This window comes from Myotis yumanensis, unplaced genomic scaffold (assembly GCF_028538775.1).
Source record: "Myotis yumanensis isolate MYYU_CA2020_CCGP unplaced genomic scaffold, mMyoYum1.0.hap1 SCAF_17, whole genome shotgun sequence".
NCBI lineage: Eukaryota > Metazoa > Chordata > Mammalia > Chiroptera > Vespertilionidae > Myotis > Myotis yumanensis.
This window is the reverse complement of record NW_027223768.1, coordinates 35,534,859-35,675,216: the sequence shown is the minus strand read 5'-3', so window position 1 is coordinate 35,675,216 and position 140,358 is coordinate 35,534,859. Positions and strand designations below refer to the sequence as shown.

The following is a 140,358-nucleotide window of genomic DNA, read 5'->3' as shown; positions in this document are numbered from 1 at the left end:
CCACTGCATTTTGTCTTCCACACTCCAAAATATCAAATATTTTTTGAATTAATTTATGTATTTTTATTTCCATCACAACCACTGCCTCACTTGTCCAAGCTGTGATTATCTTTCACCTGAATTATTGAACTAGTTTTTTAATTGTCCCTACAATATAGAGTAGTATTTATAAAATTAAAGTCAGAATATGATATTCAGTTCTTTATAACTGTCAGTGCTGCCCATTGATGGTCTGACCTCATCTGACCTTTCCCAAGTCATCTATTCCTTTCTACTCACTCACTACTCTTGAGCCTCATACGCTTCCTCTGGTCTCCATGAACATCCTTTTCAACCCAGAGTCTTGGTGCTTGCTATTCTTTCTACCTGAGTGTTCTTTACATGACTGGATCCTTTTCATCATCTAGGTCTTGAGGACAAAAAAGGTCCATATGCTAACCTGACTAACTTAGGGAAGGCCTGCATGGTGGCCTTGCAAACTCAGAGATCTAAAGTAACCACAAGGATGGTCTGAAATTAAAACTTTTTAAATTAAAAAACAGTCTATGGTGGGTAGTCATGTGCTAGACAGGTATCTTCCCTGACAAAGATCAACTTTGAGCTTAATTGAGCCTATTGTCTTTTTGCATCTATGACAACATACCTTTGGAATGTCAGGGTAACTTGTAACTTTCCTTTTTCTGGACCCTTCAGGGCATAGCCAACCTATTGGTGTGCCAGGGCAAAAGACCACAAATTCCCTCATTGTTATTATTATATGTTAATTGTTGACTGTTAGCTATCCAGTACCCACATATGTGAAAAAAGCATGTGTCTATCACTTTACTTTTTACCCAATCGCAGAGGTTTCCCCCTTTGCTTTCTCCCGCCTCCTTAATCTACCATGAATGGATTTCATGTAACTCACTAGTGTGTCTCCTCCTTTGATGGTAATTTATAAAAATAGGTGAAAAACCAGAGCATTAATTCATTACATTAAAATTCTGCTTCCCGACAATTGTCGAGAGTTTGGCTCAAATAAACTTACAAAAAATTCTTTACAGGTTTGAATGTTTCTGACATTAACGGTCTCAAATGGAAAGTTGCCTTCTCAGAGAGGTCTTTCCTGACATCTAAAGCAGCCCATCCACTTTCATTTTCTTCTCAGTGCCTACCAAGTACCATATTTTACTTGATTATTTTCTGTTTCCCCAACCAGAACATCAGCTCCATGAAGACAGGGACTTATATTAATTGCCATTGTTTCCTCAAGGTCAACATGTGTCTGACACATAATAGGACCTCAAACAAAACAAAACAAAGGAACTCAATAAATGAAAGAAAGTTAGTAACATTGCTGGGCTTTACCATTGTACCCCAATCCCTACTGAGCTGAAATATCAGGCTGGTTGGTCATTCATTTCTTAGCATCACCAATTGTTTTCTGCTTAATGGACTTCGCCTCCAGGCATAGACCGAGAACAAAGGGGTAGAAAGGAACCTATCCTCTCTAATCTCCCCAGGAATGTTGCCCTTGCCCACTAACTGCATTCCATTTTGAGCCTTGGAATGGGAGGCCTCTTTCAGGAAAGGCATGCGTGAAAAGAGGCTGCTCAGGGGGCCAGGGTCAGGATTCCAGCAACCCTTGATGCTTTCCCTATATTGCAGTGAGATTTTCAGGATCCCACATTTTCTCACTCAAGTGTATCAACCAATCTTAAACAAGAAAGGAGCAAGTCAGCTTAGTCTGATTAGCCTAATGTTCATTCAACAGATATGTATTGAGTGTCTACTATGTATCAGACACTAGTGTGAGCACTTGAATATATCAAGAAACAAGAGACACAAGTTCCTTGCCACAGAAGAGCTTCCACTCTAGTGGTATGGACAGTGGGTGGGATAACAACAAGCATAATAAATAAGTAAATTGTATAGGATATTGAAAGGTGATAAGTAAGTACTTGTGAGAAAAAATCTAGATGGGAGTAAACAGATTGGGAGGAAGGAGGTAGATTGCAATTTTAAAGAGGAACCTCCTTTAGAATGTGGCAGCCGAACAAAAACTTGAAGGAGATAAATTAGACACTCAGCCACGTGACTAAGATTTTCAGCTATGTGAATATCAAAGATTTTCAACCATGTAAATCTCCAGGAGCAGAGCATTCCAGGCAGAGGGAGCAACTAATACCAAGGCCTTAAGGCAGGAGCATGCTGGCATGCTAAGGAATTAGCTGTGTGGCTAGAGCAGGGGGAATAGGAGTGGCAGGTGATGAGGTCAGAGAAGTGATGGGGGTCAGATCCTGCAGGGCCTTTAGCCAGTATAAGTGAAACCATGGTAATTAGCTAGCTATTAATAATAGAAAAGGAATGAAGGGAAGGCCAGACATTATAGACATGTTCCCTATAAAACATTGGGGGGAGGGGACTGGACAAAGGGAAGATAGACGCATCCCCAATAAAGTTGGGGGTGACATAGGAAAGGTGCTTGATATCAATCACTCCTGGAAACAGAGATGATTGGCCGGAATGGGCGTGGTCACTGCAAGGGCATGAAGATTTGGGGAACTTAACCCCTTAAACCAGTGGTTCTCAACCTTCTGGCCCTTTAAATACAGTTCCTCATGTTGTGACCCAACCATAAAATTATTTTCGTTGCTACTTCATAACTGTAATGTTGCTACTGTTATGAATCTAATGTAAATATCTGATATGCACGATGGTCTTAGGCGACCCCTGTGATAGCGTCGTTCGACCACCAAAGGGGTCGAGACCCACAGGTTGAGAACCGCTGCCCTAAACAAAGGAGTTCACCCTCTTGTATTCTTGGCTTTCTTGGGACTCTGTGACTCTGGGCTGTGGGGCTCTTTTGCTCCTACTTCCCCTGCATTCACTCACATGGCCCATGGCCATGTGAACCCCACACACAATGGACTAATGGGCTGTAACCAGCCTAATGCTGAACTGGATCCAGCTGCAACGTGGAAAAGAAACTCCGGACACTGGCTTTGCTGCTAGCTTTATTAAAACCCAAGCTCCACTTCTACAACTGGACTAAGGGAAATGGGACTTTGGAAACCCGGGCATGTAACTCCATGAAAATAAAGCTTTCCACCATATCTCATTCTCTCATGGGGGCTTATTCCAGCAGTACCTCAAGAACCCCTCTTCCACCAATAACAAGAGAACTTCTGTTTTTTCTCTGAGTGACATGGGGAACAGCAGCCGGATTTTAAACAGAGTGATAGCATAGAACAGGGAGACCTGTTACTATCACAGTAATCCAGGCAAGAAATGATGGTCCTGGCAGGGAAAGTGGTTGTAGGAGAGGAAAATTCGTCTTTGACTCTTAGGGTCCCCTGGTAGGGTCTGAAAATCAAACTGATAAAATTAATAGGAGGAGAGCATTCATAAGGAAATGAAGACCTGAAAATATGAAGATCAGAAAGTCATGGGAAGATAGGATAGAGCAAAGAGTATGAGCTTAGTGTAGAAAGTGGAGAAAACTGAGCAAGGCCTGTCCCTTCAGATTCTTCTCCATGTCCGTGTCCCTCCTCTGTTAAGGATGTTCCTTTCCTCAGGGTTTAGGGAGGGATCCTCTAACATGAAGGTTTTAGGACCTGCTTCTGAGGAAAAGGGGGGAAGAGGAAGTCAGAATGGCCTTCCTATTTCTGCTGCTTCTCAGACTCCTTCAGTTTAAAATATTCCATGTGCCAATGTGCCATATTTTCAGATAGTGTATCCTGAACCCCGTTGTAGTGAAAAATGATTAGATTCTGGATATGGTTTGAATATAAGCCCACCAGAAGAAATGAACGTGGCATTTGAGAGAAAGAAAGGAGTCAAAGATGACTCCAAAGCTTTCTCTTGAAACACTGGACAGGGTTGTCATCTATTGGGATAGGGAAGGCCAAGAGAGAGTCAGTTTTAGGAGAAGAGAGTAGCAAAGGAGACTGAGAAGGAGCAATCGGAGGTAGAAAGGAAACCAAGACATCATCACATCTTGGAAGCTGTGTGAGTGAAAGTGGTGATAATCTGTAAAAGTTATAATAGTTTCCATTTCCTCAGTAAAGAAATAAGCCAGGCTTACTGCCCAGGGTGCTGATGTGGAGGAGTGATTGGGAGTATGAGGAGAGAGGAGACAGTGGGAGAGAGAATAGGTTAGGAAAGGAAAAGATGAACCTGGACATCATAAAAATTCACTGAGACTGATCATTGTGAATTTGAAGTGAGAACAAGTCAGTGAAGTTGGGAGTTTTTCTTCAGCCACAAGAACCCAGGCAGGACAGGCAGAGACTTAGAGTGAGCCACGGTAATGGTATGATGCCCTTCTTCTTGATGCCACTTTGTTTTGATTAAAGTTTTATTCTGATTGCAAATAAGATAAATCAGCTCACATGAAGAATTTGGAATAATGTGAAGCCACAACCAGCAAGGCTAGGGTTCAGGATCTGGAGACGGGGCCGCGCACAAATGAGACACTAGACAAGAAATATGAATTTAGAAGGCATGGGGGGCCAGGCGGAAAACGCTTCTCTAGTGGAGAGGCTTCACTGGGGCCTTTAGTCAGGCAGGCAATTCCAGTAGCAGTCAGACTATCTTAAAGGTCAGTAAATATTAGTAAAGATTTACTTTGACACTATTAGGTCAGGAAATTGCTTGGGAACCCCTGGACCCCATGGGGCTGGACCCCAGCAAGCCACCATTGTCTCGACAGAACAATCTGTGTATAGCTTTTAGCCCTTGCTAAAGTTCAAGGTCCACCCCCCTGTCGAACTCCCAGTCAAATTCCTGGTCAAGGGGGCAATTTGCATATTAGGCTTTTATTATATAGGATATTTGCAAAAATATATGAACCAGGCGTTTACAGTTTGATTCCCGGTCAGGGCACATGCCCATGTTGTGGTCTCAATCCCCAGTTGGGGGCGTGCAGGAGGCAGCCAATCAATGATTCTCTCTCATCATTGATGTTTCTATCTCTCTCTCCCTCTCCCTTCCTCTCTGAAATCAATACAAATGTATTTAAAAAAACAACACTAAAAAAATTATATTAAACATACACCCTTATAAATATAAAAAGAATAAGTCAACAATTTTATTTAACTCATTAATTAATGAAGGAATAATTAAGATGTTTCAAGCAGTTTAAAGGAGAATTCAAAGGCCAGACATACTAGTACATGTAGGTCATAAAATGAATCTACAAATAGATGCAAAACTAGCTTTTGGGGCGGGGGAGCAGGGGAGAGAAAGCACTGGTCCCTTCACTGGACAATTTCGCATGTGTATAAAATAGAATTATTTGCGCTGCTCTGCTATCTACAATTTGCAATGTTGTAAAATAGTTCAAAGACAATGAAAGATGCAAACCCCGGGGAATCAGATAACCTAGAAGGGTATGCTCTAAAAAACGCACGGTTTTCCATTGAAGATACCTGGCAATTCTTTGATCCAGTTCAAAGTCTTTCACAATTTTTCTTGATAACTGAAAATTCCTGAGTTGTTGGTAAGCGTATTTCTTCATGAGTCTCTCACTGTCTAATATTTTTATGTGCTCAATATTATTTGGTGCACTTTCACTTTGAAAAAATGAGTCCTGCCATAACTTTCCTCTCCAGAGGAGATTTATGGCCATGAAGACAGCACTGAAAAGGATCTGCAGAGGGTGGACCCTTTTAATGGAAAAAACCTTTATCTTCCATTAGTTTCTCCGCATACTTACCTTGCCACAGTTTGCCACCCCTAAAACCTGAACTCACTTCTTTTGTCTGTCACTCTCCACAAATGTATTGCTCTTTACTAAGAAGCTATATAAGCCCTGAGTCCTAACTGCTCCTTTAAGTGACATCACTGAGTTTCCCCAGTGCGTATGCACTCTGCACATGTTCATGAGCTGCTTTTCTACTGTTAATCTTTTTTTAAATCTTTATTGTTGAAAGTATTACATGGGTCCTCCCCCCACCCCCCCACTCCATTAAGCTCTTCCAACCTGCTTCCCCCCACCCATGCCCTCACCACCCCATTGTCTGTGTCCATGTTATGCATATATGCATACAAGTTTATTGGTTGATCTCTCCCACCCACCCTCCCCTGCCTTCCCTCTGAAGTTCAACAGTCTGTTCATGCTTCTGTGTCTCTGGGTCTATTTTTGTTCATCAGTTTATTTTGTTCATTAGATTCCACATATAAGTGAGATCATGTGATATTTGTCTTTCTCTGACTGGCTTATTTCACTTAGCATATTAATCTCCAGGTTTATTCATGCTGTTGCAAAGGGTAAGAGTTCCTTCTTTTTTTAAAGCCATATACTATTCCATTGTGTAAATGTACCACAGCTTTTTATCCACTCATCTACTGATGGCACTTGGGCTGTTTCCAGATCTTAGCTATTGTAAATAGTGCTGCAGTAAACATAAGGATGCGTATATTCTTTCTGATTGGTGTTTCAAGATTCTTAGGCTATATTCCCAGAAGTGGGATCGCTGGGCCAAAGGGCAGTTCCATTTTTTAATTTTTTGAGGAAACTTCATACTGTTTATTTTATTTTCTTGTTTTAAATGTGACTATGGGTTTTAAAATCTATTTTATGTGTTCAGGGAAGGGGGAGGGGTTTTCAGCATCCATTCCACCTGATGTCTTAACCCAGAACTTGGCTTCTGCATTACTAAATAGAGTGAACTTGTTTTGATGACATGTTCATGTCATTTTGAATCAACCATTTTTTCATAAAGTATTTTTGAAATATATTTCAGAGATGAAGGAAGAGGGAAAGAGAGATGGAAACATCCACGATGAGAGAGAATCATGGTGGATCGGCTGCCTCCTGCAAGTCCCCCACTGGGGATCGAGCCCACAACCCGGGCATGTGCCCTTGACCGGAATCAAACCTGGGACCTTTCAGTTCTCAGGCCGACACTCTATCCACTGAGCCAAACCGGCTCGGGTTTGAATTATCCATTTTTGTATAAAGTTGCAAAAGCCTGATACTCCTAAAGCATCTGATGAAATTTATAGAACTATTTGGATTTACTCTAGGTGTCATTGATACTAACGAACTTCTGTTGTTGTTAGTTCCTGTGGCTTTTAGAGATTTTCCCTCTTCTCTTCTTTCAGGCAGCAGCTGCCTCTTCTTTCTAATGCCCCTGTAACCATCCTGAGCAATCTTCTGCTTGTTCCTCGGCCTCACTGCTCCCAGCCACCTCAGGATGGTGCAAAGCAATTGTGCGCCCTCCAGCCCCTGCCTCCACACTCAACTCAAGGCTTTACTTTGAAAACCCCCAGGATTTCACGTGCTCCAGTACACAATGGGCTATCTCTTCAGACTCCTTAACTTTGTTCTACCAGTTCAGCAAGCAGAAATAGTATAGACATTTATTTCCTCACCATATAAATCATGCTACTGCAATAGAGAGATTTGGGTTTGGCTCCTAATAATAAAGGGCCAAATAAAAGGGTGTAATCTAGTAAAAGCTTTCTTTTCCTCCACATACATAAACTTCACAGGGGGGCAGTTTGAAGCTAGTATTGTGGCTCCTCAGACATCAGGAGCTATTTTTCTGTTTGGCTTTCCTTAACATAAAGTTTGCAAACTCAATGTCCCTTCATGGTCACAAGATAGCTGCTAGGTCTCCAGTCATTGCCACCACATTCCAGCAGGACGAAGAGGAAAGTAAAAATGGCAAAAAGTATGCTTCCCACCTGAGTCAACCCCCTTTAGGAGAAGTTCTGACACACCTCACCTCCTCCACTTACATTTCATTGGTCATCCCTAGAGTCAAGGGAAATATTTTGTCATCTCACATAAATTGAATATATTGCCTTTATACCACCACTTTTGGTTGTTCCACATTGTACATTAGCTTACTTTCTAAATCTCAATTATATTTAGTTAAATGGGACGTGTCTCAATTTTTAAAATTAATGTAAGTGTTTTGATTTTCACAGTGTTTGGCTCCTTTCCAAGATCAAATCAATAGCTATAAAAATGGATAAAACATTAAGTGTCAAAATCACTGACTATACCAAACTTGCAGTACCATCCAGGAAGCATGGGAGAATTGGCACAATTAACTCACACGATTGCCAGTTGATTCAGTTCCAGGTTTACTAGTACTGATGGCCCCAGTGCTGGCTAGATGCCAGTTACCTGTGGTGGGTACAGGGAACAATCAAGATGATTCTGTCCTTAAGGAGTTCCAATTTCAAAGACTCACATGTGCCTGGAGGCAGGGGGAAGCCACCAAATAGTTTTACACAGAGGAGAAATGTGATCACATCTGTATCTCTGAGAGAGAGCTCAGATCGTTGGGTGAACTGGGAAAGAGGCTTGAGATAGGGGATTTCATTCTAAAGGCAAAGTATTGTCTGCATTGCTGTCCAGATCACATCCGCATTCTGTACCGTGCACCTGCCCTACCCTCAACTCCTCATTATCCCTACTTTAGGTCTTCTCACTTCAAACTTTCAATTCCTGTCTACCCTCCTAGGAGTCCTGGGATAGTCAAAGGGACTTTCTGGGGTCCAGAGTCTATGCGGTCTTCATTTATTCATTTTTCACACATTTCCTGAGCGTGTACTATGCTCTGGGCTCTAGGCTTTGTGCTATGGGCTAGGGTTGCAGGTGGATCAGACTCAATTCTTGACGTCAAGGCATGGACAGATTGTTTTTGCTTCTCTTTATGCTCAAGTGCTAAAAATCTAAAGCTAATTTTGGCTAGAGAAGGGGGCTAGGCAGAGCAAGAATCAGAACAAAAATGAGCCGTCTTGGTCCTAGTGGGTTTGGCTCAGGGGTTAGAGCGTAAGCCTGAGGACTGAAGAGTCACAGGTTTGAGTTCTGGTCAAGGCCAAGTATTCGGTTGGTTGCAGGCTCCATCCGGCTATGTCAGGGGCCCGGGGGCATGCAGGAGGCAAACAATCAATGTATGCCTCTCACATCAGTGTTTCTCTCGCCCTCCCTTCCACTCGCTCTAAAAAAATCAATGGAAAAATATCCTCAGGTGAGGATTTAAACAAACCAAGAGCAGTCTTGGCTTCAGAGCAGTGAGAGCAGGAGGCCAGCTCTGTCCTCAGGGCCCGGTCCTAGCTTCCCCTAACCCCAGACTGCCCTCTCCTTCCTTTTCCCTTCTTGCTCCTCAGGTCTCCTCTCAGCCAAGCCTGGCTTCCACTCAAACTTTCCGGAAATCCCCTTCCCAATTTTCAATTTGGGAAACAATGACTCTCTGGAGATCATTCCCATTGTCCTTGGAACTGGAACAATGAGAAAGTAGAGCCTCTGATCCCAGCCTTCCCCCTCTCCCCGCCAAAGTAAAAGCTTCCTCAGCTCTCCAATCACTGTCCCCATCTGTATGGAGGCAGGAAGTATGGGAGGTAAAAGAAAAAGCACTTTCTATTAACTGCTCCTGAAACTTCAATTCAGCCCCAGCCCCTGAAGTGCTACCCGGGGCCTGTCCTCTCTTAGCTAGAACGAAGAAGGAATCCTCGCCCTAGCTGGTTTGGCTCAGTGGATAGAGCATCAGCCTGCAGACTGAAGGGTCCCGGGTTCAATTCCGGTCAAGTGCCCGGGTTGCAGGCTCGAACCCCAGTGGGAGACATGTAGGAGGTAGCCCATCAATGATTCTCTCATCATTGATGTTTCTATCCCTCTCGCCCTCTCCCTGCCTCTCTGAACTCAATAAAAAAATATTTTTTTAAAAAAGAAAGCATCCTCACTGGACTGCAATTAGACACCTGAGTGTGCTGGGGGCTGACAGGCGAGCTTAGGGCTTGAGTCCTGTGCATCTCATCTCTTTCGTTGCCTTAGTTTCCCCTGCCACTGAGGTGAGAGGACCAGAGGCCACTCTGACGGGACTGGAGGTCTCACTTTCTTCTCACTGCCCAGCTCCTCTTCCTCCTCCAACTCTGACCCCAGGAGACCCTGTCCCCTTTCTTACCCAGTTCTGCCAAAAGGGTTGTTAGCTGGGGGAGGGGTGCAGGCAGGGCTTTGCTTGCACCATCCTGGCGCCTGACTAGATCGGGTTACTGGAGGCAGTCTGGATTTGAATGTGCAAATAAACAGAAGTCGCTTTGATCCACAGGGCTGAGCGGGAGGGGAGGAAGGCTGAGTGCCCTGGTCAGAGAAATGCGGGCAGGGTACTTGAAAGAGAGTTTGGGAATCTGGAGTGTGAATGTGTCCTTATTCCTTTGACTGGACTGAAACCTATTTTAAAGTGAGAGAGAGAGAGAGAGAGAGAGAGAGAGAGATCCAGAAAGAGGAAGGGACCCACTCCAGGCATTTCAGACTCCCTCTGGCAACCAGATATTCCACCAGCCTTCAGGAGGGGAGTGGGTAGTAGCCTGGAGCCTACCCTCCCTTAAAGCTTTCCCACCTTTGGGACATCTTAGGTGCCACTTGGGAGAGAGAGAAGGAATGGAACTGCATTGTGTGTGGTTCACCGTGGTTGGGGTGGGGAGGTAGGTTGGGAAGGGGTAGGGCCTATTGTCTCCCTGGGCACCAATCCACAGCCACAGTCAGGCTTAGAGAGGGCGAGACAAAGGAGGGAATGGAGAGCACAAAGGGAGTGAGGAATGAAATGGTAAGTAAAGGCAAACAAAAGTGAACCGGGGGAGACAAAAGCTGGGAACAATATTCCCCAGGCAATAGGCTGGGAACAATAGGGACACTGACAGCCCCACAAAGACACCACTGTCTCCAGTAGACGTTATCTCAGGCAGTGGTTGGCAGCCCGCGCTGGCTGCAGCTATTTTCAGTGTCGCTTTTGTGCCATGCTGAACAATATTCCTTGCATGGCTGCTGATAGAAAGATGAGAAGGTTTCTGTTTGATTCTCCTCTTCCTTCCCTCCCCCTGCCCAGTTTCCAACCCCCACCAGCTCCAGGCATTCTGAGCTCAAGGCACTGGCCTGGTTAAGAGAGTGCGAGTGTGTGTGTGTGTGTTTGTGTGTGTGTGTGTGTGTGTGTGTGTGTGTGTGTGTGTGTGTTGGGAGGGGACCAAGGGACCAAGCAGGGGGGGTCTCTATCAGGCCTTTTCATTGCCCTCAACCTCACCAGGGTCTCCATGGTGGAAAGAGAGTGGGGATTAGGGCTGGAGAACTGGGCTATGTGGGTAGGATTGTTCAGGGAAATAGGTTCTGCCCATTACCAACAATCACAAGACTAGCCCTAGCTACTCACTATAAAAAGGCCCACTCATCGAGTGTTTTGCCTGTTGTGGCTGGCTGTTCATTTAATAGCAAAGGCCATAAGGCTCTTCTGCCTCCTTCCTCCTTCCTCATCCCAAAGCGCTTTCTCCTATCTTTGTTTACAGCTTTACCAGTTTCCTTGACTAGCTCCCAATTCCCCACCACCGTCGCCTCTGCCACTCCAAGGTGAACCTAAGAGGTCAGGGTAACTAGTCCTCGCTTGGTAACACTGGACTTCCTGTAGGTCCAATGGCCATTCCCATTGGAGCAAAACTACCCCATTCTGCAGTGTTAGCCACTCCCCACTAAGTATCACTTAGCTTTCTCAGGGCTGTAGCCCACTACCGCTGCCCCCAGGGGATTAGAAAGAACCTATACTTTTTTTTTTTTTTAAATATATTTTATTGATTTTTCACAGAGAGGAAGGGAGAGAGATAGAGAGTTAGAAACATTGATGAGAGAGAAACATCGACCAGCCGCCTCCTGCACATCTCCCACTGGGGATGTGCCCGCAACCCAGGCACATGCCCTTGACCGGAATCGAACCCGGGACCCTTCAGTCCGCAGGCCGACGCTCTATCCACTGAGCCAAACCGGTTTCGGCAGAACCTATACTTTTTAATCTAACTGATCTTTCTTAGTATTATTCTTATTCTGTTGTTATTTTTCTAAGTGACTAAACTACATTTCAGATCCCTGGCTTCCTCAAAAAAATTTGGGGGGAGGCATTGATAGAAAAAGCTCAGGGAGAATGCCTTCCTAAGAGACTAGACACTCAGAGGTTGACCCAGAAGGTTGAGCCGTCACTTAATTTGTGGGGCTTGTGGCTATTTGTTCAGCTTTCTCAATATAAATAGCTCTTCAAAGGCAGGAAACACATTTTATATCTCTGTTGGCTTCCTCATTGCATTATTGCTCGTAATACGCTCTCAACAAATACTTGCTGAATTGGACTAAATTTAGAGAATCAGAAGGGACCTTAAAGCTCATCGAGTGCCTTGCTCCTCAAAGTGTGGTCCCTGGACCAGCAGCAGCAGCAGCATCTGGGAGTTTGTTAGAAATGCAGAGTCTCAGGCTCCACCCCACAGCTTCTGATCTGCATTTTAACAAACTCCCCAAGTAATTCAGAGAGTCCTTGAGAAGCATGGATCTAGGACAGCTTCTCCCTCTCCACCTCCCCACAACTCTTGCCCATTTCATGACAGTGTTGCCATCCTGAGCCTAGAATTCTAGAAACTGGGAGCCAGACCGGGCCATTGAATCCCATCTACAGGAAGACCTCGGTAGAGATGACCTCACCATCTGTGATAACAACCTGTTCCACAGCTAGAATCAAATCAGATTGAACAGAATTAAATCGGCGTTCAAAGAGTCCTAGGAGTGTGACCTTGCACCTAGCATATGCGCAATCCAAGCTTGTTAAGGAAAAGATTTACATCATCTATTATGACTTCCCTGGATAATTCCTCTGATGGGTAGTTTTATGGGTCAACTTGACCTGGACATGGGTCAAACAGTATTCTGGGTGTGTCAGTGAAAGTGTTTATGGGTGAATTGAATATTTGAATTGGTAGACTGAGTAAAGCTGATTGCCCTCCCCAATGGAGGTGGGCCTCATGCAATCCACTGAAGGCGGAATAGAACAAAAAGGCTGAATAAGAGGGAACTTGCCTGCCTGGCTGCTGAGCTGTCACATTGGTCTTCTCCTGTTTTTTTGAATCAAACTGAAACATCAGCTCTTCTTGTGTCTTAAGCCTGACAGCTTTTGGACTAACTCTAACACCATTAGCTCTCCTGGTTCTCAGGCCTTCGAACTTGAACTAGAACTACACCATCAACTCTCCTGAGTCTTCAACTTGCAGACTGCAGATGATGGGACTTGTAATCAATGAGCCAATTCCTTATGATAAATATCTATATAGTTCTGTTTCTCTGGAGAATCCTGACTAATACAGATTTGGTACTTTAAACTTTTTGGTACCAAGAAGTGGGGTGCTGCTGTAACAAATACCTGAATGTGTGGAACTGGGAACTGGGAACTGCGTTGAGGCTGGCAGACTTTTTGACATGTGTGCTGGAAATATGGATGTTAAGGGCGATTCAGGTGAGATCTCAGGTGGAAATGAGGAACATGCTATTGGAAACTGGAGGAAAGGTGATCCTTGTTGTAAAGTGGCAAAAAACTTGTCAGAACTACGTTCTAGTATTTTGTGGAAAGTAGAACTTGCAAGCAATAATATTGGATATTTAACTGAGGGGATTTTCCAAGCAAAGTATTGAGGTGGCCTATTTCCTGCAAAACACTGGGAAAGGGATCTAACAAAGGGAAGATAGACACATGCCCAGTAAAGTTGGGGTGACATAGGGAAGGTACTTGTCTGTCAGTCACACCTGGAAACAGAAATCGTTGGCCAGAATGGGTGTGGCCATTGCAAGCTGGTGAAGATTTGGGAATACATACTCTGCTACACAAAGGAGTTTGCTCTCTTGTTGCTCTTCACTCTTGGCTCTTGGTTCTCTTGTTGCCTGTAGCTCACTCTCTCGGCTTCCTTGCATTTGCCCATGTTTCCTTCATAGCCATGTGGCCCAATGGACTGATAAACTGCAGCGGGAAACACAAATTAAGCTCGTCTGATGCTGTATTAGACTGCAGACATAGAAAGGAAGCTCTGGACACTGACTCTGCTTTTAGCTCTACTGGAGCCCCAGTTACACTTCCTCTATGACTGGAGTACGGGAAATGGGACTTGGGAAACTCAGGGATTTACTTCCATGCAAATAAAAATCATTCGTTCTCCCATGTGAGTCCCAGAAAATGCTTTTTCTTAGGATATTGCAAGAAATCCACCCCCACTAGCAACCAGGGGAGATGAGGACTTCTCCTATCTGGTAGCAAGACAGTGGTGCTATCTTCTCAACTTGTAGGAGGTAAAGATACAAATGAATACAGTCAAATACTTATAATTAAAATTTATTTTTTTTCTCCCATAGTTTAGATGAAAACAAACAAACTCAAAACAACTTTGTTGGTGCCTACTTATAAAAAGCATCATTCACATGGTTGTTTTAATCCTAATATGTTAAGTTTTATCATCTTCCATAAAGATGATCATGACTCCCATTGCAAAGTGTTCATTTGACGGTCTTCCTCTATCAAACCAGTTAATTCTCTCTGATAAAATGAATAGCGGTGTCCTTTCTGATCTATGAGAAGTCATGTTTTGCAAGGAGGGGAGAATAGCTGGGCTTGCAATTGACCAACCAGTCAAACTGGAAAATCAGCTTTTCAGAAGTTTCCCTCTGACTCCTCCTAGGCCAGTGGTCGGCAAACTCATTAGTCAATAGAGCCAAATATCAACAGTACATACAATGATTGAAATTTCTTTTGAGAGCCACATTTTTTTAAACTTAAACTATATAGGTAGGTACATTGTTATTAACTTAATTAGGGTACTCTTAAGCTGACCTTTGCTAAAAACGTCCTTAACTGATTGAGGTACGTTCGCTGAGGTCGACCCCTTCCAACTCTCCCATCCACACTCGTCTTATGTACTTGTTTCATCTATCTCCTTTCCGAAAACCGACTTCTACGCATGGGCCACGAAATTTCAATCGCACTGTACGTGCGTGCCCGCACGTGGTATTTTGTGGAAGAGCCACACTCTAGGGGCCAAAGAGCCGCATGTGGCTCGCGAGCCACGATTTGCCGACTACTGTCGTAGGCCATTTATCTGAGCTAGCCTACACCCCCACTCCCCAGATTAGGGGAAGGCAGAGGAGAGAAAAAAATATTAAGGGTTGGGATAAACTGCCATTCAGCATATTTATAATTCATTCTGAATTCTCAGCAACGGAAGACAGGGAGAGAGGCATTATCACTGTTTTTGCAACATTTAGCAAGCCACAGCAGCCACAGCAGCCACAGCAGCCACAGCAGCCACAGCAGCCACAGCAGCAGCTGTGTTCTTAGCTCTCCTAAACCACACAGCAGCACAGCCACTGGGCAGTTCTGGGATAACAGGAGGCTCATCTGTTCTCTCACCCTTCAACATGTTCCTGTGTGTTTTCTGACATAACCTAATCATCTCAGAACGGCTACCTCTGACCCATAGGTAGGTCCTCTGGTCAACACACACAGGCTATGGGCACAGAGGATGGCACCGCCTTCCAGAGTCTGAGAACGATCCTATAGGATCAAAGCAGCTCTTGCTAAGCAACGGCTCCAAGTTCTCAAGGAAGTTCAACAAAGTAGAAATTAAGTTACCAGGGAGTTGGGGGCGGTGGGGGTCAACTCACAGAATGTTAATGAAGGTAGCAGAATATGCTACCTCGAAATATGCAACTTCAGCATAAGGATTACTTTGATCTGAAGACAACTGAGAAGAATCAGACACAAGCAAAGCTCTCTGTCCTTCCCCTATTTGCCTGAAAGCTGGACATAAATTTGCAAAGATGTCCCTGTTCTATCAGGAAGGACAGAAGTAAATCACTAGAGACAACTCTAGACCCTTAACAGCCCAGAAATGGCCCTGGAGGTAGCTACATAACAAACTTGACTAAAACAGCCCTATCGTCCGTTAGTGCTCCCATATACTTATCTTCCCACCAATTGCTGACTTAGAAACTCGAAGTTCTTTTCCTTTGTCTTGTTGCTTCTCTAAAAATTTATTGTTAAGATGCTATATAAGCCTAAGTTCTAACCACCCCTTTGAGTTACTCATCACTGGGTACTCCCATGTGTTTGCGGCTATACATATTAATCAACTTCTATTTGTTTTTCTCTTGTTAATCTGCCTTTTATCAGTCTAATTTACAGGGCCCAGCCAATTAACCTAAGATGGGTAGAATAAAAGTTTTCCTCCCCTATGGTAGAGAAATGCAAAGGTCTCTGGGGTCCTTATGGAGATGAGGGGAAGGTGACCCCCAAAAAGAGAGCCTTATAAGTTGTGAAAAGTGCCCTAGCTGGTTTGGCTCAGTGGATAGAGCATCGGCCTGCGGACTGAAGGGTCCCAGGTTCAATTCTGGTCAAGGGCTCATGCCCAGGTTGTGGGCTTGATCCCCCTGATGTGCAGGAGGCAGCCAATCAATGATTCTCTCTCATCACTGATGTTTCTATCTCTCTCTCCCTCTCCCTTCCTCTCTGAAATCAATAAAATATATATATATTTTTTTAAAATAAAATAAGTTGTGAAAGGTAGAGAAGGGATTTCAGCTTCTGCTGATGAAAATGTAGGGCGCACACATAAAATAACTATAAATTTGAGCTCTTATTTTAGAATAAATAATACAGGGATTTATTTGTTTGTTTGTTTTGCCACAGACCCTAATTAAACCCATAAGTCCTCGCATTATGCACTATCTGCACCACTCCTTGTCCCCATGTTCTTCCTCCCTCCCCCAACCTGAAGGACACCTGGGAGCAGGTAGGTTGTCAGTTTTAAAGACTCATTTCCAGCTGGCATACAGGAGGTTCACAGAGACTGCCATCTGAATGATGCCTCCTGGAAGGAGCAATGATGTAGCTAGCCCCATTTTTGCTTCTCAGGTTGATGCCCCATTGGTGAGGCACCAAAGTTACCACACTCTTCCATAACCCTGATTTTTGGTGCCTAGATCACTCTTATTGTCTATTTTGTGACTCTGTCTGTCATCTTCAGAGAGAAGTATAATCTCAGCCCACCCTTCACTTCTCAGGAGGGAGTAATTTAGGCTGCGGCAGTAGACTACTATTTTTCTAGGTAAGAAGTTTAATTTTTTAAATATATTTTTATTGACTTCAGAGAGGAAGGGAGAGGAAGAGAATGATAGAAACATCACTGATGAGAGGGAATCATTGATTGGCTGCCTCCTGCATACCCCATACTGAGGGTTTGAGTCTGCAACCTGGGCATGTGTCCTGACGGGTAATCGAACCATGATCTATCTGGTTCATAGGTCGACATTCAACCACTGAGCCATGCCGGCCAGGCTCTAAGTAAGAAGTTCCAAACCCAGAGTCAAAATTATCTTATATTTAAATAAGTGCAGATATATTTTCAATGCAATTCATGGGTGATGGGGAAAATGGTCTCTTTTTCTTCAAAGTTCTGTTCAAAGCTCAGGCATTCACCCTAGCTTATTTGGCTTAGTGGATAGAGTGTCAGCCTGCAGACTGAAGGGTCCCGGGTTCAATTCCAGTCAAGGGCACATACCCAGGTTGCAGGTTTGATTCCTAGTACGGGTGTGCAGGAGGCAACCGATCAGTGATTCTCTCTCATCATTGATTTTTCTAACTCCCTCTCCCTCTCCCTTCCTCTCTGAAAGCAAAAAATATATATTTAACAAAAATAAACAAACAAACAACAACAACAACAAGAAACCTCAGTCATCTAAGATTAAATCCCTGACTAAACTGGCCGAGCTGTGGTCATTGAACACGGCTCCTTTCTTGGACTCATTAACGACCTAGCCCCACATTCACCTTTGCTCTCAGGTTTTGTTTTTTTCCACTCATTCCTGGTCCAAGTTTTCTCTATGAGTTAGCCTCCTGTATCATTAGGCTCAGAACTGTGACAGAAAGATGCCTCATCTAGTCCTGCCTCAGGTTAAAAAAAAAATCAACAAAAAGATTTTTAACAGCCATTGTGTACAAGACACAGTCCTGGGAGAGTACTGGGAGATGAGCAAAGAGATACAGTGAGTTGGAGGGTACCCTTGTCCCAGGTAGTTTACAGCTGGTCGGAGAGATCAGCATAATCACATGTAATAGCGTGAACTGATGTTATGAGATTTCAAGATGGCAGTAAAACAGAAGTGAAAAGGAAGCAGGAGAATGTTCAAAGAAGAAGTCCATGTAGGGAATAAAAGAGACCATGGGAAATAGATCTTGAAGCAAAGGTGAAATTAGCCAGACAAAGAGGAGAAAGAAGACGAAGTATGGCCTCAGGAAATGATATAAACAAATTACAGGCAGTTCTGCTCTTAGGTTTGTATTTAAAACATGATTTGTTCCAATCTGAGTCATATATGAGGGAGCAGTTTGAGCATAATGTGAAGCCTGCATTTGCCTATGTTTGATTTTGCTCTGAGAAATGCTCAGGGAATGAAGGAAAATGCACCCAGCTGAACCAAGGAAGGCAGCAATACGTGACATGTACATAAGCACACCCTCCACTTCCTACCCCTACCGAAGTTCAGAGTGTTACAACCATACCTGTCCATATCTGCTGTTATGATGCTCTTTCCAGTCTTGTAACCCTCCTTCCATCACTTCACTGTAACTCATAAGCTACACCCCTTCCAATACCACTTCCACATGAATAATCGGGTCTGTTTCAAGGTGTAGTGCCTTATTTATTTATTTAACATGTGTACACTGTGCTACCATTTTATTAGGTTCTGTATTTTGTTGTTGTTACTGGCAAAGTTTTTGAGTATTGTGACCTCTAATCCCATTTCCCCCATAAGCCCTGTTTTATTGCATAACTTTTAGATAGTGTGGCGATTTTTAGGAGCATATAGATTATGTTAGAGCAGGACTGACCATACAGGTTTTAGAATAAAAATAATACTTGGAGTACCATGAGTAAATGATTAAGATTATAACTGAATTTATGTAGGAGAAGTTCAGACAGAAATCAGATTTATTTCTTCACTTATACATTCATTTGGCCAATATTTATTGAGTGCCCACTATATGCCAGACTGTGTTCTAATTGCTGGGGATATGGAAGAAAAGGGAGAAAAATCCCTGCCCTCCAGGAGTTTACATCCTAATTGAGGAGACAAACACAAGGCAAATAAATAAAATATATAGTTGGTTAGTAATCAATGGTATGAAGAAAAAAATTAAGTGGGGAAGTCAATATGATGTGTCAGGGAATGGGTTTAGCTATGATGTCAGTATTATTTATTGCTGTATAACAAATTATTCCCAAACTAACCAGCGAAGACTACTATATCACAGACTTTTGAGGGTAAAGAAGTCAGAGTGGCTTACCTGAAATGGTTCTGGCTGAGGATCTTTCATGAAATCACAGTCAAGGTCTTGGTTATGAGCTTCCATATTCAGCTCACATGGCTTTTGGCAAGAGGCTCCAATGCCTTGCTTCTCCAAAGGACTGCTGATGGCAGGGCAACTTGCTTTCCCCAGAGAGAGTGACTCAAGATGGAAGCAGTAGGCTTTTATAACCTCATCTCCGAAGTGGCACACCGTCACTTGTCATCACACAAACTGACCCTGGTACAATGTGGGAGGGGACAACAGGAAAACCCGAGACTACAAACATTAGGACATGGAGGTCATTAAGAAAATGACCTTTGGATTAACCCTTAAAGGAAGTGAGGGGGTAGCCTCTAGAGCAGTGGTTCTCAACCTTCCTAATGCCGCGATCCTTTAATACAGTTCCTCATGTTGTGGTGACCCCCAACCATAAAATTATTTTTGTTGCTACTTCATAACTGTAATTTTGCTACTGTTACGAATAGTAATGTAAATATCTGATATGCAGGATGTATTTTCATTGTTACAAATTGAACATAATTAAAGCATAGTGATTAATCACAAAAACAATATGTAATTACATATGTGTTTTCCGATGGTCTTAGGCGACCCCTGTGAAAGGGTTGTTTGACCACCAAAGGGGTCGCGGGCCACAGGTTGAGAACCGCTGCTCTAGAACATCTGAGAGAAGATCATTTGCTCACAGAACAAATCACACCTGGTGTGTGTGGAGGACAGCAGGGTGCAGTGAGCTGGAGCAGAGTGAATGAGAGGGGAAGGAAGAGAAGATGTCAAACAAGTGATGGGGCAGGGGGATGATTTTACCTTTATCCTGAGTGAAGTACAAGTTGAGCAGAGAAGTGACATGATGTGACTTAGGACTAACAGTGTATCTGATTGCTGCGTTGAGAATAGACAAAACAGAAGCAAAGTCAAAAGCAAGAAGACAAGTTAGGAGACGAGAGGTGGTGGTAGTAAGAGGTGGTGGTTAGGAGGTGAGAGGTGATGGTTGCCTAATTCTGAAAACATTTTGAAGGTAGAACAGATAGGATTTGCTGATGGGTTGGCTCTGGGATGTGAGAGGAAGAGGAGTCAAAGATAACACCAAGGGTTTTTTGTCCAAGTAACTGGAAGAATGAAGCTGCCATTTATCTGTGCTTGGCAAGACTGAAGGAGCGGTGTTAGGGTAAATAGCAAGCATTCAATTTTGGACATGATCAATTCAAAATGCCTATTAGACACCCAGGCTGAGATGCTGGGCAAACAATTGGATAATCAGGGCGGGAGTTCTGGAAAGAGGTTCAGGTTAGAGATACAAACTGGAGAATCATCAGATATAGATGGACTTTAAAGCTTCAAGTTGGATAAAATCCCCTAAGGAGTGAGTGCAGCTAGAAAGCTGGAGGCCAAGAACGGAGCCCCAGAGCACTCCAGTATTTGGACTCGGGCGTGTGGGAACCAAAAACGCCTGTGACAGAGTGACCAGAGAAGTGGGAATCAAGCCAGGTGAGCACATTGTCCTATCAGCCAAGTGAAGACGCCTTTCAGAGAAGACTTAGAGAGACCCCCACTATCAAATGCTGCCGAGAGAATGTGAAATATCCATTGGATGTAGCCTGTGGAGTTCATTAGCTGCTATGACCAGAGCAGGTTTGGTGGAGTCATGAAGGTGAAACCCTCAGTGCAATGGGTTGAAGATAGAATAAATGGAAGGAAATTTGAGGCTGAATATTCTTTCAAATAATTTTGTGTGAAAGGTATAAAAGTCACAAATGAAGGGGAAAATGGAGTCAAGGTAGGGTTGTTGCTTTTTTAAGATGGGAGATTTAGCAGTATGCTTGTGTGAAATGATGCAAGGCACACATGATTGAAGCTGGGGACTGGTCTCAGCAATGAGAAGTTGCTCTCAGGCCCTGTCTGTGTAGCCTTCTCCACAGGCCCTTTAAACATAGCAGCTGCATCTTTAAGCCCAGCTGCAGAATCTCTTTTATGCTTCAGATTCTGAGTTTAGGATTGGGCTGGTCCCTTTTAAGGCTTACCTAATTGGGTCAGGTCCATTCAGGATAATCTCCCTGTTGAACAGTTCCACGTCCATAGATCTGGAATCTTAATTACATCTGCAGAACCCCTCCAACTTTGTTAGATAAGATAATCTAATCACGGAGTGGAATCAATCCTATTCACAGGTCCAGTCACATTCACAGAACACGGATGCCAGGGGAGGGGAATCTTAGGGGCCAGCTTAGAATTCTGCCTACCTCACTTGATCTTGGGAACCTCTGGCCAGTGAGTCTCCTATAGCATTCAGGTTACATTTTTTTGAATGGAAGGGAATGTGGTGCCCATTAAAGAAAGCTGGATGGATGAACTAGAGGGGGAAAACCCTCCAGCTTCCTTAGCTCAGGGTGCGGATCATGTACACCACAGCTCGCCTTAGAACAGTATTTATGACCACCATTTAATAAACTAACAAAAAAGAAGTTATTTTTAAAAACAATTCATAAAGAGATAGAGAGGTTAAAATAAATGAAAAATCAAAATTGTAATTAAAGACAAGATATAAAGAGGTAAACCATCAAGTTAAAAGTGATAAGAAGAAACAAAAAAATATGATTGACAACAAAAAGTTTAAGTGAATAAAAGAAAGAAGTATAAAATAGTAAGTAAAGGCAGCACTTTAAGAATAATTAAACTGTGCCAAATCAGTCCATGATCAAAAGTGAATGATTAAAAGGATCAAATAACTTTTAAAAGCTAAAATAATAAAAGTAAATAAAATATAAGAAACTAAGAAGTAAGTAATCATAGTAAGAGTCTAAATATGGAGCAACAACAAATTCAAAAGCCTAGCAATCCCATGCTAAAGTTAACCAGAGTTCTTTAAGCTGAAGCAACCATAAAATCGAACATACCTATGTGAGTGTCTTTCTCAACTAGGGTTCCTCATCTGAACCACAAAACATAGAAAAGTATTTGAGTGACTATTTTCTCAATTAGTCCCTAGGATGGTACATAGCTAGTACCATTTAAGTGCAAAGGAGATAATTTAATTAATCGCACACAGTAGGGCTTACCTCTCTCACCAAACTGGCTGATCTATGTCCAAAAGTATGCAAATGAGAAAGGATCCGTCTATTTGGCATAGAGTTCTGTGATGTTTGGAGAGACAAGTGTTATGTGACAGGTGACAGGTGGAAACTAGTCAGATTCCTGGGACACTTTTCTTCTCAGGAACTGCTCCATCAGGTGAGGACTGACTAAAGTACAAGTCATTTAGGGTCGTTTACTGCAAATAATAAAGCCATCAACAGATGTCTTGACTTCACCCAAAGGAATTCAGAGAGGTAGCAGAGAACATTCATTTATTTGATTATACTCCATCAGCCTCCTGGCCAAAGGCACAAAGGAGGACTTTTAAAAAAAAAATAATAATAAGGCTTTTCCAAATTCACATTGTGATGGGCCAAACCATCTCGTAAGTGAGGATTAATGCTAAGCCAGCCCAAGATGCTCCTTTCTCTTTTTCTTCTCTAACATTACAAATGAAAAAACAAGTGTCTGCTAGTTTCACACGATTGTACTCCTCCTTGCCAAGGGACTTCCATAAAACCTTAGTGGGACTTCCTCGACTCTGGAGCAATCCTACAGAAGCCAGTGCCCACCAGAAGGTAACCATGGGCACAACCCGCTAAATTCTGCTTGACTTCTTAGATGCATGGACACGCTTGACCACTCTCCCCTTGAAACTCTTCCTTCCTATTGTATTAGTTATGTGTGTTGTGTAACAAATTACCTCAGTACTTCAGTCACCTAAAACAACAAATATTTATGACCTCACAGTTTCTGCAGGGCAGGAATTCCAGAGCATCGTAGCTGAATGCTTTTGTTCAAAGTCATCTACTTGCACTTGGGATGTTGGCCAAGACTGCAGTCATCTGAAGACTTGGCTAGGGCTGGGGACCTACCAAGATGCCTCATTCACATGGTTTTGGGCAGGAGATCTCAGTTCCCCTCTGGTTCTTGGCAGGAAGCCTCAGCCCCTCGCCATGTGGATGTCTCCACAGGCTGTTACTGAGTCCTCACAACACAGCAAAATTTCCCCTGGAAAGAAAAAGGAAGACTTTGCAGTCTCTTTATGACCGAGTCTCCAAATTAACTTACTGCCATTTCCACTTTATTCCATTTCTTAGAAGTGAGTCTGTACGTCTAGCCCACACTCAAGGGGAGGAGAATTAGACTCTGCCTTTTAAAGGGAGGAATATTGTAGGGGAGGATCAAACTTTCCCCTCTACCCTCTTAGGTTTATTGGCGGGGGCCCCTGCGCATTAGATCGACAAAAGAGATGAACAAGAGACAAACAGCTTATTAACACATGCAAAGCGCATGCATGCGGGAGAAACAGTGATGAGTAACTCAAAGGGGTGGTTAGAACTTAGGCTTGTAACATCTTAGCAAAAAACAATAAATCTGTGGAGAAGTGAGAAGACAAAGGAAAAGGCTTTAGGCTTCCAAGAGGGGCAAACTAATATATGGGGAAACTAATGGACGATAAGAGCTATTTCAGTAAGGTTTGTTGCGTAGATTCCTCTCAGTGCTGTCTCTGGTGATTAAGAGCCTACGCCTGCTTTTAGGCAAACAGTGGGGGCTTTTAGGCAAATACCAGAGAGTTTCTTTTGGTATTTGCTGTTTCTTGGTGGTCTTCAGCTCAAAATAATTCTTATGCCAAAGTGACATATTTTGGGATGGCATATTCTGATCCCCTATAGTATCAGAGAATTTGTGGACATATTTTTGAACTGCCACACTTACCTTCTGCAGCAGCACAACCCTCCTGGTTGTCTTCCTATGTCTCTGGCATCTCGCTCCCAGTGCCCATCTATGGTTCCTTGTATTATTCCTCTTCTTTAAATGCTGGGTTTCTGGGCATTCTGTTCTCACTCCACATGTTTGCTCTGGACCATCCTACACTCCTACATACCACCTTTGGGCTGATAATTCTCTAACCCAGGAGTTGGCATACATAATGTTTTAAGAAAGGGACATATGGCTTTGTGGTCCTAATGATCTCTGTTGCAAATATTCAACTCTGCTGCTATAGTGCAAAAGCAGCCATAGACAATGCATAAATAAATGACTGATAATACTTTATTTGCAAAACAGGCTGCCAGCCTGCTGGCCATAATTTACTGACAGCTACTCTAACTTATGTCGCCCTCTCAGACCCTTCTCTTGGACTCCATATTCACTCCCACCAGCCCTCTAGGTATTTCTTCTTAGATGCCTCAGAGGTAACTCAAACTCAAGTCCCTGTGAGTTGGATTCCCACACCTGGTTTTTCTCTTGTGTTCTCTCTCTTATAAATGACATTCCCATCTGGTCAATTGCTGGAACCTGAGAGCTAGAAGTGGTCCCTGCTCATCCCTCTCCCTCATTTCTCACATCCCATCAGTCAACTTTCTAAAATTATCTCAAAGCGATTCCCTTGGCTCCACCTCCACGTCCACTACTCAGCGTGAGCTATCATTACCTCCTGCCTCAGATGCCACCATAGCTTCCCATGGGTGGCAGAACAGTGGCCCCCAAAGATGTCCATGTTCTAATCCCCGGAACCTGGGAATGTGCCACCTAACATAGCAAAAGGAACTTCGAATTTGTGACTAAATTAAAAATCTTGAGATTGTCGTTGATTATCTAAGTGGACCCCAGTGTAATCACAGGGGTCCTATGAGAGGAGGCAGGAAGGTCAGACACAGAGAAGGGATGTGATGATAGAAGCAAAGATTGTGTGATGCCCTTTGAAGATGGAGGAGGGGGCCACGACCCAAAGGCTGCAGGTGGCCTCTGGAAGCTGGAAAAGACAAGGAAGCAGATTTTCCACTCAAACCTCCAGAAAGAACCGGCCGTGTCAACATCTTAGTTTTAGCTCAGTGAGTCTGACTTTGGACTTTGGACTCCAGAACTGCAGGATAATACATTTATATTGTTTAAAGCCATCACATTTGTGGTAATTTGTTACATCTGCAACAGGAAATGAATACACTTCCAAACCCATCCTCCAGTCTTCCTCTATTCCAGTCTATTCTCCACACCACCCAAACACACTAGGATCTGTCACATACCCATCTAAAACACTTCTGTGATTCCCCTGTATCTTTAGGACAAATCCCAAGCTTCTTACAAAACTCCATCACTGGGCTCCTAGCAGCTTATGCTCCATAAATTCATACAATAAGTTCCACTCTCCCCTCCCCCCAATTAGACTCAAGCTCCCCATCTGTCACCTAACTTCCTGGATTAGACATCACCTCCTCGGTGGTGGCCCTGCCCCCATTCTGAGTTGGGTCCCCGTGCTGAAGGCATTACCATAGCCGTAGCTTCCTTTTCAAAGCCCCGGGCCACTTTCTTGCTATGACTTGTGACCTCAGAGATGGCACGACTCTCTTGTTCACTGTGAGGCGCCCGCACCTGGTATGAGGGCTGACATACACCTGTGCACAGTGAATAAAAAGGTTTGGGTAAAAGTAGGTTTACAGTTGTTCGTATGGAAAATAATACGACAATTAATTAATAATAATGCAAGAACAAACTCTGTGTTTTGCATCCGTACAACTGTAAACCTACTTTTGCCCCGCCCTGTATAAGTGGACGATGGATGAGGAGCCCCAGGACTGCCCCTGGAGGAGAGATCTGGAGCTGACTTGGGGGCAGGTGGGAGTCTGAATTGCCCTCGTTTTCCTTGCTGCTCAGCCTTGTGGGGAAGGTGCTGGGCAGGGCAACTGGGCTTCACCGCCCTCCCGCTACAATTAGCTGAGCCTTTTATTTTTCCTGTACAAAGAGGATAGAGCAAATCAAAGGGAGATAAAAGTGCTTGTCCCACAAAGGACACTGAGAAGAGGGGGGAAGAAGGGAGGGCAGTGGGAGAGAGAGGCAGAGAGAAGCCCTGCGGCCCAAACAAAAGCCTAAAACCAGCCGATCCCAAGGATCAGACAGTGGAGACACAGGGACAGGAAGAGAGCAGGCCGCGTGGGGATCCGAAACCCATGGGCCAAGGAGGAGAGGGAAGGAAGGAAGGACGATAAAACGCCTATGTGAACAGCCAGGGAGAGGGTGGAGAGGGACCCAAATGGAAATGGGACAAAAGCATGAAAAGACAAGATTTGCCACCATCCCCTGAGCCGTCCACCTGGGGAAAGCAAACAGGAGCTGGAGACAAAGCAGAGGGAGGAAGGCGGAGAGGGCGGAGCACAGCACATGGACCTGCACTAGCTACGGGCGGGAAGCATGGGGGTCGGCGGTGCGTTCGCCGAGGTGGCCTATATTTGGTGAAAGAAATCCTCCCTGACCAAGTTTCTTGTTTTTGAACTTTATCTGTAGATGTTAAGAGATGAGCAAACAAAAGCAAGGTGGTCTTGAGCCTTCCAACAGTGAGCTTCTGTGTCTGGCTTCTTTCGCTCGACATTATGCTTGCTGTGTAATATTCCACTATGTAAATATGCCTCGATTTTTTAAAATCCTCACCTGAGGATATGTTTTTATTGATTTGAGGGGCAGAGGGAGAGAGAGAAACAGAGAGAGAAACGTTGATGTGAGAAACATTGATCAGTTGCCTTCTGTACTCACCCCAACCAGGGATGAAACCCACATCCTAGGTATGTGCCCTGACCAGGAATCGAACATGCAACCTTTTGGTGATTGAGACGAGGATCCAACCAACTGAGCCACACCAGCCAGGGCTGCCACCATTTTTATATTCACTCTTCTATCTGGTGGAGGACTTTAATTCAGGCCCACAATCTTGTATCTGAAACATCAGGCCCAGGTGTGTTTCAGAACTTTAGAAAAATAATTAAGGTGCATGCAGCTCCCTCTGCAGGGTCTGTGCTAGAACCCTGTGGTCAGACACATCAGCGTTTCTGCAGGGAAATGCATGAGTATTCCTTCTGGAAACAGCTTCACCCCAGTTCAGCTCAGGTTTTGCCACCAAATAAGTGCAGAGCAGATCAGGTGATGCCTCCACATAAGGGATGACAACATCTTTGGTTTGGGGGGTCTCAGAATGGAGAACCCGTACTTTACCAGTTCCTAATCACATTTGCTTTGGGAAATCCTGGCATAAAGACAGATTGGATAACACCTTATGTATAGCAGCCAAAATCAGAGATAGCGGACCCGTGATGTGTAAGCAGTGAGGTGCGGTCTGGGAGGGGAGTTGGAGTTGGCTAAATCAGGGCTCACAGCCCGAGTGGGTGAGACCGGATAGTCCCGGTACTGCTGGCTGCTGAGATCCCTGATCCAGTTGATCATTGACACCTTCTTTGTTTTTAAACTTCAGCTCCTAATCTTATAAATTGTTGATTACATTTCTGTTTAATTTGAAAGCTCATTTCTTTCTTTTAGTCCTTTAGTTCTATTTTACTTATCTTGACCATTTTTATCTCTATCTTGTCCTTTGTAGTTTTATATTACATTCTTCTAACTCATCTTTTTGTTTTTATTGTTACTGCGCTATTTGTTGGTGACTGGGAGAAGACCCCGGCATTTGGAGGGGCCCCTCCCTTGGAGCCACATCGCTCTGTGCTTGGGAAAGTTTCTTCCGGGGAGATTGCTGGGTGGTGGGCAGCCCTCAAAATTTAAGCTCAAGCCATAACCAAAAATTGGTTCTGGGACTTTCAAAGCCTTGGGAAACACCCAGGCCAAAAACAGAAAGCTGTTCTCAGTGGCGGGCGTTTATTTCTGGGCAAATACTTCTTTGTTCTGGGAGACCGGACCCCAGGTGCATAAACCCTTCTCTGTCCCCACATCTAAGTTCTATCACCCTTTCTCGAGCTCACGAATACCCCACGGTGAGGACACGGCAACATGTGTTTCATCTTTCCCCTCGTGACAGGTGTTTCTTTTCTGCGGGGATGGAGAGGATGTTGCTCCTGTAAGTCTCAGAGACTTACAAGTGAGGAAGGATCCCGTTCTAGCGACTGCTACATGGGGCACAGAAGGTACCAGAAGGAGGGCCAGGCACTATCTATCTCCCCATGTGGCAGAGATGCCCTTTACCAGCCGGATTGAGGGGACCTAAGACCCACCTGGGGGAAACATTGGCATCTCCTCATGAGGTTACTGCAGACTGAAGAACCCTGACGTTGGGAAGTGTATTAAATGGAGAGAGAGGCTGGTGAAACCCTCTATTCAGAGCTGGGTCAAGTCCTAGATTATCACTTTGATCCCAAGGAACAATTCTCTCAATTGTTCTAGGATGGGTCAGACCCCGAGAGGGAGGGAGGCCTGGGAGAGGGGGCCGGGCAGTGCTTCGGGGCTCCGAGGATCCTCATAGGAAAGCCTGGTGTCCCCCCTCCCCGCATCTGCTCTTCGTGGAGGGAGAAGGCAGGCCTGGGAACATGGGGCTGGGCGACTCGGTGCATCTGGTCCTAACTGGTCTCTCTACATCCTCAGGCCCCTCTGAGGGGCCCAAGTCTTCACCCAGCTTATGTCTGAACGGTCCCACCCGATGCCCACTCAGCTGTGCGCAGTGAGGGAGCAGCCTGCGTGGAGACCTGCCTCTCCAGCCCGGACTCCCAGGTCAGTGCAGTCAGGACAGTGCGGGCTTCACAGACTGTGGTTGTGATGCCGTTGTAATAAGCGGGTTATTCTTTAACAGGGAAGGAGTAAAGGGAAGACCAGATAAGACAGGCATGCCATTTATACAGCTTTGCTAATTTAACACTGACCACCGGGGGAAGGGACTGGACAAAGGCAGTTTAGACACATGCCCAGTAAGGTCTGAGTGACGTGGGAAGCTGCTTATCTGTCTGCCAGTCACACCTGGGAGCAAGTCAATGGCCAGAATAGGCGTGGCCACTGCAAGCGTGGGAAACCTGAATATTTAAACTTCTAAACAAAGGAGGGCGAGCTCCCTCTCACAGGCCAGGCTCCTGGCTCTCCTGTTGCAGGGGGTGAGCGCCCCTGTGCCCATGTGGCCCATGGCCATGTGGGACTCCACACAATGGACTAATGGACTCGAATGACCTGAAGTTGAACTAGAACCGGCTGCACCATGGAACAGAAGCCCCGGACACTGGCCTTACTTTTAGCTCTACTGGAACCCCAGCGGCACATTTTCCAGGACTGGCTGTAGGGCAGTGGTTCTCAATCTTGGCTGCACATTAGAATCACCTGGGAATCTTTTAAAATCCTGATTCCTGGGCCTCATCCTCCGGAAATTCTGTTTCTTTGTTACTAATGTTGTGGCCCCACCCCATAACAAAGAAACAGAATTTCCGGAGGATGAGGCCCAGAAATCAGGATTTTAAAAAGATTCCCAGGGGATTCTAATGTGTAGCCAAGGTTGAGAACCACTGTTCTAGGGGATGGGACTTTACAACCCGTGGAATGTAACTCCATGCAAATCAAGTCTTTTACCACATTTCATTCTCCCGCCCCAATATTATACAGTTCATGTTGTAAAGATAGCGCAAGAACCCTGCTCCCAGGAGCTGCGGCGAAGTTTGAGTCTCCGGTGTCAGTGTGCCGCGCAGCCTTGGGGTTGACTGCTGAGGAGCTGAGGGCTGACCGGGGGGTTATTTCTAGTTCATTGCATCCCTTAGTTGCATACAGCTTTTTATATCGCTTTAATAATCTTTTTATTTCTTTCAACTCACTTGATCTTTTTTATGGACGACTGTCCTATTTTTTATTTCCTAATTTCTATTTCTTCACCTCAATAAACTGGGTGCCATGAGGCCACCCAAGCAAAGAAGGCTGGATGCTCTGCCTGCGTGGATCGAACCCCACGTCCTCTTACCAGGTGTGTCTTGAAGTGGCTCACAACCTTCAACCTGGGCCAGTCAGGAGCCCCCAGGCCAGAATCCCCCCGCCCCGGGGTAATAATAGGTGATAATACACTGACATAGACTGATAACATATTAGAACTAGGGAGATGATGTTCACACGTACTGTTTTAATTAGAAAATCTCCACCAAAAAATGCAAATACGGAAGTCACTGCTTTTGTCTTCTGTAGCTGCAGGTGGTTTCTGAGAATGTCCTGGTCAATGGTACAGAAGCAAAAACCTGTTGGGGTTGGGAGAACCCCTTGTACCTGGTATTGTCCCTTCTCCTGGTGGCCCAGCTGGAATGGGAATATGATACCCAGAGCCATGGCATCATATTGTGACTCTGAGAGAAAGGCCGAGGAAAGCACAAGATGTGATCCCAGGATTGTAATGCCCTACACCAAGGCCAGCTACCGACAGCCTCCAGACATCCTGTTATGGAAGGAAATTAAACCCCAATTCATTTAAGCCTTTGTCAGTTGGCCTTTCTGTGTCTTGTCATTGAAAAGCATCCCTAAGTGATAAACTTGCTGGTGGGTGTTTGCCTCAGGAGGAAGGCCTAGAGGAGCCCTCAGCCTCCAGAGCTGAACAGAGGAGATGAGTCCCCAAGGCCTCTGTCTAGGAAAGGAAGTGTCTGGAAGGGAGCTTTCTCCCTCCGCAGCCAACCTGGCCCCTGGAGCTCTGCTCAGATGCCCCCAGTTGCCTTCATCGCGCCCCCTGATGAAGGGCTCTGTATCGTTCACTCTACAGGATCCATCTAGGCCTCTGGGCTGAATGCCAGAGACAAAAAGAGACAGCTTCACCCGATGGTCCCTCTGCCCCCGTTCCCTGAGGACCCCACAGTGTACTCCTGAGGCATGCGCCAGCCCTGAGCTCGCTCCCAGGGCGATGACAGGGCTCTGCAGAGGCACGTGGGTCTGCGGCGCCTCCACCCTCCCTCTCCTGGTTCCTGGGAGCAGTGAGACCCCCTCTCCTGAGGCTTTCCAGACAAACCCTGGGGATGCAGGCAGCCCGGAATATAAAGAGCAGGCCCCAGGGAAGAAGCAGAGTGGAACTAGAGTTTTAACAATGTCATTACATTACCACCTTTGTTAGGGGATGTGAATCCCCTAATTAATCCTCACTGATTGTTCCTTCTCTCGTTCCTTAAGGGCACCTCTGTTTCTCCTCCTTGCCTGCCCTCTAGTAATCCTCCAGCCTCCGCCTCTGTACTCTGATCCCTCGTGCTTTTTCGTGGCTTCCAGAGCTCCTAGAATCCTGGACCTCTTTCCTCAGGCTTCCCTTCTGAGCCCCAGCCTCAGATACCTGCTATTTCTTACAAATCTGCACCTGGGCTCCATAAACTTTTTAAAAAATATATTTTTTTATTGATTTCAGAGAGGAAGGGAGAGGGGAAAGATAGAAACATCAGTGATGAGAGAGAGTCATTGATCAGCCGCCTCCTGCATGCCCCCTACTGGGGATTGAGCCTGCAACCTGGACATGTACCCTTGCCCGGAATCAAACCTGGGACCCTTCAGTCCGCAGGCCGATTCTCTATCCACTGAGCCAAACTGGCTAGGGCCCTGTTTATATCTTGATGGCACCAATACCCCCTATATAGCAGCTATCTTATACCACTCCCACATTGTGTGAAGGGGGTGCTAGATAACTTATCTCTTTGTTTAAACTGGTTTTGTGTATATAGCATGTACTCTTTTAAAATATATATATATTTCTGTTGATTTCAGAGAGGAAGGGAGGAGAGAGAGAGAGAGAGAGAGAGAGAGAGAAACATCAATGATGAGACAGAGTCATTGATTGGCTGCCTCCTGCACACCCCCCACCCCGGATTGGGGATCAAGCCAGCAACCCCAGCACGTGCTCTGACCAGGAATCGAGTGGTGACCTTCTGGTTCACAAGTTGATGCTCACTGCTGAGCCATACCTGCTGGGCCTATCTCTTTGTGTAACTGGTCAAGGGGAAGCTTTCCTGGGGGCTGTACTTGAGGAACTATGCCTGGGAGGCTTCCTTCACCTGGACAGATTTAGAGCTACAGCTGATGCTATGATAAGGCAAGACTTTTTGGCCTTTGGGTCTGCAGGGCTTTGCTCCATAGACATGAGAGTCCCCACCTAAGTGAAACTCCCTGAGTGAAGTGACCCTTGAGAGATCCAGGTGACGTGTGGGCACCGGAAGTAGCCCTGGGGTGGGCAAGGGAGCGAGCTCCATGGCCAGGCACTTGCACCCCAGAACAGCTCTCTCTTCATCTCCAATGAGAGGCTACTGTTCCCTCTGCCCCTCCTGTTGGGTCCGATGGGTTCTATGGAGCTTCCAATGATGCTGGGACCTCTGCTCTCCCTCAGGAAACGAATGAACTGCATAACTGACTGCCCTACTCTCCTACCACCTCCTGGCGAGAAGGCCAGGTGCCGGGTGATAGGACGGGTGACAGTAGGGAACAGAGTTAGAGGGCAGAAACACAGTGGGGAGGAAGGAGAGGGAGAATGGGGGCCACGGCTGCATTGCAGGATTGAAGACTCTTTCACTTTAAAACTCCCCGTACAGCCCCCGGACACACAGCATCACCCAGCATAGAAAGCCCTTTCTCAGAACAAAAGGCCTGTCACCAAAAGCATTTATTTAACAACAACAGCAAAACACACAAGGTACAAAAACATTTTTCTCAAGAATGTTCTTCAATTCAATTCAACAAATATTTATTTTCCTGAAAAAGCAGAGAGATATAAAGAAATAGAAACATGTGGATTTTTCTCTTGTTTTTGATTGAAAAGCCTATCGGCACCACGAGGAGAAAAGCATTGCCCCAGTGAGCCGAAGCACAATGGGAAAGCACTTTTAAAATAGAAAAGAACACTAATATATAAATACACCGAGGTAATTTTAAAGTAGCAGAACCTCAGGACTGGGGGGGTGGGGGGGGAACGGGTACAGGACGGGGGATGGGCCTAACGCTCACAGGCTACTTGTGTTCTATCTTCTGTGTAGGCTGCTTGGAGCTGTGGTCTAATCCACGGTGAACTTGCATCGTACTATTAACAAACCATGTGACCTGGGGGCACATGTGAAACTGTCATCAATAAAGATTTACTCAATCAGCAAACACCAATGGAAAAATAACTTAGAAAGCAAATGGGAGTCTAGAGAGCCGGCTTTGGGTAAGAAAACACTTTCTCATCTGGAAAATGGATTCAGTGGCCTCTACTGTTCCTTCAGGCACCAGTAAGAGTGATTCTAAAGAGGTTACTCTGGCTCTAGCTGGTCTGGCTCAGTGGATAGAGCGTCGGCCTGCAGACTGAAGGGTCCCAGGTTTGATTCCGGTCAAGGGCACATGCCTGGTTGCAGGCTCGATCCCCAGTAGGGGGTGTGCAGGAGGCAGCTGATCAATGATTCTCTCTCATCATTGATGTTTCTATCTCTCCCTCTCCCTTCCTCTCAGATTAAAAAAATAATAAAATAAAGGGGTTACTCCGGAATGCAGGGGCAAACATGGTGGAAGAGATAGGAAAATTCCATTGAGGGCTCATAGTAGGTACCCCTGGTAGAAACGAAGGACCAGGCCAACTGAATTGCAGCCCCCAACTCTTCTAAGGACAGCAAGCCCGTGGGTCTGGCCCAGGTCCTAGCAGGATGTGCAACCTGTGTGCTAGGCATTCATCCTCCAGCATTTTTTAAAAAATATATTTTTATTGATTTCAGAGAGGAAGGGAGAGGTAGAGAGAGACAGAAACATCAATGATGAGAGAGAAACATTGATCGATTGATCGGCTGCCTCCTGCATGCCCCCCCCCCCCGCCCCCCCCCCCCCCCCGCCACTGGGGATAGACGCTGCAACCCCAGCATGTGCCCTTGACAGGAATCAAACCTGGGACCCTTCAGTCCTCAGGCCAATGCTCTATCCACAAACCAGCTAGGGCCATCCTCCAGCATTTGATCATTTGTGAAATTGATCTCTGCCCCCACCGTGCATGTCCATACAGTTTAGTGACGTGTGTCACGCAGAACTCGGGCCTGGGATAGTGGCGTAAGATGGTACCAAGTAAGGTACAGCCTGCTGCCAGATCACGGCGAGAGGCATGGCTGAGCACACCAGGACTTAGCCAGGGTGGTGTCCGAGAGAGACAGCTTCGCCCCAAGCCTGGGAGAGCAGGCGCCAACGCCCCTGGCCTCTGCGTCTGTGTGGACTGCAGCCGTGGGTGCAGTCATGATACTGACTTGTTTAGTGTTGTTTTGAGTTGAGTCCCTCCAAGGATATCGCCAGCAATTGCAGTATTTGCAAAAGTGCCATGAACACTGCAGAGAAGGCTGAGAGGGCTCCGCAGAGGGCAGCTTCCCCATGGGCTGCCTAACTGGGCAGCTGGAGGACTCAGAGGGCTCATCCGGCTTCTTTCCGTCCCCGAGCGCTTGTCTGCCTCCCCTGCCTCTCCTCCTCTGTCCCGGCCCCACGCCCACACCGAGGCACCGCGCGCGGACCTGCCGTAGTCTCTGCTCCTCACCCCACGCCCACAGACACTTCTTTTTCTAAGGCCATTCCCCGGCTTAATCATTTGCAGGTCTTCTTTCTCTTTTGAGTCTCCCAAAGTCCAAAGACTGCTGGGATAATTAAACCTGGAGGGACCAGGAGGAAGAGGCCCACCCCCGGGGCCTTTGGAATCGGGCTGGTGATTAGGTCATAATTGATCTTTATTGTTGCCACTGAAGGTTATTTATTCCGCTCCCAGAGGAGCCTTTGTCACCGGCTGCCCCACCCCCAGCTTTCTGAAGCCGAAGCTGACCTGCCTGGGCCTGGAGCCCTGACCCAGGGACGGCGCTGGGCTGTTGACTCATTCGCTCTCCGCTCTCCGTGGGGGCCTCAGCAGTTATGTCCCCCACCCCGAGGCTTTACTGCATTTCTCCAGTTTCCGGTCTCTGCCACACCTTTTGTCTTTCTGGCCATCTCAGTCCCTGGGCCTCCTGCCCTGATCCAGCCTCCTGGGGACCAGGGCCCAGGGTCGGGGAGAAATCGGCTTCAGAAGGGTCCTGCAGCAGCCTCCACTCGGACTTCTAAGCGCTTTCCCAGGCCTGGCCTGGAAAGGAAACTGGGGCGGGAGGAATGAGGTTCCCTAAAAATACACTCAGATTTCCCAGCGGAGGGGCGAGCGGGAGGGGGAGGCCGGGACTCTGAACTACACTGGACATTCAGCTCCATCCGCTTCCAGGGTGCAGGTCCCCTGGAGGAGAACGGGCAAGAAAACATTCTTCTACACACAAATGAACCTCAAAGGCTGTCCTGGGCGCGGAGATATTATTGTTTGTGATAATAGTACGTGTTGTCGAGGGCTCTAGAACATTCTGGCTGATTGCGTTTTGCTCATCAGCATGACCTCATCTGTCTGGGGCAATGAGGCAGGGCCAAGATCCGAGTCAAGGGAATTGGGACCAGAGCAGCTCAGCGGCTTGCCCAAGTCAAAAGCAGACCTCTGTCTCGGCTCAGGGGTGTAGCTTCCTTGTGATGTATGGGGATCTGCTCGAGGAAGTCATGACTTTGACTTGCTGGGTTGAAATGTGCTGGTAAGATTGCCTGGAGGCCTTCGTCAGTTTTGCTCAGTGGATAGAGCGTCAGCTTGTGGACTGAAGGGTCCCTGGCATGTACCTTGGTTGCAAGCTCGATCGCTGGCCCTGGTCGGGGTGCAGGCAGGAGGCAACCGATCAGTCTGTCTCTCTCCTCATTGAGGTTTCTATCTCTCTCCGTCTCTTTTCCTCTCCAAAATCAATAAAAATATATTAAGAAAAAAAAAAAGATTGCCTGGAGGTGCTTTGCTTCCCCTGGCAGAGGATACAAGGTCTCCTCTTCTTTTCAGCAGCAGGTCCTGCCCTAGCTGGTGTGGCTTAGTGTATAGAGCTTTGGCCTGAGGACTGAAGGGTCCTGGGTTCAATTCCAGCCAAGGGCACATGCCCCGGTTGCGGGCTTGATCTTCAGTAGGGGGTGTGCAGTGGGCAGCCAATCAATGACTCTCTCTCATCATTGATGTTTCTATCTTTCTTTCCCCTCTCCCTTCCTCTCTGAAATCAATAAACATATGTTTAAAAAATAATAAATAGATAAGTAGCCAGCAGGTGCTTCCTGGGCCCACCTATGGCATCTTGCTCTAGAGAGCAGTGACCCTCAGACTGCAGAGGCGACCGCACCTACCACGACTGACACCCACTGAGGGCGAGGTCTACGCCAAGAGTTTACACAGATTGTCCCACATACGCCTCCCTGTAACCCTGGGGAGAGGCTCTCTGCTCACTCTCTTTATTTTTTTCAAAATATACTTTTATTTATTTATTTTGAGAGAGCGGAAGGGAGAAGGAGTGAGATAGAAACATTATCGATCAGCTGCCTCCTGCATGCCCCCCTACAGGGGATTGAGCCCGAAACCCAGGCATGTGTCCTGACCTGGAATCGAACTGGCGGCCTCTTGGTTCCTGGGTCGATGCTCAACTGCTGAGCTACACCAGCCAGGCTGGTTGCTCTTCTTTCTGAGATGAGGTGATAGGTTCAGAGACGTCAACCTGCCCTTGGTCACACTGCTAGTAAGAGGCAGGAGCTGAGATAGAAGCCCAGACTCCCTGGGCTCTGGAGCAAACGCCTTTAACCATGAAAGATGTACTGTGACCCGAGTAATATTCTCTGGATGGGGGTGGGGGGTAACACCTCTAAGCTTATGTGCCACCCATTAGAGGAGGGACATTGGTAAGAGAAAGCAAAGTGCAGCGAAGATGAATTCAGTGTCAGGAAACGTGAATGCAGGCAGGGCCCCTGGGGGCACCTACTGATGACCAGAGTCCAGGTGAGGACAGGGAGCCCCACAGCAGGGAGTGGTTTGTCCGGATCAAGTGGCAGGGCCAGAACTTGAGCCCAGGTTCCCTGGCCTCCAGGTGCACAGCTGCCCCTTGCCTCCTCCCTGGTCATGGCAGCTTGCTCCTCTAGCTTTACAGTTGCATCCCCCACTGCCTGCCACTTCAGAGGCCTTCAGCAGAATCTGTGAGCCTCGCCCCTTTTTAGAAGGTAGAGAACCCCCCAAACACAAGCAAGCAAGCAAACAATTCCTCAAGTAATTAATGAGGTCTCTGAGCTATTATTGTTTGTGTCCTACAAAAGTGTCCTCATAGATGCCTATGTTCAACTTACATTGCCTTCCAACCCCATTCATTCATCCTCATCCCCACGCCCAGCCCTCCATCCCATTCCCATCCCAATTCCTATTCCTATTATCCCCCCATCCTCACCCCCATCCCCATCCCTTCATCCCATCCCCATCCCCATCCCCACCCCCATCCCCATCCCCACCCCCATCCCCATCCCCACCCCCATCCCCACCCCCATCCCCATCCCCATCCCCATCCCTTCATCCCATCCCCATCCCCATCCCCATCCCCATCCCCATCCCTTCATCCCATCCCCACCCCCATCCCCATCCCCATCCCCATCCCCATCCCCATCCCCATCCCCATCCCCATCCCTTCATCCCATCCCCATCCCCATCCCCATCCCCATCCCTTCATCCCATCCCCATCCCCATCCCCACCCCCATCCCCATCCCTTCATCCCATCCCCATCCCCATCCCCACCCCCATCCCTTTATCCCACCCCTATCCCCATCCCCATCCCCACCCCCATCCCCATCCCTTCATCCCATCCCCACCCCCATCCCCACCCCGGTCACCACCCCCCTCCCCATCCCCATCCCCATCCCCACCCCCCCCATCCCCATCCCCATCCCCATCCCCATCCCCACCCCCACCCCCATCCCCATCCCCATCCCCATCCTTTCATCCCATCCCTTCATCCCATCCCCATCTCTCTATCCCCATTCCTGTGGTGTTTGGACCAGGGCAAAGAACCAGGCAGAGTATCAAGTCCTCAGCGCACAGCTAGCGCAGGACTAGTTTGGATTGGCTCCCCGACTCTCAGGCCCAGTGTGGTTCTGATGAGACAACTCTTCTAGCTCTGGCGCTGGAGTCAGTCACCTCCAACTCCCTGGCTACTCCTGCCCCACTGCTTCCTGGACCCGGGTCATTTCTTAAGTGCTCAAGCCTCCCATCTCTGGGGCCTGTGTCCAGAGGGCCAACATGCCACACCTGAGCTGGGCCTGCCTGCTGAGACCTGGTGGCCCAGGGCAACTCCGAGTGAGACCCTATCTGGGAAACCAGCTCTAAAAAAGGAAAAGAGCCCTGAACTGTAGGGACTGCTGATGACTATGGTGTAAAAACTCTTCCAACGGCCTAATGCAAGCTCCTAACATTCCTGAACATTTAACACACTCTTGGGAGCTGGCCTGGGCCGGGCCCACCACCCCTCCATCACCCCTCCTGTGCTGCCCACCCTTTGGCTCCCAGATGTTCTGATGGAGGGGAAGGTTTTAATTTTGTCTCAGCCCCTGGCAGGTGTCTGACAGTCTAGGAAAACCCAGTCCCAGACAGTACATCTCCCCAAGTTCTCGGGTCCCAGCCACAGAGCAGAGAAGCAAAGCCTTGATGTTTAAAGGGGTTTTTCTTCCAAGGAGTTCAAAGCAGTTGTTATGTCTGATCTTATCCTCCCAACACCCTGGGAAAGTGTGGAGACAGTGGGAAGTATTTGGGCATCTTCCCGAAAGATGGGGACACGGGCCCAGAAAGCTTAGAAAGCGTGGTCCAGGCCACAGGCAGTTTGGAGCAGTGGCTGGTACGGGAGCCCAATGGTGCCTCTTTCTCCACCCCAGGCTGCTTTCCCCACTCCGCCTTCTCATGGCCCCCCAGCAAGAGGGGATGGAGAGGCAGGAGATCTTTCTGTGGTTTTCCCAGACAGAACCCAGGTCTCTACTTCCAGCTCCCCGAGTCTCAGACCACACACCCATCGCGCCTCCAGGGGAGCTGGCCCGACAGGCTTCCCTTGGGGGGATGCCAGCTCCGTCTCCGCTCATTAGCAGGTCTGTTTCCAGGTGGATCCACCGTGGGGTCATTAAAGCAATAAACAAGTTCCCGGACTGTTGGCTTGCCGGTGGGCTGGCCCTGGCACCCACCGCTCCCTGCATTGTGCGGAGTTCCAGCGGCCCACACACCCCTGAAACAATGCCTCACTTCCTTCCAGGAAGCCGCAGGCCGAGCCAGTCTCCTGGGCTCGCCCACGTGCTCTGGCCAAGCCATTGTCTCCAAGTCAGACGCGTCCAGCCATTCCCATGACCAGGGGAATGGCATCCTCCCTGCCACCCAAAGTAGGAGGACCAGGGGCTGGGGGCAAAGCGCCGTAGCTCCCGAAGGATGCGTGGCCCAGACCCCCCAGCCCCTGACCAGGAAGCCTGTTGCCTTTCCCATGAGAAAGAACCCCCTGGGCTGGCCACCCTCTCTGCTCCCAACTGAGTTTCATGCCTCAGTCTCTCCCTGGATCAGGGCTGCAAAGAAGCCCTGACCAAACCTCTCAGCCCTCCGGGCACCCCTTTCTCTCTGTGTTTGGCTATGATCGCTCCCTATGTTCCCAAAGGGTTGTTTATACATCCCCAGGTAGGGGCTGAGTGAGGCAGGAAATAGGATCCATCAATAATGTGAGCAACCAGGAAACGGTCCAGCAGGTCACTTGCCTGGAGGGAAGGAGCACTGGCCAGCTCAGTGGACCTCTGCCACAGTCACTGCCCACATGGGTTTCTTTCTTTCTTTTTTAAAAATATATTTTTATTGATTTCAGAGAGGAAGGGAGAGAGAGAGAGAGAGAGAGAGAGAGAAACATTGATCGATTGCCTCCTACACACTCCCTACTGGGGATCGGGCCGGAACCCAGGCATGTGCCCTTGAGCAGAATCAAACCTGGGACCCTTCAGTCCTCAGGCCAAGGCTCAATCCACTGAGTCAAACCAGCAAGGGCTGGGTTTCTTTCTTTTAAACAGTTCTATTTGGGGTTTCTTTCTTTTTTCTTTCTTTCTTTCTTTCTTTCTTTCTTTCTTTCTTTCTTTCTTTCTTTCTTTCTTTCTTTCTTTCTCTTAAGGGAATGTTCACTTTCACCAATCTTTAAAAATTTTTTTTAATTTTATTGATTTTTTACAGAGAGGAAGGGAGAGGGATAGAGAGTTAAAACATCAATGAGAGACAAACATTGATCAGCTGCCTCTTGCACACCCCCCACTGGGGATGTGCCCGCAACCAAGGTACATGCCCTTGAATGGAATCGAACCTGAGACCCTTTAGTCTGCAGGTCAACACTCTATCCACTGAGCCAAACCGATTAGGGATATTTGAGGTTTCTTAAATGGAAGGATGTCTCCAGCTCAGGAGACAACCCGGGCCAGAGTAAGTTAGAATCTAAAAATAAGATGAGACTCAGGGTGCAGGGGAGACAAGCCGCCTGGGACAGGGCTGTGAAACCTCATGCACAGACCAGAGAGCTGGCCCAGGTGGTCCACGGGATGAGAGATGTTGAGGTCTGAAGGCGAAGGTCCCAGCGGCTCTGTGTGCAGTCTCTTGTTCTTGCCAAGACCCAGCAAGAGCTGGTGAGGCTGATATGTTTAATTGAACACAGTTTGTTAAGGCTGCTCAGTCTTGGCCTCTAGCCCTTACCTGGGGTGGCACAGACAGCTCATCCTTCCAGCCTGCCCGGGGTGGAGGAGGCTGATGGAGAAGTCCTGGCTGGGCATGGCGGGAGGGAGGACATGCTGGGAAGAGACCCTCCAGAGACAGGAGTCCCTGCTGTGGCTTTGGGTAAAGACATTGGACAGATGCTGGAGGGGGGGTGGGAAGAGGGAGACTGAGACCAGCTTCAAGCCTCACTCCTTCCATGTAGGACACAGCAATATTGCATTTTTTCCCCTCTAAAAATTAACTTTATTGAGGTGTTCGGTGACCTTCCCTCATATTTGGCTGTGCATATTGCGGTGGCTGGAGCCGTTGGACCCTCAGTGAGATGTTTTAAAGCCTCATTAAAAATGTCTGGGTCCATGCCCTAACCAGTTTGTCTCGGTGGATAGAGCATTGGCCTGCAGACTGAAGGGTCCCGGGTTCGATTCTGATCAAGGGCATGTACCCTTGTTGAGGGCACATCCCCAGTAGGAGGTGTGCAGGAGGCAGCCGATCGGTGTTTCTAACTCTCTATCCCTCTCCCTTCCTCTCTGTAAAAAATCAATAAAATATATTTTTAAAAAAATGTTTGGGTCCCCATGAAGCCCTCCTACACCCAGGTTTACCCAGAGATCTGGGTAGGAAGGGGCCTGATGGGCTCCAGCATTTACACAACCAGGAGTGCTGATGCGAGAGCTAAAGCTTGGAAAGCTTCCAGTCCCACACCTGCTCCTGGTCAGCAATGACCAGCTGAGCTGGGAGCGCACAGCGGTGGAGCGTGGGTCTGGCTGAAAATCACAGCTCGGTTAGATGGGAACGTGGGCCACACTGTATATTGTAGAAGCCCCATTTCCTTGGGCATGAGTAAATCCACCTGCAAGACAAAAATAATGATAATAACTTTATTGAGATATAATTTACCTAAAGTAAAATACGCCGTTTTAATTGTACAATTCAGTGAGTTTTGACAAATCTCTAACCCAGTGGTTCTCAACCTTCCTAATGCCGCAACCCTTTAATACAGTTCCTCATGTTGTGGTGACCCCCAATTTCATTGTTACAAATTGAACATAATTAAAGCATAGTGATTAATCACAAAGACAATATGTAATTATATATGTGTTTTCCCATGGTCTTAGGCGACCCCTGTGAAAGGGTTGTTCGACCCCCAAAGGGGTCGCGACCCACAGGTTGATATTCTAACCCTATGTAACCACCACCATGACCAAGATACAGAGCATTCCCATCACCCCCCAAAGGTTCCCTCTTCGCCCTTTGCAGCTAGTCTTCCCCAACCACTGGCCAGGCAACCATTGGCCTGGTTTCCATCCCCAGAGAATAGTTTTGCAAATTCAAGGTTTTCATACAAACAAAGGCATGGAGCATGGGCCCTTCACACAGTGGTTGCCTGTATCAGTGGTTTGTTTCTTTTCGTTGCTGAGTAGTATTCCCAGTGTGACTTTACCACAAGTGTTTAGCCGTACTTGTTAATGGACATTGGAATTGTTTCCAGTTTGGAGATGTTATGAGTAGAACTTCCTTCATTGTTAGTGTACCAGTTTTTGTGGATGTATGTTTTTATTTCTCTTGGGTATACATCTAGTAGGAGAACTGTTAGGTCGTATGGTTAGTGTATGTTAATTTTATAAGAAATAGCCAAACTCTTCTCCAAAACGGTTGTAGCATTTTATGTGCCCACCAGCAATACATGAGCATTCCGGTTGCCCTGCACCCCTTCTCACACTCGGTATTGCCCATCTTTTTCTTTTAGGCATTCCAAGAGGAGTCAGTAAAATCTCAGTATGGTTTTAATTTGCATTTTCTTAATAACTAAATATGTTGAATATGCCTATTGGCCATTATTTTCTTTGGCAAAGTGATTGTTCAATTCTTTTGTCCATTTAAAGAAAATGGGTTGTCTTCTTCGTATTGAATGTAAGATATATAATTGATTTCAGAGAGGAAGGGAGAGGAAGAGAGAGATAGAAACACCAATGATGAGAGATTGGCTCATTGATCAGCTGCCTCTTGCACAACCCACACTGGGGATCGAGCCCACAACCCAGGCATGTGCCTTGACCAGTAATCAGACTGTGACCTCCTGGTTCATAGGTCAATGTTCAACCACTGAGCCACGCTGGCCGGGCAGAGTTCTTTATATATTCTGAATATAAATCCTTTGTCATATACATATAAATACTCTCCCAGGCTGATATGTGACTTCCTTTTTTGTTTTTTAAAAGTGTTCTCAGCCGCCCTAGCTGGTGTGCTCAGTGGTTAGAGCATCTGCGGTCAAGGGCACATACCCGAATGTCAGGTTTGAACCCTGGTTCCAGATAGGGTACTTGTGGAAGCAACCAATTCATGTGTCTCTCTCACATAGATGTTTCTCTCTCTCTCTCTTTCTCTCCCCTCTCCTCCTCCCTTCCACGCTCTCTAAAAAATCAATGGAAAAAATATCCTCAGGTGAGAATTAACAACAACAAAATGTGTGCTTGGCCCTGCCCGGGTAGCTCAGTTGGTTAGAGCATCGTTCCGATACACCAAGGTTGAAGGTTCAGTCCTCGGTCAGGGCACACATAAGAATCAACCAATAAATGCATGAATGGGTGGAACAACAAATCACTGTTTCTCTGTCTCTCTCTCAAAAAAATTTTTTTTAGAAAATATTTAACAATAATAAAAGTGTCTTTTGAAGAGAAGTTTCTAATTTCAACAGAGTAAAAATTTTTTTTGTGTTCTTCTTACTCCAAGGATCACAAAGATTTTCTCCTATATTTACTTTTAGAATTATATCATTTTATCTCATGGTTAGGTCTATGATCAATATATAGTTTAATTTTTATGTATTATGAGGGTTTGGATCAAGGTGTTTTCTTTTTATAAGACTATACAGTTGTTCTATCATTTGTTGAAAAAATATCCTTTCCTCTTTAAGTTATTGTGGCAGCCTTGTCAAAACCAATTAACAAAACATGTGTGGTTCTATTTCTGGACTTTCTATTCTTTTCACTGATGGGTATATTCATTCTTACACCTATAACTATAATGACTTGATTATTACAGATCAATTTGGGGAGAATTAACATTTTAACAATATTGAGTCTTCCTTTCCATGAACATGGCATATCTCTTCATTTAGCTCTTCTTTAATTTCTCAGCAGTATTTTATAATTTTTTATATAAGTGTCTTATCTTTCATTACATTTATCTCTAGGTATTTCATGTTTGTTGATGCTACTGTAAATGGCAACTTTTCATTTCATTTTCCAATAGTTTAATACAAGTATGTGGAAATACAACTGATTTTTTTTGTATTGACTTGTGGTCTGCAATCTTGCTCAATTGACTTATTAGTTCTAGCAGGGTCTTTTGTAAATTGCTTAGAATTTTCTGCATACATATAATTTTAGCTGTGAATAAAGACAGTTTCATTTCTTCCTTTACTGTATGCCCTGCATTTCTGGACTGATACTTGGTCCTGATATATTCTCCTTTTTATATATTTCTGGTTTCTATTTGTAAAAATTTTGTTAAAGCTTTGTTCATGAGGGATATTAGTTTATAGTTTTCTTTCCTTATCATCTCTTTGTTTGTGATATCAGAGTAATGCTGGGCTCATAAAATGAGTTGGGAACTGTTCCTTTCTCCTCTGTTTTATGAAACAATTAATGAATGATTAGTAATATTTCATCCATAAGTGATTGATAGAATTTTGCCAGGTTTTTTTTTTCAATTTTAAGTTCAAGTCTTTAATCAATAGAGGGCTATTCAAATTTTCTATTTCTTCTTGGGCCAATTTTTCTGTTATGTGTGTTTCAAGTAATTTGTCCATTTCATGTAAGTTGCAAGGTATATTCTATAAAGTTGTTAATAATACTCCCTTTTTGTCTGTTTAATGTCTGTAGGTTCTGAAGTGATGACCCCTCCCTTTCATTTTTGATATTGGTAATTTGTGTCTTTCCTCTTTTGTTGTTGCTCAATCTAGCTATGGGTTTATCAATTTTGTTGATCTGTGCAAAGAACCAGCCTTTGCTTTCATTGATTTTCTTCATTGTTGGACTGTTTCCTAGTCCACTGATTTCCCCTCTTATCTCTATTATTTTCTTCCTCACATTACTTTTTGAATGCTGTAGATGGGCACAAGTTCCCTCTCCCACCTTCAATCATAAGTCATGGGAGGTCTTCGTGGAAAGGGGTCTTAGACATGATCTTGTCCAGCCTCTTTTATTTCATAGGTGAACAGAAATCCTATAAAGAAGAAATTTTCTTCCGGCAACTTAGTTTTCTTCCCAGGCCAACTTGTTTGTTAATTATTCCTTCCTTGAGTAATATATTCTTATTCATTCATGTAAGATATATTTGTTGAACTTACACGATGGGCCAGAGACTGTGCTCTGTTTTAAGAACAAAGATGAATAAGTCACAGTCTCTGCCTTCAAAAATCTCCCAGCCTAATGAGGGAGATAGCAAATAATCAGACAATTACGGAGCTAAATACCGGAACAGAGGTGTTCTCTGAGCGCCATGAAGGCACAGAGGAAAGAGTGACAAAGGCTGATAGCCGCTGGGAAGATGAGGCTGGAGGAGAGGATGGTGGGGGCAGATGTCAGAGAAGACTTTTAAAATGAACCACCAGCAAAATAAATTCGCTCTTCTTTACCTCAGAAAGAGCTTTGCGAATCTACTAACTATTGGTTTAAACAAGGCAAATGGAAAACAATGCAAGTTTCAGTAAACAGCCATCAATTAATCAATTAGCTAATTTTGTGTCCAGCATCATGCTAGGAGGTTCGGGAGAATACAGATTATGCAGATGCCTCAATCATGCTTTCCAGAGAATAAGTATTCTCTCAGGTTCCCATTTCCTGATTTTCTCTTTTACAGATGGCTCATCCCATCCATAGAAAGTAAATATACTTGAAGCTGTGGAGGTATCGACATTGACGTCCTTATCTATTAGCTTCTTACCTATTGCTGCAAACAAATTACCCCAAATCTTTACAACTTTAATGTCATCCTACACTTTTTAAAAAATATTTTTTTATTGATTTCAGAGAGGACGGGAGAGGGATAGAGAGATGGAAACATCAATGACGAGACAGAACCATTGATCGGCTGCCTCCTGCACGACCTGACTGGGGATTGAGCCTGAGACCCGGGCATGTGCCCAGACCTGGAATCCAACCGTGACCTCCTGGTTCATAGGTCGATGCTCAACTACTGAGCCATGCTGTCCAGGCAACTTCTTAGAGTTTTTGAAGGTCGGGGAGCCAAGAGTGGCTTAGCTGAGTGTTTCTGAATCAGTGTCTTATCCAAGGTCTCTCATGAAGTTAGTGGCCGGGGCTTCAATCTCTGAAGACTTAACTGGGGCTAGAGGCTTTGCTTCCAAGGCACTCACATGGCTGCAGGCAGGAGGCCTCAGATCCTCAGGGTGTGGGCCTGTCCACAGGGCTGCTGGGCACGGCAGTGGCTTCCCCCAGAGCAGATGATCCAAATGCCACTCTGTCTTTATGACCTGGTCTCCAAATCACACATTACCACTTCTGCTTTAGAGGTGAGTCACTAAATCCATCTTATACTCCTTGGGAGAAGATTACACCAGGGAAAATGTTACACCAAGAGGTGGGGATTATTGGGGGCCATTTTGGATATTTACTTACCACAGAAACCCTCCTAAACCAGCCACAGTTTAAAAATCTGGAACATTAGTGACGTTAAGATTGAAATAGCAGCCAAAACCGGTTTGGCTCAGTGGATAGAGCGTCGGCCTGCGAACTGAAGGGTCCCGGGTTCGATTCCGGTCAAGGGCATGTACCTGGGTTGCGAGCACATCCCCAGTGGGAGATGTGCAGGAGGCAGCTGATCGATGTTTCTCTCTCATCGATGTTTCTAACTCTCTATCTCTCTCCCTTCCTCTCTGTAAAAAATCAATAAAATATATTTAAAAAAAAAAAAAAAGATTGAAATAGCAAATAGCCAATTAATCTTTGCCTCTTTTTTTCCACATAGAAATGTGAAGAAAAGGGTCTAATTCTTAGTAATAAAATCATTTTGTAGACTCTAGACCTCTTTATAAATATTACACTGTTACATCCTAAAGTACAAAGTTTTTACTGAGAACCAAATCCAGCCCCATGCTGAGAGAAATACCTTAGATATTAGCAGGCAATATACCTTCTGGAAGGGTGTAACCATTATGCTTTGACATTTTGCCCTGACTGGTTTGGCTCAGTGGATAGAGCGTCAGCCTGCAGACTGAGGGGTCCCAGGTTCGATTCCAGTCAAGGGCATGTACCTTGGTTGCGGGCACATCCCTAGTAGGGGGTGTGCAGGAGGCAGCTGATCGATGTTTCTCGCTCATTGGTGTTTCTAACTCTCTACCCCTCTCCTTTCCTCTCTGTAAAAAATCAATAAAAGATATTTTAAAAATTATGCAGGATTAAGACTCTATTTATTTATTTTAGAGATTGAGGATGCAGCAGTGAACAAGATAGGGGGAGTGGGGATGAGAGGTGTTATGGACTGAATGTCTATGTCCCCCCCGGCCCCCCCCCCCCCCCCATTTATATGTTGAAGCCTTAACTACCAATGAAATAGTATGTGGAAGTGGGACTTTGGGGAGATAATTAGGTTTAGATGAGGTTATAAAAGTGGGGCTCCAATGATGGAATTGGTGTCCTTATACAGCTGAGAGTTCTCTTTCTTTACCGTGTGAGGATACAGGGAGCAGCTGGCCATCTACCAGCCAGGAAGAGACCTCTCCTGAGGAATCCAATTGGCTGGCACCTTGATCTTGGACTTCTGACCTCCAGAACTATGAGAAATAAATTTCTGTTGTTTAAGCCGCCCAGTCTATGGTATCCTGTTATGACAGCTCAAGCAGACTGCTGTCACCTGAGTAAATGCAAGGCTAAATTCACAGTGTTTGGATTCTACAGTTTGCACTGGAGGAGGAATCCTCAGAGTTCCACAACAGCTTCTGTCTGCAGAGGGGCAGGACTGATGGAGGGGAGCACCACCCACTGAAGAAGTGACTGAAAATGTGACTGGAGAGCCGGGAAGTAAACATTTTAAGGGCCAACTTGGAGTTCTAAGTCAGTAGTAGAAATTGTAGAGGAATCGCATTGTCGGAAGGAGGGTGGGGTCAGTATAGTTATTGGTGTAGATTCCACTGGTGAAATAGTTCTTTTTAACAGAATAGATTCTTCAGCTTGCAAAACATTTTGTCATGAAAAAGATATCTGAAGTTGGAACGAGCGCTAGACTACTTTTCCAGGACTCGGGAGAGTGGGACACAGTGGGAGGCCGGGACGGACTCAGAGGGCCAACCATGAACTGAGCAGATCCCCATCCTCATGCAGCCTGGTGACTAGGAAGGACTCTCATTCTTGCCTCCAGGAGTAACTCAGTAGGGATATATCTAATTCTCTAAAAGTTTTTGGAAAGATATGATTCCAGACTCACCTCAAAATAAGAGAAAATTTTAGGGGAGACCTACATGCTAAAGAGAACTGATTCAGCTGCTGCAATAAAGGCCAGCGTCACAGCGGCTTATGGAAGATAGCAGGTTATTAGTCTCTCCTGTAATTGTCCAAGAATAAGCAGTACACAGCTTTAGGGGCTCCATCGTATCAGAGACCCAGACTCTCTTTGCAATGCCTTCTTTCATCTCATGGCCTGGGATGGCTATGACAGCTCCTGCCAGCTCCTGCCAGCATGCTCACATCCCAGCCAGCAGAAGGGGAAATGACAGAATGGGAAGAATGATTGGCTGTCCTTTTCGAAGCTAAAACTTGTATTACTCTACAAGGGAAAAACTGGGGGGGCAGCTAGCAGCCTCTGACTTAATAACCTCCTGTAATGTTGCCAGAAAGGAAGGCCAAGGAGATCAGCCATAGTCAGGCAAATACTCCTTCATTAGACTTTAAACTTTATTTTTTTTTAAATTATTATTATTTTTTTTATTGATTTTTTACAGAGAGGAAGGGAGAGGGATAGAGAGCCAGAAACATCGATGAGAGAGAAACATCGATCAGCTGCCTCCTGCACACTCCCCACTGGGGATGTGCCCGCAACCAAGGTACATGCCCTTGACCGGAATCGAACCCGGGACCCTTGAGTCCGCAGGCCGACGCTCTATCCACTGAGCCAAACCGGTTCTGGCAAGACTTTAAACTTTATGACAGGAAGGACCCTCGCTGCTTTTGCTCTTCACTTTACTGTCATTGTCTGGCACAATCCATGGCACAGAGCAGGTTCTTACTAAATATTTACCAAGTAAAGAAATGACTGAGAGGCAGCTGGATTTAAGAGTTCCAGAAGACCCTCCTTGTGCTTCTTCCCAAGGATTTTTGTTGCAAGGATCGAGACACCTTGGTTTTGCCCTGGCCAGTGTGGCTCAGGTGGTTGAACACTGTCCCGTGCACCAACCGGTCCCTGGTTGGATTCCCGGTCTGGGCACATGCCCAGGTTGCAGGCTCAATCCCTGGTGGCGGCTGTGCAGGAGGCAGCCAATCAATGTTTCTCTCACATTGATGTTTCTCTCTCTCTGCCTCTCCCTTCCTCTCTCTCTCAAATCAATGAAAACATAAAAACAAAAAATGCTTGGTTTCTTGTTAAAATTAAACCTCAGAAGGTATGCTGAAAGTCCTTCCTGAAGTGAAATTTCCTACCCAGCACTCCCACCCTGACAGGTAGCATGATTTCTTTATAGCCTTGGTCTAATGTCTAATGATGGTGAATTTTAGATGACGTAGTGCACAAAGAGCAGTGTGATGGCAAATGGTGTGAGAAAGCCAGGCTCTTCCGGCCGTCCTAATGTGTTATCGCTCTAAGCAAACCTGGTGTCTTCCTGAGAGAATTTTATCCCAAGGTCTCCTATATTGCACAGATTAATTCTTTTAGCTGGGAGGGGCCAGCCTTGGAGGATGGGACAGCTACCAGGAGGTGCTGAAGGGCGAGCTGAGCAGGCAGAGCCCCCAGCCTCCTCAGCCTGGGCCTGGGCTAGCCTCACAGCTCTCCCCTGAGGGCCGTGTTTCCAGCTTCTGCATTTAATAAGCTGAGGGCATCGAAAACAGTAAAATGTGGAAGATAATACAACAGACAATAAAAAGATGAAATAAACTAAGAAGAAATAAAAAGATGGTTAAAACCGTAAAAAAAAAAAAGGCAGCAGGCAAATGATAATATGACCTAAAAATAAACCAAATAAACTTAAAAGAAATGAAAAGATAGAACAAAGACACAATAAGGCAAAGGTTAGAAATAAAAGACGGAGAATAAAAAGAGAATACAATAACAATAAATCTAGGAGATAAGATGAGAGAATATAAAATAGCTAGAAGAAAGACAAAACAGATTAAAAAATGACTGAGATAAGTGAAGTCATTAAAGCCAGAAAAATAAAAGACTAAAGGGATTAAAATAATAAAGTGTGTTAAACCAAAACCACAAGAAATAAAAAATTGAAAAGAATGGCTATGGGGAGCATGTCACAGAGCCAGTGTGCTTCCCGTTAAAATAATGCTGCAGTGCCAGTACCTGAGCCTGCCCCTCGTGCAGACGTGTTTTTTGAGTCCAGACAGCCTCCAGGTTATGCTGACCTCCCAGCCTCTAAGCATCCACGTTAATCTGCTAGAGCTGCCCTAGCCAAGTACCACCGACTGGGGGGCTGAGCCAGCAACCATGTGCTGCCTCACTGTTCTGAGGACTAAAGTCCACGATCAAGGTGTGGGCAGGGCTGGTTCCCCTGAGCGCCATGAGGGAAGGATCTTGCCCAGGTCTCTCTCCGGAACTTGCAGATGGCCGTCTTCCATATGTGTTCCTTCTGCTTGTGCCTGTGTGCACATTCCCTCCTCTTATAAGGACATGAGTCACAGTGGATGAGCACCCACCCTGAAGATACCATTCTAACGTCATGACCTCGGTAAAGCCGAGTTAGGACATAGGCATTTGGGGAGGATGGTGGATGCAATTCATCCCTGCCGGAGTCCCTGGGAGGGGACCCTCCAGGCAGAGAGATGAAGACAAAGAGCAGGACCTTTGACCGCTTGCCTGGTTTTGGGCTTCTGACACAACTGACTTCCGCCCCCCTCCCCCTCCTTGATTTTAGTTTCTGATTAATATTCTTCATTTCACTTGGAACCACACAGGGCGGTCCTGCTGAGCCCGAGAATAAGGCTCTGGAATCCCTCACCCGTTTTCTCTCGTGATGTTAGGGTTGCTGGGAGCAAGAAACGTCCCAGCAGCCAGTGTCCTGAGGCTCACGGAGAGGCTCGCTCAGGAGGCTGAGCTAGTGCGCTCGGCTTCTCAGGCCAGAGGACTTCTGCTTTGGCTAGAAACACCTGTGGAGTCCAAGGTGCCTTCTAACTCCCCCCACACGGACGGCATGATCGCTCGTGGCGATGAGGAGCTTCGTATCCACGTCACTGTCTCCAGCCTTTTCCAAACAGGGAAGCCTGGGAGAGCCGGGCACCAGAGCGCCTCGCTCGCAGGCATGAACTTTCTGTACTTGGTTTCTCTCTTGCTCCAAAGGTGGAGCTCAGAACTGTGTGCAGGAAGCGCAGAGCCATGGGAGAAGCAAGGTGGAGGTCACCTAGCTCAGCCTCCTAGTTAGTAGTTGCAGAAATGGAAATCTAGGAAGGAAAGACTTCCCCCCAGAATAAGTGTTCTGGTTCCTCTCTCTCTCTCCCTACACACACACACACACACACACACACACACACAGTGGGCAGACAGAGCCCAGGCCCCGAGTTGCCTTCTGACAGAGCTGGCTTCATAGCTCAGCCTGCGTAGTTGAATAAGGCCCTGTGCTCAGAAGAGCCCTGAGCTTGATTGAATGCTCTGCTGTCGCCATCTTGAATTTGTAAACATTTTGGAACAAGGGGCGCTATGTGTCATGTTGCTGCGGGCCCTGCAACTTGTGGTGCCCGTCCTACCCCGACTCCACTTCGCACTGTGCTGCGATGAGGAAGGAGCCACAGCCACCCAAGCTCCTCTTGCCCATGAGCTGTCCAGGGCAGAGGCTCTGGGGACAGTTTTAGCACAAGACAAGCTCTTCAGAGCAGGAGGAGAAAGGGGGGGATGCCTTTCACGGAGGCCCCAAGGCCCTCTCGGTCGCCTTAATTCCCCGGGGGCTTTAGCTAGGGCATGAACCTTAGGGTCACCCATCTCTCATGTTCAGCTGGTAGACTTGGCCTGTCCCAGCCTTGCTCTCTTCAAGATCCCCTCAGTCTGTCTCCCACATGGCCGGAGAGAGGAAGGATAAAAGGAAAGTGAAAGTATCAGCTTCTCTGGATGGCCCTTTCCTCCTCCTCCTCCTCCTCCTCCTCCTCCTCCTCCTCCTCCTCCTCCTCCTCCTCCCCTTTCTCCCCACCATCGTTGCCATGGAGACCAGAACAAAGCCTCTCTTTCCCCTCTTTTCTGGATTGTTAATTGTCTTTTCTCCATGGTGCCTTTGTTAATTGTTGCCAGTCCCTCCCAGGATGAGGATCTAGGCCTCCTCAAGACCGGAAAGAGGGTTAAGAACAAAAGTTGGGTGGTGGGGGTGGGGCATATAGCCAGGTGGTGCGGGTGGAGGTGAAGAGGAGAGAGGAGGCAGCCGCAGGGTTTTTTAAATTGCCCAGGCTTCTGGGAAGGGAACACCTCTTCACCTCTTTACCTCTCTGCCTCACTGTCCACCCCCCTCTATGGGAAAGGACAGGAGAGAATGGAAAGAGAAAAGAAAAACAGCCATTGTGTGTATGCACGTGTGTGTGTGTGTGTGTGTGTGTGTGTGTGTCTTTGCACTGCACCCATTTCCAAGTAAGATATGCAGCCCATCTTTCCTCCCAGCGTTTGGGACTACTGATAATTAAATTCACAGAGAGCATCGACCTATGAACCAGGAGGTCATGGCTCGATTCCCGGTCAGGGCACATGCCCAGGTTGTGGGCTCCATCCCCAGTGTGGGGTGTGCAGGAGGCAGCCGATCAATGATTCTCTCTCCTCATTGATGTTTCTATTTCTCTCTCCCTCTCCCTTCCTCTCTGAAATCAATAAAAATATATTTAAAATAAAAATTAAAAAAACACTTCCTCGGGCAGTAGGATGAAGAGTTGCTACCCAAACAAGCTCCACTAGGCTGGCCTACCCTGGCCTGACCTGACCTGAAGTTCCCTCCTCTCCATGTCACAGACAACATGGCCCTTGGTTAGGTGAGAGCGAGGTGGGGGCAGGGGAGAGGGAGCCGGAAGGCCTTCAGGCAAAGCCATGAGACAAGACTCTGTCCTTCTCCCAACTCCTCAGCTCCCAGCCTCTCCGCCTTCTGGCCCTCACCCGGCTCCTGGAACACCGAGGAAAGCAATTCACACCATTTTGTGAATTTAATCCTTGTATTAGGATTAAAATACAAAGTATTTTAATATTGAGGTTCGGTGAGTAAAACTGCCAAACTATCTCCTCCTCATTCTCTAGGTCTTTATGTTTCCTCCCCAAAGGAGGAAATCTTCGCGCGCACAGGAGATTTTAAATTTCTCCTCCCAAGAGAATTTGCATTTTACACCTAATCTCTAACTTCAGAGGTTAAAAAAGTGTGGGGAACCCCAGAATCCTGGGCACCGCAGCCCCACCAGTGTCTCAGGATCAGGCTTGGCAGCCACAGGAAAGGAGACTCACTGAAGCCAATCAAAGTCATTCCTTCAGCAAATATTTTGTGAACATCTCCAGCAGGTCCTCAGATAACATAATTTGCTTATAAGGTTGTTGAGATGTCCTAGGAACTTAACTCTTCTTTATGTCAATTGGCCTATGGTAACATTGGCTTCTACACCTCATTTTTCTTGAAGTCCAAGAATCTATTGACATCATTAAGTGAGGACTAACTGTCCTCTGGAAATTAAATGGAAATTAGAGCAGGCAAGGTTCTTCTCTCACAGAACCTACATACAGTCTACAGGGGAGAGAGGCCCTGACTGGTTTGGCTCATTGGATAGAGCGTTGGCCTGCGGACTGAAGAGTCCCAGGTTCAATTCCGGTCAAGGGCATGTACCTTGGTTGCGGGCACATCCCCAGTGGGGGGTGTGCAGGAGGCAGCTGATCAATGTTTCCTTCTCATTGATGTTTCTGACTCTCTATCCCTATCCCTTCCTCTCTGTAAAAAAATCAATAAAATATATTTAAAAAATAATAATAAAGGGGAGAGAGAAAAAGCACAAGAAAACAGAGGAAATAAGTCCCAACTGCGTGCTAAGTGTTATGGAGGAAGCAGGGCCCGAGGAGGACAAAAGGGGAGAGGATGATTGCAGATGGGGAAGAGGCCAGATGAAGGCACATGTGTGTTGAGAGCAGAGGATGAAGAGGAGCCAGCTCTGCGAAGAGCAGGTGTGTGTGTGTGTGGGGGGGGGGGGGGGGTGCTCCCCAGGTGAAGAGGTACTTACAGGGTTTGAAGCCTAGTTTAAGGCAGATTTTCAATATGGAAGATCTGATTGAGACTGGGCAAAATGTGTGAGATAACAGTTTAGGATTGGACACAGCGAGGGAAGGATCTTGAAGAATAAACAATGGTTCGATAAGCCAGTGGTTTGCCAGGTTAAGCAAACTATTATCCCGAGGAGGGGGTTGTGGGAGCAGTCTATTGTTCAGATAAATGGATTTTCAGGAAGTTTCTGAAGCAAATAATGAAGTTATTTACTGGTTTACAGTCTTATCTTCCCGGACAAGAAATTTCTGGAACAAATATTAAAGTCATGTGGATGGAAACAGTTCGTTAAATTATGCGGCTGCAGGTGGTCTCAGCTCTGAGGCAGTGAGGCTGTGGGAGTCCAGCTGAGAGATGATGAAGGCCTGGGCCAGGGTGGGGACAGCGAGGAAAGGGAAGTGGATGGGTTGGTACATCTTTTCGGAGATAGATCCGCGGCACTAATTTGATTAGATGGAAAAGGAGGAATCAGGGATGAGTCTTAGGTTTTAGGCCTCAGCCACTGGGTAGGTCACGGTTCGGGACCTCTTACTGAGATGGGGCAGATGGCGCAGTGTGTTAGCAGGCTTGGGAATAGGAGCTAAAGGTTTAATTTTGAACAGGTGACGCTTAGGGTGTCTGTGAGATCCTTGGGTAGAAATGTCAAGTGTGTGGTTGGATGCACGAGTCTGAAATACATTAGACAGATGCAATGGTTTAAATAAAAAAATTGAGAGAATAATCAACATATAGTTGTTATTTAAAACTATGGAAACGAATAAAATTTCACCGAGGGAGAGAAGGTACAGAGAAAGGAAAACGTGGCCCAGGAGAGAACCCGCAGGAAACACTCACTTGGAGACAAGGGTAGCGGAAGGAATAGAAGTAAGGCGGGCTGAGAGAGGCAGCCAGGGAGGCCAGAAGACATTCAGGAGAGAGTGAAGTTGTGCAGTGTTTCAAGGAGGGAGTGGTCAGCTGGGTTACATGGTGTAAATGTGATGGGTGTTCCTAGGAAATGGTATAATAGTATAGAAAGATCTAGAATCTTCAGAGTCAGGTAACTTCCTCCCACCACTTATTGGTTATGACCTTGAGCTTCATTTTTCTCATCCTTAAAATGGGATAATGATACCAAACTCACAGAATCAGGATAAGGTACAAGTAGGTACTGTGTATGAAAGTAGCTCCACACAGAAGACATAGTAGGCAGATACTAAAAATATCGCAAGTTAGTGGCAGCGCTTGGAAAGAGTAGACACCTATGAAGGAAAATATCATGGATGGGGGGGGGGGTGTTGGAGAGAGCACAGCCCACCTCCCACCTCCCACCTCCCTGCTCTTCCTCTCTCAATCTTCTGTGGCTAAGGACAGCTACAGGTCGGGCCCACAGTGAAGCTGCCCATGGAAGCTTGATCAGGAGCCAGAGAAAAACATCCAAGTATATGGCAAACACAGGCATCTTGGCTGGTGGCACCTGGGTAACTCTCATGGTTTCCGAGATGGCTTCATCCACAGTCACCCAAAAGCCAGGCTGTGATGAGTTAATACAGACTTCTCTTACCTTCTTATCGCCACCTGTTTCCTCCTTTCGGTCTTCCCTCCCCCTAACTCAGCCCAAGCCGGTCCGGTGATTGTCCTTGTCTGGTCGCTGGCCTCCCTGTCTCCGGCTAGAATGATCTCAGCGGAGACCCTGCTTAGAATCCCTCACTGACTCCCCACTCCCTTCAATCAACCAAATGATCAACAAGTATTTTTTTTAAATATATTTTTTATTGATTTTTTTACAGAGAGGAAGGGAGAGAGATAGAGAGTTAGAAACATCGATGAGAGAGAAACATCGATCAGCTGCCTCCTGCACATCTTCTACTGGGGATGTGCCTGCAACCCAGGTACATGCACTTGACCGGAATCAAACCTGGGACCTTTCAGTCTGCAGGCCAACGCTTTATCCACTGAGCCAAACCGGTTTCGCCAACAACAAGTATTTTTTTTTTTTTTTATATTTTTATTGATTTCAGAGAGGAAGGGAGAGAGAGAGAGAGGACAGCAATGATGAGAGAATCATTGATTAGCTGCCTCCTGCACGCCCCCCACTGGGGATCAAGCCTGCAACCTGGGCATTGCCCTGAAATCGAACCTGACCTCCTGCTTCATAGGTCAATGCTCAACCCCTGAGCCACGCTGGCTGGGCAGCAAGTACTTTTCAAGGGCTTGCTCTTTGCCAACCCCTGGACACATCCCTGCCCTTGTGGAGCTTACAGTCCAGTGGGGGGGGGGGGGGGGGTGACAGACAAATGGACTGTTTCACACTGTGACTGGGGGCCTCTGGAGCCCCTATACAGACGGGGTGCCTGACCTGGATTAGCCTGTCAAGAAAGGCTCCCGGAAGAGTTGATATCTACACGGGAACGAAAAGTTGAATGGAAAGAGTTAGCCAATGAAGGCGATGGGGAATGATGAAATCTCACGCCCTTAGTAGGTCTCTGTGGCCAGCTGACCATCACTTGCGGAGACCCTCATCACCTACCCCGGGGGCACATTATTTGCAGTTCCACCACGGCCACTCCTTTAACCTGCTCTGCTCCCACAGGTCCTCCCAAGACCCAGCTCACATGACACTTTCCCTGGAAGATGCTGACCCGGCTCCACGCCCAGGTGCTTTAGGTGGGCTCCATGCCTCAGGTGCTCGCCCCTCTGTCTCCTCACAAAGTGGGAATCCAGACAGGGCACTCTGTCATTCATCCTGGTGTCCTCTGCACCCAGCTGGGCCAGGCATAGCATAGGTTTTTAAAAATATACATTGAGCCCTAGCTGGTTTGGCTCAGTGGGTAGAGCGTTGGACTTCGGACTGGGAGGTGCCGGGTTCCATTCCAGTCAGGGGCACATGCTCGGGTTGTGGGCTCAATCCCCAGTAGGGGGCGGGCAGGACCCAGCTGATCCATGATTCTCTGTCATCATTGATGTCTCTATCTCTCTCCCTCTTCCTTCCTCTCTGAAATCAATAATTCAAAAAAACAACAACACAAGAACATTGAATTACAGGAATCCACTCCTCTATATAGAACAGGTCAGGAAACACACACCAAGGACTGGTTTAGGACTGGGGACTGGGCTGAAGCATCAGGAAGCTGTCCAGCTGCCGGAGGGATCAGGTTCCTAAGGGAGATTCTGAAATGGGGGTTTTAAAAACTCTACATCGAGTTTATCCGCCTGAAAGGGTTAGGGCGCTGGGAGTTGGCTGGACAACTTCTTGGGGCCTGCCCTAAGGAGCTAAGAGTTTCTGTAGGACCCTCATTCCCGGGCCGTGGGAGTCGGCAGAATCCCCGTCTTTTTAATATTCTCTCCGCCCCCATCCGCCCCCGCCGCTCAGGAGCTCAGCGCTCCCTTCTCCACCAGAGGTTTCCAGCTGTTGATGCCAGGATGGACCTGGCTGCAGGGAGGAGGAGGGAACTCTCTGTCCCTCCCTCCTCCGTCTCCCCACCCTTCCTCCCTCCTCCTCCCCTTGCCCGCCGTGTCTCCCTCCCTCTTTCTCCTCTGAGGCTGTGGAGTCGCCGCGCCGCCGAGAGCCGCGAGCGCCCGGCTCCGGGTCCCGCTCGGGAGTGAAGTGTGGGTGCGGGTGCCGGCGCCGCCCGGAGCGGCGGGCCGGGCTGAGGCCGGCGCAGCGGTCAGCGCGGAGGCTCGTCCGGGACTGAGCCCGGGCGCGGGGCCGGAGAGCCGGAGAGCCGGGGAGCCGGGCGGCGGGCCGGCGCCGCGTCCGGGCGAGTCCGGGGCAGGAAGGCGGCCGCAGCCGAGGGCAGAGGGCAGAGGGCGGAGAGGCCCGGCCCGCGGAGAGCCCCGCCCGGGACGCAGCCGTCCGCTGGGCGCGCACCCGGTCGGCCCGGAGTCCGGAGCGAGTCGCTGGCCGACGGCGGGGGGCGTGCCCCTCCCAGCCCCGCGCCGGCCGCTGCGCGGCGGGGCATGTGAGCGGGAAGCCGGGCTGCGGCGCAGGACGACGGCGGAGCAGCAGCGGCAGCAGCGGCAGCGCGGAGCCCGGAGCGCGGAGCCCGGCGCCCGGCTGAGTAGTAAGTGCTCCCCTCGCGCCCCCTCCCGCCCGCGGAAGTTTGACACTCGCGCCCCCACGGTTCTGGGCACACGCGGCTCTCATCCCTGCGAGTTTCCATCCTTTGCAAAGTTTTCCCAGGAAGGACGGATCCCCTGCCGCCCCCAGCAGCGCCGGCCGGCGGGGGCTCCTCGCGGGGAGAGGCAGGGTGGTCGTGGAGAGGGGGGCCGCCTGGCGAGGCCGCGGGTCGGTGCCTGTGCGCCCCGCGCGAGCCGCGCTGGCGGGGTCCCCGCGCCCGCGCCCGGCCGAGCGGCACCAGGTCTTTCACAGCATCCTGTCCGCTCGCCCGGTTCAAGGACTTCCCAGCAGGAAGCCGAGGCGACCTAGGAGCGCCCCGAGTGGGACTCCGGGGCCGGCGCCGAGACGAGGTTCCCCCGCCCCGCCCTGTGTGTGGGGTGCGGGGCTCCCGCCAGAGCCACCCTTCCCACCCTCCAGGTCGGCTCCCCCGCCGACCAGCCGGGCGCTGCATCCTGTTTGTTTTCTGCGCCGCTGCTCCCGTCTCACCCCTCCCGCCTCCCGCCTCCCACCTCGTCTTCTTCCTACAACCCCCACCTCCCGCCTGGAGATGGTCGTAGGTGAACCTTTTCTTCCCGGTTTCACCGTCAGAGCAGATCGTGCCGGGGGTGGAGAGGTGGGGGTGGGGGCGGTCACTGTTCCCAGCAGTTCGCCATTGTTTTCCCACCCCGCGCGTTCGGTACGTAAACACACACACATTCTCTCTCTCTCTCTCTCTCTCTCTCTCTCTCTCTCTCTCTCTTTCTCGTTCTCTCTCGCCCGCTCGCTCGCTCGCTCGGTCTGTGTCTCCCTCTGCTTCACACGCGCGCACACATTCTGCTTCGAGTCCCGAGACGCGCGGGGATCGTCCGCGGGGTCTCCAGCTGCGGGACCCAGCGGGGCGGCTGCTTCGTTACGGATCTGGGGCTGGGGCGGGGGGGGGGGGGGGGGTGGCCGGGTCGTGGGGGGGCCGGAGAGCCCCGGGCGGGGCGGCGAGCTGTGCCTGGGCGGGAAGTGAATTTTGAACTTCAGCCCCGACCTTCCCGGGAGGACCCCAGCGCACGAGCGGCGGCTCCCGCCCGCGGGGTGGACGGCAGCTGCAAGGACTCCAGCGGCGCTCTTGGCAGCCGCCTCCGGGACAGGGGCTCGGAGGAAGCCGGGGAGTTTTCCTGGGAAGTTTGCTTGGATTCTGTGGGAATTTCCGGGCGGGGCGCCTCGGCGCTGGTGAAGGGTCTGGCGAAAGCCGGCAGAAAAGATGCTGCTGCTCAGGGGGGCGTTTCCAGGGACCCTGGCTTCCACCGGCTCCCTTAGGAGGCGGCGCTGCAGATGCCGGGATTCAGGACATGAGGGACCTAATTCCCCCGCCAGCGCGAGCCTGGGCGAGTCCTTTAACTTTTCTAGATTTCCCCTTATGCCAGATGGGCAGAGTTAAGCACACAGCCTTGAAATGGGTATCCAATAATTAGTTAAAGAATAGTGGTTTGAAAGGAAAATTCAAAGAGAATAGTGGTTTGCAAGGCAGGAGCTGCAGGAGGGCAGGGAGCCCTCTAATCGTACCGCTGACAGCCAGGATAGCTTAGCGGTTGAGAGCCAAGGCTCTGGAGTAGAGCCTAGGTATTGCCACTGGCAACAGGATCTTGAGCAGTCTGACCTACTACTCTGTGCCTCACTTTGCTTGTCTGTAAAATGGGTTTAATAGGAACAGGACCTACTCCATAGGGTTGTCTTGAGGATTAAAAGCCTTGATAAAGCAAAGAGTGCCTGGCACATACTAAGTGCTGGGGAAATGTGAGCTGTTCTTGTCGTTATTACTAACCTGACCTTCTACTGAACCCAGAGAGCGCTTCTGGATTGTGCTCATTTAATCAGTTATAATAATTGTCCACTTCTGAGAAGGAAGAAACCTCACACTTCCCACCCTTTCCTGTTTTCAGCTGGTTAAATCCTCCCTTACTCCTTTTCTCCTTCCATCTTGTTAATTCTTTTATCTTTTCTATCTTGCCCCCCTTCCTCCCTCCCTCTCTTCCTTCACAATTTTTATGAAAGGTAGTTCATTCCCTCCTTTAAAAAAAAATCAATCTTGGCCCAACTGCAGTGTTCTCAGTGGAAATCAGGCCCCAGGAAGGAAGTGCCTCCACGGGTGCCCCCTGAGTACAGGGCCTGGGCTGCTGGCTCATGGATTGGATGTGCATTTGTGTCTCTGGGGTTGGGTGACTTTCCAGAGAGAGGAGCCCAGGTGTGTAGGGCCCCGGGGAAGAGGCAGGTGGGCCGGGCTGGGCTGGGCCGTTCCTGGGGAAGGCAGCGTCTGTGTTGCCTGTTGCCGCGTCTCACTTGGGAGCCTGGAATATCCCAGCGGCCCGGGTGGAATGGATATGGGATTTTGGGTACATGATGGGCCACAGTTTCACCTCCCACTCTCCATCTGCATAGAGAGTATTTTCTAGGAATTTGGGTTTGTCACAGCTCCTGGGATTCTGGACTCTGAGCTGGGGACGAGGGAAGAGCAGGCAGCTGCTGGCCACCCACGCTGTCTCACACAATGGGCTTTCTCTCCTTCCTCTGACCCTCCGACTCCTACCCCAGGCATGAGGGAGGATGGCCAGGTGATTGGTGATTGGTGCTTGGCGATCCTGCAAGTGGGCGTCCAGTGAGGAGAACCAGCCAATGCAGTCATCCCCATTCATTCCTTTAACAGAAATTTGTTGAACACCTACACGAGCGAGCGGGCTCCAGGGGTGAAGTCGGGTGGTGTGCCCACCTTCAGGGAGACTTCTTTCTAGTGGGAGGCGACAGGCAATGATTTGAAATAAGTAACCAAGACAATATTAGGTCTATGTGATGTGAAAGAAACACAACAGGGTGATAGGATAGAGAACATATGTGTGTAGGGGGGTGGGCAGGGGTGGCCCTACTTTGGGAAGCCAGTGAGAGCCGCCCTGGGGAGAGGACAGCTCAGTGAGGCCTAAAGGATGAGAAGGAACCAGTGGCACAAAAAGGAAGGAAGCCAGTGAGAAATTGTTGAGGCCAGAACTGGGTTTGCAACAGCAGTGTGGCCGGAGGGGGCTGGAGAAATCAGAGGGGTGCGGAGCCTGGTCACTGGGACCTGGTAGGACGGACTGGTCAGGAGCCTGGGTTTATGGCCAGGGCGATGGAGGCCAGTGGAGAGGGGAGTGACAGGGTCTGATTTATGGTTTTAAAGGTTAGTTGGTACACAAGAAATGGTCATCAGAGTTGCCCCAGGGGAGGGAAGCGGAGGCTGAGGGATGGATGGAGGAAAGATGGTGTTCTCGCCGGAGACGCTTTTGTCCTTTCTGACTGTAGTACCATGTGCTTGTATCAACTATACCCCCCCTCTCACCAAACCCAAACCAAATAGCGTCATTAAAAAAAAGGTTAGTTTATACACTGGAAACTATATAATAAAAAGGGTAAAAAAACGGCATAAAACTATCATATAGTACTGATCTCGTGAAGGTAATGGGGTGTTTACACACGTGCAGGATGCACACAGAAAACTAGAAGGCTGCCTTTTTACAGCGGTTAACTAGATCCTGGACATAGGGTGGTTTTTACTTCCTTTTGTATCTTCTGTCGATTTTTCCAATCTTCTACCATGGTCCCGAACTGCTTTTATAGGTGGGGGAAAATGTTAAAAAGATTGCTTCAGCTGCTGAGAGGGTAGCCTGAAGCGGAGCAAGGACAGAAGCAGAGGCCTGCGAGGAGACTGATTCGGAATTGAAAGGATGCCTTGGATTAGGGGGGCCAGCGGGACATTGTTCTGGAGGTAGAGCCAACAGGTCTCACTAACGCCTTTGCCCAGAATGATGTTCTGCTGCTGCCTGGAGCTTTGTAATCAGGAGTGTGGGAATCAGTGATGTGAGGGACCATAACCAGTGCTGCCTTGGCTTTGGAGATGACTCAGATTTCAGCTACATTCTTATCCCCATTTTAACTCCTGGTAGAGATGGGGGGCGGGGGAGATGACGTGGGGCCCCTCCTGAATATTTTGCTACTTTATTAGCAGATTCAGGGCAACATGATGTGTAAAGGGCTGTGGGGTACATGCAGTACATAACATCTCTGAGCCTCAGTTTTCCAATCTGTGAAATGGGACAATAACAATGAGAATCCCTATCACTTAGAACGTCTGGGCAGTCTCTGCAGTAGGGGGTCCGTGAATGGTATGGGTCTGGAGTTTGCTGTTGCCAGACAAGTATTTGCTTGGGCTACACTTGATTCTGCAAAGGTCTTTTCCTCTCTGGGGGTGCTGTGAGATTGGCCCTTTTTGGGGAGCTCCCTGAGTAGGTCACTAGGAAGCTGAAGCTGATGCCTCTGGAAAAAGTGGAATTGAAATGCAGCTGTGCCCTCGCGCCCCTCCCCCAGCCACATTCAGGGGTAAAGCTGAGTGTTTGCAAAGGGCTCTGCGCTGGGAAGGCCTGGCCAGGCCCACAGCAAATCGTGCTTTGAATGAGAATTATTGCTGTGCTTGGTGTTTGCTTAAGAGGGCTCGCTCCTGCCGGAACTTTTGCTGGTCCCCTCTCTGGAAGCGGATGTGTTAGCCAGGTAGGCTGTCACAGTGCCTATCGCCAGGCGGGGAACCTGGGCCCATGATGATCACTTTAAGGGCTCCTGCCCTCTCCCTGTTCCCAAACAGGAAGACATGCCTGGATGGGAGTCTTTGCCTGGGCGACCCCATTGTGAAAATTTTAAAAATTTATTAATTGATTTTAGAGAGAGAGGTCGGGGGGAGAGGTAGAGGAAGAGAGCGAGAGGAACATCGATTTGTTGTCCCACGCATTCGTTGGTTGATTCTTGTATGTGCCCTGACAGGAATTGAACCTGCAACCTTGGTGTATCAGGACGACACTCTAACCCACTGAGCTACCCGGCCAGGGCCAGGGCAACCCCATTTTGAGTGCCTCTTCTTTGGTCCTTCTTCCAGCTCCTTGGAAAGACTTGATTGAGGGGGTTTGTTATAGGCAGCTCAGTAGGGCCACCATCAACCTCCTCTAGTTTCTGTGGTCATGCTCTGACAGAGCAGTTTCTTCAAAAATTCAAATGCTTTCTCTGAGCAGCGGTGATGCTGTAGTTCCCTCCTGAGGGTGGAGCGGAGAGGGGAGGAGTGAGTGCTGGTCGGCCTGAGTGCCACGGACCCGGCCCAGAAACCCACAGGACCATCTGTGCGCCAGCCTCTTGGTGATGAGGCCTTTGCGGCTCCCCCAGGAAAAGGTTTCATCCCCCTGCATGGTCCACAGCTCGGAACCCCGCAGTTACCATCTGCTAAGCTACCCCTGACACACCTCTGGTTGGTGACCTGCCGTAGCTGGGAGGGGCCGGGAGCCTGGGCCCCTTTGCTCTCCTAGGTGCTGTAAGGGAGGATTTTGGGTGGACCCAGAGAAGGGGCAGCACAGTGGTTAGACCTCCCAGGGGCTGTGAGGTGAGGAGGAAGTGGCCGGGGCTTCCCCTGCCTCCTCCCAAGGTCATCTGTGGGCAAACCCAAGGCCTGGACGCAGCCCAGGATGTGCTGTGTGCACTTGGGGACAAGCTAGGAGGACAGGGGCTGAGAATTGTACCCAGAGGTTGAAGGTTCCAGCCAGAAATGTTTTATGGGGCTGGGGGGCAGGGAGGTGGGGGGAGAGGTGTGTGTGGGATAGAACAGGAGAGGCAGGAAGAAGTGGGGACAGTCTCTCCAGCGGCCCCCCTTTTTCCTAAATAGCATCACTGCCCAGGTGCTTTTGTCACCAGGAAGCCTGAGCAGGCCATGAACTAGGAATCCGGTTCCCTTGCCCTTGACACACTACAGCATTCCGACTCCCCTCCCTAAACAAGTGGCCTTAGCATTTAAATGGCCTTGGCATAAAGCCCCATAAACAGCCTGGGGGGTTGTGGCCCAGTTTGGGGAGAGGGGCTTAGAGTTAACGCCCACCTTGTCCCCGCTGTGTCTTCTGGGGAGATGTCCACGGTTGGGTGCATTTCAGTATTTAAACTTGAGGAGAGGAGACCCGGAGGGGGCCACAGCCTGGGCAGGAACCCTTGGCCTCCTTCCCCTGGTGGTTTAGCTCGGTGATCCCTGCCAGGCCCGGAGCTCCCTGGGGGATCCGCCCCAGAGGAGGCCAGACTGGGCTCCTCCCCCGCCCTCCCCCTTAACTCCCCCATCCCCGCCCCTGCTTGACTCAGAATGGAATGTGCAGCCTGTGGAACTGGATGGGGTGAAAACTGGTTCCCGGAGGGCCTGATCCGGCCCCCTCCTGCCCCTCCACAAGGGGGTGGGGGACCCTGGGGCCAGGTCCAGTTCCTTGGCAGGGCTAGAGGTGCCCCTGGCTGTCCCAGACCCTGTGCTGAGCTGGGGCAGAGGTAGATGCCACGGAGGCCCAGGTCCAGCCATTTGAAGGGGGTAGGTAGCCCAAGACGAGGGTGGGTGGCCAGGGTGAAACAGGCAAAGCAGACCTGCTCCCCCAACTCCCGGAGCTGGCTGGCCTGCCCTGGTCCCACAGCCTTTGGTGACTTCTCTTTTAGAAATTGTGGCTCATACTTATTTTCTTATTTCTATAGTTTCCAAATGCCCAACAATGTTGTACTTTTGTAATCAGGGTGGAAAGAATTTGAAATATATCTAGAACGGACAGTGAGACAGAAAAAGCTGTCATCAGTGTACTCCCTGGAAGACCCAAAGGAGTCGAGTCTCGGCCAACGCCAGAATCTTCTGCAGAAAGGGGGTCCCTGGCAGGAGAGGTGACGGTGGAATAGGAGAGGAAGCCTGTAAGCCTGGACTGATTCCTTTAGGGGACGGTTGGGTGGTCCCCCGGGTGGGCTCAGCTTGGGTGGGCGGCCCAGGTACCCAGGCCCTCGAGGCTCCTGCGTTGGCCCTGGCACCTGGGTGGAGCTAGGAAATGGAGAGAAGCCTTGGCTGAAGCTCACCTCACATGACTCCAAAGAATTAACTCTTGCCCGGCCCGTCCCGGCCAGTCGGTTGAGTGTTGTCCTGTGCCCCGTAAGGTTGCCCTTTTGATTCCGGGTCAGGATACATGCCTGGTTTGGGGTGCGACCCCCAGTTGGGACACGTACAGAGGGCGCAATTGATGATTCTCACGTCCCTCCAGCCCCCCCCCCCCCCATGTCCTCCTGTGAGGAGTAAATAAAAATGAACTCTTGTCTGGCCACACAGGCAGATCCTGTGCCCTCCCTCCTCAGAGTGCAGAGTGAGGGAAGTTTTGTTTCAGGGTGTGGGGTGCGACGCTCTCTTAACCTTGCCCCTCACCGCCCTGTTGAGAGCCTGAAGCCATTCACTCAGCCCTGTGAGCTTTGGTTCTGGGCCTGTCCCTGGAGAGGTGCGGTGGGTGGGGAAGGAAGGGGGAATAAAAGGTTAGTGGGAGGGGCTGGAAGGAAGCCGGTGTGCAGGTACAACCAGGCCCTCAGAGGCAGGTGGGGTGAGGGGAGTGGGGAATGAATAGGGAGCTGTTGAAAGAAGAAGGGAGGGGCCCCTCCAGCCCCGGCCATTTCTCTGGCTTACCCGGCTCGCTTTTTCTTGGCTGGTGGAGAGGGTGTGCGTGCATGTGTGTGTATAGGCAGCAGGTGGGGACTCAGCCTCCTCTGGCGCCTGGGGGACAGGCAATGTCTCTGGAACCCCAGGGAGACAGTGGGGACCTTAGACCAAGCAGGAAAGGGGGAGAGTGGGCAGAGAAAGAGAGCCAGGCAGCCGTGGAGCCTTGCTGCGCCCCGGGGAGCCAGAAGGGGGGCCCTCTTCGCCTCCCTCCTCGCTGAGCTCCAGTCCCCCGGAGCCTCTGGGCCCCACACAATTGGGGTTTCCACCCCAGTCTATCGGGAGAGCAGCAGGCAGTGGGCAGTCACCCTCCTTCCCTCCTGTCTCTGAGCTCAGCGTCCTCCTCCTGTCCTGTGAGCATGGAACCAGGGCCACCCTCACACCAGGAGTGGGTGGTGTGGGAGTCTGGCCAGGGTGAGGAGTGGTAGGGAAAGAGTTAGGGGCGGGGGCTGTGGGCTCTGCTAGCTGGGGCTGGTGGGGCAGGGAGGGAGGCCTCTCCTCTTGGTTCCGGGGTTCAGGAGATGGGCTCAGCCTTCACTCACCCGGACCCTCGCCAGGAAACAGGGTCAGAGGACAGAGGAAGGAATTGGGTCCCAGCGGGCCCGGGGCAGAGGCACGTAGCAGGAGAGGGTGCTCTTTGGTGTCGGAGGAAGTGAAGGGATGAACTTGACTGCTGTCTGCCAGAGCATGACTGCAGGAAGTATGAGTCCAGGTGCGCGAGGCTCTTCGCGTTGTGCCAGGCCCCGTCGGCACAGCTGTTCTCGATGGCCGCGCTGGAACTGGCTCAGCACCGGGGCCAGTTGCTCTCATGGTTGCTCTAATGCAACTAATGGTTGTTTCTTGTTGTCTTTGATCTTTAATTTGTAGTAAATATTATTTTTAATTATAGTTAGCACACAATAGTATATTAGTGTCTGGTGTACAAGAGAGTGAACCAACATTTATATACCCTACAGAGTGGGCCCCCACGAAGTCTAGGAACCATCCGTCATTATACATACTTATCATGTTATTGACTCTATTCCTTCTGCATTACATCCCGTGACTTAAAACTGGAAGTTTGTACTTCTTAATCCTCTTCCCCTTTTCTACCCAACCCCCCTCTCTCTGGCAACCATCAGTTTGTTCTCTGTATCTGTGAGTTTCTGTTTTGTTTGTTTATTCATTTATTTTGCTTTTTAGAGTCTACATGTGGGGTGGGCAAAAGTAGGTTTACAGTTGTGAGTATGTGAAGCACAGAGTTTATTCTTGTGTTATTTATTATTTGTATTATTTTCCATACAAACAACTGTAAGCCTACTTTTGCCCGCTCCATATAAGTGAAAAGATAAGGTATTTGTTTTTCTTCTCTTTTTTTTGTGTGCAAATTTTATTTATTTTAAATGTGTATATATGTATATTATTAATTTCAGAGAGGAAGGGAGAGGGAGATAGAAACATCAATGATCAGAGAGAATCATTGATTGGCTGCCTCCTGTATGACCCACTCTGGGGATTGAGCCTGCAACCCAGGCATGTGCCCTGACTGGGAATTGAACTGTGACCTCCTGGTTCATAGGTCACGCTCCACCACTGAGCCAAACCGGCCGGGCCGGTATTTGCCTTTCTGTCTGACTTATCTCACTTAGTATAATGCCCTCTAGGTCCATTCATGTGTAGCAAATGGTGAAATTTCATTCTCTTTTATTGCTGAGTAATAGTCCATTGTGTTTGTGCCACAACTTCTTTGTCCATTCATCTATCGATGGCACCCAGGTTGCTTCCGCAGTCAGGCTACAGTAAATGCTGCAATAATGAACATAAGTGTGCGCATGTCTTTGTAAGTTAGCGTTTTGGTTTTTGGGGGCTAAATACCCAGAAGTGAAATTGCTGAGTCATACTGTAGCTCTATTTTTAATTTTTTGAGGAACTTCCATATTGTTTTCCATAGCGGCTACGCTCATTTACATTCCCGCCGGCAGCACGTGAGGGTTCTTTTCTCCACATCCTCAATAACACTCGTTTTTTGTTGTCTTTTTGGTGATAGCTGTCTGACAGGTGTGAGGTTGGGGCCTATGGTTTTCATAATGTAAATTCCCTTCTTTTCTACCACCTGGACTGAGAGCTTCTCCTCAACATGCCACCCCCAATCTAGAGGTGATTCTTGGCTGTTGATTGACGCAGAGCTTGGGAACCAGAACTGACGGGAGGGCTTGTGTGCAAGCGTGGGTGCGAGTGTGTTGGGCGGCTTAGAGAGAGGGTCTAGAGTTGGACTGACACCACCTTCCTGTGGAGTCGGATAGTTGGCCACAGGTACAAAGGGCCTTGTGATTCCTCAGTCAAGGCTGGTGGGGTTTAGGTTGGGGCGGGAAAGACTGACGGCAGCCCTTTAGCTGGTCTCCAGCCCAAGGGTCTTCTCTGCCTCCTTCCTTCTCCCTCTCCTGTCATGAAAACTCACCCACCCCTTGCCCTTCAGGACCCTTGACTTTGCTGATTGGGGTTTACCAACCTAAATTCATGTCCTGGTGACAAATTAGCAGGTACCTCCTGAGCACAGGAGCCTTTTAACCAGCCACGGGCCTTATTAGGCCAACGGGTGATTGACAGAGCGGGAGGGTGTGGGGTGGAGTGGATGGATGTTGGGGCGTGTGGGGGCCTGCTCCGTTCGCCCATACACTCAGCATATGTGTCGGGAGCGCCTGCCTCCAGGCTGTGCCCGCTACACTGGGGCTATGAGACCAGCCTAGCCATTACACGGTTTTGAGGAAGATAAAGAGAAATAAATAATCGGTTGGCTACTGACTGACAAAAGTGAAGATAGGGAGGTGCAGGGTAGAGGGCTTCTGGGAGCGCCCAAGAGGGGCACCACAACCAGCTTTGGGCAGTCAGGGAAGGCTCCCTGTAAGAGGAAACATAAAGACCTAGAGAATGAGCAGGAGTTAGCTTGGCAAGAACAAGTCAGAAGAGAAGGTTTTAAGGGCAGATCCCCTGGTCATCCTGACTTTGGGGGGGAGGGTCAGTGTAGAACATTCAACGACAGGGTGGCTAGGGGCTCCCGGCACCCAGAGGCCTTGCTCAGCTGTGAGTTGTGTGTGCCAGCACAGGGGGGAGCATTATTTTTTGGGGGGGAGGGGAGGCGGGTGACTGCCTATGGTGTGGTGCTGCGGTTCAAGTGGGACTTGGGCACAGTGTGGTGTGTGGCCCAAGCAGCCCAGGTACTGGAAGCCCGAGCCTCTCCTAGGAAAGGGTGCAGGGGTGGGAGGGTCGGTTGCAGGATTGCCAGGGCCAATTGCGAATTAACCAGGCTGGCGTTAAATGCCTTTGCTGCTTTCCTCCTCCCCTCCCGCTCCTCCCTGCCCTCCCGAAAATCAACAACTGTGTCAACAGCAGGGTGATTGTGCTTGGCCGGCAGCCTCCAGGGCTGCCAGGACTGGGCAGGTGCTGGCAGGGGCTGCCGGAGCCCCACCGGGAAGCAGGCCGGGCCTGGCTGCCAGGGCTGCAGGATAAACAAGGCCGCACACAGGCGGCCGGGAGGGAGGCTGCAGGCAGCAGGGAGAACAGGTGTCTCAGGAGCGAGGCAGACACAAAGGACCTCTTGTCTCCTCCCCCTGGGCCCCAGGGAGCAGCCCCCTCCTCCAAGCCCAAGACCGGGGGTCAGGTCAGCCAGGGGCTGCTGGGGGTGAGGGAGGGGCAGGGGCTGACCTCCAGGCTCCCCCTGCCCCTTGCTGCTTGTTTTTTCTTGCCCAAGACGAGGTGAAACCAGTGCTGACTGGGTGCAGGAAGGTGGGGTGGTGGCGGAGTCGGCCCCACTAGCCCCACCCATCACGAGGCCACTGTGCGTCCGTCTCCCACCACCGGAAGGCCTACAGGACTCCTCACCCCCTGGGGGTGCCCAAGGAGGAAAAGGGTGGGAGATGGGAAGGGCACCTGCTGCTTTGGGGAGGAAACATAAAGACCTAGAGAATGAGGAGGAGATAGTTTGGCAGGAGCAATGTCCGTAGTGATGGAAGGCGGGGCGACAAGTAGGGCGACTTGGGCCAAGGGGGGTTCCAGGTGGTTGGGGTGTGGCAACACCTTCCTCCCTCCGTACAAACCTTTACGGAGCACCAACCATGTGTTCGGATCGGGGGAGGCAGGAAAACTATTACAGTGCCAGCACAGACTGGCAGATTCTGGAGCCGACTGCCTGTGTGGTCTTTTGTAGGTAACAAACTCCGAGTCTTGGTTTTCTCGTCTGTAACATGGGGGAGATAGTAGTTGCTGCCAGTGGGGCTGTTGAGATGGTGAAGTGTGAAGAGATGCCTGGTGTGGTGCCTGGTTTATAGTAAGGACTGCATAAGATTAGGCCGTTATTGTCCCTGGCTCAGAGAGCAGCCGGAGCCTGGGAAGTAGACGGTAAGAAATCATTGCATTCCGGCCAAGTACTAGAGACCAGGATGTCCGAGGGCCTAATTCTGCTAGGATTATCAGAGAGTGATTTATGAAGGCAGGGAACATTTGAACTGGGCTTTGAGTGAGGTGTAGGAGTTTTCCAGTCAAGAATGTAGGATGGACCTTCTAGGCAGGGGCACCATGTGAGCCAGCCCCCAGAGCACATGTTTATGTCTATACTAGAGGCCCAGTGCATGAAATTCGTGCACAGGTAGGGTCCCTAGCAGCTGCCGGCTGCCGGCTGGGGCCTCCCTTCCTCTGTCTGCCTGCCGCTGCCACCAGCCTGGGCCTCCCTTCCCGCAGTTGGCTGGCTGGCCCGGCCCCTTGGTCGAACTCTCGGTCGAGGGGACAGTTTGCATATTAGGCTTTTATTATATAGGATTATAGATTTGTGAGGACAGCAGCTGGAAGGATGGCCGGGGCAAGGCTGAGAAGGGCCTGCAGGTCAGGCAAAAGTCTAGGCTCATCCCCGCTTACTGCAGGGTGAGCTGCCGATTTTGGTCGTCACCAAGTGTCTTTCCTCCGCCTCCCCACTCCAGTGCATTATGAAAAATTCAGTCTCACTCGCTCTGGAATAGTCTTCACTTTATAGAGAAGCAGGATTGTTTAGTGAAAACATCACTGAGTTTAAGGGTCAGATAGTTCTGGATTGGAAGCTTGTGGATTTTGAATCTCGGTTTTGGGCCATCTACCTAATTTCTTTGAGCCGTGTGTAATGTGATCGCCCCCGGGGCCGGGTGACTGTGAGTATTAGAGAGAAAGGTGTGCCAAGTCCTGCCGTTCCCGGGTGCACAGCAGACGAGCTGTGAGGGACCCTCCGCGTGGTCCTGCCAGCATCAGAATCCATCTCTCTATCTGGGCCTCTGTCTCTCTAATATCGAAAAAACTGTGCGTCTCCTTCCTTCCATGATTTCGAACTGGCAATGGACTATGGGTAGATCAGTCAGCGGGAAGCCCAGGACCAGATTGGCCTCCCCAGGGCAGCACGAGGCCTGCTGGACTGAGGCGGAGGGAGCTGATGCAAGTGGCTGTGGCAGGGATGCCAGTTCAGGTGCTGCTCCCCATGCATCGGGCAGTGGGGCCCCCATCCTGCCTTTGCCACGGGGTGAAGCCCTCCAGGGGCCCCCTGACATCTTCCTGTGACTGCAGTGCTGGTGTTTGTGGGCCGGTGGGCACCGCGGAGACCGAGGCCCCGGTCTGCCTCCAGCTTGTGTGTCCTCAGGCCTGTCGGTTGGCCTCTCGGAACCTCGCTTTTCCCATCTGCAACTTGGGAAGGCCCAGCGGGACCCCACCCGGGATGAAACGAGAATGCTGCGCTGCTGTGGCAGCGGTCAGGCGAGGGTGAGGATAGCCACCCTGGTCATTTCAAGCTCCAGATGTGCAGCCAGACCCTTCGCCGCAGTCCCACATCTGCACTGGGCCCGGTGCCTCCCAACACGAGTCAGGAAGGGCCGAGAGTTTCTGCCCATTTTGTGGATGAGGAGACTGAGCTTTGGAGATGGGAGCGCGTCCAGGTGGCGGGGCTGCCTTGTCCCGCGGTGGCTGTGGGTGTGCAGGGGCAGCTGTTCCGCGTGGTGTGTGTGACCCTGAGCAGAGCCAGTGGAACCACTCTGGGATTTGCCGCAGCGCCCCCTGGCCTCCTGCCACTGGTTTTGAGGATTTGGTGATGGGAAGGGCGGGGGCGGGCACTGAAGAGTATCTGGAGCCCATTGGGTCTCCTGACCTTCCAGGGAGCCCATCCCGAGACCGATCGGAAGGGTGTTTGCTGGGCAGGGGCCACCATTGTCTCCCTCATTTGCCACCTTGGCTGTGCCCGGCGTGGGCACATCTCCGTTTCCTCCTCCTTCTCTGCACTCGGGTTTCTCAGGTGGCTGTGAGGTGAGGTGAGGCCAAGAAGAGAACGTGGTGCGGAGGGGATGCCGGGAGAGGCAGAGGGGACAGTCCTCTGGGGACTGACCCTGGCCAGCTGGGCAGACAGCTTCCTCGTAGCCCCGAGTGAGAGAGCGGCAGAGAGAGCAGCAGTGACCCTTGGATTTCCTTAAGGTCCGTGTACATATTTACATGCAATTTGCATATAACCAGTACGCTGAACACAGTTTTATAATCCATCTCCAGGCACATTCAGATTTGCCTTTTATACTGTTGCTCTTTGTGAAGATGGCTGCTTCTGGCTGTTTGATCTTGTTTACGCTGTCTCACGCCTGTGCCATTTCTCCCCTGACCCTCTCTCCAAGGGCAGGTGACGGGGGACAGAGTCAGCTCAGGGTCCCCCGCTATAGAGTCGCCTTCCCTGCGGGGCGTACCGAGGGCTGGACCAGCCACTGCTCTTCAGCAAGGACATCCAGGCCCCGCTGTCCCCACTCCCAGAGGCAACCCTCATCCGTGAGTGGGGACCAGGGCGCCTTTGCACACAGGGACACTGTGCTTGGCACTTAGCAAGTGCTTAGTAAATGTGAGGCTGAGTAAAATGAGAGAAGTCGCTCCTTGGGGCCTGGCTTTTGTGCCCATGACTGGAGAGGCTGGTGGGGAGAAGGGAGCCCCTGGGGTCCTGGGGTGGTGGAACCCATTTCCCTCTCCGGCTGTGGTTAAAGGGGCATTGCTTTCTCTTCTGACCTTGCAGGAAATAGTGTTGGGGGTCAGAGGAGCCGAAAGGAAGGGCCAGGCCCTCTATTATTTTGTTTTCCAGATCGAGAATCTGTTATTAGCACAATTTATGACATCCAGGTCTCCAGCCAAGCACATTCTGTTCCCCAGTGTTGGGGAGACTTAGGGACCACGGCGAGAGGCTGAGCAGGAAAGAAGACAAGTCAACAATTTTGTGATTGTGGAGTCTTGGCTTGTGCTAGGGGACAGCTCTAGTTTGGGGCCAGTTTGAGCCCAGGTCTGTGGGGGAGACACCCTTCCGGATGGCATGGCATCCCCACGTGAACCCAAATAGCTCTTGTAAGCAGGGTGAGCGGGCTGCCCTCTCACCCTCATGCCCCCTGGGCCCCGGGCTCCAGATATTTCCCCGTGAAATGGAATCAGGGCACGGACATTCGGAACAGAGTCGCTGTAGTTTGATGTGATGACTGGGCCCGGGAAGACCCCTACAAGGGGAGGAGAGCAGCTGTGCGTGAGAGGACCCCGGAAAGCGGAGGAGGAGCGGGCCAGATGGACACCTCGGTGGAAAGAATGGCGCACAAGCAAAACACCCCCCTCTCTGCAGAAGTGCTGAGCTGGTGGAATTCAGCCCCGCGGCCGCGAGATTGGGGCAGCAGATAGAGCTCTGCGGTGCCTGGGCTGTGTGTGCGAGGTGGTATGTGGGGCTCCCGGAAGACAATGGAGAGGGCAGGAGCTGCACCTGTGGCGCCCCCTCCACCAGGCTGGCCTCCTCGCTTCCCCGGGGTTGTCACCAGTCCCCCTTCCTGGAAGCAAGTCCCCTTCCTCCATCTACCCCTCATGTAAGTTGGTCTCGTTCTTCTCTTGTTTTCCCCTCATCCTCCTCCCAGCCGTTTGGCTTGCAATAGATGCAGCTACATTAGCCTTTCTTCGAGGAATGGGGGGATTTCTCAGGGTCAGGGTTGGTGGTGGCTGATCCCCCAAGGCGGGGAGGGTCCCAGGTCTTTAAGGAGAGTGCACCTCTTTTTTTTAAAAAATATATTTTATTGATTTTTTAAAATATATTTTATTGACTTTTTACAGAGAGGAAGGGAGAGAGAGAGTTAGAAACATCGATGAGAGAGAAACATCGATCAGCTGCCTCCTGCACACCTCCTACTGGGGATGTGCCTGCAACCCAGGCACATGCCCTTGACCGGAATCGAACCTGGGACCCTTCAGTCCGCAGGCTGATGCTCTATCCACTGAGCCAAACCGGTTTCGGCGAGAGTGCACCTCTTAATCGGTCGAATCCTGCAGTCCAGCAGGTCACATGGTTGGGAAGGGCAGACTCGCTGGAGGAGAAGAGGCATCCGTGGGGTTCTGGGAAGAGCCAGGGCAGAGACTGTGTGCATGGGGTGGTGGGGCAGAGGGCTGGGGCAGTGAGAATGGCCTGGCTGCCAGCTGTGAGGCTTGGACTATTCTCTCATTGTTATGCTCACACAGCCTGGGCGGGTACTTGTCCTCTGGTGTTGGCGTCCTTCTCCCTGGCCGGCTCTTGCCAGGGGTTCGTGAAAGGATGAACTCAGAGATGCAGTTCAGTAAAGTGTGTGTGGAGCACGTATTCGGGCCCAGCACCAGCCTTGGGGCTCCACTAGCAACCCCAGTCCTATGGAGACAAATGGTGGCTCCTCCGTAACAGGTGCTGAGCGAGTCCTGCTGGGGACACCCAGGGCCTCGGCTTAGCCTCCATTTGGGCCGGGACCGCCGAGGTCAGCCTGGACGTGGACCAGGGGGAACCAGAGAAAGTTTCAGAACTCCCAGGACCCGTGCCCATTCATTCGGGCTGACACTTCTCGCATTGTTCTAGGACATTGCCCCACAGACCCCTGCTCTTTTTCTTTCCTTTAAGACATCTTTGCTGCCTTCAAATCGTGCCACCCCAGCTGGTAATGGAGACAGCTCTCCCTTCCCTGCCAGGGCGAGTGGGCTCCCAGGTGTGGGCCGTGCTGGCAGCCCTGGGCAGTGGGATGTTCCCTTTCCCCTGCTGCCCTGAGCCCTGCTGCCCTGGGCTTTGGTCCTGGGCCCAAGTGAACGAGTGTGGCTGGCTTTCCTGGCAAATCGAACATGTGCCCTTTCTCGATGAATGGGCAGATTTATATGGTTCAGGATGGAGGAGTAGTAATCTCTGGGTGTCTTTGTAAAAGGCAGTGGTTTGAGGTATTTTGGACAAATGAGATGGGGGTTGGATAAGCTTACTAAGTCCTCATGTAAATCCTGGGTGAGGCCAGGGGAGGACCAGACCCTGTCCTCAGGGAAGCTGTAATCTGTCTGGGGAGGCGAAATCCTAGGAAACCGAGTTGCATTGTGGGAACAAAGCCTTTCACCCCAGTTGGCCAGGGCTCCAGGACTGATGGTGGCAGCTCCGTCTTCGCAGCCCTGGGTTAGGAGGCTGGGGACAAGCCAGAGCCTCAGACCCAGGTTTGAGTGCTGGTTCTGTTTCTTCTAAGGTGCGTGATTTCTGGCAAACACCAGGACTTTCTTAGAGCCCAGTTTTCTCATTTACCAAGTGGGAAAAGAGTAACACCTGACAGGGTTTTGAAAAGGATTTGGGGAAGTGCTGTGTATATCACAGGGCCTGGAGGAGGGGAGGCCTGGGGGGGGGGGGGGCAGGGCGGCGATACTAGAATCATGGCGATTGTGGTGGTGGGTGCCGGGGGTATGGCTCTCCTGGGGCTGCCTGGAATGGGTGGCAGCCCCTCCCTGGGGGCAGGTGTATGGCCTCTGGATCTGGCGGTGGGGACAGACTGTCATCCTCGCACAGTATTCCTCCTTCAGACGCACCCGCGATGTGCTGTGTGGCCCTGGCCCAGTTACTTCGCCTCTCTGTGCTTTGGTTCCTCAGCTGTACAATGCTGTGGACAGTCGGGCCTGCCTGTTGGGGAGGATTAAAGAGGATTCCATGGAAGGTGTTCAGAACAGCGCCTGGCACGTGGGCCTCTTCCCCAGGTGTTTGGTGCTGGTGCTGTGGTTATTCTGTACCTGGAGTGAGCCATTTCTCAAAGGGCCAGAGCTGCTCTCTCCCAGTCCCGGAGCTGGGAGCGTGGGGTGGGGTGGGGTGGGGGTGGGGTGGAAGGGGCCTTGCATGCGGGCGCTGGGGAGAAGCCCAGAAAACGGAACACACCGCTTCTCACACGAGCTTCGGGCAGGGCATTGCCAGGTGTAGCCGAAATGTCCGTCTGGCTCAGAGCACGCTATCTTGTGTGGTCCCTTAAACGAAACTGGTCCCTGAGCGGGGCAGCTCTACCCCACGCAGGATGGATTTTTGTAAAAACCAAAGAAATCCACATGTAGTTGGGATCGCTTTGAAGCCCGAAACTACCGCAGTCACAAAACCCAGCTGCTGGTGGATTTTAATAATTCATCGTCATCAACAGCCGGTCGCTGATCTTTGGACTCTGGGTGCCCAGGAGCCGCCAGCAGGAGCCTGGCAGGAAGTGAAGGCTGCCCGGTCCACCCACGCCCACGAGAGGGTTAATTGGGCTTGGAGCGCCTGTGGGTAGCAGCCTCTTCTCCCAGGTCCTTGTGCTGTGGTTCTGAGCTTGGGGTCAGCAGACAGACCTGAAGTGGGACTCTGCCTCCACCCCTTGGCTTCAGTCGCCTCGGCTATAAAATGGGTTTTGTCTATAAAATGGGTTTTGTCGTTGCTGAAAACCTGTGAAGCGCTCGGCTTGTGGTAATCACAGTGAGTGAGTGGCAGGTGCTGTCAGTAGCCTTCTCCAGTTTGGCCGCAGCCTGAAGGTGGAGGCAGGGGCTCAGCGCACCTGCATGTATTTCACGGCATCAAAGGCCGAGGCGCCTCCCCCACTTACAGTCTTATCTCTGGGGCAGGAGGAAGACTTCATTCCACTGCAAATGGAAACACGGAGGGCTGGGAAGGTGGGGCGGGGTGTCCCAGAGCCTACCGTGAAGTACAGGCACCCATCCCCTCCTCGTGCGTGCGGCTTATAAACCAACCACCAAGTGCGCCAAGTGCTTTGACATTGAGAAAAGCGCTCGGCCAAGGCTCCCAGCAGATCTGGTGGTATTGTGACTCCCAGTTTCCCGATAGAAAAGCCCAGGTTCAGAGAATGAAGCCAGATTGTGGCAGAGCCAGGGCTTAAGCTCAGACCACCTGCCTCCAGATCCAGTGCGTGTTTCCACGGTGCACGCAGAAGTCTCACCCCAGCCGTCTAGATCCTCTGCAGTTTCTCCCCCCACCCCCAACACAGGTAGGCCTGTCAGGGTGCATAGTCATGAGCCGGCAGGAAGAGGGTTAAATTCCTCCTAAGCCACAGAGCTGGTTTTGAGCTGGCGCCTCCACTGACCCCATCACTGACCCCCATCCCCTGGGTCAGGGCAGCAGGCTGTGGGGGGAAGGGCAGAGAGCCTCTAACAGCCCAAGGGGGGCAGAGGGAGGGCCTGGGGAGGTGGGGGGCGGGGGAGGGGACACTCATCCCTCTTCCTCTCTGGACAAAGATGCTGGTGGCTGTTCCATAGGAAATCCTCAAGGGTCCCTGGTGGTGGCCTGCACTCTGTTTTTTCCTAATTATTCACTTTTTTTAATTCACGTGTTTATAAGGGTGCATTATCGTTGAGTAGTGTCTCGGAGCACAGGCAGCTCTTAGAGACACGGGAAGCCCTGTGATGGGTTCTGGGGTCACTTTTACCAGGAAAGGCGCTAGAAATAGGAAATGGAACTACCCAATGGACCTCAGGGCTTAGTGAGACTTTGGTACCAGCTTGCCAGTCACTGAGGGGGAGAGGGATGACGTGGTGGCCCACTGAAGCCAGCGTCGGTGGAACAGGTGGATGGAGCCCCTGTGAACTGGGGAGGCCTTATTTCCCTCCTTCTCTCCCCAGGTGGCTCCCACCCCAGGCACCCCCTCTGTTAGCACAGGCCTCTGGTTTAGAGCTTCCCTTTGGACCATGGCCACTGTGTCCTCTCCAGATGGGGAGGACACCAGTACCAGGTGGGTCTGCAACTCAGGTGCACACCTGTTCCGGACCCGGGTGTCAGCCCAGGGCACTTCTTGAAGCCACCGCCCTGAGAAGGGCATTTGAAGGAAGGATTTCCAGGAAAGCTGATTTTAAGGGAAGACGAAATCTCTTCCTCTATCCCCATCTTCCTGCCCCAGATCCCCTTACCTCCCTGCTGAAGGACCCTAAGACACCGTGTCTCTCAGCGAGGCAGGTGGCAGGTGGCAGCCTTTAATCGTCCCTAGAGGCGAGGGAGGCTTGGGGGGTTGGGGGTGGGGGTAGACCTTCTCGCGGGTGGGGCAGGTCTGGCACTGTCTGGCTCTGGCCTTTTCTAGACGCTTCAATTAGCGCTGTTAATTATGGCTTTGTGAGCCGCCTGCCCTCTCCCCATGCCCAGCCTGACGTTGTTCCCAGTCTGGAGGCCCTGTTTCTGCTCTCACCTATGCCCATCGGCAAGATAAAAGGTGTGGGAAAGTGCAAATGATTAGCAGTTTCATGTTCTCCACCCTTTCCCTCCCGGTGGTAAATATGCATAACAAAAGGTCTCACGGTAACCATTCTTAAGGGTACAGCTCAGTGGTGCTAATTAAGTACATCACCTGTTGTGCCATCACCACCGGCCACTCCAGAGCTTTGCCTCATCCCAAACAGAAACTCTGTACCATTGCACAGTAGCTCCCTGGTCCTGCGGTCCTGCCCGCAGCCCCTGTAACCTCTCTCCTACCTTCTGTCTCTCTGAATTGAAGGACTCCCAAGTTCCTCTCAAAAGTGGAGTCCTGAACTACCAGCCCCTTTGTGTCTGGCTTATTTCACTTAGCGTAGTGTTTTCAGGGCGCATCCACGCTGTAGCATGTGTCGCAACCGCCTTCCTTTTTGAGGCTAACACTCCATTATAGACGCTGACCACGTGTGTTTCTCCGTTCGGCCCTCCGTGGACGTGTTGGTTGTTGCTACGGGTTGGCTGTTGTGCGTGAGCGTCAGTGTACAACTCTCTCTTCAGGACTCTGCCTTCCATTCTTTCGGGTTCGCACCCAGAAGTGGAATCGCTGGATCTTACGGTCTTTCTCTGTTTAATTTTTTGAGGGGCTGCCATATTGTTGTCCATGGTGACTGTACCATTTTACATTCCTCCTAGCAGTTGTCCACATCGTTGCCAAGACTTCTTAGTGTGTCATTTTCGTCATTGTAATGGGTGTCAAGCAGTATCGCACTGTGCTTCTCCATCTTTTTAAGGGGAAGCCAGGCCCCGAGACAGGCCCTCCGCATTTGCAGAGGCAGCTAGACCTGGACCCCAGCTTCCAGGCCCCCTCAGAGCCTCTGTTCTCCGCTCTACGTACTCCCAGCCCATCCGCAGGAAGTGGGGGGTGGGGGGTGGGGGGGGTGTCCTGCTGCTGCCTTGCTCTCTCCACTGACTATCGGTGGGGCGGGGGGCGGGGGGGTCTTCCCTTTCCATCTGTCACTGGAGCAGAATGGCTGTGACCCACTGGAGGTGGCAGTGGAGGTGTCAGTAACATAAATTTCATGAGTGGACCGTTTTGGCCATGGGCATTGGTGAAGGAAACTGCGATGTAGCCCTGGCATGGAAGATGTGCAGCCATCACCCATGGCTTTGTAAAGAGTGCTTCATAATTTCCAACTTTTAGTGGCATGGAAACTCCCCTTATATGTTCTATTAAGTGTGTGTGTGGAGGGGGGGGGGGTATAAAAACTTGCTGAAGAGCTCAGTGATGAAAAAGAAAACCACTCATGGAAAAAAGATCTGGAGATGTGCCAAATTGTTATCAGCAGCCTCCTCCGGATTGATGGGAAATGGGTGGCTTGTTAATTTTTCTATTCTTTGTATTATAAATTTTGCAGATCTTCTACAATGAGCACACATTCCTTTTATATTTAGAAAAGTTTGATAAGAAAATAAGAATGACGGCAGCCATTCATGAGGCATATGTGTTGCGGGGTCTATGAAGTGCATAGCTGCTCGGTGCTGTTGAGAGCCAGGCGTGAATGAGACGCTCAGGGAGCTGCAGTGGAGGTTGGGGACAGGTGGCACACAGGGACGCCCAGGAAATGCAGAAGTGATACCTAAGGGAGGTCAGGGTGGGGCAGCCCTGGACCTCCAGAACCAGGCCCCTGGAAGATGCTGTGGTAGGGCCCTGGCTTGGAGTCCTTTTGTCTCTGCGTGGTGCGGGCAGGTGGCTGACCCCTCCCAGCTTTGAGCTGGTCTCCCGGTGTGGCTGGCAGGAGGGCGGCCTGCAACCTGTGAAACCAGGGCTTTTTGGGCCCCAAGTTGGCTTTGACCTCTCTCGCATCAATGGAACTCGGGACCTGCCTGGGTCCCTTGACCCCATGCAGTGGCCCAGCAGAGATCAGGGGTGGTGGGGGGTGGGGTAGGCAATTCAGGCTCCAGGAATGACTGTCCATGGCTCTTGGGACAGAGAAGCCAGACTAGTCCAGCGCTTAAAAGAAGGGACTCAACAGCCAGTCTCTTGGTTCGGGTCACCACTCACAGGCTGTGACCTCGGGCAGTTGCTTAGCCTCCTGAAGCCCCTGTGTCCTCGTAGGTAAACAGATGCTGATAGTAACTGCATCTCAGGGCTGCTGAAAGCATTACGAGAACTAATTCCCACAGATGGCACTTAGCATATTGTGTGCTCGGTTCCTGTTCCCGTCGTCTGGTTGAGAGGTAGATTCTGACACCAGGCTGCTCGGGCTGCAATCACTTCTGTGAAGCAGAGATAATAATACCACCTACCTCAGATGATTATCATAAAGATGAAATACATCAATGTAAGTAAAAGTGATTCAAACAGTGCTTGGTGCCAAGTAAATGCTCAGTAAATGTTAGCTACGACCCAAGGGGGTCTTCAGCTACTGCACACCAGTGGCCCATTTGATGGCATCTGGCATCTGCCAACTCATCTGATTGTCCCCAGAGTCCCATCTACTTGATTAGCGTCCATGACTCATGTGTTAAGTACTTTGAGTGTACAGTTACTATCTTTTTAAAAATATATATATTTTATTGATTTTTCACAGAGAGGAAGGGAGAGGGATAGAGAGTTAGAAACATCGATGAGAGAGAAACATCGATCAGCTGCCTCCTGCACACTCCCTACTGGGGATGTGCCCGCAACCAAGGTACATGCCCTTGACCGGAATCGAACCTGGGACTCTTTAGTCCACAGGCCGAAGCTCTAGCCCAGCCGTGGGCAAACTATGGCCCGCGGGCTAGATCCGGCCCATTTGAAATGAATAAAACTAAAAAAAAAAAAAAAGACCGTACCCTTTTATGTAATGATGTTTACTTTGAATTTATATTAGTTCACACAAACACTCCATCCATGCTTTTGTTCCGGCCCTCCAGTCCAGTTTAAGAACCCATTGTGGCCCTCGAGTCAAAAAGTTTGCCCACCCCTGCTCTACCCACTGAGCCAGACTGGTCAGGGCTACAGTTACTATCTTATTATTATTAGCATTGTGGGCACCAGAGGTTAAGATCCCTCCCCAAATCCTACCTCACCCCACCCCTTTGCCAAAGCTGGCTCTCTTCTTGTTTGGGGTGGTCCAGCCTCAGTTGGTGCTGTTAGTCCGGGTCCCAGGCTGGAAGTGGGGTGCAGGCTGGCTGCTTGGGGGTTGTGTGCTGAGCATTTGGATGAAATCGGAGAAGATGCTGCTGCTCTCCTCCCCTTGCTTCCCTGCCCTTTTGAAAAGGAGTCAGAGCCAAGAAAAAACATAACCCATAAATAAAGGGGACCGTGAAAATAAAAAGAAAAAGAAATCTTGCTTTTGCGGCAGGCTTGGCTGTCGATGGAGCAGATAATGGGAGGAAACGTGGCCTTTGCCGAGAAAAAGAACGGAACAGTTTGTTCACTGGAAGAATGAATGCTGCTTGAGCCCGAGCAGCTGCACCGGTTTCCGATGAGCGAGCTCGTCTGGGGGAGATGCTGGTGATTAGGCCTCCACAGGCAGAGGGGGCGGCCACTCAGAACCCCTGCAGTGGGGAGGGGTGGGGGGAAGCAGCAGACCTGAGTGGGGTGCCCAAAGGTGGTGAGGCCAGTGCACCCAGGTCCAGCCCCTGGGGCTGCTGGTCACTTGCTCCTCCATTGTCTGCTCAAGCTGTGGAGCTCGATGTTCATGGAGGTTCAAGGTCGGACCCTCTGGAAGCCCCAGGCCTTATCGGGAGTATATCTTAGGTGGAATCCTTAGGGAAGCACACCCAGGGAGGAGGGAGGCGGGGAGGAGGCAGGAAGCAGGAGGCAAAGAGGCTGAGGTGGATGTGCTGGTTATGTGCTGAGGTCAGGTTCAAGGCTGTGCTTTGTCAACACTACTGGTGACCTTCTTGGAGACCAGGGTTTACCGACTCCTCTTTGTCTTGTACCATTCACCCGTCTTGATTGCTGGCCCATTTCCCCTGCCCCTGCAGTGGGTGGCTGAGGCAGGAGGAGGGAAAGGAAATAGGGGAGGAATCAGATACCTTTGTGAGCCCCCAGGATATAGTGTGGAGGTGCCCACTTTGAGAGGGGGCTGTGGGCTCACGGATGTGTAGAGGCTGATACTGGAAAGGTCTCGTGGACAAAAAGGGGCCACATGCTAACCTGACTAACTCAGGGAAGGCCTACATGGCGGCCTTGCAAACTCAGAGACCTAAGGTAACCACAAAATATGGTCTAAAATTAAACTTTTTAATTAAAAAGCAGTTTATGGTGGGTAGTCATGTCTTAGGCCAGTATCTTCCTTGACAAAGATCAGCTTCGATCTTTACTGAGCCTGTTGTCTTTTTGCATCTCAGATAACATACCTTTGGAATGTCAGGGTAACTTGTAACTTCCCTTTCTCTGGTCCCCTCAGGGCACAGTAAATGGCAGGGAGCAGCCCACAGATTTCCTCATTGTTATTGTTATCTTAATTATTGTTGTGGGTTTTTTCCCCCCAAACATTTGTATTGATTTCAGAGAGAGGAAGGGAGAGGGAGAGCTAGAAACATCAATGATGAGAGAGAATCATTGATTGGCTGCCTCCTGGGGATCGAGCCCACAACCCGGGCATGTGCCCTTGACTGGAATCGAACCCGGGACCCTTCAGTCCACATGCTGACGCTCTATCCACTGAGCCAAACCGGCCAGGGCTGTTAATTGTTGACTGTCAACTATCCTGCACCCACCTAAGAAAAAATAAGTATGCGCCTATCATTTTACTTTTATCCAATCCCAGAGGTTTCCCCACTTTGCTTTTTCCTGCCTCCCTAATCTATCACCACTGGAGTTCATGCAACCCACTTATGGCTCCTTTTGATGGTAATGTTTTATAAAACAAGGTGAAAAAACCAGCATTCTCGGAGCATTATCTCAATACATTGAGGTTCTGCTTTCCGGCAACTGTCGACAGCGTGGCTCAAATACTAGTAAACTCACAAAAAGTCTTTACAGGTTTGACGGCTTTTACGCTGACAGTCCCCAAAACCTAACACTGGCTTGGGGCTGAGTGCTCTGCCGGCAGAGGGTCCTTGGAAGCACGATCATTCATTCATTCATTCATTCATTTGACCGCAGCAGTACTAAGGGCCAGTCTACTATGGGCCAGGCATTGTGCTAAGCATTTCATATACAACACTTACTCTAAGAAGCCGTGGCATAAAGAGGTTACGTCTCAAGTGCTCCCTGGCTCCTACTTAGAGCAGTATGGGATTGGGGTCCTCACTTCTCCCGCCACCTCGATTATGATGGCAACGTCCATTACAGATGTTGCACGTGGCCGTGTGCCAGGCATTGCCTTTGCCTGTATGGTATTGCTTCTTCTTCACAGCCACACTGTGGGCATATATTACCATTCCCGCCTGGGGACAGAGTTGTGGGCTGAGAGAGGAAGTGGGCGTACTACTCGCATGTCTCAGAGCCTCCGCGTCACTCTGTCCTTGAGACTTCATCCAGCCTGGTTCCCACTGGAGCCTTCCCCTCTGTGGTCGTTCCTCTAGCCCAGTGATGGCGAACCTATGACACCCGTGTCAGAGGTGACACGCGAACTCATTTTTTTTGGTTGATTTTTCTTTGTTAAATGGCATTTAAATATATAAAATAAATATCAAAAATATAAGTCTTTGTTTTACTATGGTTGCAAAGATCAAAAAATTTCTATATGTGACACGGCACCAGAGTTAAGTTAGGGTTTTTCAAAATGCTGACACGCCGAGCTCAAAAGGTTCGCCATCACTGCTCTAGCCCCACAGGGGGCGCCGCAGGGGATGGTGGAACATTCACCCTCGGGCTCGGGGGCTCTGGAGGAGATGTGGGGGCTGAGTGGCTCAGGAGTTCTGCAAAGCTTTTGGTCATCAGCCGGGAAGGGCAGGCACGTTGGCTTGGCCAGATATGTAGGTTTCCCTGGCCAGTTCTGGTCCTTTCAGCCAGTCCACTGCTTGTGGGGCCTGGACCCCCGACTCGGCGTTGGCACCTGCCGGGAGATTCCAGGATAATTGGGAACAGTGACAGGGCAACTGCATGGGGTTGAGAGGATAAAGAGGGAGACCTTCAGGGGGCGGATGGAGAAGGAAGAGGGCGACATGCCCACGCTGGGGTGGGGATGGGGGTAGGCTTCCCCAAAGTGTGGTGGGGAGGGATCAGGGAGCCTACTTTATTTCTGCTTTCGGCCAACATCACATTCGATCCTTCTTCTTCTTTTTTTTTTTTTTAAATATATTTTATTGATTTTTTATAGAGAGGAAGGGAGAGGGACAGAGAGTCAGAAACATCGATGAGAGAGAAACATCGACCAGCTGCCTCCTGCACATCCCCCACTGGGGATGTGCCCGCAACCAAGGTACATGCCCCTGACCGGAATCGAACCTGGGACCCTTCAGTCCGCAGGCTGATGCTCCATCCACTGAGCCAAACCGGCTACGGCCATTCGATCCTTCTAATAATTTTTCAAGATGGTTACTATTTGGCTCGTTTTGGAGTTGGAGAAGTGGACACTTCCCATGTTCATTCACACAGGGAGCCTGTGGTGACAACAAAGCCCATTGTTTAGCCTCGCCAGGATGCCTCCCGGCCATGCGGGAGGGTCACACCTGCCTGCCCGGAAGAGCCAGGATGGCCGGGAGCTCTGGGGAGGGAGACAGACAGCCTTCTCTGCTTTAGGTCTCTCTCCCTCGTTCCTTCCCTGAACACACATTCTGCCCCAGATTCATGAACTGTGTGTTACCTTCTAATCGCTAAGTAGGTGTTGGAACCTTCATTTCCACACGGAGAAGCCAGGGCTTGAGAGGCAAGGCTTCTCCGTAAGTTCCCACAGTGGCCCTGGTTTCTTTGGACTAATTCTTCCTTGGCTGCGACTCAGGTTGAAAACAGCTCGAATCCTGTACCCGGTGACTGGCAGATCTGCCTGCTGGACCGGGCCCTGTCCCCTGGGTGGAGGGAGAGTGGGGCCAGGGCATCGGTGAGTCCGGGGCGCAGAGCCACCTCTGCTGGCCTGGGTGGGGCGGGAGTGAGTGGCGAGCCTCCCACTCAGTAGTGAGTCTGCGTGAGCGTTCTACCGCGGCATGCTTTTATTTATTTATTTTTTAAGAACACGCGTTTTTATTGATTTCAGAGAGGAAGGGAGAGGGAGAGAGAGATAGAAACATCAGTGAGAGAGAGTCATTGATCGGCTGCCTCCTGCATGCCCCACACTAGGGATCGAGCCGCAACTCGGGCATGTGCCCTGACCGGGAATCGAACCGTGACCTCCTGGTTCATCGGTGGATGCTCAGCCACTGAGCCACGCCGGCCAGGCTGTTTATTTTTTTTGCCTCTTTTCTTTTGGTCAGTATTCAGAGCTATCCCAAAATATTGCTATCCCAGAAGAAGCAATACCATACAGGCAATATTCAGCCCAGAGCAGGGAGGCCTTTGACCAGGCCAGTCAGGCTCTGGCTGCATCGTTTCTGCGGTGCCAGCCCTGCCTGGGAGACAGCGTCAGGTCCCGAAGGCAGGAAGGCCCCAGAGAAGGGACCCCTGGGGACCCTGTTTACCTCTTCTCTGTCTTACCCAGGCTGGGAGGGCGCACATCCCCCTGGGAACCGCCGTGGCACTGCTGGAAGGCCCCTCTGTCCCTTCTTTCTTTTCCTTGGCTCTCCCTCTGGGCTGGGAGCAGGCTGGGGTGCCGCGGAGGCCTGACAACCGGATGGGGCTGTGGATGGGAACATCACAGCTCCTGCCTCTCCCACCTCCTCCAGTCCTGCATGCCCTTGGGGGCGGGCGGGGTCAGCTACAAAGAAGCTCTGTCTGGAGCTGGGTTCTGCACCAGAGGTGGGGGTTGGGGGTGGGGGGGGCTGCCTCCTCTTGCAGGCGCTGGGCATTCAGGGAGCCTCCGTTGGCTGGTGTTGGCGGCTCTGCCACCTTGGCCAGCCCAGAGCAGTCCGGGCACTGGGAAATGTTGGCTGTGGCCCCCTCCTGAGCTGGTCTAACCAGGTGGGCACCTGCCCTGGGCCCACAGAAGCTGGGCAAGGTGAGGGGCCTCTCAGAAAAGCTTTGTCTCAGCCAGCCCAGCCCCCAGCTCCCAGTAAACATCGGAGATAGGATCGGGCGGAGCCAGGAAGGGTGGCAGGGTGCGGCCTGGGAGAAGAATGGCAGGATGTGGCACCGGGGCACCGTTCTGGGCACCCACGCCTCGGGCTATTGTTCAGGGCTGCCTGAGGCTCTCAACTCTCTGGAGCTTTGAGAGGAAGTGCCATTCCCCTGGGACTCCGGCCCTGCCCCACCCCTGCCGCATGGCCCTCTTCTGGCAATGCCTTTGGCACCACCCACTCAGGGCCAGCCTGGGACTGGGAGCCTGCCTAAGAGGGACCTGGTGTGTGCCCAGGGGTAGGAAGGAGGGTCTGCCTGCCTGTCTGTCTGTCCAGGCTGTCTTCCTGTCCCCGGGGTCTGAGTCACCCGTCATGCTTCGATGACTGGAATTTATCTCTGTCTTTATCTGCATCTAGATTTGGGGGTGTGGGGGGGTGGGGGCTGTCGTTGTGGAGGGAGGAAGGGCTGAGTGAAAACTCCTTTGATTCCAGTCCAGCTGGGCTGCTCGTTGGCTGATTGGGAGAGGAAGTGGCTGGTGATTTGTTTTGGGTAGAAGGGGCTCAGTGTGTGCGTCTGTGGGTGGGTGGGCCGGGCGCCGGTTGGTTGTGGGGAGGAGAAAAGGAGTCGGCACCTGTAGTGCTCTGAGCCACGGGCCCTCCGTGGAGGGCAGGCGCCTCTGTGCCTCGTCCTGGGCACTGGATTGGGGCCCCAGCTGAGACTCAAGGTTCTACAGCATCAAGGGTGAGGATGGCTGGAGCCTCTCCCCTTGGGGGCCTTTACCTGTGATGCTCAGGTGAGAGAAGGCCAAGGAGAAGAAGGCAGCGGAGGGGGGGCCTGGGGCGGGTTCCCGCGGAGGGAAGCGAGGGTAGAGCAGGGATGCTGTTCATGTCCCTGCTGGTTAGGCTTCTCTGACTCTGAAGCAGCACTGCCCCCAAAGCCGTGTGGACCTGACCTCCCCGGGCCTCGGTTTCTCCATTTATAAAATATGGAGTAAGTCTGGGCCAGAGGGAGGTCAGGTCCACGGGAGCACTTCCTCCAGAGCGGGTGGCCGCTGGAGTGTTCTGTGATCTGGGGGCCGCTGACCAGGACCTGGTGGGACCTGGGGGAGCCCAGTAACTCTCATCTCCTGTGGGCCGAGTCCTTTGGCTCCTGGGTGGCTGGGGCGAGGGGTGTGTGGCTGCTGAGTTTAAAACCTCCTGTGGAACCACGTGGATGGTTGCAGCGTGGAGCACGCTTGGTAAGAAAGGGGTGAAGGAATTTGAGGGGGTTTTTAGTCTCTGTAGGGAAGACTCCCACAGAGTTTTTAAATCTGAAAGTTACGGGCAATGTTTTCTCCTGTCCCAAGGTAAAAACCAAAGGAAATGGACTTGCTTTGCTGCCGGGAGATTTAGGTCACCCACAGGAAGATCTTAGATGCGAGGAAAAGGCAGCTGAGGATAACGGTGTGGGAGGTGGGGCTGTGGGAGGGAAGCCGCCCAGAGCAGCCTCTGTCTAGTAATGAGGGTAATTGTAGCTGTCACTTGTGATGCATCCAGGTCTGCCGTGCGTTATGCTGCTGAGCTATATTCTACTTTCTGATCGTTGCACGAATATTTATTGAGCACCTACTCTCTGCTCCAGACACTGTGCTAGATTCTGGGGCCACAGGGATGAGCAGAAACAGTACCCTGAGTGGGGTTGAGTGGGTTCTCGGGCTACTGGGTGAGTCAGAAATAAATTAAGCATGTGAGGGTGTCATTACCAGCTATGATAAGTACTTTGAACGCCAAGTTCAGGGTGCCATGAGAATGTGAAAACGGGCATATATTGCAGGGTCTGGAGTGTTAGTGGAAGGCTCATCTCTTCATAGTGGGTTTTTAAATTTCCATCGTACTGAGGAGGAAACTGGTTCAGAGCAGTTAAGGCACTTGCTCAAAGTTGCACAGCAATTAATTGGGCTGAATTGGGTTTCAAATGCACTCGGGTCTGCGAGACCCCACAGGCTTTTCTCTCAACCACTTGACTCTAGGACAGTGATGGCGAACCTATGACATGCGTATCAGAGGTGACAAGCGAACTCATTTTTTTGGTTGATTTTTCTTTGTTAAATGGCATTTAAATATATAAAATAAATATAAAAAATATAAGTCTTTGTTTTACTATGGTTGCAAATATCAAAAAATTTCTATATGTGACACGGCACCAGAGGTAAGTTAGGGTTTTTCAAAATGCTGATACGCCGAGCTCAAAAGGTTCGCCGTCACTGCTCTAGGAGCATCCTGGGCTATCCAACAACGTACTGGTGCTTACCCTGTATTATTCCATCTTCATGGACTCCTGTGCGGTCTCGTCTGGGTTCTTTTTATTTTTATTTTTAATCCTCACCCGAGGATATTTTTCCATTGGTTTTTAGAGAGAGTGGAAGAGAGAGGGAAACACAGGGAAAAACATCGAAACATCGATGTGAAAGAAACAACCTTGATTTTGGTTGCCTCCACACGCCCTGACCAGGGCTCAGGCTGGGAGGAGCCTGCAGCAGAGATATGTGCTTTGACCGGAATTGAACCCCGGGACCCATCAGTCACTCTATCCACTGAACCAAACCGGCTAGGGCCCGTCTGCATTCTTATACCCAATATATGGTTGAGGAGGCAGAGGTTCACGGTCACACAAGTCAGCTGGTCGTAGGGCAGGAATTTGAACCCAGGTCATTAAACCCAAAGCCTGTACGCTTCCCACTCTATTCCACCCCCACCCCGGGTACCCTGCTTTACAAAGACCGCAGAGGTCAAGCAACCTGTACAGCAAGCATGTCAAACTCGCAGCCCGAGGGCCGCATGCCTTGTTTATTGGGCCCGTGTTAGCCTTTGAATTTAAGATGCTTGCTGTACAGGGACTGTCAGCTGCAGTGACAGCAGGCCTGTGTCAGTTCCGTACCCTGCACCTGGTTGTCCCTTGATTAGTTTATCACACATGACTTCTGCTCAGCATTCACAAAGAGCTGGGATGGTTGGGGTCCAGAGCCTGGTACCCACGTTCCTCGGAGAGACTTTCCTCTCTGTGGGCCTCAGGCCGTGAAAGGGCAGGAAGGCTCTTCTTGAGCAGCTGTGCTCAGGGGGCAGAGGAAGGAAAAGAGGGGTCCAAGGACCTTTTTCCCCAAAGCTGAGACCCGGAGGTGCCTCCCAGAGGACCCGTGGGGCCGCACTGTTGCTGCTCCATCAGCCCTCGGGCACAGGGAGGGCCGGCCGAGAGCCAGTGCCCAGCGTCGGATGCGAGTCCGAGCCCGTGGGAGTAAAGGGCCATTGTCTGGGCAGCAGGCTCTGGCAGGGTTATTCGGTGGGCACCCCGGCCTGGTGAACAGACGGACGCCTCCCAGCCAGCTTGGCTGGTCACCAGAAGCCATTTTCTTTGTTACCAGACGCTGGGCCAGAGGCCAGGCTGAGCCAGGGTGAGCTCCAGGAGACAGGCTCCCAGGAGATAGGTCATCACAGAGCCCACGGAGGACTCTGGGGGGCGAGGTGTGGGCGGGAAAGGCCATAGAGAGGAGGGACGTGTCGAAGGGCAGCAGTGCCCACGGGAATAGAGTGTGAGCCACACGGGTCACTACCTTTTCTAGTGTAGCCTGACGGAGGAGCAGGTGGGTGAACCTTCATCGGTGTCTTACTTAACCCAACGTTTACAAAATAGTGTCAATGCAACAGAACCAGCTCTTTTCAAGCTACTTTACGTTCTGATGCTTGAAAGCCCAGGTGTATTTCACACTGAGCCCGTTGCCACTGTGACCGGGCAGTTGTACGTTCTCAGTAGCTTCTCGGGCCAGCGGCTGGGCTCATTCAGACGGAGAATGCCCTCCTCTGCCTCCCCTCCAGCTGGAGACAGACGGACGGGCAGCAGCTGGCTCTGGGGAGGCGGCAGCCCAGTTCCACCCAGGCCTTGAGGCCCCGGACCCACTCGCCGAACCAGGCGTTGCTGCGTGGGTTCTCGGCTGGGCTGCCGTGGGAAGAAAGGCTGGGCGGAGGGAGCCGGAAGGCCACGAGGTTGGGACCGAATGGAGGAGAAAGGCCCTTAGGACCCAAGTCCAGAGAAGGAGGCGACCCGGTGGCCTGCCCTGCCCTGCCCGGGCCACGACCGGCAGAGCGGTGGGTGTGGGCCGGGTGTGGGCCGAGGTGGCGCGGCCAGCGGGCGGGATCAGAGCCCACAGGCCCGCATTGTTCGCCTGTCACACTTCCTTTGGCTTTATTGCCTTTGTCCAACACCCTATTGTCTGGTTTCCTTTTGTCCCCCTTTCAGCGCCGCTGCCTTTTCTTTCCCAGCCTGCCTGGTTGTTTTCATTTCTTTTGTCTGAAGTTCCTGAGAGGAAGGTTTTATTTTCAGCGGTTTGATTAATTCACAGCTTGAGCCGGGGTTTGTTTGTTATGTAATTGCTGCCCTCAGCTTCAGGATAATACCCCCCCTCGGCCCCTCCCCCACCGGGCCCGCCCGCTTGGACCTGGCTCTGCACCCCTCCCTGTGCCTGGATGGGCTGAGCCGCCCACTTCCTGGATGCTCTCCAGGTCCCCGGCTGGTGGGAGGGCACCCGGAGCTGGACCCCAAAGCCCTGGTGAGCTGGTGGTTGTGGTCTCGGCTCCTGGGCCGGCGCTCCCAGGGTCAGGCCTGCCCCCCCTCGCCCTGCAGTGTCCTGTCCTGGGTCCCACACCAGCCCCAGGGCACCCTGCCCTCTGCAAGTGGCAGCAGAGTCTGGGCTGACCTGTAGGATGGCACCAAATCAAACACATCTTATTCAGCTGCAAGGCCTTTTCACTTATTTAGTGTGTTGTATGCGGCACATTCTGTCATATATTACGGGTCACGAGAAACATTGAGTTGCACAGAGTTGATGCACTAGACAGATACAGTGCACCTGCAGTTTAATTTAAGGGATGTTTTACTACATCTGATTTTTGCCTGGCGCTCCCCTCCTTAAAAAATGAATGCCCACGTAAAAACAATTTTATTTAACAATGCTTCTCGAAGCGGTATGTTTCAGAACCACCTGGAGGGCTTGTTAAAACAGGTCCCCGCCCCACCCTCAGAGCCTCTGGTTCGTGAGGGACCGATGACTTGGCCTCTGAGCCTCCAGGCCCCGCTGAGGTGGTTTTCCTTGTGCTGCATCATCCCAGCTGGCCGTGGTTTAACGGACCACGTAGGTGCTTACTGCTGCCTGGTAGTGTTCCAGACACTGTACAATAACAGTTCCCAGCCCATTTTACAGATGAGGAAACTGAGGTGTGGAGAGGATAAGTTACTCACTCAAGGTCACTCGGCAGCTAGTTGAGTGTCCAAGGCAGGACCCAGGCATTACTCGGTGGAACCTGCTGTGGGACCCCGCTGGCCTCGTCTCGGTGACTTTGGAGGGTGAGCAGGGGAGCTGTGGGGATCTGTCTGCCTCTCTGGACCTGAGCCTGGCATGACCCCTGGCAACCCCTCCCCAGGACCCTGGGATTGCCCTGCCACTCTAGCGGTGACAGGTGGGGAGGCAGGCAGCAGTGGGAGCAGAGTGCTTAAGCCGGGGATCGCAGATGCCTGCTGGGCCAGCTCTCACGGAGACTGTAGCTACATCAAAGGACACGTTTTTCTTAAAGCCCCTCATCCACCTCTCAGCCTGCTCTTTTCCCACTTTTGGTAGATACGTGGATATACGAAACAGTTCTGTTTTATCAGCTCTACTATGAGGAAAACAGGGGATAACCGTATGATACAGGGTAGCTGATCCTTGGTTTCCCTTTGGGGAGTAGTGGGGTGGTGGGGAGTAAGGCAGACTGGCCTGTCCATGGGGGTACCTCATTTCTAGCCAATTGCTGCCACAGGCCGACTTCAAGAGAAGTTAAAGCCCTGACCAGTTTGGCTCAGTGCATAGAGCGTCGGCCTGGGGACTGAAGGGTGCCAGGTTCAATTCCGGCCAACGGCATGTACCTTGGTTGCGGGCACATCCCCAGTAGGGGATGTGCAGGAGGCAGCTGATCGATGTTTCTCATCGATATTTCTAACTCTCTTTCCCTCTCCCTTCCTCTCTGTAAAAAATCAATAAAATATATATTAAAAAAAAGTTCAAATCCAGATTTTTATGTGATACCTTCTTGATTTTTAAATTTTGGTAACATTACAAATATGTATACACTGGGGGCCCCCAGTGGGAGCCTCCGTCTTGTATGATGCCTGTGTGGGACCCGCTGGGGCGGGGGGAGGAGGAGCGGCCCTGGGTCTCAGGACGCGCCTCGTTCACTCTGCCCTCCTCCCTCAGGATGTCCATGAGGAGCCCCGGCTCTGCCCAGCTGGCCCTGGATGGCGGTGGCACCATGGTGAACTGCGCCGTCAAGTCCGAGGGGAAGCAGGAGCCCTGCCACGAGGCCCCCCAGGGCTCGGCTGCCACAGCTGACCCCCAGCCTGGAGACCCAGCCCGAGCCACCCAGGATGGAGCTGACCCCCGAGCTCTAGCCCAGGTGCCCAGCGCTTTCCCAGGGGCTCCTGGGTCAGTGTCCCCCCGACATCCATGCACCACCCCTCCCCCGCCCCCAGCCCCCCAGCTGGATGGAGGGGCAGGCAGAAATGGTCATCTCTGGGGCAAGACTTAGGTGAGTGGGGAGGAGCTGCCACGTCCCTGGGGGCCACCTGTCCGAGTGGACATGGACGCTCACCTGTGTGGCCAGTCCTTGCCCCAAGGACTAGTTGGGAAGATAGGATAGTTACACTCAGAGTTTAGCTTAAAGGTAATCTACCGGCCTTTTCATCTGATTTAAGAAAACCAGCCTTATAACCACAGCCAGGGTTAAGTTGCCATTAGGACAACACAATTCCTCCTCCTCAAAATGAAGGAGCTGAACTACAGGAGCAGTAAGGACTCTGGCAGCTCTGAGGAGTTCTGTGATTCCATGTAAGAGATGTAAAAAGGGAATAAGTATATAATTAAAAGCCAAGTGAGGAGAAAATAGGAGAGCTGTAGGGTTCTTTCTGAGCAGGGGTGCAGCCTGGGGGCGTGTGTGGGAGCAGGTTGGGAGGCTGGGTGGTGATCAGGGGAGGCTTCCTGGAGGAGTGGGGCCTGAAGCTGAATCTTAGAGGAGAAGAGTCAGAGGAGAAGAGGAGAGAGAGGGGTCAGTGTCTATACACTGCGGACCAGTACTTTTATTGCTAGCTTTACCCAGTGGCCAGATAAGTTTCTGTTGAACGAGTACAAAAAACGTTTTACATAAATGTTAAAGGCACGCTTTACAATTAAATGCCCATTGCATTTTGAAGTTATTTATTACATGTTCTTACAAGCTAACATCTTTATAAAGAATTCTCGTGATTGGTCACAAGCCTCAGAACAGAAAACACAAGAATTCTCGTGATCCATCCGCAGTGTGTTGGGAGGGGTCTTGGGGTGACCCACCTGGGTGGAGTGGTGGGTGTGTGTATGCAGGGGAGCAATGAGCTGGCTTTTGGCCACAGGCATTGGCTCCCTTTATTCCAGCACAATCCCGTGACGGGTGTTTCCATTCTCAGCAGAGGCAGAGGCAGGTTCAGAGAAGTTCAGGGACTCATGTGAGATCCAGGACCTGAGTCACAGCCTGGACTGAGCCTGGTCGCTTGTCTTTAAGCCTTTTATTCTCTTTAGGAAATCAGGCAAATCAGAGCAAAGGTAGGGAAGGTGGGAGGGAGGGCCCCACAGTGTACATCTCCGGGTTGCTCGGCCCTGGCTGCAGCCTGCCCCCCTCTCCTGGAGGTGACAGTGGCATCCGGTGTGTCCTTAGGATTGCAGCTCACCAGAGAGCAACGTGTCCCCCGAACCCAAGAGACCAGGCGACTCTGAGGCTGCTTCTGGGAGCCAGGAGAAGCTGGACTTCAACCGGAATCTAAAGGAGGGTAAGCGTCTGCCTTATTGGAGATGGGCCTGGGCGGGGCGGAGTGGGGACGGTGTGGGGGCGGTGTGGTCCTTACGCCTTTGGTGCCTTCCAGTTGTGCCGGCCATCGAGAAGCTGCTGTCCAGTGACTGGAAGGAGAGGTTTCTGGGAAGAAGCTCTGTGGAAACAAAAGATGTCAAAGGTGAAGGCCCTGGGGGCGGGCAGGGGAGGGGAGGGATGGCTGAACCCCTGCCCCTTCTCCCAGCCTGACCGCGCAGTCTAGGCCTACAGGGCAGTTCTCGGGGCTCTCTGCTCTCAGAGCTGGCCTGTGCCGCCGGACTCCTGCCTGCCTTCCGGTCAAGCATGAGGTCTGCTCACTCACCCCCGGGCGGGAGAGGCCTGGCGGGAAGGGAGTCTCCTGGATATGGGTTCCGGCTCTTAGCAGGGACCCTGGTGACCTTGGCACGTCGTTGCCACTTCCCAGGTCTAACTATAAACTGACCTGAACATTCCTTTTCACTTTTTTGAAAATGATTTCTAGGTCACAGGACCCCACTGAGTGACTTCAAGGGTGCCGAGTGGTTCATTGGAGATCATTTTCCCCAGGCGGTTGATCACACGCACACAGGGCGCTTTATTTATTTGCAGGAGAAAATAACCAAATGTAATACATGCATATGTACGGGGACCCCACCTACAGGAGAGAGTCAGGGACCCCACTTGCAGGAGAGGTTCAGAGATAGAAAGGGGGAGTGAGGTTATAAGACACTGAGCCAGGAATGAGGTGAGATGCCTTGGGAGCGTCACAGGGCCACTGCAGGATGCTATGAAGAGCAGATGTTCAGTAAATAAAATGTTTCCCTGTCATATAGGTGGGTTAAAAGGAGATTGCTGCTGATAATTTCTTATTATAGGCAAGGCCCCTCATTCAAGTTCTTTTAGGAAGTTACTAGTAAAAGGTAGGGCAGAGGTTTCTCTTGAGCCTGAGGCTGAGATTGCCTTTAGCTCAAAACCATCGCACACCGCAGCAGCACTTGTTGGGGTGGCCGGAGTCGTATCTCATTTCAGGAGGCAGGGTGCCCGTGGGCTCCCAAAGTCATGCCCATGGTGCAAGCAGCCAGGTTTTCATTAAGAGGCAGCTATGGAAACAAAAGAAAAACCAAGGTTAATGATTGAAGCAGACTCTAATCTCGGTTTCTGAGTTCTGAAGGCAGGCAGTTAAGATTTCTAGATGTCTGGCTCAAAGCATCTTCAGATGGAGCGAAGGCAGTGAGTGGTCTGCATGTGAGTGTTTGGTGATCTTCCTGCTGCCGGCACAAAGATTGTCCGGAGATGAGCTGTTGGGGTGACTTCTCTGAGGTCTACATTAAGTTGTCCCTCTTTAGCTTCTGTGGCCTTGGGAAAGGGCGGTTTTAGTGCTCAGTGATTCTAAGTCAAAGGCTGGGAAAGTGAAAATGTTAGTTTGAAGGGTTGCAGTCAGATATTTGAGAAAACAAAAAACTCAGGATCCAGTCCAGTTTATAGGTAGAAAATCTTAAAAACTCAAAAGACAATGGACAGCACTAGAATCTCATTGAAACATATTTTCTCTCTAAAATCACTCCCATCTTTACCACAGAAAGCCACATTAAGACTTGTAAAATTTGTCTAGTTTCAATAAATTTGGCCTGATTATTTGTATAAGTTCAGCAAGAATAGTAATTAATCACATAGCTTCTTTTTTAAAAAAATATATTTTTAAAATTAATTTCAGAGAGGAAGGGAATGGGGGAGAGAGAGATAGAAGCATCAATGATGATATAGAATCATTGATTGGCTGCCTCCTGCACGCCCCCTACTGGGGATCAAGCCTGCAACCAGGGCATAAGCCGTGACTGGGAATTGAACCATGACCTCCTGGTTCATAGGTCGACACTCAACCACTGAGCCATGCCAGCTGGGCACTACATAGCTCTTTTAAATCTGCTTTGCTGGAATTTTTCATAAGAAATATGCAGATTGAATTTAACAAGGCCTCTCAAGGCCTGACAAGGCAAGGCAAGGACTTGCCACCAGATGTTGACTGCAATACCTATAGGTTCCTCTCTTCTCCTGAGGTTTCTACACCTGCCAAGAAGGGACATTCTTTACCCACATGGTAAGGCTGCTGGGAACCCTGTAAGCAAGGTGCCAGGCCAATATTTCCAAAAGTTTTTATTGGCTTCCATAGGTCAATCTTAATTCCTTAAAGCTGTCTGTTCCTATCTGAGTCTATGCATCTCTCTCAAATACGACATTCCCATCAAAGCCTTAACCCAGTTTTCAATTGTGTCCTGTTATAAAGAGAACAGAGTCTTACTGAACCAATGCAAATAACTATATTGCCATAAATGAATAACATTAAGAGTTTTCAAATTCTGGAGAGAGCAGGTAGGGAGAAAAATATAACTGTTTCACTACTGCTTACAAAGGTATAATTTACCAACTTGTTAAGTCACAGGTAGTTTAAGAGAAAAAAAGTTTCCTTTTATCTGGAAAACAAAAGATTTAAAACGTCAGTAAACTCAAACAAAAAAGTCCAAATTCACCAGTTCATTCATTCCTGTGGTTCATTTTGCCACTAGGTGTCTTTTTTAAAAAATATATAAATATTTTTATTGATTTCAGAGAGGAAGGGAGAGGGAGAGAGAGAAAGAAACATCAATGATGAGATAGTCATCGATTGGCTGCCTCCTGCACGCCCCCTACTGGGGATCGAGCCCACAACCTAGGCATGTGCCCTTGACTGGAATCGAACCTGGGACCCCTCAGTTTGCAGGCCGATGCTCTATCCATTGAGCCATACCAGCCAGGGCGCCACTAATTGTCTTGACCTTGCCTGCTGACGGGGGTGGCAGGGTCAGGGCTAATTCCAAGACGTTTTTCGCAAGGCCGTCCGTCGAGGTTCGTATGTCTTGCTCGGTGAAGCGGGCGTCTCCGTCACAGAGGACACTTTAAAGCAATGCAGATGCCCAGGTTCACCCCCACCTACCGAGTGAACCCCAGAGGGCATGGGCCTGGGCATCTGTATTTTCCAGAGACTCCGAGTAATTCTGAGGCACAGAGCCTTGGGCTGGCGCTTCCGCATCTGCGTTGGCTAAGTCGGAGGGCAGGGAAGCACTAGCAGGTGTCGGTGGCCAGATCCTGGACTAAAAAGTTTTGCATTCCTTGTCCTTCAACCCTGTGTGCTCACTTGTAGATTAAAAAACTCAAGCGCCGAGAAGTTGCCATCTTGCCAGCAGCTCCCAGGCAGGGTGGCTGCAAAGGGGGGTTCCACCCCTGGTCTGTCTTGCTCCAAAGTCCGAGCATGTCCGCTGGGCCGTTCCTGGGGGATGGTTGTGCACCCTGACCCTGTGGCCCTGGGCACTTGAGGATGTCCAAGGGGCGGGCAGGGCCCAGAGGCCCCACCGTCGGCATTTCCGGTGGCAGCTAGTTGTCTGACAGCACAATGCGGAGCCCCGTCCAGGGCAAGGCTCCTGTGTCAGCCACCTCTGTCACCCCTAACGGGCCTGAGACTAAATAGTTGTTTCCTGAGGATCAGACGATGGATGGCTGGACAGGTGAGCAACAGAAATGCTTCCCTCGGAACAGGGACCCAGGAGAGCCTGGCGGAGAAGGAGCTCCAGCTTCTGGTCATGATCCATCAGCTGTCCACCCTGCGGGACCAGCTCCTGACCGCCCACTCGGAGCAGAAGAACATGGCTGCCATGCTGTTCGAGAAACAGCAGCAGCAGATGGAGCTGGCCCGGCAGCAGCAGGAGCAGGTAGGCCGGCTCAGTGTGGCTTCCTTTCCAGGGGGCGGGACTCTCAGGGCCTAGAGGGGAGCACCTTGGCGGCAGGCTTTGCCAGTGTGGCCCCAGGGGGTGGGCAGGAGGGGGCGAAGGCTCTGGGGGGAGGGGGCGGTGGGCCAGGGCTGAGGGAGTCCCCCCTGGCTATTCGTAAGCCAGGTGGGGAGGGGATGTTGAAGGGTCCTGCCCAACCCCCATCCCTGGCCTCTGGGGGAAGGAGAATAAATTCTGTGGGTTGGCAGTTCTGCTTCTTGCCCGCTCAGCTCTCCTCCGTGTGTGCGCTCTTGGAAGGCTGGGTGTGGTGGGGCCTAGAAGGATCTGGGAGGTGGGACCTGGGGCCCGAGTCCATGCCCCCTTTGCCTCCTCTTCCCTCTGCCAGATCGCGAAGCAGCAGCAACAGCTAATTCAGCAGCAGCACAAAATCAATGTCCTTCAGCAGCAGATCCAGGTGATGAGAGGGGCGGGTGGGCGATGGGGGAGCTGGAGCTGAGGGTCTGGCACCTGCCGGGGGAGGGGCTGGGACACGGAGGGACAGGCAGTGTCATTCAGACATGACCCTGAGGAGGGGGCTCAGTCCTGCTCCCCTCCCCTCCCTTCCCCCGTCTTCTTCCTCTGTTTCAAGGGAGGGGCTCAGAATATCTTCCATCTTCCTCCCAGCTGGGACCGAGGGCAGGTAGACAGCCCAGGAGGTGGCACGGGGTCAGATAGATCCTTCGGAAGCCGGTCCTTGCCCCAGGCCCTGTGCCTCTCCTCCCCGTCTATCCTCTGTCCAGGGCCGACCAGCCGTTTGGGCCTCCGGGGGACTCACACAGGGTTTCTTTGCTCTCAGCAGGTCAATATGCCTTATGTCATGATCCCAGCCTTCCCCCCAAGCCACCAGCCTCTCCCTGTCACCCCCGACTCCCAGCTGGCTTTGCCCATCCAGCCGATCCCTTGCAAACCAGGTGAGTGTGGAGGGGAGGTCCCTGAGGGGCGGGGGAGGCCAGGAACCACTCGCATCCATGAACTTGCAGTGTAGTCTTTCTTGGCCTCGCCCAGTGGGAGAAGAATCCCTTGTTTCTGAATGTCACTGGGAGAATGAAAGCTAGTACATTGGAAACCACAAGTGCTTTCCACATTTAGCAGATCTTGCTCTAGTCTCCCCAGTTCTGTTACATTTACTGCACCAGAATATTGATATCTTAAACATTAACTCTGAGCCTCCGTCCAGGTTCGTCTCCCAAATGTATGCTTTTGTTCTCGCCTGGCCTCGTCACTCTCGCGCTCTGCCCTGTCCCTGAAACACCGACCCCATCAGGCGCTGTGTGGTTGTCGGATGGCCATGGGGGACACGGCGTGGGCTTGGAGCTCAAGGAATCTAGTCTGGGGAGGGAGGGAGAAGTTTGCCAGCAACCAGGGAATCTGGGAAGGTGTCTTGGGGAGCTGGCGCTTGCCTGGGTGCTGGGAGAGTGGACTGTGAGGGTGGAGGGCACGGGCGAGGCGGTGCAGGCAGAGGCCCTGGAACGGAGGCGAGTGTGTGACCAGGTGGCGGGGACTTGCTGGGGAGGCAGTGGGACTGAGCGTGGGGTTGGCTCTATTTTGTAGGCTGGGGGTGTGCTTGAACCCTTAGTAGAGGATGTGTTGTTGTGCTGGCTGTGGGGGACAGGGCATGGAGGGGACCCCCTGAAGGTAGAACACAGGGTAGGCGGCTGCTGAGGGGACTCCAGCACTAGCAGGCGACAGCCTGACCGAGGGCAGTGACGGTGGGACAGAGGCAGCGATAGAAGTATTAGGCCACGATTATGGATTCCTTGTGGGTGGTCATGGGCAGGGCAGAAATGCTGCCTGTAATGGCCCAGGAAGGGGAGTAGCTTTTACATCAACTCCTCCGGCCATCCTCCCTGTTCCGGGGAGTCCAACAGGTTCCCCACCACGCCTCTGGCCGTGGGCACAGCTCCCTGTCAGCCCCACGGACCCTGCCTTGAGGGAAGATTCCAGTGGGCTGGGGGGAGGCTGGAAGCGGGAGATGGGGAGGGGAGGGGGGGGGCAGCAGCACAAACCATGGCCATTCCAGGTGAACAGAGCAGAGCCGCAGGGGTGAGGAGGGCGCAGGGGTGAGGTGGGCAGGGGCCTGCTCAGGGGAGGGGCCACATACTTTCTGGACAAGGGAGGCATGAAATAAGCTGAGGAAGACCTGGAGTGGCCAGGCTGCCACCTGCCTCGTTTGCTCCAGAATTGTAGTAAGGAGGGGCCTGCAGGCCGACACATGCCCCTTCCCAGAGTCCCATCGCCTATAGCATGGGGTCCGAGCTCCAGAGCTAAGCCTTCACAAGCCCACCTTGCCCACCCTGTGCCCACCTCACTGCCCACATCCTGCTCTCATACACCACCACTTCAGCTCCCCGCACGCCTGCCAGCGTCAGCTCACGTCTCGGCGCCCCCCAAGAAGCCTGCTCCAGTCCCTCCGTCTGGAACAAAGTTCTCTCGAAGGCTAGCTATTCGGCCCAGATGACCCTGGGCCGCGTGGTTAGTGATTTGTATGCATGGCTCTCTCTCCATCTGAACTGTCAACTCCTTGATTCTGGGCCTGGCTGAGGAGGCTGAGGTAGACGAGGAAGAAGAGAGTGCCGTGCAGAGGGGAGAGGACAGGCTGAGGACCCGGGTTCAAATGTCAGTGCTCCCATTGATGGGAGCCCATTAACTCCTCCAGGTCTCTGTTCCCTTATCTGTAAAATGGGATCATGCCTTGAGCACCTATTATATACTGCACAGTACGGATTATTGTGAGAGAATGCACAGGAGACAGGCTACAGAACAGGTAGCTGCTTGTGTACCCTGCACACAGTAGGTCCAAAAGACAAGTGTCTGTAGAGTGAGTAGACGGTGTCCTGTTCTCATTTCACCGTAGGCTTGGAAGGCAAGACAGGTGATGATGCCTGTTGGCGAGCAGGCAGTGGTGGGCAGGGCTCAGGAGGTCCTTTGCAGCACCTCGGGCCTGGGGCGCAGTGGTTGGAAGCAAGCAGGGCCAGCTCCGAGCCTCGTGCGCTTCGTGCTGCTGGGGCCTCGCCAAGTTGTCTATGCTCATCCTGGACTTTTCTCCTTGCGCCTTCTCTGCAGTGGAATATCCGCTCCAGCTGCTACACAGCCCCCAGGCCCCGGCTGTGAAGAGGCCTGGGGCCATGGCCGCCCACCACCCGCTGCAGGTACCGTTCTGCCCACTCCCCAGCCGGGCTGGTCGGCTGGCTGGCTGCCGCCTTGGCTGTTCTGGGCATGCTTATCCCCTGTCTCTCTGCGGGGGCCTCCCTTGGTGTCTCTCACCCTTGCCTCTGGGTCTCCTTCAGGAACCATCCCAGCCCCTGAACCTGACAGCCAAGCCCAAGGTCCTCGAGCTGCCCAACACCTCTAGCTCCCCCAGCTTGAAGATGAGCAACTGTGGACCCCGCCCCCCCAGCCATGGGGCTCCCACACGGGACCTGCAGTCCAGCCCCCCCAGCCTGCCTTTGGGTAAGCTTCCTACCTCCTGTACCTTTTCCTTAGCCCTCATCTAGGGGAGAGTATAGAGTGTGATATGACCTTGGGAATGACCTTTCCCCTCTAGGTTAGACTTGCTCTGTCTGGTCGGCCCCTTTTAGTTCCTTCCCCCCACCTCCCCCATATCTGCCTGGCACCCTGGCCTCAGGTGGTTCAGGCCCCTGGGTTGCAGTTTCTGGGGGTACTATCCTTACTTCCAGTCTACGGACACCACAGCCAGTGTAAATGGCACCCCCTTGAGGATGTGCAGTGCAACAGCCCTGGGAAGGGGCCAGAGGGAGCACAGGAGGGGATGGCTTGGGGCGAGCCCTCAACTCCTCTCCCCTGCCCCTTCTCTTCCTGCCCCATAGGCTTCCTTGGTGAAGGGGACGCTGTCACCAAGGCCATCCAGGATGCTCGGCAGCTGCTGCACAGCCACAGCGGGGCCTTGGACAGCTCCCCCAACACGCCCTTCCGGAAGGTATGGGCCCCCATTCCCCTGTGCCTGGCAGCAGGGGACAGATGTGGTGGCCAGGGGTGGAAGGCAGGGCCACCAAAGGGAGAGGTGGGGGAGGGAAGTGGGGTGACAGAGGGAGCCTGATGTGCAGGTTGTCCCGTCAATCCCAGGACCTCATCAGCCTGGACATGTCCCCAGTCAAGGAGCGACTGGAGGAGACCTGTGTGCACCCCCTGGAGGAAGTCATGCTGGGCTGCGACGTGGACGGTGAGGCTCCGGGCCCTGGGCTGGGGGGCAGGAGGGCCCGCCTCTGCTTCCCACCAGGGCCAGGGTGGGCAGGTCATGTCTGTGGGGTCCCGTCTGTATCTGTCTGTCCTTGGGCCCCTGGCCTGGCCTCTGCTGGGTGCTGTGAGAGCCTCTGGCGCGCCCTAGTGGTGAACTATGGGGTGGTCTTTCTGCTGGCCCTGACGGACGGCCCTTCCCTGTTCCTGCTGCCCCGCTGACTGCGCCCCTGTCCCCCAGGCTCCCGCCACTTCCCCGAGTCCCGGAACAGCAGCCACATCAAGAGGCCCATGAACGCCTTCATGGTGTGGGCCAAGGACGAGCGCAGGAAGATCCTGCAGGCCTTCCCGGACATGCACAACTCCAGCATCAGCAAGATCCTCGGTGAGGGCGGGGTCTGCGGAGCTCGGGTCCCGGAGCCACAGGCCAGCGGGACAGGGTGGCGGGGGCCTCCTGGATCCACTTGGGGCTTGCTGGTGACAGTCCACACCATGCTGAACTCTGGTGGAATCTGATGGGGTGTGGGAGTCAGGCGGGAAGTGGGACAGCTGGGCCCTGGGGTCTTAAACCATTTAAAAATATATAAGCTTTTTATTGATTTCAGAGAGAGGAAGGGAGAGGGGGAGAGAGATGGTTGAAAAAACCACTGATTGGCTGCCTTCTGCACACCCCCTACTGGGGATTGAGCCCATAACCTGGGCATGTGTCCTGACTGGGAATGGAACTGTGATCTCCTGGTTCATAGGTTGATGCTCAACCACTGAGCCACACGGGCTGGGCAGTAGAAAGCGTTAAATGAGGTTTCCTGATTGGAGGCCGAGGTGGGGTGTAGGGTGAGGCAGGTGGGGTGAGAAGAGGGCAGTTGTTTTCAAGACCGAGGCCCTTCAGTGTCTGTGCTGGTCTCCTGTGAGCACAGACACCAGATACTCTGTCCTGAGCAGGGCGCCTGTTTATTGGGGGCCTGCGGTAGCTGCTCTTTTGTTTATGCAAATCCTGCAGACAAGAGGCCTCCCTCCCCGAAGTTGCTGGGTAGGTAGGAATGTGTGTGGGTGCTATACCTTAAACTGACAGTTGGATGCCCATATACATGCCAACTTCATTCATTCATTTGCTCGACGTCCAAGGAGCAGCCAAGTGCTTTCACATGTATCTGGGAATCAAAACCTTCCTGGCACCTCCGGGGCCTGCAGGGGGCTGGGGGTAGTCGGCAGAGCCCAGCACTGACTGCCTGTCCCCGGGGCTGGGCCAGGCTCCCGCTGGAAGTCCATGACCAACCAGGAGAAGCAGCCCTACTACGAGGAGCAGGCCCGGCTGAGCCGGCAGCACCTGGAGAAGTACCCCGACTACAAGTACAAGCCGCGGCCCAAGCGCACCTGCATCGTGGAGGGCAAACGGCTGCGGGTGGGCGAGTACAAGGCCCTGATGAGGACCCGGCGCCAGGATGCCCGCCAGAGCTACCTGACCCCGTGAGCAGGCTCTCTCCCCGGCGGCTGAGACCGTGTGCGTGTGCATGTGTGTATGTGTGCGTGTGTGCTGCTCTTGTGAGTGGCTGGGCGTTGATGTGTGACTTGCCTTTGTGACTGCATGTGCCTATCGGCTGTGTGCATAGGTGTGTGTGTTTGTGTGGCTGGGGCTCCGTGTGTGGCTGCAGGGGCAGTTGTGTGTGGCGGGAACCTAGTGGCCCAGGATGTACATTTGTGACTGAGTGTGGGGCACTGGCATGCACCTGGAGAAATGTGCCTGTGGATCCCATTTCTGACAAACTCAGTAAATATTCAGGGGTGCTATTCCTGACGTGACCAAAGCAAGCATTTAAACACAGTTTCCAAAAGTGGGGCTCAAGCACAGTCCTCCAGGAATCTCTTGAACACGCCCATGACCTGAGACTCCACGTGCGTGCGGGGCTGTCGCTGACAATGAATGTGACCAGCAATGAATGTGGGGAGTGAGAGGGCATGGCCTGAGGAGGCCTGGAGGGGAGCGGGTGCGGGAGGTGAAGATGCCGAGTAACCCGCCTCTTGTCTGCCCCGAAGCTCGCAGGCAGACCAGGTGCAGGTGAGCGCCCCAGAAGTGCTGTACCCTCGGGTGGCACAGCCCCCGGTGGAGCACTATGTGCCCCGAAGCCTGGACCCCAGCATGCCTGTCATCGTGAACACCTGCAGCCTCAGGGAGGAGGCCGAGGCCACGGAGGACAGGCACTCGGTGGCCGATGGGGAGATGTACCGGTACAGCGAGGACGAGGACTCGGAGGGCGAGGAGAAGAGCGACGGGGAGCTGGTGGTGCTCACAGACTGATCTGGGAAGACCTGGCCTCGGGCAGGGGGCACAGCCAGCTCACCTGGACTCTGTTGGTACTTGGACTTGGGTGGCTGGACTTGGGTGTCCTTGTAGACACGGGCCCCCTCCCCACCACGCCTGCTGGCATGGCCACATGGCAGGGCCTGCATGGTGGTGATGGCTGAGCTCCTTGGTCTTCGGGGCTCATGGCCAGGGGACACTGTAGGACCCTCCCCCCCGGCAGGTCTACCCCCCGGGGGGCATGGCAGCTTCAGACCCACCTGCCTGGAGCCACACGCTTCGTTTCCATTCTTGTCCTGGCCGGCCCAGCCCCCATGGGACCAACACCCCCCACGCCCCTCCACGTGCACACACGTCTCCTCTCTCACCAGGAGCCCTTTGCACTCGGTGCAAAAAGGTCTGGCCGTCCCTGTTTCATCGCCGCCAAGCCTGGTGCGCCTCTGGCTGCTGCGCGTGTGCACGCGTCTTCACCGTCATTCACTGCATATTTATTGAGTGCCCACTATGTGCCAGGCACTGTTGCTGAGTTCCTGTGTGTCCCTGGATGCTGTCTTGCTTCTCTGGGGGCCGCTTTCTGAGCTCTCTCTGTCCCCAAATTGCTACCTCTGTCAGTCTGGGTGTCTCAGGTTCTGTGCATCCTTGTGTGCGTTTCTCTGTCCCGTCTCTGCAGGGCCCTGTGTGTCTCTCCCCTCCTGGTGTCTGACTGCCGCTCTGCCCTGGTCACTCTGGGTCTCTGAAGGGCCCTGGGCCACCCTGGCCTCCCTGCCCACCCTTTCACGCCCTCCCTGACTTGCTGGTGGGTCCCCACAGCCATTGTCTGTTCCCAGCAGCATGGGATGCGCTCGGCCTCCAAGGAGCTCTGTCCTGGTGGCACAGACCCTGGCCCCATCCCAGTGCCGGGAGTGGGAGCAGGAGGACGGGTGGCGCCCCCTTCCTGTCAGTGACGAAAGCCCTGGAGAGCCGGCTCCCTCGGCACTGGTCTCCATCCCTCCCACACAGCTCTGCCCGCACCCTGCCTGCTCCTCGCTCTACACCGGGGACCTGCCTCTGCTCCTGATCACCTCACAAGTTATTTCCTTAAGGAAATTAAGTCTCTTTGGCATGACTCCAAAGATCCAGGTGGGTCTGAGTAGGAAGGGAACCCCAAATCCCACAGGGGCAGGTGTGGAGTCTGTGCCTACCCTCATCTGCTCCCCAAAGCCCAACTTCTCTCCAGGCTGTTTCTTTTTTTATGACTGTAAACATAGTGCTTTATTTTGTTAATAAGATAATGATGAGTAACTTAACCGGCACATTTCTCCTGTTTACACTCGGGAATTTTTTGTTTTCTGTTGGTATAATAAAGGCGGACCATTTCCGAATCACGGGCCCTTGCACAAGGGAGGGGGGAGGTACCAGCTCAGGCACCACTGCCCCCTCGTGGCAGCTCGAGGGACCTCCAGGCGTTGGGCAGAGAGGAAACATCCCCAGCAAGCAAGGGAGGCTCAGGCTCAACGCTTCCCCCAGCCCCCCTTCCCGCCCCGCCACCCCCTTACCCTGTCCCCAGCCCCAGTGCACACTGGACGAGGGGAACACTGCCCTTGTCTCCAGAGAAGGTTAAGCTTTATCCATGGTTCTTACCCCTTTAAGAGGTGCCTTTGAGAATCTAATGCAGTGATGGTGAACCTTTTGAGCTTGGCGTGTCAGCATTTTGAAAAACCCTAACTTAACTCTGGTGCCGTGTCACATACAGAAATTTTTTGATATTTGCAACCATAGTAAAACAAAGACTTATATTTTTGATATTTCATATATTTAAATGCCATTTAACAAAGAAAAGTCAACCAAAAAAATGAGTTCGTGTGTCACCTCTGACACGCGTGTCATAGGTTCGCCATCACTGATCTAATGAAAGCCCTGGACATGCCCTCTTCCCAGAAAAGCGTGCACACGGACACCCCGAGCTCATGTATGAGCTCCCCAGGGCCTCTAATGATGTGTTTCAGGGCTACATGATAGATTGAATCTCCCAAAACAGATATTAACAGGGATCAATAAAAAGGCTTGTTAAAAATCAACCCTGTTAATATGGAACGGGAGCAGCAAAGCCGAATAGCAGAGTTGTGAAGGAGTTAGATTAGGGTTGGAGTAATAGAGGCACATGTTCACAAAAAGGGAGGTGATGAGCCCTAACTGGTTTGGCTCAGTGGATAGAGCATTGGCCTGGGGACCGAAGGGTCCTAGGTTCAACTCCTGGTCAGGGCACATGCCTGGGTTGCAAGCTTGATCCCCAGAGGGGGGCATGCAGGAAGCGGCCAATCAGTGATTCTATCTCATCATTGATGTTTCTATCTCTCCCTCTCCATTCTTTTCTGAACTCAATAAAAATATATTAAAAAAACAAAAAGGGAGGTGATGAGCCAGCGTACACCCCAGAGGCCTGGCCCAGGTGCATCACGGCAGTCCTAGGCCCTTGACACGAAAGGCTGCTGTCACACTGAAGGGGCCCAGAGGCAGCCCTCTGACTGGAGGGATCCTAGTGGCCGTGTTGTTAGAGGCCTGGTTAAAGGAGACGAAGGGTAAGACCACTCGTCAGAGGTGTCAGATGTCAACCATCTGCAGCTCATCTGGATGCTTCTCAAGGGTCAATGTTTTGGCTTAGAGTGAAAAACAACTTTCTGACAAAGATGTTCAAAGTGGTGGTGAACTTTCCAACACAGGAAGTATTCAAGCAGAGGCTCCTGAATGGTGAAGCGGGGAGGGGGCCCTAAACTGGAGAGGGTGCTGGTGAGAGAAATTAGGGGTGGTTGATTCCAGGGCCACAACTTTGGGATTGAAGACTCCCCAACAGTGAGGGTTCAGAGAGGGAGAGGGAGAGAAACATCAATGATGAGAATCATTGGTCAGCTGCCTCCTGCGTGCCTCCCAATGGGGATCGAGCCCACAATCGGGGCATGTGCCCTGAATGGGTTCGGGAATCGAACTGGGACCTCCTGGTTCACAGTCAGCCATTGTGGCTGGGCTGGGTCCCAGCCTTTTGATCTAGGGATCATCCTGGTTGCTAACCTGTGGTGGTTTTTCCCAGCCTGGCCTCCCAGAGCTTTAGGCCTCTCCTTGGCCCTCCCCACCTTGTCTCCATAGCGGAGCCCAGCTTCCCTGGCTACTGAGGAGATGCAGGTGGTCCTGGGGAAGAGCAGCCCGGCTGGCTGCAGCGCCTGCCCTCTAGTGGTCACATGGGAGAGTTGCTCATTTCAACTTCTGTCCATCTGCCTCCACCCCTCCAGTCTCCACCACCACTCTGCTCCAAACCAAACGCAGGGAGCCTGGGCAGGACACTCCCAGCTGTGCTCACCCTCACCCCCTGCCAGCCCGAGTTCCTCCTGCTTCCCTACTCCCAGGTCCTCTGGACTCGGAGCCTGAGGCCAAGACTGCCCCCTCCCACTCTGGGAATCCTCTTCCTCACCTCATTGCAGCTGCAGAGACAGCCACATACCCTGCGTGATTTTAGGACCGGAAAAGCCCTCCCCTCCCTGGGAGTCTGGGTGCCCTGGAGCCCCACCCCCTGCCAGGAGAGGCAGGATGGGGGCAGGTGGGTTGGTTGCAAGACCAGAAACAGAGTGTCCTGAATCATGACCAGGAAGGCTGGGTTACAAGTTCATTCTCTGCCTCCACTTCCCCCTGCCCAGGCCAAGGGTCCGAGCCCAGCAGATGAACCCTAACCAGTGCCTGCTGGGTCTAAAAGGTGGCCTGGGTGCTGCTGGTCTGGAGTGATGGTGGGACTCCAAGGCTTGTGGGGGGACGGATGTGCCAAAACCAGTGGTTCTCAACCTTCTGGCCCTTTAAATACAGTTCCTCATGTTGTGGCGACCCCCAACCATAAAATTATTGTCGTTGCTACTTCATAACTGCAATGTTGCTACTGTTATGAATCGTAATGTAAATATCTGATATGCAGGATGGTCTTAGGCGACCCCTGTGAAAGGGTCGTTAGACCGCCAAAGGGGTCGCGACCCACAGGTTGAGAACCGCTGGCCTAAACTCTCACCCTCCCTGCCTGCCCCACCTGCCCTCTTCCCTGGAGAATTGAGGAATAAGGATGCTTTTCCAAAGAAGAAGGATGGTGCCTGCAGGTTAACACCCTCGTGAGTGGTGACCAGGGGCGGTAGGGGCCAGAACGGTACCTGGGGGTCCCTGGACCAGCCATTCCCTGCTCACCACTGCAACACCATCTCCGACACTATGGCATCAAGGCCCGGGAGGATGGTCATTCCTGCCCTCAGCTCCGGAGGTGGATCTGAGAGGAACAGAGAGCAGGCACTGCCATTCAGTCCACAGGAGGGCTACACCATGACCACCTGACCACACAGAGAACCCTCAGGGCCTGCCCTGCCCAGACCTGGCACCACCCCTGTGCCGCTGGCACCCCTGGGGCCAAGCCACAGCGGGTCACCGGGACCTTGGAGGCAGTTCCGGCTGCAGGCCAGCTCGGCTCAGCAGTTGCCATGGAACTCTGGCACTTCTGCAGGCAAAAGCCAAACAGCCAGAGTCCACCTGACAGGGGCCAATACTGCCCCTAAGGGCACAGGGCACTTTTGGGGGGGAGGGGGTGCCTGGAGGCACTGCTACCCAGTCTTGGGAGGGCAGCCCTAGCAATCTGGGCTGCTGAGACGGGCACCCCAGCTCACCTGGAGCTCCTGCCTCCCTTCCCTCTAGCCTCCTGAAAGTGACAGACTGGTTCCAGGCAGAGCAGAGCCGAGGACCACGGTAGAAGTGGTCCAATACCCTTCAGTGTCCCACTGGTTCAACCTCTGGGTAAAGCCACGCTCTAGGAGTCCACATCCTCCCAGAGCCAACTGAGTCTAGCAAGATGGTCAAAGGCAGAAACCACCAGCCCTGCCCAGATCTACCCCAAACCAGGAGCCAGGGCCAGCTAGGCCAGGTGCGTCCAGTGCAGGGGACACCTGGCTTACCTGAGGGGACCCCAGGGGGGCTGGAACACTCCCCCCACCCCCACCACAGGCATATTAACCACACCCTCCAGTCAAAGCCTCCTCAGCTGCACTCAGACACAGAGTGGTCCAGAATGGCCATTTTAATGCAGAAAAATCAAGATAATTTACAAATGAATTACTTTTTGGGCCCAGGCTGCGAGGGCAGAAAGGAGGTGGAGACTGTTGAGAGTCAGACAATGATGTCGGCACCTTCAGCCAGATCCTGCCCAGGCTGCAGCCTGCCAGGAGAGCCCTGGGCCCGGGCCTGCTCCTTGACTCCCACTAGTCCACCCCAAGTGGGTGGCCATGGAGAGACCGATCCCGGGGAGGCAGGGGGAGGAACAAGGCTGCTGGCCCTTCCCCTCTGGCCAAGCCACAGCAGGAAGTAGAGCCAGGCTCCGGAGGCCCAGGACGTTGGCGCTCTCTGGCCTTCCTCCCAGCAGGCTGCAGAGGGACAGCGCAGAGCAGAGGGCACAGGATGAGCCCCTGGACTGAGGTTTGGGGAGGGGCTATTTGATTGGATCTGGCTCTGAGAACGATCGCAGATGAGGCAGTTGCTAGGGAGGTCTCAAACCCTTCTAGAACCCTCCCCCCCCCCCCCAAATATGTACATCTACCTGTCAGAGTTGGCATGGTGCTGGTTTGGGCCCCACACCTCCCACATGGGGCCTGTGGGAGGTGGCTGCAGGCTCAGGGCACTGGAGGTAGAAAGGACCCTCCCAACTGTCCCCCTCCCCAAGCCAGGGGGGTCGAAGACCCTGCTAAGGCAGCCCAGACTCCAGCCTGGCCTGGGGCTGTGAACACTGGCTTCCCAGGGGTGGCTGTGGTCTGAGTTCTGGTTGCTGCAGGCACCCCCACCCCCAGGTCTGGCCAGGTCAAGGGGACCCCCAGAGCTAGGTCCATCAGCGCCTCCAAACAAGAGAATGTGGTCCCAGCAGCGCCCACGAGGGGCTGGCAGCCTTCTCCCCGGATACCCACCTGGCCCCTCTCCCACCTTGTCCGAGGGTGCAGACCCCAGAACAGAGCCCAGTCCCGGAGAACCAGCCTGCCAGGCAGATGGGGAGAGGAAGGAGGGAGGCGCGGGTCACTTTGGCATCTCCAAGGCGGACACCTGAGGCTTCACTTTGAAGTACTGGTTGAATCGGATCACTGCGTACCTGCCGAAGACAGGGAAGGGAGCTGGGGTGAGGAGGGGAGCCGTGCTGGGGCTCACACAGCCGCTCCCCAGCGCAGCCCACCCAGGTGTGTGCAGGTCGACCCAGCCCAGGCTGATTTTTTTTTTTTAACTTCAATTATAATTTTACTTTCTTCTCAGCACAGACTAAACCTACTCTTCTCCAACAAGGTCATTTTTGATGTTTTGCAGTTCAGCAATGTTAAGTGCATTCATACTGTTGAGCAACAGATCTCGAGGACTTCATTTTACAAAACTGACCCTCTGTACCCCTCCAACGGCAACTCTCCCTGTCCCCGCCCCAGCCCCTGGCACCACCACTCTACTTTCTGTTCCTGTGAAGTTATCTCAGAGTGGGATCCCACAGTTTCTGTGTTTGTAACGGGCTTATTTCACGTAGCACAATGTCCTCAGGTCCATTCGTATGGTAGCATGTGATGTGATCTCCTTTTTAAGGCTGAACAATGTTCTAGTGCATGAATTCACCACATTTTGTTGACCCATTCATCCACCGATGGGCATGGGGTGCTTCTACTCTTGGCTATTGTGAAAAATGCTGCTGAGAACATGGGCGTCAAGGTACCCCTCTGAGCCCCTGATTTCACCCCTTCTCCCCAGCAGTGAGCTTGCTGGGTCACACAGTCACTCTAATTGGTGAGGAAGAACAGTATCGCTTCCCACAGTCGTTGCACGGACAGCACGTTTCTCCGCGTCCTTGCCAACACTTATGTTCTGTTTATCTGAGAGTAGCCATCCTGATGGTGCTGTAGCTCATTGTGCTTTTGACCGCCTACCTCTAATGGCTGTGGACACTCTGAAACCAGGATGGATGGGGAGGAGACAGGTGAGGAGACTGGACCAGAATGAAGAACAAAGTGATTCCTGGCCCTTAGGGGCATATGTACCCACATGATGTAACCCCCCCCACCCCCACCCCCGTGGAGTCTGCATCCGAGTACAGCCTGCAGCGCATCCCTGGGGGCCACTGAAGGAGGAGTGGGGTCTGACAGCCCCCACAGCAAGCACGAAACCACCCAGTGGCCTCAGCAAGTCACTCGGGAACGCTGACCCCTCTGCTAAGGAATGACGGCTGGGCTCATGACCTTTCAGACTGATTTGCAGCCACCCCATTCCCCACCAGCCCCGTGGCCAGGGCCCTAGAGCTGCAGGAGGAGGCAGGGAAAGTGTAATCGCCCGCCCGCCAGGCAGGGCAGGTGCATGAACTCCAGGCTCCTTCTAGAGCTGCACCTGCTGCTGACCTCCCCCGGAGCACTGACCCCTGGCCCTGGCTGGCTGGTGGGGACACGTTGGCAGAGGCGTGGACTCTGGACGTTCCATTTGGGCTGTCCTTTGCCCCCACACCCTCAGCTTCCTCCCCCCGCCGCCCTGCCCCCGGCCCCGAGTCTCACCTGAGGAAATCGAAGTCGATGGTGGAGAACTGGTTCTGGATGAGGGCCCAGAGCGCCCAGAGGAAGTGAGATGCCTGCAAACAGAGCAGAGGGGGGCTCGGCATCCTCCCAAGCCCGTCCCCGACCCCGGGTACACGAGGGGCGCAGTCTCTCTGGCAAACACAGAACCAGGACGCTGGCAGGGACACGGCGAGGTCACCAGGTGGCATTTGGGGACTCCACTCCCTCGAGCAGAAGGCAAGCAGAGTCGGTTCTCCCCCCAACCCCCTCGGGGGGTCGGCGAGATGGTGCTCCCGGCCCACACAGAGGTTACCCCTGGCGTCCGCGCCAGGGAAGCTCCTCCTCAAGGCTTCAGGGCCAACAGGTCCAGGAGGGGGTGGGGGCTAGTGCCCCAGCCACATGGCCATCCAGGCCAGGTCTGCTAGACGACCCCTTAAAGTGACCTTTCCCTACCTTCTAACAGGAGGTGGTCGAGCTGGAAAATGAGTGTAGATGTGGGAATAAGAAGCCAGAATCTGGACCCTGCGCTTTCAACTGTTTCCCCCAGAGCCAGAGGCGCCCAGGGGCCGAGGTCACCCCAGGTTCAGGAAGCCAGAGAGCCGAGCTTCCGGCTGCCCCCCAACAAACAGCGGTGACACCAGTACTTTTCCTGCTGGGGTCCCCCACCTCAGCCCAAGTCCTGCTTGCTCTGGGGTTGACTATCCAGCACCTCCCTCCACTTTCTGCCTTTTTCAGGATTTAAAGGGGGCGTAGACCAATTCGCAAGTCTGAGTGACCACGAGAAACTTTAGCAAGAGAAAGGCACTGAGGGAAACAAGCCAGGAGGAAGAGCCTGAAGGAGAACCAGCTTTGTGCCGTGAGGGCAGAAAGGGCAGCTGAACTCCCAGGTAAGCACCGATTTTACTTCAGCTCTTCGGTGGATTGTGAAATTCGGGGCAGCTGACTTACTTGCTTACGCATGGCTGACACTAGTAAGACTAGTTAGCGTGCTCCTGGGCACACACCAGCGGACACCTGGCAGGGACCATGACCCCGAGTGAGCGGCACACGGGTCAAGAACCGACAGCACAGTAATCGGAGCAGGAAGAGCCTGACGGGAGAGGCTTACCGAGCTCTGAGTCAGCAGAGGACGCTAACAAGGAGGATTAGAGCTAACACTCATTCTCTATCTCCTCCAAAGGCTATAGAAAAGAAGGGGTGTGTTTAACTGTAGCATGGAAGATTAAGGTTAGACACTAGAAAGAACTTCTGGTCCAAGTGAGAGAACTGCTAACATAGGAAGCTGAGATTTCCTGGAAGTAGTTTCCAGGAAAGGGAGAACCTAGACTTGAGGGGGTGGGGGAAGCAGGGAACAGGGCACCTTATATTATGGGGGTGCCTAAGAGGGCTCTTCCTCGATCTCACCTCCAGGGTAGGGTTCCCCGGGACCTCACACCTGGGCCTGGCTCTGTTTCCTCCACCACGAGGCTGTGAGAGGCAGGAGCTGGGGGTGGGTCCCTGTCCCACCTCCTGGCTCTGCCCTGCCCTGCTCCCTGCCAGCCACCAAGCCGCACGCACTCACCAGGGCAAACTTGTTGACCTGCACGTAGAGCCGCTGCACCTCGCTGGAGGTCACGGCCATCCCCTTCTGTGCCTGCAGGTAGTAGCGCAGCCACTGTAGCTGGGTCTCCCTCGCAGGGTAGAGGCAGTAATCAACTTCATTCACACCTGGTGGGAGGGAGGCGGCATCACCGAAGGGGCTGGGAGAAGGCTCACCTGGGGCCTCCTCCAGCTCAGGTGTTCCCTGCTTCGCTGGGCGGGGCCTAGGAATGCAGCCTGCTGGTTGCCTGTAATGTGTAGAGGGTCGACCCCCACCCCATCTGGGGCACTGAGAGAAGCAGAACTGGTTGAGGGGCAAGGGATAGTCCTGGGCGTGATGGGGACCCCCTTAGCACCACTGTCTCCCCCGTGCCCTAAATAACACGATGTCACATCTGGGGCACAGCACTGAGTCAGGGCTCAGCTGTCTTAGGTCCATGCTGACCTCCAGTTAACCTCGGACAAGCCCTTTCCTCTCATGGGCCCAAATCTCTCCGTGGCAAACGAAGGGCTCTGTGTGACTCAAACGCTGCTTCCTGTGGGCCGGCTACTCAAACATCACGCACAGTGTTCACAACAGGTTCCAAGGCACCTGCCCCCACCCAATTCTCCAGGGGACTGGGGAACAGCCAGGACTGGGTGGCCTCCATCCCTTCTGGCCTGCCCTTCCTGGAGTCCTCAAGCTGCCAGCCCCGCACCTGGGCACATCCTGGGCACAGTGGCAGAGGCCGGGCTTTAGAGCTGGCACAGAAAGCAGCAGTTTATTTAAGACAGAATTAGGATTGGACCACCTTCCCTGGTCTCTTCCTCCCTCTTCTTTCCTTCCCTTAGGTTTCTGGAGAAACACACTCCGTCGCCCAGGGCCCCAAGAGCACGGCTAGGAGGAATCTCCTTGTGCAGATGCAGAAACTAAGGCTCAGAGAGAAGCCATTTGCTCAAGGTCAGGCAGCTGGTTAGAGGTGGGTTCAGGATGGGAACACCGATTTCCAGCTCCCAGTAACAGGCCCCCTGGTTCCCATGAACCCTGGAGGTCCCTCTCCCCAGCTCCCACTCTCCTCCTTAGCCCTCCTCCCTCCCCCATGCTCAGTCCTCCTCCTTCATTCTCAACTTAGGAGCAGGACGCAATCTGCCCTTTGGGGAGACATTCCAGCTGGACTTCGCTCTGTGTGGCGGGTGAGAAGGACTTAACATGCTTAAGGATGATCCCTTCTGGAAAGGTCAGCGGGCCTGGCAGCTGAGCATGCACGGCCCCAGTGCCCTGCAGATGCCAGCTTCAGCTCGTGCCACCCCCACAGTTCAGCTGCTCTGCCCAGCTGAGCCTCTGGTGCAATTAGCACTCGATAGGCCAACAGACCTGGTCAGCTGGGGTCCCAGAAGGGTCGTGATTGGCCTAGATTGGGCTGCGGAGTGGCTGAAGCTGGGCCAGGTGAGGCTTATCCTAAGCCTCAGGGGCTGCTGAGCACCTCACACCGCCATCCTGGGGTGTCCCTCCAACCCCAGTGTCAGGGAGTAGCTTTTCACCCTACGGAATTGTTTTTTAACAAGCTCTCAAGCTGGACACAATCACCCTGCTTCCCTACACACTGATTCTGTGTACACACTGCCTACTCCCAGGAAACACTTCCGCATCCACCATCCAGCCCTGCTCCAGTCTCCGGGCTGCAGAAGGCTTCCTGTCCTGGTATCAGCAGCCAGTGCTAATATCTGCTTAGCATGTGCCGTACTTGTGTGTGTGTGTGTCTCATATGGATACTATGAAGCAGGTCCTAGTGTTTTATCTCCATTCTACAGAGGCACAGAGAAGGCAAGGGTCAGGCAGCAAGCACCAGAGCCAGCATTTAAAGTCAGGAGCCAAGCTGCAGAGGACATACTTTAACTAGTTGCAAGGAGGTTCTTTTCATAATGCCCCCAGGCAAGTAGCTGCTTACAGCTTGTTCTGCTCCTTACCTGCCTGCTGGGCCCTCGTCTACAAGCCTGCAGGTTGCACTGGGCAGAAAGGAGCTTGGGCAAGGGGGTGAGTCGAGGCTGAGGGTGTCCTGTGCTGGCCCAGCTGGCGAGGGCTGCATGTACCCAGAGAAAGGGGTCTTTTTCTAAGTCACACTGCCAGATTGGCCACAGGTGTGCTCTGTGTAGGTGGGTCCTGCCTCCCCCAGGAGACCTGGTGCTCTCCAGTGCAGGCTGTGTCTCCCCATCCACCTCCCCGCCCCAGAGCTGGGGTATTTTGGAGGACAGGGGCTGTCTAGGCTCCACCCCCAAGTACAGGACCCCTCCCATCCTCTCCCTGACCTGGCCAGCCAACATACAGAGGGAATGTTGGACGCAGGCCAAAGAGCAACGCCCCTCTCACCTGCAAACTCATTGAAATGGTTGCCAATGTCAAAAGCTTGGTAGTTGTAGCCGGCATATTCATAGTCAATGAACCGTACGTGACCTGTGGGGTAGAGAAGCGCGGAGGTCGGCCCTGGAGACCTGGACAAGCCCGGTCACGCTGTGCGCAGTTCACCGCTCCTGTGCTGGCCTCGCAGCAAGCTGGCCTCACCCAACCTCTTCAGCAGCATTCTTCAGCTGCTTCCTTCTGTCTGTCCATCTGTCCACCTGCCCTCCCCCACTCCAGCTGTCCCTCTCACAGAGCTAGTCCCTGGGACTCTCCCCATGTAAAGACATCTGTCCTCAGCATGGTCGAGGGCCAGATTTAAACCAGAGGGCTCCCGCCCTCGCCGGTTTGGCTCGGTGGATAGAGCATTGGCCTGCGGACTGAAGGGTCCCAGGTTCAATTCAGGTAAAGGGCACATGCCTGGGTTGCAGGCTCGGTCCCCAGTGGGGGTGGGGGTGTGTGCAGGAGGCAGCTGATCAATGATTCTCTCTCATCATTGCTGTTTCTACCTCTCTCTCCCTGTCCCTTTCTCTGAAATAAAAATATATATTTAAAAATAATAATAATAATAAAAATAAAGCAAAAGGGTTCCCTGGGGGAAGCTCAGGTCAGGCCACCGGAAGGCTTGAAACAGCCGAGAAGGCGTGGGAAGCCCAAAGCATTGTGGCGGGGTGTCGCTCGGGCGCCCTGACATGAAAGACCTCCACACACCCTGCCGGTGAGCCCTTTCCTGGCACAGACTTTTCTAAGGGGAATTTGCTTCCTTTTCCATTTCTCTCCTACAAATGAACTTAAGAGCCAAGTGAAAAGTCTCCTGTGCTTGTCCCGGGACCAGCCTGGGGAGCAGAACCCTGCCGCCGCCCGGGCTGACGCAGCCGCACCTTTAGTGCTGTCGTAGATGATGTTCTTGCAGAGCAGGTCGTTGTGACAGAACACCACAGGGGAGCCCAGCTGGGACAGGTGCTCCTTCAGCCAGGCCAGCTCCCGCTCCAGCACCTCCAGCGTGGGGACGTCTGCGGAAAGGCTGGGGGGCGAGAGAGGGGACCGTGGAGGGGGGACTGAGGAGGGGGGGGGGTGGCTGAAAGCGGACAGGCAGGGACTTGGCCTCCAAAGCCCTGAGCTCTGGCCTCCTCATGACCTCGTACTGCAGAGGGAGCCTGGACATATGGCCAATCTCTTGTCATCTGCAAAATGGCACTAGGGCTTCCTGTCCTGATGGCCCGTGGTTACTCTAAGAAGCTGATGGAAACATTGGCTTCAAAGCATTTTGCAAAGCACCATCATCCCTGACGGAAGGGCATCCCTGCTCCTTCGTGAAGGAGACAGGGAGGTACTGAAGGAGGCGCAGGGAGGATGGGGAGGTGAGGATGAGTGACCGAACGCACGCATCTCCGAGTAAGGACAGCGGCAGCCGGGCAGGGTGCACAGACCTGCTCTTAGGACGCAGGGGGATGCAGGGAGGATTCCTGGGGCAGGGGCCGCTCTAAAACAAGGCTCCCTGCAAAGTTCCTCAGATGAAGGGCCCGGCAGGGCTGGAGCGCTGGCACGCTCCGGGGGAGGCAGAGATGTGCTGGTCCGTGTCCCTCACACTCTGGCAGCCGGCGGCACCGGGATCAGATAGTTTCACTTCATATCCCACAGGCAGCCATGCAGCCACAGCAGCAAGCAAAGAGGGTGCTTCTTGAGCTCCCTCCTGCGAGGCCTAGGGCACATGGGGACCGTCCAGAGGGAAGCACTGGCGGTGTAGCTCCCCGATATCGTGCCTTCCACCCTGAACCAGGAGTGTGTTTCCTTGTCCCAGAGCCCTGAGGGGCCGGATGGTGTGGGCCACCTGAGGGCAGGAACAAAGCACCTGGAGCCCCTCTGCCCCCCCCCCCCCCCCCCCAGCACACACAGGCACTGCCGCTGAGGAGTGAATGAATGGGCCTCCCAGAGGCCTGGGAAGCTGACGAGGAGACGCTGTGCACAGAAGCTCTGAACTGCGGTCCCAGGAAGCACAGGTTCCGTGCACACTAAAGAGCCAAGGAGTCAGCACAGGCCTTAGAACCCCAGAACCACGCGTGGGAGGAGGGGAGGGGCTGGCGGCGTGTTTCCACGCATGCATCTCCTGTGTGCTCTCTGGTCCGGGGCAGCGAGAGGATGTGCAGGGGGGTGAGAAGGAGAGAGGTCCGCCCGATGCTCCCACGGGTGCCCACACCCCCAGCCAGACACCGGAATGTGTGGGAGAGTCCTCGGCATCTAACGTGTCCCCACGTCCCCCCGGAGATGGGTGAGGGGCAGACTGCCTCACACTTTGAGAAGGTCAAAGCTAAAGAGGATCCGAGGTCTCCAGACCAGCCGCATGGGGAAATTGAGGCTCAAGGAAGGGCAGCCTTCCTTCCAGCCTCAGGTGTCTCCTGTACAGCTAGACCCTCCGCCTGTCCAAGGATGGGCATCAAGCCAGGCCTCTAACCAGGAAGGCCCGGTGCCCCCTGGAGCACAGGCCCCTGGGAGCGCAGGCATCTGTTAGGGGCTGTCAGGGAGGCCTCCCGCCTGCCACCCCCACTTCACTGGAGTTTATCTGCAGCCACAGGCTGCATAGCATGCATTTCCCTCTTGGCTCGCCCTAAGAAGCTACCTTTTTTTTTTTTTTTTTAAGATTCTCCTTTTTCTTGGACGGAGACCATCCAAAGATAAAACCGAGGAGGCCTCCTTCGCTTTGCCCAGGTCTCAGCTTGAAAAACATGGCTTTGCCATCCAAGATGCCTGCTGCCCAGGCCCTGACCTCTGTCTGACCCCCACACTACCCACCCCAAGGCCACACAGATGGTTACCGTGGGAACACTCCTGACCTCCCTCCCTCCCCCGAGCACCTGGACCATCGCCAGCGCAGCGTCCCTCAGCCCCGACACCACCATCCTCTCCAGGGCTGAGGGCCTGGCAGGGGGGGCACTTCGGAGACCTTCACACGCCAGGCGGCGGCTCCTGTCCCTCCGAGGCCGCAGGGGCGGGTGACGGGGCCTGGGGTTCTTCCTGATGAAGGGACTGACGCCTGGCCAGTGCCCACTCAGCTCTCGGGATCGGAGTGGGGAAGGGTGGACTTTCTAAGTGTTCACTTACATGACCTTTGCCCTCACACCACTCAGCCTATCTGAGTCTCCTCTTGTTGCCATGCCTACCCGGACGCCTAGGCTACCACTATTTCCACAGGGTCTCTGACTCGGCCCACTCCACCCCGAGGCTGCAGGGGGCAGTGCCCCTCCAAGGGGCCCCTGGCTCCCGGGCCTCAGAATCACCCAAGGAGCCTCTGAAATGCGGGCGCCGAGAGGCCCATGTAAGACCTCCCATCACTCTCCAGGGTCAGAACCTGCACTGAGCAAGCACCCAAGGGAACCTCATGCTCAGGCTGGGGGAACCCCAGTGTTAGACATGAGCGGAGCAAGGAAGAGGGGCCAGGCACAGAAACTCACCAGGGCAGAAGGCCCCGGAAGCCTAGCAAGGGGTAAAACTGGGAAACAAGAGCCGAAACCGGTTTGGCTCAATGGATAGAGCGTCGGCCTATGGACTGAAAGGTCCCGGGTTCGATTCCGGTCAAGGGCATGTACCTGGGTTGTGGGCACATCCCCAGTAGGAGATGTGCAGGAGGCAGCTGATCAATGTTTCTCTCTCATCGATGTTTCTAACTCTCTATCTCTCTCCCTTCCCCTCTGTAAAAAATCAATAAAATATATTTTAAAAAAAAACTGGGAAACAAGAACCTTGTACCCGGGGTAACCTATCTTCCCCTAGCATATCACTGATCATGACCTTTTCCTCCCTGAAGATAACATCTAGGCCTCAGTTGTATTTCAGCTCCAGGCCCAGAAAAGCAGCAAAACCAGACAAGTGCCACTCTGGCTGCCTCAGGACCAGCTAAACTGACTAATGACCCTGCCCTGACGGCAACCAATCAGTGGAGACCACGACCTAAAAAAGCACACCTGGAAGGCTGATGAATATTCTATTGAGAACTTCCCCCCCCCCACCCCCACGAGACCTCCCCTAGGATTTCCACCTGCAAGAGAGAGAAAAACTCTCAGGACGAGGGCCCCAGCACGCCCAGTGCTCTCCCTCCAAGGAGCACGCCCTGCCATTCCCTTCCCCTCTTCCCTATAAGAGACCCCAACCAGGGGTGCAACAGGCAGCGGCAGCTCGTCCGGGGCCACTCCCTGAACCTGTCTCCAAGGCAGGTTCCCTGCACTGAGCCAGAGCAGCCCAGCAGAGGCTCTCCGCTGGCTTCCTCCATGCCCTTCCTTGTGTCACTGTCCTAGGTGTATTTTTGCCGTCATCATGGACCCAATACCCTTTGGCTCAGTGCTGGGTAGCCCTTCCCTTTGGATATCCTCATCCTCTGCCTCCGTTTCCTTAAATAAATTCAATTTTTCTTTATTCAGTGTCTGAGATGGCTATTTAGCCTTCCCGCACATCAGCGACTTTCACCTTTCACCTAGTTCTAACTGTTTGTTGCCCATTCCATTTTAACACTCCTCCAGCTGCTCTCCCTACCCCAATCCCTGCTTCCCTAACTCCCACCTCCACCACGTCCTGGGCAGGTTACTGACCTGAGTCCCCAGCTCAAACACCTTCACAATTACTTTCCACCGAGGCCAAATTGAATCTTTCTTCCTTAACCTGACCTTAAAGGCCCCCTCACACTCTAGCTCCAGCTCACACGACCCCTGCAGCTCTCTCTCTCTCCAGACCCCTCCCAACCCTTCCTGAAGATCTGCTCCAGCCAACTCGTCTACCCCTCATCCACGAGCAAGCTGTGCTCAGGCCCCCTCCTCCAGCCAGAGCGCCTCCCTTCCCATCTCTGCCAGGAAGACCGTCCCTGGTTCTCCCACCCCTGGCGCGCACTACACACCCTGCCTCCTTCTATGGCTCTGCATGGGCGGGTCCTCTTTATCCAGAGGGTCCCTAAGCTTCTGTGGGCAGAGCCAATGCCACCTTGGTATTTTTATTGTTTTAAATCCCCATCAATCCGTGTTGGTGAAATGAAGGATGGACTACATCAGGGTTATTAGGAAAATTATGAGACAGGGTTATTACAGGACTCAGGTGCTGCATCTTGTCCGAGTGGTTGCTCATCACAGCCTGCTCTGGGGTATCGTGGGCAAGGGCAGGGCGGGCATCACCCCCTAAAGAGGCTTAAGAAAGTTAAGCAAGTTGATTTGCCCAAGGTCAAAAGTGTGACAAGAACAAAGGGAGTTGGTCAGCTCTTCTCCAGGGAAGACTCTCCTCCCAACAAGGTCACTCCCCCGCCACCCCCCCCACCCCTAAAGGATACACAGTGACCACAGATTCAAAGGAAGCTGCAGTGGCAAGGGTTATGCCTGAGCATCAGGCCTGGACTCTAGTCCTCGAGTTGCCACTGATAGCAATGACCTTGGGCAAGTCCTATCCTCACCCAGGGTCTCAGTTTCTTAATCCGTCAAATGGAAGAGGTGGGCTGGGGGATCTCAGGTCCTGTTGGCTGAGATGCCAGGGGGTCCTACCCTCTGTGTGCTGTTCTAGTCCTAAGAGGCAAGGCGGCTCTTGTCCCAGAGATAACACTTGACATAGAAGGTCTCAACATGAGCCATGCTGGACACACAGTCCCAAAGCAGCGTCTGATAATCCTTAAGTGGGAGGACCAGATAAGGCATCCTGTGTGCAAGAGTGTGACAGGGGCACACGATCGGGAGAGATGCCATTAATGTCTTGTCATCTTCAAGGAGGGAAGAAGGTACCCTGTCCTCAGACCTGTGCACCCCATCCCATGAACATCTGGAAAAAGGGTGTTCAAGCCTTTTTTTGGGGGGGGGGCGGGCAGGGTGACACCCCTCTTTCTTCCTTGCCCCCATTGTTGACTCAACACTCAAGGGTAAGCGGGTGAGTCAGGTACCTGGAGGATAGAAGGGCTCTCAGATGGCTTATCTGGGAGTCCTGTCTTATCTGGGGAAAGGTGATGTCACGATGATGATGGAAAGAGCAGAGAGGAAACAGCAAGCTCAGTTGGAATAAGGTGGAAAGCAAGGTTGCCAGGAGCGGGTGGGGGTGCGGGTGGGGCACGAGGGGATGAGAGGCATCCAGACAAGCAGCAGGAGTCTCGATGTCCCAAGGCCTTCTCAGCTGATGAGCTGACTTCTGACTGGTTTTAACAGCCTCACCACTTACCCAGAGGGCGGGCTTCCCTCCTCACGGCTAGAAGGCAGCTCAAGTAGCCCTGACACTGGGCAAAGCTGAGCTCTGAGCCTCGGTGCCCTTTAAGTAAAATTGGAGACACTGTCCCTGACCCTAGGCCCTGCCACAACCAGCAGACTCACAAAGAAATAAGCAGCCCTGGCCGGTGTTGCTCAGTGTTTACAGGGTCATCTCGTGCATTGAAGGGTCTCAGGTTCGATCCCTGGTCAGGCTGCGTGCAGGAGGCAGCCGATAGATGTTTCTCTCTCTCTCTCTCTCTCCCCCTCTCCCTCCCACCCTCCCTCCCTCCCTCCCTTCTTCTTCTCTTTTTAGAACAGTGGTTCTCAACCTTCCTAATGCCGCGACCCTTTAATACAGTTCCTCATGTTATGGTGACTCCCAACCATAAAATTATTTTCGTTGCTACTTCATAACTGTAATTTTGCTACTATTTTGAATCGTAATGTAAATATCTGATATGCAGGATGTATTTAGGCGACCCCTGTGAAAGGGTCATTCGATCCCCAAAGGGGTCTCGACCCACAGGTTGAGAACCGTTGCTTTAGAATCATTGAAAACAACAACAACATATCCTCAGGTGAGGACTAAAAAAAGAAGAAAGAAGCACATGCATGGGTCTAAAACTGTGGATCCAAGGTCCTCAGATTTCTCAATTGGCCCAACTCTCCTTGGCAATCGCTAACCCTCCTGCAGGGTGGGGTGGGGCAATGGAACGGGGAGCGGGATCACATTCAGGCGGAGGAGACCTGGCAGCCTGGAGCCCGCCCAGATCCCCATACCTGGGGCTGATCTCGTTCTTCACGAGGGTGAAGTAAGTGTGCATCTTGTGCCACAGGGTGGGCCTGGGCAGGCTGCCGTTGGTGTGGATGGTGTGAATCTTGGCCATTTCCAAGGCGATCAGCCTACAGCAAAAAACAGGAAGGGTAGAGTATCAGCCCCTCCTGACCGGAAAGGGGCCCTCCGCTGTAGGAGGGGGCTGGCCAGAGGGCAGAGTCTGGGGCTATGACATATCTTTCCAGAGCTCTCTCTGCACCTCAGCGGAGGCATGAAAATGAGATTGGCCTTTGGCCTAGCAGGTCCTTTTCCAGAACAAGAGCTGGCCTAGCAGAAGGGCAAAGCAGTGGGCTGTTGGCCACTGGTCAGTGACCCTGCCCCACCCCAAGGTCATGTACCCACTGAGGACAGAGGGATCACTGGGGAGGGGGGCGGTGCCTCTCCTCCCCCCTTGGACTCTGACCCTCAGGGGCAAGTGAACGCAGGGCACCAAGGGATCAGGGGTGGTAATGCCAGGCAGGGAGAAATGCCCGCCTCTTATCAGCCTGGCCAAGGTGGGGAGGGACGCAGGCGGGCCCAGGGCAGCCCCTTCCTCTGTGGCAGGGAGTTGATGCTGGCGGCTGGGTGCCAAGGACGCAAAACAAACCAGCGTTCTATTTTCAAGTTCTCCTGTGGACATTATCCAAGGTCCCAGGAGAGAAGGAGGGGCGGTGGGGAGAGGAGAAAGCAGCTCCGGGGAAGGCTGCTGGCAGAGGGGGGAGGTGGGTGGAGGGCTGACCCTCAGAGAGGGAGGGCCTTGATAAGGACCCAGCGTCTGAGGCCTGGGTCCCAGCTGGGCTCCCCCAGGCCTGGGCCGGCTCCCCCTCTGGAGCCCCACCCCCACCGGCTGCCAAGCCTCCAACATTCAAGCTTCCTTTACCTCTGCCTGTTGCTCCAATAATAATCGAGGAAAGACAACAAAGGCAGTGGCTGTTGGAAACCTTGTTGCCGAGCTGTCCAGGGACACCCCCGCCCCTTGCCAGGTCCTGGGGAAGGGGCAGGCCATCTCCAACAGCATAATAGGCCACTCTGGGGGGCTCCTCTGGAGGCCCCCCAAGGCTCCCACCTCCGAAAGGGTGGAGGGGGCAGGGGGTGTGGCAGCAGCTGAGTGGGTGAGAGATGAAGGCTGTGCTTTCAGAGGCCGGAGGCCCTGGAAGAGGAGGGAGCCCAGGGCGTGGGCGAGGCGAGAAACAGACCTGAGACCCAGGCCTTCCCTCCCCAAAGGAAGATTCCGAACAGAACGCGAACAGAGTGTTTCCTTGAATACCAATGGGGATGCCGTCTGGAATAGCAATGAAAGCTAACCTCAACACGCGGCATCTACGCTGCAGAGCCTCAACAGGCCCAGGTTGGGGGGTGGGATTCAGGGCCACGCGGGGAAGTGGCTCCCAAAGGTCTCCCCCTCCCCACCCCCTGCCTTTCCTCAAAGACCCACCTTTATCCCAGGAAGATAATGGTCTATCCTGGGAAGGGTATCAAGGAAGGGCCACCTCCTACACTTCGCCCAATTTCTGGCTTTCCCCCGAATTTTGTCAAGTTCTTCTTATTGAACCTAAATCCATCTTCATCTTCCTGACAATGTTAATTATGTTCATGAGAGGATGAGTGACAGTATCAGATGCACAGGGGTGGTGAGACTGGGCGTGGCGAGGACCTGCCAATATTGGAGCTATTTGCACAAGAGCTGGGAGGAGTTGGTAGGGAAGCAGGACAGGGGCTCCTCACCCTCCGCCCTGCTCAGACCTCCCTCTCCAGCCTGGGTGCATGTGGAGCTGCTCAGCGGGGAGCCTGAGATGCCCCTTAAGTGGGTTTGTGTATCCCCCAAACCCAGACACAAACACACAGCTACAAAATACGACTCAAGGGAATCTGCTGGGGCCTGAGCAGCCCCAGAAGCAGCGTTCAGGAGCCCTGGAGAGGAGGGGGAGGCTCTTAGATTCCCTCCCTCTAAGTCCCTAGGAGGCCTGACAGGGGTTCCCTGCAAATAGGGCCAGGGACACTAACTTGGGGCTAATTGCAGCAGGTGGGGGAGCAAAGAAGCTGTGTTTGGTCTACTCCCTGGGGGGGGGGGGGGGGCTTTGTTGTTGCCCCTCGGAACTTGGAAGGTTCCTTCCCTGGGCAGACCCCTGTGCCACTGTCCCCAGTGTCACCTGGGAACTCACTCTGGTCTGAGTGCCCTGCACATGGCCGTAGCATTGGAGGGAGGACGGTGGATCCTGCCCAACCTCCCTGCCCAGCACAGAGAAGAGTGCACCAGGCCCCACAGCCTCAGGGCTTGAAGGTCCTGTCGATCTAGGCATGGAACAGGACTGGCTCGCTGGGGACCAGGGGTTCTGTGAGCCTCTGGAAGCTCAGCAGCTCCCCAAACCTGGATTCCCACCTTGCCAGGACATCTGGAAGGAGCTCACACTGCGGGAGGGATGGCATCTCTCCGGGCTACTAACCCGGCCGTTCTCCTAGCACACCTGAACTCATGGCAGCAGGGGGGGAACAAACTCCCTGACCCGCTGGGGATTTGGCTCAGATTTCATCTCCAAGGCTATGATGTTTCCATGGACCAGGAAGAGGATCCCTGCCGCATTTAGGGGACCAGGTGCCTTGTTTGGTCCCATGTTCACCTAAGTTCTCAAGCGCCTCCCTTGAGAACTCCTAGCAGACCCCACTGAAAACCTACACAAAGCTATCGTCCCTGTTTGCATAGCAATCCACATACACACACCCATCTTTCACGCAATTTCAGGGAGTTCACAGATCTTATGACTCATTCATGGGCTCCACCACTCTACGCCACGGGAGCTGGCCAAGGATTCCCCAGCCCAAGGCCCGAGAAAGCGTGGAGATGAACAGGACCCTGGGCACCCTCCTCACCTGAAGAGTCGGGGCTCCCGGATGTGCTCAGGCCCCAGGGCCACGCCCCGCATGTACTCATAGCACAGCCCGTTCTGGAAGGTGCAGTAGAGTTTGGGGGCACAGCCGTGTGCTCGCAGCAGCTGGAAGTTCCTGACCTCGTTCTCCCGGTCCACCAGCAGCTCCGTCCGCTCCCCGTACACCCGGACCAACACACAGTCCTGCATGTCCTCCTCCACATAGCAGGCCACCAGCTTGTTGGTGATGCCGTCGGTGAAGCGCTGGCATGGGGAGAGGGCAGCACAGGGGGCGTGGGGGCAGGATCTCTGCTCTTGTCCCCTGTGGCTGCCCACAACCACACAGAACCCCATCCTTCACACTCATTTAACATAGAGCTCGACACTCCCCAACACTTGGGATGGATTAGCGAGTTCAAAAAACAGTGACAGCTCTGGCTCAGCCCAGGCACCCTGGGCCTACCTCCAGGGATGGGATTTGTGTGGGGAATCTGCACACCACTTGGGGGTTAGAAGCTCCCTTCTCTCGTTCCCCCTCCATCCTGGCCCTGAAGGAAACCTCCATGGACCAGAATGTGGCAGAGGATCGCCCGGGACGAGTACATCCCCACCCGGCTAACTCTCACCGCCTGTAGGCAGAGGGCGTTTTGCTGTCCCTCCTGCCCATCCAGAGTCTTGAGGTTGGCAACCCCCCCCCCGCCCCCGCCCCGGGCTTTGGTGGTCAGAGCTCCTTAGGGCCTCTGCGTTCCATACCGGAAGAGACCATGGACCCTGGGCTGGGAGACCAGGTTCCCCAAGGGGGTGACGAGGAGGAATGAACCATGGAATTTATAGGGCACAGAGTCAGTGCTGGAAGGGGCCTTGTAGAGGACCCCTGAACCAATTCTAGGTGGGGAAACTGAGGCCCTAAGAGGGAGGGACTGGCAGATGGCATGCTAGGCCAGTAGTGGGATTAACTCGGGCCTGCTTGATGCTTTGGCACTCATACTCCAAAGGAGATCTTTTATTTTGAAAATGCTACCTACCCACCCTTCTCCTAAGAGGGGTCTGTCAGCTTCCACACTTGGTCCAGAACCTCCCAGAGGAGGAGCCACTACCACTCCAGCACAAGCTGCAGGTGCCTCCCGTGCCTCCCCCCCCCCCCCCCCGGCCCCCCTAGGGCCATTCCTCCACAAGCAGCTCCCAGAAGGGATGGGAGGGTGGGCAGGCGACACATTTTTTCAGAGGACACAGGTCAGCTGGGGTGCCAGCCAGAGACTCCTCAGTGGCAGTCTCTGTGTCCATCTCTGTGTCCCTGCGCATGTGTCCATTTGGGTGTGGGAGGCGCCGTGTGTGTGTGTGTGTGTGTGTGTGTGTGTGTGTCGCGGAGTGGGGTGGGAGGCTGAGCCAGAGCCAGGGGAGATGGGGAGGACTCCCACACAGCGCAGGGGCCAGCTGAATTCTGGGACCGGCAGGGGCTGCTCAGAGCCTGGAGGCTTTGCTACACCACATGGTGCAGAAGGGGCAGCGACGTGTGTGAGTGTGGGGGCTCCTGAAAAGTTCCTGCCCGCAGGCTTCATGCCCGCTGGGTACGCGCCCGGGGCAGCGGGGGGCAGCCAGGGGCAACAGGGCGCCGCGACGGGGGAGGGGCCGCGCGCAGCACGCTGACAGCGGGCAGGTGGACCTCCGGGGTGCACGCCCGCGAGCCCGAGTGGAGGGGGTGTGCAGGGCGCGAGAGGCGGCCGGACCAGGAAACACACATGCCACCCCCCGCCCCAACCCCCCTGCTCGGCGCCGCGCCCCCCCGGGACCTACGCCCAGAGGGATGCCCGGGTCGCCGCCCGCGCGCCCGCTCGGGTACCTTGGTCCGAACTTGTTCGGGCTTCCACTGCGGTCGCAGCTCCTGGATGAGGCGCAGGGCGCCGGGCAGGATGTCGTCCGGGTGCACCGAGATCCCGAAGCAGGGAACGGCGGCCCGCGGGGGGCCCGGAGGCTCCCGGCAGCGCGCGCCGGCCGCCGCGCTCTCCTCCATGCCCCATGGGCACTGCGGGCCGGGCGCCGGCCTCCGCAGGTAAAAGGGCGAGCGCGGCACGGGAGCCGAAGGGGGCGCAGCCATTCCCGGGGCCGCCCCCTCGGAGCCGCCGCGCGCACGCTCGCCCGGCGGAGGGGGGCCGGCTGGGGGGCGGCGTCGGCGGGGAGGGGCCGGGGTCAGGCCATGCCTCGGGAGCCCCTTCCCGCCGCCCCCGCCTCCTCGCAGCCCGCCGCCCCGGGGACGCCGGGGCCGGCCGCGGCTGTGACATCACGGGCGCGGGCCGCGGGGCGGGGGCCGTGGGAACGCCCCCTCCGCCCCCTCCTCCCCCGCGCGGCCCCGGGCGGGGAAGCGCTCCCAGCCGCTCTCGGCCGCTCCGGCCGCCGCTACCTGGAGCCCGGAGCGCGGGGCGGGGGGACGCCCCCGGGGGAGGCCCGGGCGTGGGGGCGGGGCCGGGACGTGACGCCAGGTCGGGGGCGGGGCCGGGGCCGTGGCCTTGACTGAGGGCGGGGCGCTTGGAGGGCCTGCGGCTCGGGCCCGTCTTCCCCGCACCCTGGGGCACCCCCACCTCCACCCAAGGCTTGCTCCCTTGCTTTCGAGGCAGTAAGGTGGCTGCCTACCTCGGCTGGAGCCTCTCTCTCTGGGGCAGGCCGGGGGGAGGGGGTCGCTTCCTGCGCCCCCACCCCATTCTGTGTGGGGGAATCCGGCCGCGACCCAGAAGATTGGGTGGCCCACCTCTGCCCAGCTCTCTGCCTCCAGACCCTGGACCCCTGGGAAAAGGCTCTGCAGTCCCTGCCGCATTTCTATGGCGGTTCCTTGCAGGGAAGCCCCCAGGCAAATATCCCCCTACACACACACACACACACACACACACACACAGAGGGGACATTGGGGGATGCATGTTGGGGGTGGGGTGCTCATGGGTATCTCACTAGTTACCAGCCTGGTGGGGGAGCTCTTACTGCCCCACCCAGAAAACACCTAAAGAGAAGGGGCCCTTTTCTATTCCCCAAGTTGTCTCTCTGTCCTGTCCTGGAACCTCTCGCCCCCAAGGCCCCATCACTCCTGCTGTGCAGAATCCAGCTCTGCCCAGAGGAACTTCTGTGATGATGGGAACCTTCTATAGAGTGCTGTCCAGTGCAGCGGCCGCTAGCCCCATGTGACTCTCCTGCACTTGAAATGTGACTAGTGTGACAGTTAATTTCAATGTCAATAGCCAAATGTGGTTATCCTATTGGACAGTGTAGGAGGTGATGGGGGCCTGCATACTTCAGGCCAGCGTGCCCCAGCATGTGGAGCTGGAAGAGCACTGCTTGTGGTAAGGAAGTAAAGCAAGGCAGGCGAAGTCAGAGAATCATGCTCTTGGTTCTGCAGAAGGACACTGCTCAGGCAGGGATGCTGTCCTGGAGGAGGCTGGGGTCCCCACAATCCTGAGAGGCTGCGTTCTAGAGATGTGAGGTTTGCCCGGACCTGGTCAGGTTACTCAGTCAGTGCCTCCCCCTTTTTGGTCAAAAGAGGGTTGAGCAGCTACCACGAAGAGGGGCGGCATCTGTGGCTTTAGGTGGCTACTGGCCCTTGTTACCTGAGCTGGACATCCGTGCGGATGGCCCAGGGGGAGGAGTAGGAGGAGACTCAGCCTGTCCCAAGTCCAGGAGGCGGAGAGAGCGTGTATGTCTGTGCTGAGGGTGTGTGTGTTGGGGTGGGGGGCTCTCCCTGTCACGTTTGCCTGCATACATGGGGGAAGGTGGAAAGCCCCTAAGACCCAAGCCTCATGGGCTGGGTTCCAGTCTTGCTTTTTCACACTTCACTGAGTGCTCTCAGCCAAATGCCTTCCGTTCTCCGAGCCTCAGTTTCCCCACATGTAAAAGGGGAGGATCGATCAGATCGCTGGTGTTCCATCTTTTTAGGTGATGGGGCCTTGGACTGCGCTGTAAATGGCTCCACTGGGACGGGGGCGGGGATGGGGCCTCTGGGGTCCTCGGTGCTGGAGAGGCAGGCCTGGCTAGCTCATCAGGGCAGAGCCTGAGCTGGGGGCTGGCTTCTGTGGCTGGGAGCATCTTGCTGATCCACAGCCACAGTCACAGCATTAGCCTTGGTCCTGGAGGGGCCGGAGGGGGGAAGGGGCCGGTGTTCTGCAAACTTCCCACCCAAGGTTGTGTAAACAAGTCCACTTGAGCCCTGCAGACGTCAGGTGAGTGTGTTTGTTATTCTGGGCCACATTCCTGTCTGGACATGATCACGCGGTTGCCCCTCCCTCCGTTTCCAACCCTAGTGGACCCAGGTGCAATAGGGCTGTGAACATGAAGTCTTTATTCTGTTTGTCCTCAAAGCAGGGAAGAGCCGGGGCTGGGACAGGGCAAGCACCCAGGAGGAGCTCCATGTCCTGTACCCTCCCACGAGGACACAGGCGTGCTCAGAGACGGTCCACAGAGAGCTCCAGCTCTGGGCTAGGGCTGCTGGCAGCCGCAGGGCCCGCAGGGGGCCTCAGTGGGCCAGAGCAAAGCCAATTCGATTGTTACGCCGATCAAATTCCGTGTAGAACTTGCGGATGAAGCTGGCGCCCAGGACCCAGACAGGCCCAGTGGGCGGTGGGATGTCCAGCCCGTGGAGAGCCAGGGTGCACAGGTCATCATTACTGTAGGGGTCCTGGTGGGAAGCACCGGGGTTTCCTCACTGCCCAGCAGGTGACCAGTCTGCCCCCATCTTGCCTGACTCCAGAGCCTTCCTCAGCCTCGTCCCTCCTCTTCTCCCCCCTCCATACTGCACCTCCATTGCAGCCTGGCCCTTCCAACGCCTCATGGACCGCACCCCTCGTGCGTGCAGGCACCGTGCTAGACACTGGGCACACGATGCGGGAGGCACAGCACTGCCCCCACGAGCTGACGGGCAGAGCTGCTGGTCCCGGCAAGTAATTTAATGTCCCTAAGTCTATTGAGTGTAAAAGGGGGATTAGAATGCAGGAGCCTCGCATTATGGGGAGCATTTGATGAGAAAAGGGAGATAAGGAGCCGAGCACAGTGATCTCTAAACTCGGCTGCACATTGGAGTCACCTGGGGAGTTGTGACAACACTGACGCCCAGGCTCTGCCCCCAGAGGCTCTGATTCAATAGGTGGGGGGTGTGGCTTGCTACTGGGACTTTTAGAAGCTCCCGGTGACTAACAGCCAAGTTTGACAACTGCTGGCCTAGTAGGTAAATGGTCACAACGACTTGTCCCTTTCTGAGGGCTCCTGCCCGCCCTCCCTGCCTGCCAGCGAGAGGCAGCCTGCAACTCACCTGTAACACGTAGTCTGCACTGGTCAGTGTGTAGGCTCTGCCTCCGAGGTGGAAAGAGATGTCCGGGAGGGAGGGCACCTGGTTACAGCTCACGACATACTGGGGAGAGAGTAAAGGGAGGCCCTTTGAGTGTGTGTGTGTGTGGGGGGGGTCCCAGCAGACACAGCCCCATGCTTGTGGCCTGCCTTCTGCCCAGGGGGCACCCAGCCACATGTGAAGAGTGTGAGAGGTGAGGAGGTGAAGGCCGGAAATGACCTCATTTGGGACCTAATGCTGCCTGGGGTGATTTGGGGGTCTGACCAGGTAGCTCCTCCCACCTCTGGCACCGCCTCTCCAGCTACTTACCTCATCTGTGCTCAGCTCCTTGGCCCCCAGGGTCTCCATGAGCAGTCTCAGGGAGCTGGTGGGACCCGAGATGTAGGAGGCACCAGTATCCACCACCGCCATGCAGCCCTCCTCACAGAGCAAGGTGGACGACCTCACAGACACCCTGGGGGAGGCCATAGTCAGACAGACAGACAGACAGACAGGCTGATGGGGCACCAGCAGGCTGCAAGGCTTTCGCGGGCGAGGGCAGGTGATGGGAGGCCATGCTGGCCCAGCGATGCAGTGAAGGACGCATGAGGCAGGAGCTGGAGGAGGAAAGGTGCTGCCCGCTCTGGGCATGTGCTTAGGGAGCCCCACCTCCTCCCAGTAGCCCCCTCCCCTCTGCCCCTCACATCTCATGGTCCCCATTCCTGGACAGAGCAGGCAGAGAGCAAAGGTTGGCTGTGCCTTAAGAAGTGGCTGCACTGGAGCGAGGACAGGACAGCAGCCGCGCCCCTTCCCCCACCTTTAGCAGCAGCATTTTGGGGGGGGAGTGGGGAGGGTGGAGGATAGCTGACCCTTTCATTTTGATCTGCCAGGAGCCGGTCTTGCTGATGCTCACGTAGTGGAAATTCCCTTGGTAGTACTGGGGGTCACTGCCTCCCAGCACAATCTCTCCCCCCAGCAAGTGGGAATTCCTAAAGAAAGATCCGTGGTTCTTGGAGATCAGTGACCCAGCGACAGGGAAGTGGGGGGGCGGGGGGGGGTGAGGAAGGAATGGGGGTGGCAATGAGGCCCAGGAGGGCAGGGGGGCAAGGCTGGGAAACTGCAGCACGTGCCACTTCTCCACCTTCCTTGCCCCTCCCCCAGCCCAACCTGGGAGGTTCCCAGATGAGGGTCCAGCTGCACCAATCAAGCATCCCCATCGCGGGCACCAGGACAGACCAGAATGCAAACAAGACATAATGGCCCCACCCTCACTTGGGTTTGGGTTGCTGTGGGTTGAAGAGGCGCAGGGGAGGGGCCTGGGGGAGCTGCAGGGTGGGGGTGGGCAGGGGCAGGAGGAGAGCAGGAAGCGGGGAGAGTACATGTGTGTCTGGCAGAGCCTGGGCCTGTGAGGTGAGTTTGGGGCAGGTGGCGGGTGGGATTCGGGGCCAGTGCTCTGGAAGGTCAGGGTCAGGTGGTGGTGGGAAGGGTTTCCTTTCCTTACTTGGAATTTCTGCAGAGAAAGAGACACAGCAGAAGGAAGCCTTTGTTTCAGGAGCACCTCCCTAGCCAGGTGCCGGGCAGGCTGGGTATTTGCACTTAACTTGCCCCTCAGGCCAGGGTGTCACCAAGAGGTGAAGCTACTTGCCTGAAGGCACCCAAGCATGGGAGTGGGGTGACTGGGGGACTGGAGCCAGGGCTGCTGGGGCCCCTCTGAAGCTGATCCCCTCCCCTTCCTCTCCTCCACACTGCACGGTGCCTCCCACAGAGCCTGCCTTAGGGCTGGTTTCCTGTGTGTGTGTGTGTGTGTGTGTGTGTGTGTCTGTGTAATGGGGCTTTCAGCATTCCCAACAGGAGGCATGTGTACACGCTCGTGTGTACCCAGGTGTGTAGCTGTGCACATACTATTTGTGCAAGTGCAATTCACTGCATTTTCACAAATCTAGTATGCATGCGTGTGGGCTGGGCCACGTTCCCTCCGCCCCCTCCCGACACCTCAAGATTTTCCGATGTTCCCTCCGCCAGCCAGGCTGCCTCCCTCCGGTTGCTGGGTCCCCCTCCCTTCCATGGGCTCCTGTGCCCTCCACTATCATCTCTTTCCCCACATTTTCCATCTCTTGCTGTCCATGGCCTTCCCTCCACCTGCAGGGTTGCTCAGACATCCGCTAGCATTTAAAAACACCCACCCTTCTTTCCTCTCCTCTCTCTGCATCTCTGCCTGCACCCCCACCTGACAGTCCTTCCCTGTTGAATTTCGCTGGGCCGACTTCTGCCCTTCGCTTTCTCACACCCACATTCGCCTGTTAACTCCTTGCCATCTGGCCTTGCTCCACCTCTTAACCAGCTCTTCCCCAGACTCCTCTGGCTGCAGAGCCAACTGGTGGCCCCTTCTCAGTGTTTGCCTTGCACCAAACCGGACGCTCCTCTTCATTTTACCTGCGGTTTCTCTGGAGTCTGACCCTCCCCTCCATGCTCACTGCCATTGGCCCGGTGTTCTTGCCCTTAGGATCCTGTCTCTAACTCATACCACTTCTCTAAACCCAGCAGCTTGGAGCAGACCACAACTTGCTCAACAGCTGACAATGGCCCTCCCCAGGCCCACTGACCTGCCCAGAGGCTCAGCCCAGAGTTGAAAGCCCTACAAGTGTCAGCCCCGGGCTACCTGCTGTTTTCAACAAGCTGCCATGTTTTCGCGTCCTCCTGCCAGACTGTAGGCTCTGTGAGGGCAGGACTCTGTCTTGTACATTGTGTTCCTGGCTGCAGCCTCAGCACCTCACACAGTGCTTGGCACAGAAGTGCCCAGTATTTATGGAATCATTGAATATGCAAATGAATGAATGATGTCCACTATCTCCGTGTGGGAGGAACGTGGCCCGCACCGGGAAGGCCCCAGGCCACAGCAATGCTTACCTCCCATCACCCCACGTTCTCTTGTCCCAGAGCAGTGCTAGCAGAACTCTCCGCGATGGTGGGAATGTTCTAGGTTTGTACTATCCAGAACGGTAGTAGCCACTGTGGCTGCTGAGCACTTGTGATGTGGCTAGTTCGACGAAGGAACGGAGTGCCCAGTTTTATTTAACTTTAATTTATGTAAATTTGAGAGGCGGCTTCCCTGTTGGGCAGTGCAGCTTAGATATGGATTGGATAACTGGATCCCACCTGATCTCGAACATCAACATCCTGGGCCACCTCTCCTCTTCCCCTCCAGCCCCCTGCCCGCTCCCCCCGCCCCTGCCCAGGCCAGGCCCACCTGCTGTAGTAGACGGAGAAGACGTCCTCCTCCAGCACCCTCTGCGAGAGGATGTGGTCGAAGACGGGGGTGACCCCAGCCACGGCCTGTGCAGGGAAGCCCATGCCCAGGACCCCGTCAAACTTGGCCAGCATGAAGGGTATGAGGGGCAGCTCCGTGACCTCTCCGAACGTCTGTGTCACCGTGATTCCGCCCACCTGTGGGAGGAAGGACCGGAGGAGACCACACCCACTGCCCACCCCCCAGGGCCTAGTCTGGCTTCCACACTGGGGGCCTCGGAGCTGCACAGGTTCCGGGGGTGAGACCTTTTGACATCTCCCCACAATGTCCTCTCTTCTAATGCATCTAGGCTGTCGGGTCTCCAGAGGACTGGGGTTGCCCAGTGACGGGGAGGGGCAGAGGCTGAGAAGGTGGTCCTGCCCAGCAGTAATAGGAAAGCTGCCAGGAGCTCCCACACCCCTCCCCAGTGCCCAGCTCTCCCTTTGGCAGGACTGGCTCAGTGCCCACGCCCATCGTGGGCTGAGAGTTTCTTCAGCACAACCAGGCCTGCCTTCTGGCTCCCTTCCTCCTGACTTCACAGGCAAGGGCAGGGGGAAGGCTCACAGGGGTTTCCTCTCAGGTCCCACAAGTAGCCCTTCCCCAACTCGGACCGAGCAGGGGCTGGACAAGCCCTGGAATGGGGAAGGGGTGAGACACAGGCCAAACGGAAAAGCAAACCAGGCCCTGACCCTCATCCTAAACTCTAACCTTCATGATGCCCCTGCCTGGCCCCCAAACTAACCCTGCCCACAATGTCCACAGCACTGCTGCCCCTGACTCTGACGCTGACCTCGGTCTAGGGTCTGGGGAGGGGCTCAGTCAGAGAGCGGCCACCCCGGGCAGGTTCCTCGACGGCAGGCTGTGGGGCTCAGACGAGCCCTGTGTGTGAGTCAGATGCACAAGCCTCTAGGAATCGCCCATCGCTGAGTGGCAGCTGGGGCTCGCTCTGTCCAGTGGCAGAGCCTGCTCTCAGACTCCAGGGGGCGCTGGGTGGCACCTCTCCCGAGTATGGGCCCTAGAGTGGCAGGAACAAATGGGGACAAGAAGGGCAGGAGGTGGGATGACCCGGGCGGGTCGCACTTACAGTCACCGCGTCCTGGCTCAGGAAGCCGTTGACTTTCCCGGACCCATACTGGATGGTGAATTCGGTCCCGTTCTCCATGTAGGTGGAGGACTCCAGGGAGTCATAGAGGCTGTGAATCTCTGGGAGAGGGACACAGGCTCAGGTGTGTCCCCGAGAGGGAGGTCCGGGAGGCAGGCGCACATGGACATGGCCTGGGTGCTTGAGGACTTAGGCCAGTGGTTCTCAACCTTGGCTGCACATTAGAATCACCTGGGAATCTTTTTAAAATCCTGATTTCTGGGCCTCATTAAATCAGGATCTTTAAAAAGATTCCCAGGTGATTCTAATGTGCAGCCAAGGTTGAGAACCACTGACTTAGGTGCAGGGATGGGGTGGTCCTGAGGGCGGCCAGAGGTTTGGAAAAATGTGTTTTATCAACCAAGGACTGTGTTCGTCGGGCCCCTGTTATGTGCCCCTGCCTCTGAGAATTTTGTCTCGGATGAAGCATGATAAAGTGAGTCCTGACCCTGGGGTGGGGAGAAGGTGCTGGTTACAGCCAGCACTCCACAAGCAGCTGTTGGCTAAGGGGAGGGATGCAGGAGCCCAAGGGCCTGCGGGTCTGAGCCTTCAGTCCCTCCCAGCCTCCGGAAGGGCAAGAAGCCGGGAGTGGGGGTTGGGAGGAGGGTGGGGGTGTCTCCCGAAGCTTGCTGTTTTACCGTGAAGGCCTCATCAGGAAAGTGGGGGACATTTTCCTCTCCTTTTAGGGGCAGTGGGAGCAGAGGAAGAAAAGAAAGAGTGCACATGAGGCAGGAGGGATTTAGCTGGGCGTGAGGCAGGACTGCCCAGGCATGCAGGCAGGGGGCTGGGGCTCACCACAGGCTGTGTAGAGGGGGCTGCACTTGGTGGAGGGCACCCAGAGGTTGGCTGATCCCGTGTCAAAGATGACTTTGAAGGTCTGGGGAGGGGTGCCAATGCCAATCTCGCCATAGTACTGGGTCTGTGGGGGTGAAAGAAAGAGGTAGCTGGAGGGACTTGGGGAGCCTCGGACATTGGGGTCTCCCTTGGTTCCCCCCCCTTGGCACTTGGGGTGAGAGTAGGCAGATCACACAGCCCTTGTGGGCTTCCACTTTCCAGCAGGGCATGGCTGGGAGGCTGAGCACTGTCTTATGGCTTCCCAGGAAGGGAGACAAGAGGCAAAATAAAAATACTGAAAAGGGAGTTGGAAGGTCCCCACCCCTTGAGGAACCACTGACACAGTTAGCAGTGGTTTGTGCTGAGCCTGATCACAGACACCTGCATCTAAGGCCGCACACGCCTGCCCCCAGGGACTCTGGGCTTGAGGCCCTGAATTCCCGAGTTCCAAACCTGCCCTGCCTCTGGGCTCTCCCCTGCCCTCCGTGCCTCAGGCTTCCCAGCTGTGAAATGGGAATCTGGTGGATGCTTAGTGCTGGCTCCTCAGCAACTCAGTGAAAGACAACCCAGAAGGAACAAAGGAACCCTCAGGCCCAGGAGCGGAAGGAGGAGCGGGGAGCTGGCGGGCACTCACGTCCAGGTAGTTGGTGAGGACCACGGGGGCCGTGCTGTTGGTGAAGGGCGGTCTCCCGGAGAACTGGCTCCCTTCCGCCCGGAGCCTGGCCACGTCCACGCCGCGCTCCTTCAGGCTTTCCCGGACGGAGGGCATTTTCTTCAGGAAGATCCTGGCCCAGAGCGAAGAAAGAAAAGAGAAGAGCTCTGTGTTCCCCACAATAACGGTAGAGTCCCTGGAGCGCCAAGGACCCTCACCCCGCGCCTTGGCCCAGGCAACTAAGAATCACTCTTGTGCCCTTGGGCCTCTGAAGGAGGATTTACCAAGCTTGGTGAACTCCTGCACTTGTATTAAATGACCCTCAACTGCCTTCCTCCCGCTGCCTAACTTTGATCCATTCTTTCGTTCATTCATTCATTCATTTCATAATCACACGTTTAAACCTCCTCTGGAGGAGATTAGAGATCTATAATAATAAAAGCATAATATGCTAATTAGACTGGACCTCCCCAATGACCTTCTGGACGAAGCTGGGGCTGGGCCCTTTGCATGAATTTCGTGCACCGGGCCTCTGGTATGAAGATAAAGGCCATTGCTGCTTTCAAGGAGCTCCGTCCGGGGAGACGGAGGAAACACAATGGCATCCCTTCAAACTAGAGGAAGGCTGGGAGTGCCCCTCCAGCCGGGCAGGAAGAGGCAGTGCCACGGGCGGCCTGTAGGTGGCAGCAGACGCTCACAGCCCCGCTGAGGGGCTCCGGGTGCCTGGGGCAGGGCTCAGCCAGGCTGGAGGGTGGAGTAAACCCACTGAGTTGGGGGCCTGTGCCCACTGTCCTTGGAAAGTGTGCCTTTCTGAGCCTCATCCCAGCTTCTTGCCCTGAGGCCTTCCTTCCACCTGTGGGAGGCAGAACTCCAGAACTGAAGAACGCCCAGCAGAGCGAGCCGCCACGCCACATGTAAAGGCGGGACAGCTCCACACTAGGGTTGTCCTCCCTTTATGATGAGGACACGAGGCTCACAGGGATGAGGCGGCTCGGAGTCCTGGGAGGCGGCGTGTCTGGCCCAATTTCCTATATAGGCTCCCCCTCCCCCTGACATGAAGGCTGTTTGCGAAGCCTGAAGGAAGATGCCCCTGGCTGCTGGTGGGGAAGGTGGAGGGGCCCAGGATTGCAGCCCAGTTCATGGAGAAGCCCTCTTCTCAGCGGCCCGTCCTCCTGTGCGTGTAGTCTCCCCACATTGTCCGCCCCCCGTCACTGATGTTTCTAGATCTCTCCCCCTCTCCTTTCCTCTCTGAAATCAGTAAAAATATGTTTAAAGAAAATAAAATGGTAAACGGAGCTGGTTTGGCTCAGTGGATAAAGGGTTGGCCTGTGGACCAAAGAGTCCTGGGTTCGATTCCCAGGACACGTACCTTGGGTGCAGGCTCCTCTTCGGCCCAGGCCCCGGTCATGGGGCTCGTGAAGGAGGCAACCAATTGATGTGTTTCTCCCACATCGATGTTTCTCTGTCTTTCCCTCTCTCTTCCGCTCCCCCTAAAAATCAATGGAAAAATATCCTTGGGCGAGGATTAACCAAGAAAAAGAAAAAAAAGAACCTTGCTCCTTTTTCCAGAGTTAGTTCTGTTAGTGGAGCAGAATTTAAACCAGTGGTTCTCAACCTTCTGGCCCTTTAAATACAGTTCCTCATGTTGTGACCCCCCCACCATAAAATTATTTTCGTTGCTACTTCATAACTGTAATGTTGCTACTGTTATGAATCGTAATGTAAATATCTGATATGCAGGATGGTCTTAGGCGACCCCTGTGAAAGGGTCGTTCGACCGCCACAGGGTCGCGACCCATAGGTTGAGAACCGCTGATTTAAACCAAGACAAGAGCTCTAGAGGCCTTGCCTTTATGCACTATATTGTGCCTTTTCCCTAGGGCAGTGGTTCTCAACCTTGGCTGCACATTAGAATCCCCTGGGAATCTTTTTAAAATCCTGATTTCTTGGCCTCATCCTCCGGAAATTCTGTTTCTTTGTTATGGGGTGGGGCCACAACATTAGTAACAAAGAAACAGAATTTCCAGAGGATGAGGCCCAGAAATCAGGATTTTAAAAAGATTCCCATGGGATTCTAATGTGCAGCCAAGGTTGAGAACCACTGCACTAGGGCAGTGGTCGGCAAACTGCGGCTCGCGAACCACATGCGGCTCTTTGGCCCCTTGAGTGTGGCTCTTCCACAAAATACCATGTGTGGGCACGCACGTACAGTGCGATTGAAACTTCGTGGCCCATGCGCAGAAGTCGGTATTTTGTGGAAGAGCCACACTCAAGGGGCCAAAGAGCCGCATGTGGCTCGTGAGTCGCAGTTTGCCAACCACTGCCCTAAGGGCTTGACCATACCACACCCTTCTTAATAATTAGGCCGGGGCATGTGGTCGTGTCTTAATGCCGAGTTCCCACAGTGCCCCCTATCTGTGCAGGAAGCAGCCGACATGGCTTCCAGGCCACCACGGCTGTGTGACAACGGACCAGTCACCTGACCTCTCTGAATGGGACGGTACCTCCATACCCAGCTGCTGGTGAGGACTGGCTGGCATCACATATCTGAAAGCCAGGAGTGTGAGGAAGGTGGGAACCCCTCGCCCCTGCCACCCTCTCTGGCCCTAGTTACCGTCTGAAGGCGCCCGTGTCCACGGGGAGACTGGAGGTGCAGGAGCCCCAGAGCAGCAGCAGGAGAGCCCAGCGCGGCATGCGGCGTCCGTCCATGTTCCCTGCGCCCTGGCTCTGTCCAGGGTCCACTGAAGCCGGTGGCTCCCAGGACCTCCTCCTTTTAAACTCTCCACCCAGGATGGTGGCAGCCCTGCCCTGCCTTGATTGATTGCCCTGGGCAGATGGCAGGGCAGCCAGAACAAACCCCCCATGGGACTGAGCTAGGTGAGGAAAGGGTAACCAGGTTTCCAACAGGGAGCGGAGGGGCTAGAGGAAGTAGGGCTGTGGGAACCCAGTGCCCTACCAGTGACGCCAGCGGCCGGGTCTCAGCCTGGCCCTGTGACCCGGAGGGGACAGAGGCTGATGGGAAACAGCGCTGCTCAGGAGCGAGGTCAGGGCTGGGACAGGCACGGACCCCGAGTTTCCAACCCCCACCACGGCTCCACCCCCTGCCCTCGAAGCTTCATCGTCTCCATTAGCCTTGGCTTCTGCCAGACTGCACCTCAGTGTTCCCATCCGGAGCATGGGTGACTCCTCCGGGCTGGTTCCCTGACAGAGCCACCTCCCTGCCACCTCCCAGGCCTGTCATCAGTGGTTGTTTACGGGAAGGTGCACCTGGCGTCGCCCTCAGAAATCAGGGGGCTGGGGGCAGGGACCGTGTCCATCTCCATCGGCTTAGTGTTGGCAGCAGCCTCAGGGGCACCACCAAAGACTTCTGCTGGGGAGCGAGGTGAGGGAGCTGCTCGTCCAACAGCGCATCCTCTTTCCCAGTGGCCCCAGCTCCCTCTGGGCGCCGTGGCTCGCCTTCCCTTGACCTTGT

General features: G+C 52.6%; 3 protein-coding genes across 6 annotated transcripts; 1 reads left to right on the top strand and 2 right to left on the bottom strand.

Moving 5' to 3' along the window:
• The first annotated feature begins 57,492 nt into the window (after positions 1 to 57,492).
• SOX13 (SRY-box transcription factor 13) lies at positions 57,493 to 105,652 on the top strand. Of its 4 annotated transcripts, none has more exons than XM_070397043.1 (14): positions 57,493 to 58,006; positions 92,381 to 92,579; positions 93,870 to 93,981; positions 94,075 to 94,161; positions 97,569 to 97,741; positions 98,145 to 98,213; positions 98,598 to 98,709; positions 100,862 to 100,947; positions 101,086 to 101,248; positions 101,626 to 101,735; positions 101,882 to 101,978; positions 102,234 to 102,377; positions 103,243 to 103,459; positions 104,027 to 105,652. In XM_070397043.1, the coding sequence occupies exons 2-14, from the start codon at positions 92,382 to 92,384 to the stop codon at positions 104,286 to 104,288; spliced, it is 1,830 nt and encodes a 609-aa protein (XP_070253144.1). In that variant the 5' UTR covers positions 57,493 to 58,006; position 92,381; the 3' UTR covers positions 104,289 to 105,652. The 4 variants fall into 4 exon arrangements, with proteins under 4 accessions (XP_070253144.1, XP_070253143.1, XP_070253145.1 ...); XM_070397042.1 differs by having other exon boundaries at positions 98,595 to 98,709; XM_070397044.1 differs by having other exon boundaries at positions 98,595 to 98,709; positions 104,034 to 104,136.
• Positions 105,653 to 110,239: 4,587 nt separating this feature from the next.
• On the bottom strand, positions 110,240 to 127,906 carry ETNK2 (ethanolamine kinase 2). The gene is made up of 8 exons (XM_070397046.1): positions 127,515 to 127,906; positions 125,679 to 125,938; positions 122,777 to 122,899; positions 116,678 to 116,820; positions 115,770 to 115,853; positions 113,406 to 113,551; positions 111,845 to 111,918; positions 110,240 to 110,418 (listed from the first exon to the last, which is right to left on the bottom strand). The coding sequence occupies exons 1-8, from the start codon at positions 127,767 to 127,769 to the stop codon at positions 110,346 to 110,348; spliced, it is 1,158 nt and encodes a 385-aa protein (XP_070253147.1). The 5' UTR covers positions 127,770 to 127,906; the 3' UTR covers positions 110,240 to 110,345.
• A 2,089-nt stretch (positions 127,907 to 129,995) lies between these two features.
• On the bottom strand, positions 129,996 to 139,595 carry REN (renin). The gene is made up of 9 exons (XM_070396697.1): positions 139,501 to 139,595; positions 136,869 to 137,019; positions 136,196 to 136,319; positions 135,344 to 135,462; positions 134,221 to 134,417; positions 131,843 to 131,962; positions 131,304 to 131,448; positions 130,959 to 131,057; positions 129,996 to 130,328 (listed from the first exon to the last, which is right to left on the bottom strand). Exons 1-9 carry the CDS (start codon positions 139,593 to 139,595, stop codon positions 130,167 to 130,169), a joined length of 1,212 nt encoding a protein of 403 aa, XP_070252798.1. The 3' UTR covers positions 129,996 to 130,166.
• Between the last annotated feature and the right edge of the window lie 763 nt (positions 139,596 to 140,358).

Coding starts and splice junctions, on each gene's coding strand:
- SOX13 (XM_070397042.1), top strand. CDS start 92,382: ATGTCCATGAGGAGCCCCGGCTCTGCCCAGCTGGCCCTGGATGGCGGT. Junction 100,948..101,085: donor CCGCCCACCACCCGCTGCAG/GTACCGTTCTGC, acceptor GGTCTCCTTCAG/GAACCATCCCAGCCCCTGAA. Junction 101,249..101,625: donor CCCCCCCAGCCTGCCTTTGG/GTAAGCTTCCTA, acceptor CCTGCCCCATAG/GCTTCCTTGGTGAAGGGGAC.
- ETNK2 (XM_070397046.1), bottom strand. CDS start 127,769: ATGGCTGCGCCCCCTTCGGCTCCCGTGCCGCGCTCGCCCTTTTACCTG. Junction 116,821..122,776: donor AAGAACGAGATCAGCCCCAG/GTATGGGGATCT, acceptor CTCGCCCCCCAG/CCTTTCCGCAGACGTCCCCA. Junction 111,919..113,405: donor AGGTCAACAAGTTTGCCCTG/GTGAGTGCGTGC, acceptor CTCTGTTTGCAG/GCATCTCACTTCCTCTGGGC.
- REN (XM_070396697.1), bottom strand. CDS start 139,595: ATGGACGGACGCCGCATGCCGCGCTGGGCTCTCCTGCTGCTGCTCTGG. Junction 134,418..135,343: donor TGAGCCAGGACGCGGTGACT/GTAAGTGCGACC, acceptor TTCCTCCCACAG/GTGGGCGGAATCACGGTGAC. Junction 131,449..131,842: donor TGGCAGATCAAAATGAAAGG/GTCAGCTATCCT, acceptor GGCCTCCCCCAG/GGTGTCTGTGAGGTCGTCCA.